Below are 111,532 nucleotides of genomic sequence, written 5' to 3'. Positions count from 1 at the left end.
GAATTGAATGAAATTGAATTGCATACATCTTTGTGAGTGCAATTGACCCAAATACAATTGCTGATGTCTTTGTCTCTGACACAGTAATAACACTGTATAGAATTTTCACACAATACTGTTTAATACTATATCCTTACAGCAGTTTTTTTTAGCAGTTTATTAAAATAAGTATTCAGAATATCAAACAAAAAAATTTACTTTTTGATATTATATTCTACATAATTTAGGCTGCATGGTTGTTTAAACAATTAAACAACTACTGTAAGGTTCATAAAGTAAAGAACTTATACATAAAATTTTAAACAGCATTTTTCTTTGTGATCTACAAAACTCAACTCAATGTTGGTTAAAATTTGACAATTCATCAGGAATTCAGAGTGGGCTTTATTTAGTGTAGGAGTTTATCAACTTGGTAATGAGATCAACCAGAATAGACCCACTCAGGTGACTATTCCCCTCAGGTAGTCCCAAGTTCAAAATGGCTGTTTACCTGGTAAGTGGGTAGGAAATGCCTTTGTGACATAAACACTCTGTTTGTTTTGACTACTGGAGCCACATAAATTCAGTATTTGCTCTGGTTTGATGGCATAGCCATGGCAGGAAATTGAACATATATTTCCATTATTTGACTTTATATCATGCTAGTGCCACACCTACATGTAACCAGCTCTTATCCAAACATTAAAGGGATGGTCAGGGCTTAAAATATATAGAGTAAAATTCACTATTATAGAAAAGTATTAATAACTGCGCAGAGAAATGATCAAGCATCAATTTTGCAAACATGTACATATACCGTTTGCTATGTTGCAATCACTTACAGTGAGCCACCAGCTAGCTACATGTACATGCATCGTTGCTACTTGCTAGTTTTAAAGATCTGAAATATATATTTTTGATTAAATTCTGATTCATGCATTTGTTTGCTAATTCTTTTTCAACCTAAGATTTTTAAAAGAAAAGGAAAGTAATACTTTGCTAAATTGGCAAATTATCTTTTAAACAGTCAACCCAATGTACTCTTTTACTCTAAATTGGAAAGAAAAACGTATTACATTTACAATAAAGGTTCATAAATCAGACTTTACTTTAAAGTCAAGCAAGAATATCTCGTTGTGACTTCCAAAATTCATTTCATTTAATTTTTTTCTGGTCTTGAAGACATACAATGTAGTCTATAGAGCTTGGTGTGAGCTCAACAACTTACACAAAATATATCTGTTGCAATGTGATTACATATTCTTAGCATTTTATATGTGGATTTATCTCCATCATGATCCACTGCCAATAGAATAAATCAACAAATTGCTACTCAAAAAAAAACTCACTGGTGAGTGCACATTACAATCACTTGAGGGATATAAGGTCTGGCATGGGTGATTTTTTCACACGCCTTATTAAACTCACCGTATGAGATCTGGCACTAGTGAGGCGCCATTACAAAATGAACGCCACGACCAAGGATCTACTGTGCATTTTAATAACAGACAGCTTGTAAAACAATGAAGACGGTTGCCTGTTCTCATACAGTGTATCACAAACACTAGCTGTAGTGTGATCAGCGGGAGAGTTTCACAATGGTTTGTCAAACGCATCTCGTACAATTTGAGTTCCCAATTAGTCGAGACAATAGAAGAGAGCCGTCTCGCGATGAACACACTACGTCAGGGTGAAGCAAGGACATCTTAGTACATTGAACATGAACGTGCCCTGGCATTTAAATCAATATTTAATAATACTTTTGCATAGCATTCATGCCTACATGTATAGGGATGGCTGACGGGGTAGGCATTCACAACTAACTCCTGCCTAAAACTGATTATTCAAAAGGAAAACCTCTTAATGAAGAAAAAAACAGTTGCTACATGTATATCTAATCACTTGATTTACAGTAGACCTGTTGGTTTTTGACGAGGATGTAATTTTGTATTCAATTAATGACATTATTCACAGTAAAATGCAGCAAGAATACATACATTTTAATCATGTACACTTGCAAAAATAAATGTTATGATTGTTTTCAATGATTTTAAATTGAATTAAAACCATCAAATCAACATGTGCCCCTTCTGCAATCATATCAGCAGAATTTTAGGTTCCATCAGACATATATCAAAGATATACAAATTATCTAAGAGGTTTGTATGAATACTCACCTTGAGTATGCAAATAGTCTTTTGTAATGTACATAAGGTATTTACAATGTTTTGCACATTGCCCTAATCCTACAGTACACCAACTTAATGGCTTGTGTATAATTAATCTAAATTCATCATCTAATTATAAAAGATACATACTTTATTCATGTCACTTTACCAATGTCAAGGACTCAACTGAGTAGCATAAGACTGTTGCTAGGCAACGTGTACACGACTCAATCAACTCGAGCTGAATTCCAAGGATTCCTTTCAAGATTAATTGTACGAAACAACTGCTTTCCTGACTAATGGTCTGCACGATCCTCCAACGCCAATACTCATGAAAAGAATATACCAGGCTTTTATTATTAAAGTCGAGATGGGTTGTATCACATGCATATTTCAATTCTTTTTAGCAACTTGATTGAGTGGGATGACAACACAGTGGAATTTTAGTACTTATAAGGTCAAGTCCACTTCAGAAAAATGTTGATTTAAATCATTAGAGAAAAATCAGACAAGCATAATGCTGAAAATTTCATCAAAATCGGATGTAAAATGAGGTACATGTATGACATTTTGAAGTTTCGCTTATTTTTCACAACATAGTTATATGCACAATTTAGTCACATGCAAATGAGAGAATCAATGATGTTCCTCACTCACCATTTCTTTTTTTTTTATTGTTTGAATTACACAATTTTTACGGATTTGAAAATAAGGACCAACTTGACTGAACAATAAAATTCCTGGGTTTCTGACCAGATCAAAAGACTTGTAGTTGTGTTTTTTTGGATTACATTATGAAAATGTTATGCATTGCTGCCTATATTTTTGTTTTTGCTGTTTGAAGGATCAGGAAAATACATGTATACCTAAAATCGTAAAATCAAGGAAAATTATCAAACCCATCTTGATTCCATTCGGGTATTGTCTAAAATTCTTTTCTACATTTTTCCGGAGAAAATGCCACCTTGGAATCAAATAGAAGAGTTCACAAGGCAAATATGCATGCACATCATTGAACAGGTATTATGCACAGCCCTAATAATACAGTGTTTGTCAGACTAATAACATTTGACAAAGTAATTACTTCCTCCCTATCAGCCCTGGGGCCTGTTGCAGAAAGAGTTGCAATCAATCGCAACTTGATTTTCAACCAATCAACAGCGCGCATTTTGGGACTTGCGATTGATTTTTTGACTTGCGTTTAAACGCAACTCTTTCTGCAACGGACCCCAGAAAAAAAAAATCCTATCATCATTGGTGGTGAGTTGTATATGTACATGTAGCTGGCTTACACTGCATGACTCTAATTACTGTAATATGATAATTACCTATACTACGTACTTGTAGAATGAATAGACAAGAGGAATGAGTAAACCAATACAACTACACCTACTATTAAATCATAAATATTGCATGGGCGTAAAGCTTACAATTATCTATTATTCAGTTTTCATGTAGACGAGACTTCATGCTCGCCTCATCAGTATTTCCCTCTCCTGTCAACCCCACTGGAAACAGAAAATGTATAGTAATGTATACTTAACAATTTGAATAGGCCTACATGATGATATCAGTTATCAATGATGTTTTTTTAAGTAAGCTTTTATGAAGGTACCATTATGGATCTACAGTAGTTAACAGATAGGGATGGGGCCTGTTGTGGTCTAAGTTAACTTGGAAAATGGACACTTGTAGCAATTTCTACTTTTTAAAGGCTTAAAACTTTCTTGTTGAATATTTGAAAATCCAAGGTTTTAAAAATACCTTTTTAAAGGGATGTTAAAAGGGAAAATCCCTTTTAAAATTGTGTAAATATACTACCTGCCAGCCTGACCCTATAATCACCAAAGGGGAAACTGAGTGATTGTAATGATATGCATTAATACTGCACTGCTTCTTGAAAAGAACAAAACAGTTTAGATTTCTATATTAATGATCAGTGTCAGGAGCAGTAACTGACAAGACAAAAAAGTCTGTTGGATAATGATTCAATAAAGCAAGAAAATACAATAATTTTCACAAGTATTTTGGTAAGATATCATTTTACTGTCACTCCTACCATGAAAGTCTACATGTAGTTTAAAGTGATTGGTTAACATTGGTTTGACTTTAAAAAAATCTGAGCTAGGTCACACTTGTCACCTGTGTCTGTGATATGTTACAAAAATAAAGCCCAGAAAAAATTGCATTCAAAAATAATTATTTAATGCTTCAAAAATTGAAATATACAGTGACCGGAAACACCATCTTAATTTCATTTCATCCCATACACTTATGTGTACTATTTAGGTGTCTATAAGACGCCTATTTACAAAATCAGGGTTTGCCTTGTAGTTTCAGCTTTTCATTCTCAATATTGGTTGTTTTCAGGGTTTATTAGTTCTAATACATGCACTTGTACACATGTTTCATCTTGGTTTGAGATTTTTTTAAATCGGCTCCTCACAAAGTTAAACAATACCTTTAAGTATGAATAAGAAGTACGCCACATGAAAAGAAGTCACAGACACTAAAGGCTCATCTGCACAAGCCAGGGTTTTCAATTAGCACACTATTCTGATCCAGCAATTATACCGATCAGAAAATCTAGAGATTTTTTGTACATGAGATAAAGTCATTGCAGTCCCTATTCAACCCAGGACCAATCGCAAAATGAGACACTACTTCGTAAATTATCTTGCTAATACACAGGTGGAGATGGACTCGGGTTTCAAAGCTCTTGGGGTGATTTATTCATAGTGCAGGTACCATACCACTTTAATAAAAATATGCAAGCTTTACAATCCTAAAATACATGTACATGTAGGTCACATTTCAAGTTTAAGTGACTGATGGAGATCCCTGTTTCTTGAATTTATTAAGAACAAAGTTTACCTTTAGCTTCGGTATTAATAACCCCTAAATGCTGGTATAACAAATCCCATTCATGATTAGATTAATATCTGTGCCCTAATAAAACAATTATGTGGTGGATATGAAGGGCTCTAAGACTCTCGGGTCACTATACAAAACCAATGGAGCAAAAGCACTCCTCGAATAGAAAATACACTTTGTTCAATGGTACGCGGACAAACTTTTAACAAGTGTGTTTTGGCAATGGAGTCTGTCTGAATGCAGACCTTGGAATCACAACAATAAAGAAAGAAAATAAACAAAGGCTCACCAGGGCCTACAGGGAAATCTCCATCCCAGGGTAGGCCCAAATGCAACCCAAACATTGAGCTTCTAACCCCTTTCAGGTCACCTCTTGACTGTTAAAAAATACATGCAGGTTACATCTAAATGTACAGTTTTGTACACATTGATATCTAAAACTTCTTTGGAACTTCGAAATACATGCTGGGTTTCATGAAAATGAAATGAAAATTGCTATTTGAATGTTGATTGGATGACGCTATTGGCAATGTACTTGTGTAAATACAGTACCAGTCACAATTCTTTGGCTACCTGTTTCACCAGGTAGTCAAAGAATTGTGACTCGTAGTGTAACAAGGCGGCTTCGAGCAAACTGCCGTTGATCATTTTATGACAAATAACAAGCTTCATTAAGTACATGTGTATTTGTACAATAAAGACACCTTGTAGAATTCTGTAACTGTATTTCTCACACACGTATTAATAGTTTATAAATGAACGCTTGTACCGAATTCTGTGGCATGTAGTATTATGCAGGTATGCTCAAAACTTTTGAAGTTTCTAATCAAATTATGCTTTTAAAAATGTAGGTTTATTGATTTTACTTTGCTATTCCATTAGAGGCTGCAAGGTGCGATAAGTTCCTATCACATTTGCAAGGACTGCCTAATTAATTCACCTTACACTATGACAGAATACACACATGCTGAACAAAATTTGTCTTCACCTTTCATTATACCAATTAGAGCCTACACAAAATGAAATTCAACCGACCCCCATACCATATGCTTCTGTACAGCTTTCGTTCCCTAAACAGGCCAATAGTGGGACCCATCCCTAATCTCAAAACCCATGCGCTTTCTGAATTTCCTCATGCCAAGCTCCATCCGATTCCAGTCACCTCGCACGACCTCACGAGACCCTGCGCATGACGTCAAACTTCTACTTCCTGCTTCTCCTTTCGAAATTGCGTCAAATTAGCGAGCGTCCTTCGCAGTGACGTGGTTGGTCTTCTCCACGGAACCCTTTCTGACCCCAGAGTCGGTGGAAGTTTCCAATAAAAGACGACAGGCCGTTCCTAAAAATACTTGCGAACAAAGTGGGTATTTCATCCTACGGCAATAACATGTACATGTATAGTGTAAAGTTGTTAGAAACAACAACATTCAGTAATCTGTAAATCAAATTTTATCAAGTCTGAACCCTCGTATAACTGAGGAAATCACGAATTAAACAAAAGCCTATGGATGAAGTGGTGAAGATCCATATATGCACATATGTATAACCATATCTCCATGATATAACCGTGTTCATTTAAGATTTACATACATGTACATGTACTGTACATGTACATACATTTAGGATCTCAAATTCACCCCAAAAAATTCCTTAAATTGTGCGTATTCCCATGTCCCAGCATACGGTAACTGTAAAATAACAGACCTATTTTCAAAAAATTTGTTCAAAACTTACAATTGCTAAGCTCATATATTCTTAGAATCAAGTAAAGATATTTTGTCGAGTGAAAAAAAAATGTTTCTCTGCTAATCACAAAACCTAACAGAAAAGAGTTTCATCAAACAACACATTATCATTATCATCATTATTTGTTTGGCATCATATCACATGTGTCTGGGCAGGGGAACATCGATCTGAATCACTCAATTAAACTCAAGTACATAAGCCAATATACATGTAGGAGAGTTCAATCCATGGCCACCATGTTAATCTCAATTAAAACCTCAAATATCATTAAAAAAAAAACTATCCTAAAGTATTCAGATTTAACCAGACTTAGCACATAACAACCCCCGCCTACACTTAACCGAACTACTTGGAGATCATCAAAATAACTTTTGGGAAACTGAAGATTCTATAAATACCAGAATGAAATGTCAACCAACCCTCTCAATCTAAGTAAGCATCTTCATAACCCCAAAGGAACACGTTGTTAGGGGGGATATAACCTCTGGTATTTGATAATCTCTTTTTGAAAAAAAAAAAAGAGTCTGGTGTGAATTTCATTTTCGGAAATGGCACACGTTCTTGAGACTCCCATTTCAATATCCGATCCAGAGACATTGTATGGTGATTTGATCAAAGAAAGATGAATGTACGTGAACATCGAGGAATTCCCATGAGAAATCTTGTGATATCATCAGTCAGGAGCTACGCTAAATGTCAATTGATATAAATATCTTAATAACATGGACTTTGTACGAGTCCAATGGGGCACAAGAGTGACCCTACTTCTATACAGAAATACAATGCAGTTGCCTGAAAAACTGTAAAAGCAGGATAATAAGCATAATATTTCCAGCACAAATGGCAAGTCTTCTTCCAATTAAAATTTTCCTTTCATTTGTAGAGAAATACAAATAAGCATAACACTGAAAATTTCATCAAAATCAGATGAAGACTTACAGCAGATCGAGATTGACAAGGTTTTCCAATGAAACATACAAAACATTTCTGTATAAACATGGGTGTCAAGCAAATTATTAAAGCCAATGTTTCACATTAACCATTTTTTCAAAGAAAATTAAAATACAAATGTCTTTCTTCTGCTGCTCCAATGAGGAAAAACAGAGTTTGATTGTTAATGGAACAATTAAAAATGATTATAAATCACAGTTTTTCCATGAGGGATTGAAAAGTTTTATACTTCATAAAAATGTATGACGAACTGTAGTGAGCTTTTTACATAATCATCTTATTTGCATACTTGTCATATTATGCATCTCACTGTTAAATTCAATATAATGAAAAAAGGCAAAACTTTAAAAAGCAGTCACTCCTGATCTCACCGTAAATGTCTAGTGTTGATTTCAAAATAATTTCAAAGTAATAACTTTTTTCCAGTTACTCAAAGGGTAAGCTTGGCATTTAAGTTTTGAAGAGAAGTTAAGCAGACTCCTTTCAGCGATACAAATGCTTCTCAACTATGAAGCAAAAAAAAAATCTTTTATTAGCCGATCATTCTGGATAATAGTATCAACAAATTTAATAGGGCAGTGCACGCAGCAAAAATAATCCATTATACCGAGGCAAAGAGCAGCCATTAACTACTTGAGAAAAAAAAACACAATAATTCAGAGGATACATAAAGATGTTATGAAATGGATAATTGGGTAAAGTTTTTAGTTTAATGCTGCTTTGTCTGCTGTCTGAAAGCTTTCAGCTAATAAACTCATAAAGTGAGCAATATAAAGACATAATTCAAAAGCTTAAAGCAGGCAAAACTTATTTTTTCAGGGGCTACTTTCCACAACCTACTGCCTAAATCTGCAACATTGGATAAGCTTTAAAGGGGAAGTTCACCCTGACAAAAAAGTTTATTGTAAAAATAGCAGAAAAAATAATAAAAAATATTGCCGAAGGTTTGAGAAAAAATCATCAAATAAGTAAAAAGTTATTAGAATTTCAATTATTTGATTTGTGACGTCATATGCAAGCAGCATTCCTACATGGCGAATGGTAAAAAATCAATGAAATGTCATTTTCTCAGAAAATTGAAAATGGTTTTCAATGTAACTTTTGTATATCAATAGACAAATCATTTCATACCCAATCATGAAAAGAAAACAAAATTAAGTCATCAGGAACCATACAAAATTTGAAATTCATGCATTTTATATTACATAACACATGGGCAGCTGCTCGTTTATGACGTCACAAATCCGAAATTCTGAACTCTAATAACTTTCTTACTCTTTAACGGATTTTCCTCAAACCTTCACCAATATTTTTTACTATTTTTTCTGCTATTTTCACAACAAAGTTTTCTTCAGGGTGAACTTCCCCTTTAAACTTTTTAACGTTGCAATGAATGGGGATTTCCAGGGCTCCCATTTTTAGTTTCCAGTGCTGTTCTGAGCATTTGGCAGGCTAAATTGCCCCAAGCACCCGTGTATTTGTTTTCCCTAACTTAAAGCCATGGTGATTTCTTGTCTACATGTATAACATCATACACAAAGATCTAGAAAATATTTCAAGAAATAGGTCCTAATAAATCATTAGGACCTATTTCTTGAAATATTTTCTAGATACATGTAGAAGACAAAAAAATGGAGGAGAAAATCCAAAATCAAAACTGCTCACTTCTTGTTTCTTTGGCCTTTATTCATTTCAAGCCTTTGCAAAATAATTTTTTTTCATGTACATACGTGCAAATTTGCATAACCTTGACAGCTTGAACACTATGCAGTCTATATGTTCATGTCAATCTTTCAAGGATAAGAAAATACATGTACATGTACAATATAATGAATATGCTGGGTACATGTATGCCATTGCCTTGATCAATGTATTGAAAAATATCATAAAATGGTTGGGTGACAATCTTAAAGATAAATGAAAGTAGTTGCAGTAAACACTGATTTCAAGAGAAAGTCAGTAAAACCAGGGTTAATTGTCACTATATCATCAAGGATCTAGATCTGTTACAGTTACATAAACTGAACTTTGTGAAATCTTGAAATCTACGCTGGAAAACATTCACACTGAAGATCACCAACACAGATAAGCGCACGTGGGACAGTGTATTGTTATTGCTTTGAATGTCGGCCCGACGCTTGACCCGAATCCCGTGCTTATTTGCTAATTTCTCAGCAATCACACAATTTCTTCCAGAATCCTTTGGCACATATTTTTTTACTTATACAAACAGACACTTTGGTGGTCATTTCATTAGATTCTGTACGAACTCATTTTGAAATTGTTACTACAGCTGGCATTTATCTTTAATATGAGGTGTAATAGAGCATAAAAAGTGGAACAAAATTGTGGTACCCAAGATAGCAAGGTGGTCATTCTGTGCTTACATGACCAATAAAAGGGTCACAGTATGATCACTGTGAGAGTTCCTTTCCTATGGATTTGATTTGAAGCTCCTTGAATTGCATTTACATTAGGTGGTAGCAGTAGGATACATATTAAAAATTGCTTGGCTACGAGTAATATTCCAAATAATATACATGTATGTACAACGTCGCGCAACTGCAAATATGTATTTATTCATTCATTCATATTTTTAGACAGAGTAGCCCTGTTAGTACATGTAGTACATGTACATAATTGATTTTTCAGTTGATTGCTAATTTGCTACAGAAAGTTTGTGATCAATGAGACATTTCTTTGCTACATGGAGCCTACATGTAGAAAACTAAATCCTCTCAACAAAGATTGAGTAAGTCTATGAGTCGAGCAGACTTTCCAAAACCACACTGTCTATCCCTTCCCAACTGCCTAATACCGTCAGTCATTAAGCCTAATCTCTACTAGATCTGCCCTCTGAATCCTAGGCTAAATTTGCCCGAGATTCTTTGGCACAAATGCGATAAAGTTGCGTGATCTCATCAAATCTCAATCTCGACTTTAATATAGCTTGTAGCTTCGTCATGTCTTTTGCACAAAATTCATGCGATTTTCCAATTTCCTTCCTTCCCAATCCCACGGATCAAACGTTCCTGGTTTTGGAGACAACTCTGAAGCAAGTTTTAGCAAATATTAATGAAAGAGAAGTCATGAAAATCTGGCTTAAGGAATACTTTGAAGGATTGTGGTAAACAGAAAAGTGCCAAATAATTCAGGTAGAATACAAATTAGAAATAATCAAACTATGCAACTTAGGTCTCCCCTCCATGTGTTATTATTAGAGTTGCCAATATGAATTGTTTCACCATTATTCCATTTTCAAGTTTTCAAGTCATTACCTCACACACGACAGAATGTGTACTGTACCTGCCGTTTTCAACATAGTTGAGTCATGAGTGGTGTAAGAGATATATAAAGTAGGGTATCAATAAAGAATGAGAAGTTACTTTTTCATATTTTTATAGATTTCAAACGAAAAAATTCTGAATAATTATAATTAGCACTTGGATTACTTTTTTCGAGTAACCCCCCCCCTTGGGGATGCCAAAGCTCCTATAAGTAAAGTGGAACCATGTCATTTCTTTTTATCTGTGTAATTTTAATTGATTGCCTGCCATGGCAACAGCATTGTTAACTGAAGACATGGCTGATTGTCAACTACATGTAATCAGAGTTGAGAGTCTGACCAACAGCCAATCTGTGGAAGTGGTTTATTTCTTGCATAGATCTGTAATCTGTATCACTTGATTAAAAGAAGCAAATTTAAACATACATGTACAGGCCTACTGTACACATTCATCATAAAACATCTTTTCCAGTGATATTAGCGAATGTAACCACCAATCGTCATGATATCCAGTATCTGGGATATATACATGCGATGTATGTACATTAACTTGGAAAATACAGAGCATTGTGGTAACTTGGGAAATTCTGCAGAGAAAACTTTAGCAAAGGTATGATTTTGGAAGACCAGCTGTCAAATGCTCGTTGCCAAGTGGTCTAAGATGCTGGTTAAAGCTCGTTGCTGCACTGTCATAATGGAATGGGTTCTAATCTCGCTCTTGGTGGCTAATATTAATATTTTTGTCAGTAATAGATTGATAAAAATAGCATTAATTGCACTTAAATTAGACCAGACAATGGTGAATTCAACAAGAAAATTTACTATAAATCTGTATTCGCTTGGTTTGGCAGAAGTTGGTGGCTGTGCAGTTGGCATATAAAAGCATTTTCCCATTTTAATTCTTGCCTTTCTCAAAAAAATTGTAGTATGAGCATGTCGAGACTATATAGAATGAAGTGATCTCATTCTCAAAGACTCTCTCCGCTTCAGTCTCTGTACCATCAGTTGTTCCACTGGTGGTAATAATAATGATAATAGATGCTTACATATTGTACACTGCCTACTTAGCTTGTTGTACACGATCAAATGGGAGGCTGAATGTCACACATTCGTACCGTTGCACACAAGAGGTACCATCCAAAATGTACCATTGCACGGAGGTGATGTCACAATGCGATTTCATTGAATAAGGTGACAATGCGCGTACAGCCCGCTGGCTAAATGCGCAATGCATGCTGTCTAAGATCATGCGCTTGTGGGCCCGGTTTGTGGGTTTTTGCTTTTCGCTTTCAATATTTTTGCTCCCTTTTCATAGATTACTGGAGGGAAAAACTCTGGTTTTTCACATTTTCGCTAGATTCCGAGGCGTTGTACAACACAAATAGCGAATAATCTTATTCGTGCAATGGAGCGAGATTTCGCATTTGGTGAAAGAAAGAAACGCTCTATTCAACCGAATAGAGCATCTTTCTTTCACCTCATGCGAAATCTCGCACCATCGCACTCATGCCTATTCGCTATTTGTATATTGTAGCGCATTATATTCAGTATGCTGGCTTCTTCTTCTATGAATGTATACAGTGTATCTACTTCTCAATGCCCAGTACATTAACATAAAAAAAAAAAGAGCCAACTGGGCCGGGCAGGGGGCACATTTCACCTTGAAGTTTGTTTTGGGTTTTTGTTTCAATTGTTGAGGGCATGAGTGAGTTCCAGTCTTGGATGGTTGAGTAGGCCTACTCATAACAGTTTTTGTAACTGGAGATGGGAATAAAACTGAAAAAAGTATAAAACAACAAAAAGGAAGAAGACTTCCTCGACCAAGGGTCTGGGACTTTTGAGTTTTGGACTGGGCTCATGACTTACTTAAACTTGTAATGGCTAGGCAACCTTCACACTTTGTGCAGAGTTGTTACAACAAATGTCATAAAATTCAAAATCAAATAGGGGCCTAAATCCAGAGAAAAGAAGGTTATTCCTGTCTAAATAAACACTATTAATTAACAGTAAGCATTATACTTAAGTGATCTTCGAGTCCATCCACAACGCAATGGGTCCGACTGAGGCTGAGCCTGGCTTGTGAAATAAATTAGATCTAGCCTAGATCTAGTAGGGCCTAGTACAGATCTAGAAGAAGTCATTGATTCAAATCTAGATGATAGATCACTAAATTTAAACTAAAGTTAACTGAGCCGAGTTACTAGTTAGCTCTCTTGCTAAATGTAAAGAACTTTATAATTTCATTTTTTTTAATCATTCATGAAATACTTTTGACTGAAAAAAATGCAGGAGAGTATAATAATTTTAAATCCGTGTTTCTGAAATTTTGTTGTAACTAAGAGCTAGTTTCTGACTACAGTCATGATTGCAGCTGCAGCTGAGCAGTTCTAGTCTAAGCATCGACTGAGAGGCTTTTTGGAAGCCGTCGCTGGCCGGCTGCTCAATGGATGCTCGGCTCGCTCGGCGATCGGCCTCCGCTAGAACTTAGTAACAACAAATTTGATGAAAAAATCCCAAACAAATTTTTAATCTTACCTTAACTGCTCTTTGCTGGATGCAAAACTTATATCAAAAATCCAGGGACGACATTAATTTCACTGCCACAATGAAGACTGTCGAGAAATCAAATATTTCGACCATTTATCTCAGGTTTCCGTCCTCGGTTTTCGTCTGCCGTGCCGCGACAATACAGCAAAATATACATTTACTACAAATACCGCACCCAAACATTGGAGTTAGGGATAGTCCATTTTTCAGGGGGTCAAAGATATATTTGTTCGACATTTTAAATATATATTTAATTGAATATGCATGCATATCAGTACAAATTATGATTTTATCATTATTAATCTTCCTTAGAAAATTTATAAGGTATCGAATTTGTATATCGGATGTTTCTTTTTACACCTACCATAAAAGTGGAGGTAAATATATAAACTTGTCCCGCTACAAAGTAAATCGACGCATCCATTGATACCACTGATTGATTGTATTTAGAGAGGCTAGGCGCAGCCGGCCAAGCTGAGGCCTGAGCTCGAAGAATCACATGGGTGTCGTAAAATGTGATCATGCTGTGATGTGCCACTTCATGACTTTGTGTCTATAAAATTAATGTCTTTCTCTCTTTTTATAACGTTTAGCAATTTAAGCAGATATGCCAAGATGACGCCAAGATGATGATGGCGATGATGATGGCGGTGATGGTGATGGCGACGATGATGATGACGATGATGATGATGATGCTGATGATGATGATGATGATGATGATGATGATGATGATGATGATGATGGTGATGATGATGATAATAATTGTAATGATATTGATAATGATGACAATAAAGTGAGATAAATATATAGCCCCTTTTCCAGAGGATATAAAGTACATCTACTATTATTCTGATTTTGGCTTGAGCTAGTGCCATTTTCGTCACCTGGATTGAGTTTAGCACAATGTGAATATAATGAAAACATGCCAGTACAGTTTTGGCATGTTGATTGTGGATGACATTTTCTAAGCAATCTTGCATCAGTAATAACCTAGAATATTTATTTCTTTTAAAAATGCACAAATTTTTATTGTTACTTCTTGAGAAACTTTTCTACCATAATTCATCTTAATGATATTATAAAAACTCAATATTTTCACTTAGCTTTACTGAAAAGTTGGAAGGAAGAGCTACAATTCTTGACTAGGCAAATTAATGACGAAGATTCCCTCATTTGCTGTATTTAAAATTGACATTCTTAAAAGTCAAGTTCATCCCAACCGAAAGGTTGTTGTGAATAAAGAGAGAAAACAATAAAACAAGGTTAACACTCGAATGTCATCAAAGTCAAATGTAGAAGAAGAGAGCTATGGAATTTGCAGTTTTATTCATTTTCACAAAACAGTGAAGTGCACGATTTGCACACTGGTAGTAATTAAAAATACAGGAGTCAGTAAAGCCCAGTACACTGACAGTAGACTGTAATAACGCTGTTAAGAAATTTTGATTATGTCGTTTCTTACAAGTAAGTGGTGATGGTGGTCATGATGGTGGTGGTAGTGTGGTGGTGGTGATACACTGTAAAAACTGTGGTGTTAAAACTGACACCAATTGGTGTTAACAGAGGACCACACCCTGAGGTGTTAAAATTACACCCTAGAGGATTGAACATAACACCAAAGAGTGTAAATGTAACAACCAAAGGTGTTGTAATAACCCCTGCAGGTGTAAAACTAACACCACCTATTTAATACCGGTGTAAAAGAACTGGTGTGGTCCTCTATGTACACCGGTTAACACCACAGTTTTTGCTGTGTAATATCACTATAATTGACCCAAACGTGCTGATGAAGAAGATGAAGATTTTCAATCATAGGATAATAAACACATCATTGTTTGCAGTGAGCACACTCAATGGAAAAAAGAAAGTAAATACTTTGGCAAATTAAATTACTCCTGTGACGTGACGGTTTGCAATGCACGCATAATTTGACGCTTCATTTGACAGGGAATATATGAACATTCCTCCCAAATGATTTTTGCAAAAACATGTAACGCTAGAAGTTGTTAGGTTGAACGTATGAGCAAAGGACATATGTTGCATTGACTTTACAGAGATTTCAGAATTTTTCACCATGAAGACGTCAAGATTTTTTGTCATACCCATTACGACCACATTTGAATGATTAAAAAAACCGCTGCCGAGCAAATAAAGTTCATTCACCCAAAATCAATGAAAAGTGAAATTGAATGGCAAAAACAAGCGAGTGTGCTCGAAAGCACTGTTATTTTGGGGGCGGGGTAAAGAAAAAAAAGTTTATTTTTCTTTCATCTAGCATTATACCTCATCAGGGCATATTTATTCACAATATGCAGATTTTATAAAATACATTTAAATTTCAACATATCATCAACAAAGGATTAAAAAAAAGAACATAAAAACTCGCGATATAAAGTTTAAGAGTATAAGGCAATCGATATATTGCTCATAAATAATTCATTCTTAAAAATATGCCATATCGAAAAATAGTATAATTTCCTTTGAAAATTAATTCAACATAAACATTTTGGTATTGAATATGGTACATATATGTCTGTTTAATTCACAAATTTGATATCTATATCTTTTACCAATTCCTTTTCGGTTAATGACAATGATGCAAAAGTAAAAAAGAAAGAAAGAAAGAAATGTGACAATACGTTCCAAGAATAATATCACTTGGGGATAAAATAATAAAATACAGCAATTATTACATGTTAATTTACATTGACAAAGATACTGTATACTGGATCGATTTTTCTAGACATTTTCTATATTGGAAAGTTGATTATGCCTCTCGGGGTGAGTCAACCAAGAACAATCAATAGATCACATTTCTGTGCATATCACAAGCCCTGTTCAACAAGACATTTAGATACCTAGTATAGTATTTCCAGAGTTATCAATAACTCTGAGTATTTCTAAAGCTTGCCCTCTATCGGCAAAAGCAAGAAAGTGGTTCGTCGAGAATATTGTTCCCCTTTCCGTTTCTATCCAGATACTACTACATGTATATTACTCTCAACTACATAATACAGACACAAAATGAAGTGTTTTGAAGCCAGGAGGTATATCATCTTTACAGAATATATTGAAAAATCTTATATCAGAAAAGAGAAAGAAACCGAATGATAAAATGATGTCACTCACTTTCAGAAAAATAAAATAGATTCAGAGACCCCCCAAATAAATAACTAATTAAATAAATAATTATGATAATGATATCTCATTAAAGTGCATTTTATTAATATGATAATATTTCTACGACCACTAATCACTTAGAAAGAGGGGCGCCCCTTCCATGCAGAGCTCGCAGATTTTCAAATAAAGAAAAGGGCCTGTCCTGATGTCCTAAACGATATAACTAATAACCCTGTAATAACTATGTGTGCCGACATATTAATTCAACAATATTGTAATCCTATATTTCATGGTCTCTAACATTCCATTTTCATGAGTTGCAATTAGTTGAAGATATGAAGAAAAGTTTCCGTTCTAACAAATATTTAAATATGAAGAAAATTGAATGAGTTAAAATCGGCTTGCTGTGTACATCAGCAATATGCTGGCTTATATAATTCAATATAATTCAATGCCAGCATAATCAATTTGATGAGTGATTTTAATTCACAGTATAAAAATCTCCCTGTCAATATATTAAATACTGCATGGATAGCATTTTTTTTATTAAAAAGATAGCCAAAAATGGTCATCAGAGGCAGTATCGTATAATAAAGCCAAAAAATATAATATAATAAATAAGTAGAAATCGAAGAAAGTGCAAGATAATGGCAGTTAAAGTAAAAATTCTTTGACAAAATCAAAAGGATACATAGGATCGAGTGAGCAAAAATAACAAATTTACTTTTGAGACAGATTTTTGTCATAATATTCACCAAACGAATCTAACACTTTCCACATTCCCCTTACTTTCTATTTGATCTCTTTTTCTTTCTTATTCGTAAAACTTTTTTGGGGGAGGGGGGGGGGGACCGTGGCCATAAGGCCCCCATTTATACGCTAGTAATTAGAGACAATTATAACAGCAAGTGATCGCGGTTAAAAGGAAACTCAATCATCATAAACAATAGTCATTATGTAGGTGAAAGAAAAAATAATAATTCAAATTATACTAAAGAGACCCAAAGTTTGAAATGAACATTCGGCTTAAAAATATCCGGGGGTGGAATATATACCCCATAGATCAGCCAAGTCGGGCGGCCATGTTTAAAGGGATGGTCCGGGCTAAAATTATTTATAGCTTCATAAATTCACTGAGCAAAATGCTGAAAATTTTCATCAAAATTAGATAACAAATAACAAAGTTATTGAATTTTAAAGTTTAGCAATATTTTGTGAAAACAGTATTTCATGGATATTCATTAGGTAGGCTGATGATGTCACATCCCCACTTGTTCTTTTGTATTTTATTATATGAAATTATTTTATTCAATTTTTCCCCCAAGAACTAGAAAAAAGGGTTGAAAACTGATTTAGTGCATTAGATATTTATTGCTGTCACTTATTTAATTATAAAGGAGACATATTATTCACACAAGTATGAAATAATTTGAAAAAAATATGATTTTATGTACTAACATAAGAAAAAAAGTAGGTTGTGATGTCGTTGAACATCACTCTTGTGAGATCAGGGGCTTGTTGCAGAAAAAGTTGCGTTTAAACGCAAGTCAAAAAATCAATCGCAAGTCAAAAATGCGCGCTGTTGATTGGTTGAAACTCAAGCTACGCATGATTTTTGGAGTTGCGTTTAAACGCAACTCTTTCTCAACGAGCCCCAGGATAATAATTGACTTCGACATGTTTCATTGCCAGTGGACATCAGGGGAGCTTTTCATGAGATGACTTATATCAGACGTTTTATCCGACAGTACACAGTCACGCTTCTCAGCCAATCAAAATCAGGGAAAGTTGACAGATTGATAACTGTCTTGTCCGACAAAATGAAACGCTCCCCCTTTCACTCTGCACTGTTCACTGGCGCTGATATTTGGTAACTATGGGGGGGGGGGGGGAGGCGACGGATATGTTATGACATCCCCTTTTGATTATGTTTGTAACCATCCCCTAAAATTATGCTTACGAGGGAGTGAGATGATGAGGTTGACGGTTCTTGTGACATTCAACGCTCTGAAATAATGCAATGTCTGCGAGAAAGTGGCGACAGGGTGATGTGTGTGTGGGTCAGGGGCGGCGGAGCGAAGTTGAAAGTGGGGGAAAAGGGAACTTAAAACAGAAGAAATGACTTATTACAGTGACGTAATGAGCCAAAAATTTGAGGGGCTTGATCAGGGCTTGATAATGTATTACGTAATATGCAAGCGAGCAAGCAAATTTTTTTGGCATTTTTATAAATGAAAATCCAATGTTGTGATAGAATTTAACATAATATTAAGAAAATAACGTATTTCACCCTCAGTCTCTTTTCTTTTTTTCTTGGTCGTGAAAATGGAGGGGGGGGGACAAAAGCCCCCAAGCCCCCCTTCTGTTCGAAAGGGGGAATTTCGAAATAAAAAACTCACTTATGATAAAGGGCACTTGGTAATCCCTAACACGGGTCCTCCTCATGTGAAAGGGGGCACAGTACACGTTCGAAAGGGGGGCACTTTTCTTGCGGGTACTTTGTCATTGCTTCAAAAAGTGGAGGGGGGAGCACTGTGCCCCCGCCCCCAGGATCGCCACCCATGGTGTGGGTGGGTCGTGGGTGTGTATGTGTGTGTGATCGAGATTTTACTAAGATGATAATTATGATTACGTGTGGACCAACCTTATTAAGCATCACCATCTGAGATACGTGACAAGGGTTCCAACCTCGATCTGCATTACTAATTTGCAATTTAATTCCCAACGTAACTTGGAATTTCATATGGAAAATATTTTGTTGCTTCATTGGTCAAAAGCATGAAAGCATGGACCCTGGTTGGGTCATTAGAGAAAGTTATAGCCTCGTGGCAGATTTTAACTCAAAGTTGTACTTTGCTTGCCCTTTGGAGGGAGGGGCATAATCATAATCACACTGCTTTGCTTGTAAAGTTTATATACGAATACCAGTATGAATTATACAGAGCCGCATCTTCCTCTCCCCCCCCCGGCGGTGTAAAAAAGGGGGAAATAAAAAATATAGAAAGAAAGGAAGAGGAGGAAAAAAAGAAGGACAAGAGGAGGCAACAGGTGAATGAAACTCGGAATGAAATAAAGGGGCAAGTCCGGAGGCCTACTCCACGACGAGACGATGTTACGACTTCGAATCCGAATTGAAGAGCGCCATCAGCTTGAGCAAGCTGCCGTGAGCGCGCGTTGCGATCTCGAGTGAGTCGACATCGGCGGTCGGATCGGAGGAGAGCCGGAGCGCCGCCGCGTACGCGTACGCGTTGGGGTAGTAGTTCAGTTTCCGGGTACGCGTACGGTACAGGTAATTACGGTTCGGGATCTGTAGCTTCGCTGGTCGGTGTCTTGTCATGCAAACAGACCGCTGATTTCCCGTATTCCCAGCGACAATATTGGACTGTTCTGCTCAAGTTGCTGAGATAAAACGACTTGAAGTGATTCACTCGAACAGTTGGTGATATTTTGTCTACGTGTTTCGGAATATTTATGTTGGAAAATATGACGGAAAGTCCGGTTGTCATGTCTCCAGGTCCAGTTGACGTTGAATATTCTGCTGCGGGGCTGCAAGATCACCAGGAATATGCTGCTATCGACGCCCAGCTTCACCCCGGTAGGTCAATTAGTCATCGCGCACTGCCATTGGCGGTCTCTCGCATGTCTTCATACTACCACTGGACTGGCTGACAGTCACAGTGCAGTAACTTGTTGTAAAAGCTGTGCCTTCTTTGTCATTCATGGCTCTGGCTTTGTGTTGCTGAATTTCATTTACATTTACGGTATTTAGATTAAAAGGCATTATCATGACATGATATAGGTAACCACCGTTCACTTCATACAGCAGCGCTTTATTCAGTCGCACGCACGGTTCCCTATTTCCACCTCCATTTACTTTGTACACAAATGCGCGTACACAAATCTATGAGTGGTTTCCAAAACCACGATTTGGCCGATTAAAACCTATTCAATGACATATTTAGACAGCTGGCAGCCGTCTGTTTTGAGGAGTATTAATTAATTAGGCCTATTTTTAGATTTCTCCTTGTAGTCGTACACAGACGGCTCGCTATCGTGCAGCCACCATTAATTAGGGACTTACAATGCAAAATTCCCCCACCGGGGCTCGTAGATTTTTGTCTTTATTTCATAAAATTTATAAAAAGAATTGTACCAAAATTAAGATTATTATTCCATTTTGGCCTGAAGTGCACCAAAACGGAGAAAAAAAAAACATCAAAGGGGAAAAAACAGTGACTTACTTTGGCTGTCGCGCAACTTCCCTTCCCTGTTTTATCCAAATTTAATACATAAATGTATGGCCAATTGGCCATAGAGTCCCCTGTAGGATGGGGGGTTGGGTGCCCGGACACTTTATAATTTTGAAGCCTTCTTTTTTGTCTTCTTTTTTGTCTTTGGATTACACTAAAAATATGAATTCAATAGATGTAATCATCTTCTATTTTGTTCTCTACAATATTTCCTAACATTTTGTACTAAAAATTGATGAAACTTTACTTGTAAATTTTTCCAAATGACTTTCTAAAATTGATCGTCCGTACACACAACCTGTCCGGACACACAACAACTGGGTATACAGATTGAGCTAGAACTTCGGTCTCTGTATTTGGTGAGCGGAGCCAACAGACTTTAGCGGAACAACCAACAACAGACTTACAGAGACCGAAGCTTTTGGTCTAGGTTAGTACAGATATGAACCTCGCACCACGTACGTGTTTACGCTATGGATTTAGAGTTGTCGGTTAACATCGCTTCATAACACAAATAATGTTACCCAAAACTCGTTCCGCTACTCACCAGGGCTTTTTCTGGTGAAAAACGTTCCATTTTCAATTTTTAACATATATTTTTTAAACATAAAAGGACATAAAATAGACGTGGCTTTGCCTGCCTCTCCCACGGAAATAAAAGGAAGGTCGCTAGTGGCGCTAATACAATTCACAACCTTAATTCAGCTTGTCTGTATTTTTAAAACTACATGTAGATTCTTGATTCATTGTATGCGCAATTCCAATGGTTGTTTGTTAAAATAGACACCAATAAATGCAGTAACTTAAAAAACATACTTATTATATTATTTTGCTGATGATTATACCATACGCGTGCATTTTACTGTTATTTACTTAGTCTAGAAAATGTCTGACAGTTACCCTAGAAAAAAAAAGGCACAATGCATAGAATTACTTGAATTTGCGAAGTTTTTAATTTTAAATCATATCAAATTTTGTGATGAAACTTACTGAACGGTATGAAGCCACTTTTCCCAAATATTTGTTAAATGGATAAATTAAAACGCTGATTTTTCTTTTCGTTGACGAGTGTTGGAGGTCACTCGCAGATTCCGATTTTTTTTCCTGAAGAGGGCATCTGATTTATATGTTCAAATCATAGACACTACAAGGGAAAGACTAGGCACTAAAAGTACTATTTTACACTCAAATCGATGCAAAGCATAATGCAAAGTCGGCAAAATGTCCAGTCTTTTCATTGTATAGACCTTGGTGGACCGTTTGTTTTGACAGACAAACAAAGGCTTGCACTGTTGCCTTCATTCAAGGCACATAGAATTTTTCTATTTTTTAAATTTGTCATTGCTTCAAATAATTTCCAAAAAGTGTTATCAGCTATCTAAAAGTATGTTTTTGAAGATATTGCATTTATTGGTGTCCTTAATTTATCAAACAATCATAGAAATTGTGCATATTTTACAAATGAATTAAGACACAGTTATAAAACTATCAATGAGCTGAATGAAGGTTGTGAATTTTATTAGCGCCACCATCGAGCTTCCTTTTATTTCCATGGAAGAGACATACGAAGCCACTTCATAGGTAGCCTCTTGTTGAGGCCCTGGCGGCAGCTTCCCGAGCGAAGCGAGGGATTTATTAGGCCTGGCGAGCGCAGCTCTGAACTTCTTAAAACGATATTCAATAAACTCTGGTTGTTCTCCGCTTTACAAAAAAAAAAATCCACATGTATTATGTACTGATTAGCTGGACGGTCAAAGTTAGCCTTTGACGACTATGATAAAACTTAATATGATAAATCCGTGTACTAACTACTACTGTACATGTACTTCTACTACATGTACGTTCACAGTATTACAGATTTTGCGTCAGTTTACAATTATGTGTAGGGGCTTAAATGTACAAAGCAGGCCTGTCTTTAGCTTTCATCCCTAAAAGTCCCCCTAGAATATGGGTTAACACTAAATTGTTTAAAAACTCTTGACCTTTGATGTTTTATTCTTATTCATTATTATGACCCAGGGATCCACCCCCCCAAAAAAAATATGCGTAGACTTTCCTGCTATCTTTGTGGAAGATATCATTTAATTTCTCATCTGTGGACCCTTACTTTAACACATTTTAGTAGGGAATTAAATTGGAATTGGTGTTTTCAGTCAGTTGACACTCCTCAGTCAGTATACATGTGGTCCTGTTCACGGATAGGGTCCACTTTAGACTTTTTCCATTTAGAGGCCCCATGCCAAAAAAATAAATGAGTTGGAGAATAACTATCATTGTTGTTAGTTACATACCAATAGGTCCTACCTCCACTAGCTTAACAGGATTCATTCTCCTTTGGGTGGAAAAATATTCAAATGTGACCAAAGTGATCACTTATGGTGTCAACCTCAAAAATGGAATTTAATGTTTAAAGCTGCCAAATTAACAATGATTAGTCCATCAGTTTCAGTTGGTTCTTTTTGTTGAGAGTATTAGTTGTCCTTGAATATCATATATATTTCATATAAACAGGAACCTCTGAAATATGAATTTTAGGCCAATGAAATTTAGTGGCAGGACGTGACATTTTCTGTTCACATTTGAGTGTTATCAAGTCCCTGACCTATAAAAAAAAAATTGAAATTGAAATGTTTCATTAACCATGCAAAAATGTTACATAGAACATAGAGATTTAATGTACCGAAAATCATTGTCCAATGATTAACATTGACAAAGCTGTGCAGGACTTGATCTTTGTTCACAGTTTCCTGTTCACAATTTTGTCACGTCCTGCCATTTTTGCTCGGAGCCTGTTCGTGATAATGCTCGACAATGGATCCATCTGTTATTATTCATGATTAGCACAATTCCTAAGTCTACACAGTCAGGTGTAACTTTATTGGAAATATGCTTGAATGCATTCACAGTACTAGATCTAATTTTTCTGTTCACACGTGTCACGTCCTGCCACATCTGTCATGTCCTTCCCATCTTATGCCTGTATCTACTAGAAAAATATCAGTCTATCATTGAATTTTAGTATGTTTGCAGTTACTGCATTGGTAAAATGTTCGAATATGTACTTTTAATTTTGTGTACATTACTTCTGTGAAATATGGAAATAACTGTATTTGAAGTGGCAGGACGTGACAAAACAAATGTGAACAGAAATTTATCCACGTTTTGATATGCTTCTCTTTATTTTTCTATTTTTTCCTGATTATTTGCAAACATTCTTTGTTTTAATGTTGGTCTTCTGTTTTAGATACATTTTCAATAAATGCAATTGCTCTATTTTATTACCTTAAACATAACTTATTGTGCTTATACAGTGCCTATGGGGCTTGTGAACAAAAGTTAATTTGAACACTACTTGTTGTGTGAATATATTTTTTATTTTTTTGTTTTTATTAAATAATGAACAAGGAACTATATACAGAACATTACACTGCCAAATAAATAATAAAAAAGTGGCCCTGATAGATTGAAATATAAAATTTTTCAGCCAGGACGTGACATAATTGATGTGAACGTAAAATCTTGAATTTCGTAATGTCCCCAGTCAGCAGTGTCAAATAAATGCCACAAGGCAAAATATCAGCATGCTTATTTACGATACACATACATGTACACCCAACCACACACACATACTCACAGGTGCAACCACACACACACATATACTAACCACTGCATCATTATCCAATCCTTTTGACATGCACTTACAGCTGAATCTAAAATTTTAGCTCTATTAGATTTCACCAAGTTGTAAAGTGACAAGTTTGTTGTGCCAAATCATTTGTCATAAAGCTAATTAATGATTGTGTCAACATAATGTATGACATATATTCAAGGAGAGGGGATTATGGAAGTGATGCGGACAGATACATGATTCTTGTAAATAATAAAATCGGGTATAATTTTTCTGATTTATAGATTATCCAATAGTTACAGATCGGCACAGATTAATCCAGGGTGGTATATCCCTGGAGAATGGAGTTGATAGGTGCTGGCAGTAGAAGATATTACCTTGAGGGCAGAAGGAGCTAATATCTATTAGCCAGTAGGCATATTTCTCAAGCAACGACAAGTAGGAAGAGGTCAAATGCCTGAAGCTTCTTACATACATTCACCAAATAAACTCTCTGACTTGAAAAAGAACCCAGAAGAAACCACATGTACCATGGACCTATAGGCATATCACCAGATAGAAGGGCATCAGGTGACATAGCCTGGATGGCTTTAAACACTAAATCATGAGATGAAACGCAAGAATCAGGAGAAAGAACTCGTGCAAGGCGAAAAACTGATCGCCCTGAAAGTGTACTTTCACCTTCACCAGGTACCACACAAGCTCCCACACTAGGCAAGAGACCTCTCTTTCTAACAGATGGGAAGGAAGAGAAGGGGCTGAGAAGAAAAGCTTAACTTTACCAGTGGTGGCAGTCTGACTCTGATTCCTGACTAAGAAGAAGCCCTGGAAAGAGGTGAACACCAATATTTCCCCCATCAAGTCAGTCCATGGGTGAATGACAGGGCTTTAATAGAGAAAACAATGACCAGAAGCAGTTGCTACCAGAAGAACACTTTGTGTTAAAGTAGTAAAGTGGTAAAGGTTAGGTGTAGTTTCAAGGACTCCAAGAGAAGCTAGCTTAAGATGGGCTAGTCATATCAAGAAGATCATCCCAGTAGATCAGAAAGCAGTTGGAAGTTGGATAGCCCCGAAAAGTCAGTGACATCTTTGGGTATATGTAGCAAAAGCTGAGCGATAGCGCAGAATTGAGTTGAAAAGTGTGATGAGGAAAGTGAGAGACATCCTGTTCACTGCATCAGATTGCAAAGACCTCAAATCTGGAGCTGTTAGGAGACCTAGTAGACACCATTTGGTCCTGCATGCTGAAAAATCTGAAGGGTTAATTTGCTCCTCTGCATCCAAGCAATCAAGAGAAGTCTCATCGGAGATGAAGGGTCCCTAAAAGAAGCAGAGATATAATGTGCAACCTCAAAGAAGAGAGGTTTAGGCTTCCTGTCCAAAAACTGGAGAGGCTACATGTATGCTCTTGCCTTCATCAATCACCCTCACATGCATGTAGGAGGATGACCCTAGTTTTAAAAAGAACAAGGACTAGGAACAAGATCAGATTGGCTACAAAAGAGAAGAGATGATGGGCAGAGACCTAGTGCAGTGTCATTACCCTGGGTCAGGATGGACTGGAAGCAACTGGAGGTTTGTGACAGGGAAATAACTGGGAGCAAGAACGCTACATTAGCAAGCTTCAGAGAAGATGGCCAATGACTCCCATCACCGACAAATGAAAAGAGGAAGGAGTAAAAAGAATATGGGGGTCCTTTTTTCTCATCTCCCCCTTTTTCATACTGTACAGTCACTAACAACTCCCAATCCACTCTGATAATGGGAGTGCACGGGAGTGTGGGACTGAACCAAAATATTTTTCACCAAGAGTGTTGGGGCCAAAATGGCACAGACAAAATGTTGAGCTTTGCATGGCCAAGGTTCTGACAGTAAGGGCGCGATTAAGAAGACAGGTCCTTCTAGGGAGTAGATACATATATTAAGCATGCTGCCTGTTCAAAAAGTGAACAGAAAATTAGGTTGTCAGAGAATCAGGGTCAAGATTGTCAGAAAAGGTGGGGTCATGATGAGAAAATACCTAGAAGTAACAATCCTTATAAAAGAAATAGTGAATAAAGTGCATTATTCAAACTGTCCCTAAAAGTTAAAGATAGGTTTTTGAAAATGATTCCAAAAAGTACTCAGCTTCTGGCTGCATCTGACAGCTAGAGGGGAAGAAAAATGTGAATATAGTGTTTCTCACTGTCAATATTGTGATTGATGAAGGTATACATACATGCATATGCAAAAATTATAAGTGTTTGTATTCAGTTTAATAAGCAAGTTTTGAATAAACAAAACTACTAAAAGGTGCATTCACTGACTATCTAATCATGGATGTACATAAAGATGTATGGAAAAAGGAAAATTATGTGACATTTCCGTTCACATGTAACGTCCTGCATGTATATCTGTTCACATGTAACGTCCTGCCAAATACCAAATGCAAAGCCAGACCCTTATTAGGGCAACACAAACATTGAAAATTATACAAATAAAGACTATATAAAACATCTATCAATCTACATGTAATATGTGATTCTTGTGCAACATTTTACTTTGTTCTGCATACTCCAGTACATACATGTACATGTGCATGTATAGTCCCTCATTAAAAAAAGAATGTCGGTATGGTAATGTTGATGGGGCGTTTTTCGCTTGTCCAATCATAAAATCAGCTAAATAACCCTGTCAAGTTTGTTTAAAAAATTCTTACTAGCTCAGATTCTGTTCACAATAGTCTGTCACGTCCTGCCAATAAAAACATCAAATCTGTGGTTTTACAAAAAGTACAATAATCAAGCCCATTTTCGTTGTGGGTTATCACTGTGGGAAGGGTAATTCACCAATGACATATTATAGTCTTTTCTTCTGGTCTTGAATGTATAAACAAAACTTTTGCAACTCACATTCACATTTTTTACTGAAATCCTGCCAAAAAGCATTACAAAATTGGTAAATCTTAAGGAAGAACATTCATATTTGAATCTTGGGCAGCAAAAATAATGTGCTTTAATCACTCAGAGAAGAATTGGCATGAGTCCATTCCTTCCGTTGAAAAATGTAATAGAATAAGTACCACTTTTTGGAAAAAATATTGCTGTAAGTTCAGGAGATTGGGTTTAGTATGAGGTATAGCAGATGGAATTAAGGTCCAGAATTAATTTTTCATAAAAATTTATAATCCAAAGTTTTAAGAAAAACAACAATTATAATGTTTAATTGGGTTTGAAAATTTGACCCCTAGGTTGACAAAAAGTGGACCCTATCCGTGAACAGGACCATGTACATGTATGTACATCCATAAAGCCGAGTCACCAAAATGACACCAATCACCTTTTGCTTGTGTACATGTATACTTTAAAAAGATTGCTTTCTCAGCTTCTGTACCCTACTGTTAGCAATTGATACAGATATAACTGTTACCTGATGCTCATTAGGCCAGAAAGTCTTTACATAACTGAAGATTCTTGAGAAGTTGAGTTTCAAATCTCACTTGATCCGCTTACACATCCATGGATTTCGATAATGAAAGCATCAGTTGTAAAGGGGACCAAGCATGGCCTAACCCCCTTGTGTTTTAGTGCAGGGCTTGTTAGGGGAACAAGGCCTTGTGTTGTCTCTGGGTAAAGTGCAAGTAGCTTGACCCTGTTGGGCGTGAGGTGATGTTTTCTTCAGGCTGGCACTAGTAAATTGAGGTATGGTGATGATGTCTTCAATTTATAATGTGGCTTGAGGTGACATGACATTGTTTGTTGCCCCTGAGAAATAATTTTGTAATTGAAATAGGCTATTTCATTAACAATTACTTTGTCAGGAATTTAAAGTTTTACTTTACATGGGCGAGGGTTACTCAACTGCAGGTATTCAACAACAACACCCCAAAACACCTTGGCCTATACTACATTTCTCAAATAATACCCTTTTCTGAGTAGGCCTACATATACATTTTATCTCCTAAATAGTTCATAAACAATTAAACATGCCACTACCTATAAAATCAATGCTCATTCTTCCTTCACAACTGAAAAACAAATACACAATTCACATGATGAGCCTACTTTCACATAAGATCACTGAGTGTTCATACAAGTAGGCCTAAGAAGAGCCTACAAGTATGTACACTTGTTCAGATCTATATTTACGCACCCATACTTGTAAAATTGTAAATATCTGATTTTAGACATCTAGACTTCAACTTTTTAGAATGATTAGCATGCAAACCTCAAAGAACGGGTGATTTCAAGTTCAGTGTTGACCTTTTGGTGTTGTTGTTAGGTCAATTTTCACACAGGTATAACACCAAACATAAAATGAAGGTGGTCCTGAAAAGTCACTCACTAGTTGTTGAGATGTCCATAATTTGATGTGGATCAGTTTTACAAACTTAGAATATGTTTTGGAGCTTGGGAAGCAATCCAGTTTGTGCTTCCAACACCAACACTGGACTTGAAATCCCCCACTATCTTTAGATCTACATTGTTATATCCCTTTCATAAACCCAATTAAAATGAATTAGGCGGCTAATAGCAGCATAATTTGGTCGTAAAATTGGAGGAGGACAAGAGTTATCCGCATTACTCTGATGCTGCTATTATCCGCATAATAGCGGCATCGGGATAAGATTTTGAGTTTATGAACGCATTTCCAAATAATGCGGATAATTGCCATGGTGCGGTCACAAGGTCACCCTTTTCCAACACAACCGCATCGGAGGGGGCGTGTCCAGTTGTCATGGTGATTATCCGCCTTTTTCAGGACGGGCGCTCGTAAAAATAATGCGGCTTATTTTCGGAGTTTATGAACGCAATTTTTATTGAATTATCCGCATTACTCTTAGGCGGCTAATTGGAGGATAGGTTTATGAAAAGGGTATCAAACACACATTAGGTTTTATTACATGTAGTACATCAACTAATGACATTTCCTTGTGAAACTGTTCTCTTCTTGGCTTCACTGTAACTTCAAACTCTTCCTTCCTGTAATTATTACAATAACAGTATAGCACACATTTATACTTGTAGGCCTGTGTATCTTGCTTTACTTTATAGCAAGAAATGTTGTACAGTGCTCAGTCACAGTTCAGAAGTAAGCCATACATGTCCACGTTGATGTGTTTGTAGCGTGTCAATGGTTTAATTGGAAGCGGAAAGTTTGGACAAGATCTCATTGGAGTGCATTTTTGTTTGCAATGTACCACATTGCTCTCCGGACTACTTTTTTAAGCTTTACTTTCCAGTGTGTAAAATCATCTTGGTAAAAGATTATGTTTCACTTATAAAGCTACCATGATCTTCTGATGTTTTGTTTGTCGATTGGCATACCTACATGTATGTATGTATGTATGTATGTGCACCAGTGACTTGTATGGAGTGTAATTTACATGTCCATGAAGATGTACAACTGTACATTTTGTGGGGATGCATGTATGTTTTCTAAATTGTGAAGCATTATTTAAAAAAAAAATATTGCCTCTTTTAAGTTTAACCAAGGTTATTTACATATTTATTTGATTTGATTTGATTTGATTTTATTTATTTCTGCATTCACATCAATATCAGAATTACAAAATACATATATACAATATTTACAAAGGTAATACATGACAAAATAATAGAATTACAGAATACATATATACAATATTTACAAAGGTAATACATAACAAAATAATAGTCGCATAGTATAAATATTGTAAATAGATATTAACAAAAAAAAGATGTGTTATATATTTTTTCAAAACAAGGTTATAAATGAATACAGGAGACCGCCATCGTGAGCGATTAGGCTTGATGATGATGGAGGCCTCATAAAAGGTACGTAATAGTTCTTCATTGATCAAGTGGGTGCTGTGCAGGTGTAGGTGCAGGTGCGGCAGAGAGCAGTTGAGATATTAAGTTTAAGAGGGGGCTGCGTAAGATGTAATAATGTTACGTTTAATATTAGCTTTCAAGGAGTAGATTGTTGAACATGATTTGATATTGTCTGGAAGATTGTTCCAAATATCGGGACCGTAATGTCGAATGGATTTGTGGGTTATTAATAATTTGGGGTTAGTGAGGTGGAGGTTTCCAGATATGCGGGTTGGGTAGGAATGGACAGACCTGTTGAATCTAAACATATTATTAAAAGACTGAGGAAGTTGATTATTAAAATACTTAAACATAAATATAGCAATTTGAATCTTATTAATATCAAAGATTTTTAATGTTTTGAGTTTGTGAAACAATGGGTCAGTATGAGCCAAGTAATGTGAGCCTGTACACATACGGATAGCTCTTTTTTGTAGTTTAAATATAGAGTTTAGTTTAGAAGAGCCACAGTTTGCCCAAACGATATTACAGTATGATATATATGGAAGAACTAACGAATTGTATAATAAGAATAAAGTTTTATGAGGAAGAAGGAATTTTAACTTTGAAATGATTCCAATATTTTTTGAAACGCACATTGTAACATGGTGTATGTGTTGGTTCCAAGACAGAAATTCATCCATAATTACACCCAAAAATTTTGAATTGGTTTTCTGTTCTAAAGGCGTACCGTCAATGTTAATGTAAATCGGTGTGTTGATATTATGAGATTGATGTCTGAAATACATAAAATGAGTCTTTTTTGTATTTAAAGAAAGTTTGTTGGCCTTAAACCAGTTAGACACCTTGTAAATTTCACGATTTACTACATAGTTTAATGAATTAAGGTCTTGATGAGAATAAAATATATTTGTATCGTCAGCAAATAAGACAAATGACAAAATAGAGGAGGTTTTTATAATATCATTAATATAGAGTAAAAATAAAAGAGGACCTAAAATCGAACCCTGTGGAACACCACATTGAACTAAAAGAGAATCAGAGTCATTATTATTAAAAGTGACATATTGCCTTCGATTATTCAAGTAATCTTTGAACCATAAGAGAGATTGGCCTCGTATTCCATAATGATTGAGTTTGGAGAGTAAAATATCGTGGTTAAGAGTATCAAATGCTTTACTTAAATCACAAAAAATACCAATTACGTGTTCTTTATTTGCTATGGCATTACTTATTTTGTCATAAATTTGAAGTAAAGCCGAGTCTGTTGAATAATATTTCCTAAAACCATATTGATTCGAATTTAGAATATTGTGTTTATTGATAAATTTGTAAAGTCTTGTGTATACTATTTTTTCTAGAATTTTTGATATTGTTGGAAGTAAAGAGATGGGACGGTAATTACTTATTTCGTGAGGATTGTCTTTCTTAAAAATTGGATTGACTTTAGCTATCTTAAATAAATCTGGGAAAACGCCTTGAGATAAGGAGTTATTAAATATGTGAGCCAAGGGGCTAGCAAGAGGGTGAATTATTTGCTTAAGTAAAAACATACTGATGCCATCAGACCCAGAAGATCTAGAACTGTGAAGGGTACGGGCAATGTTGACAATTTCAGAAGGGTTCGTTGGGGTTAGAAAAAGAGACTCCTGATTTGGATCTGACAGATAATCTGCAAAATGTGCATTGGGAGTATTTATTTTATTTGCTAATTCGGGTCCGATATTCGTAAAAAAAGAATTGAATGAGTTTGCATAAAGACTGGGATGAAGTATTTTAGATCCATTGAGAGTAATGTTATCATTAGGTGGAGGGTGGGTTTTTGTACCCAAGACTTCTTTAATAATTTTCCAAGTTATATTTGTATTACCACTGGCATTATTTATTTTGTTAGTATAGTGCAATTTTCGGGATATTCGAATCAATTTAGTTAGTTTATTACGATATATTTTATATGTTTTTAAGGAATTATCAGTTGGATTGCGCAAATGGGACTTATAGAGTCGATTGCGTGTCTGTATTGACTTCAGTAGACCTTTTGTTATCCAAGGATTTTGGGGTTTATTACGTTTGGTTTTAGCTTTACCTAAAGGGATATTTTTTTCATAATAATGTTTTAATTTATTATTAAAGTGATTGTAGGCAATATTGGGATTTACTTCATCGTAAACGTCTTCCCAATCTTCTAAAAATAAATCTTGCTTTAATAGTTCAATATTTTGTTTAGATTCTTTACGATAGAAATATTCTTTTTTGGATTTTGGGTAAGATAGTTTACATTTACAAGATAAAAATATAGGTAGGTGGTCCGAAACTTCAGAACAGAGGATCCCTCCGATAGCTTTGCTATTATGGATGTTCGAAAAAATGTTATCAATTTGAGTTGATGAATTTAAATTAATTCTGGTGGGTTTATTAATGATAGAAAGGAAGCCAAATGAGTACATCAATTTCATGAAATTAGTTGCATTATTATTATCGATTGATGGCAAGAAGTTAATATTAAAATCACCGAGTAGAAAAATATGTTTGTTTTCATCCCCTATTTTATAAAGAAATTGTTCTAATTCATCATGAAAGAGGTCTGTATTTGAATTAGGGGGTCTATAAATCAATCCTATAATAATGTTTTTGGAACTAGTATTTTCGATCTCTATGAACAAAGACTCTGCATGAGATAATTTTGCATCAGAACGAACTGTGAATTTAAGATTATGTGAAATATAAAAGGCAACCCCACCACCTCTTCTTTCTTTACGGTCAGTCCTTATTAAATTATAATTAGGCAGATTAAAAATATCAGGGGAATTTTCATGTAACCATGTTTCGGTTAAGCCAATTACGGAAAAGGGAAAGTTGTTTAATGAGTGTAAGAGGTTAACTAAATATTCAAAGTTTTTATTTATACTTCGTATGTTTGCATGAAAAAGTGAAATATTGTCTGAAGTATTATTAAATTTGTTATTAAATTCTTGGGGAGTGTAATATTTGCTATCTTGCGAATTCTCAATAATGATGTCCGGGGTAAAGGTATGTGACTCAGACAGGGGGGCGTGAAAATGTAAAGTACCGGAGGTTTGGAGAGAGGTCAACTGCAAGTGTGCAAGTGGTGCAGGTGATTGTGTGTGTGCGTGAAGGTGTGTTCATGTTTGAAAGTGGTGCTCGTGTATCAGCAATTGGAACATAATATACAAGTACAAAATGAATAAGACCCATCTTGGTCAATGATGAATAGGCAGAAGAGCAAAGCCCGACCACCAAAAAAAAAATACAATAAAACAATTTCAGCAGCAATACTTAGAATTAACAAAGGGGGAATCGAGACAAGACATAATTAACAAACAGAGCTTAAATTCAGCTATATATCGAACATTTGATTATTTACAGTGGTTTCTATCGGTAAAAAAAAAAATCTGTTTTGAAAGGATATGAATTGGTATGCTTGAGAGAGGAATATCAAGAAAAATGAAAAGAAGGGAAAAAAGCAAACATGATGTCAGATCCATTAGCCAGAAACGATTAGGTTTCTCACATCTTAGAAAAACAAAATACTGCTAAGACAGTCATAAACGAACATAAAAGTTTGTTTAAGTTTGCGATCATTTAGAGTAGCTGAAGTAAATGTTGAAGTACAAAAACAAACAAACAATTGATTAAAAGGATGATAAGCACTGTCAAAAAGACTGGTGGGGACGACAAGGTCAGTGACTACACGAACCCGCCAACTATTGTTTAATCGAAAGTTTCATTGAGGAGTGGGAAGTGATCAGTGGTGCATAACCATGCCTTAGTGATTGAAACCTGGGGATGAGATAATGCAAATTGATTACATTGAGTTTACATGAAATGAAGGTACAGTACAAACTTTTAGCATATCTTCACCAGCAGACCGTTTACAAGTCAAATAATGAATTTGGTTATCCGCTTTGAGACAATGCTTAATTGGATAGAGACATTGAGCGTTTGGTACACAAAAAGGTTCTTGTAAATGTGGGGATGAATTCGAGGAGTGGCGGGAAAAATACTATATGGAAAAATGTTAAGTACGTGACTAAAGATAATGGTACAACCATGTAGTAGAAAGGACATTATAATGCACAGTTTATACACTTGTATCAGCGTAATCAACATGCATAAGAGGGTATATTTTTCCCCTTCTGTCTCCCTTTCTTTTAATCAAAGGATAAAAGCAATTGAATTAACAAATTTTCGTCTAATAACAATATAAACAATAAAAGGTTGTTTTATGAATACCATTGAAGAATGTAATTACAGTGCAAGTACAAAAAAGTTCACTTGCGGTATTCTGGTTTTGCTAGCTGTACATAAACTTCATTACGTAATGATTTGTAATTGTAAAGGGACAGAGAACAGAACAAAAAATGATTAGGCAAATGTCAATGAGGTTTGCCCATGGTCAGTCTTCATGTTCTTACATGCTCACGTATCGACCAATAATAATCATGGACAATTTGGTAGGCGGGGAATGATCGATGGTGCATGATAATCACGCCTACATGAAACCTGTGGATGCGATAATTCAAGGTGATTGCATGCATTGAGATTAAATAATAGAGAACAACCTTTTATGAAATAAAAATATGCTAATCGTATCTTTCCTGACAGTTTAAAAGTCCAAGAATGAATTTCGTCATCCAATTTGGGACAAAGCTTAATTGGATAGAGAAAGATAAAGGGATTAATACACAAAAGGTGGGCCGTATGTAGGTATGAACTGAGAAGTGGCGGGAAAAATACTATATGAAGGAATGTTAAGTACGAGACTAAAAGTAATTGTTCCAACCAGGTGGTTGAAATGACATATTGTACAGTTTGCATAAGTATAATCAACACACTGGCAATGATACATGAAAGGGTAAAATGTTTCTCTTCTCTTTCCTTTTTTTCAAAGTGTTTTTCTTATAATAGGAAAAAAACACAATAAAGTTTGTTTTATGAATAAAACATACAACGTTGAAGAATGTAATTACAGTGCAAGTACAAAAGAAGTTGTTTCTGTTATACAGATTGTCACTAGACTTTGCAGTATGCATTACGTAATGAATTTTGCCATTGTAAACGGAAAGAGAAGAGAAATAAATAAAAAGATCGGGCAAGGACTATTCAGTTAGCCCAGGGTCAACAGTCATATTCTTATACATGCTCGCATGTCAACCAAATCTTTATATAAAAGAAAAAACCGTTTAAAATATTTTGACATGTCAATCGTAAACTAATTTGGAACAATGCTTAATTGGATTGAGAGATTAATGGTTGACATACAAGTTGTGGGCGTATATAGGGATGAAATTTGAGAAATGGCGGGAAAAAAAATACTAAAAGAATGTTAAGTACGATAATGGTTCAACCATTGCAGTTCAATAGACATACAGTTGTATAAGCATAGTCAACATACTGGTGATGATACGTGAAAGGGTTTTTTCCCCTTCTCTCTCCCTTTCTTTCTTTTTATCGAACAAAGATCTTTTTTTCCTTTTCTTTTCTTTTATTAATAGCAAAACAAACAATGGTTGTTTTATGAATAAAACCAATAGCGTTTGTAATTACAGAGCAAGTACAAAAACTTGACTTTCAGTATAGGTTGTCGTTCGATTGTGCAGTATGTGTTACGTAATGATTTGCCATTGTGAAGGGAGAGAGAAGAGAAATAAAAGGATTAGGCAAAGGTCAATGCAGTTTACCCATGATCATTAGTCATGTTCTAATACATGCTCACTTAACGACCAAATCTTTCATGACAAACCGTTCAAAAGATATTTGACAAGTCAATCGTAATCCTATTTGAGACAATGCTTAATTGGACGGGTCAAGCTAAAAAGAGTTGTCGTTTATGGGATGAATTGAAAAAGTGGCGGGAAAAATACTGTATGCATGATCGCAAAATTCAAGGCTCATAATTTCAACAGGTTACACACATAAGAAATCATAAATCTAGGAATATTTATCTGTGCAAAATGGCCATTTGGTAAATAAAAACAAAGGTTTATAGCAATAATAGTCGAGTGACAAAATCCATATCAATTACAATATTCTCGATGTGTGCTGGAGGACACCTCTTAACTGGTCATAAAACATATTTCAGAATGATAAAGCAATGCGTATCGTATTCATGGTAGTGATGTAATCAGTAATAAAATAAAAAGTGCGAAATTTGCCGGAGGGGCAGGTTTCTTTGTTTTGTTTTGTCTTTTTTTTTTTTTACCAAAGTTTATTATTATTCTTTGGGGTGACTCGATCGAAAACCATACCCATGGCAAACAAGCAGCATTATCAATACTGAATATCGAATATCAATTCGACTAAACTATGTTTTTACTACAGTTACGGGTACAATTTGGCTTGACTGAAATTGGAATAGGATTTCCAATTAATGAATAATGAAAAGAATAATTAGAGAAAAAAAAAATGTCCTTATGACTATGAATAAAATTTCCGTTGAATTTTACAAAACAGCATAGGTGAGAATTCTGAGCAACATAGATAACATTGTCTGTTGTTTCCTTTGCAAATCAAATCATTTCATTTTATTCGGAGGGGGTTGGGGGGCAAACTAAAACAAGAACGAATAGCATCATGTTCAGGTAACTTCAAATAATGAATAAATAAAAAAAAAAATGTCCGATGGTTAGATGGACAAAAGTTTTGATGACTTCAATGTTTTCTAAAGTAAATCTTGGGTTCCAAGCTATATTGAATTCTCTTTCTTATGAAAAATGATACAGACATCTGGATTATGAAATAGAAACGGAGTTTTTCTTGTTTTTTTTTTTTTTTGGGGGGGGGGTTTAACATGAAACTGCAGATGAACGAGAATTGACCCTTGAAACATATTTTATGAGTACATTACTATTCAATATTATTACATTATAAGTATTATTCATGAGAAGATGTAGATATCACCTGATGGAATGTTGATGTCCCTTTTTTCATTTCCTCCTCTAGACGATTTGACAATTTTGAAAACAGTTGACAGGTTCACTCCGTTCTGACTTGTTGGTATCATGGGGTATCACGATTATTTCCTATTTATACATACATTTTGAATTCCTCAAGAAAGGTTGACGATAATGATCTAGATGTGAAGATAATGCAGCTTAACTACTCATCGTATGCTTTCCACGTCGTTGTGCCCTTCTCTTTCCACTGGAGGATTATTTTAACTCCTTGTAGTTTAATTCTGGTTGACAGGTTTTTCTCCTTCCGTAGCTTGTAGGCGACCTCGGCGAGGTAACCGCGGCGAGCCTTCAATGTGGGTGGTAGGTCCGTCCTCACCGTTATGCGAGGGGGGCGTGGCAGCATAGCTGAGGCTGATCCTTGCGGCTGCGGGGCGGGCTGCGGAGTGGGTCGCTTCAGGTTCTCAAAGGTGGAGAGGATCAGTTCCCGGTCGGGCATCCGAACAAACTTTGCGATGATCGGGGCGGGGGCTGCTCGGCCTGATGAACGGGTATCTTGGGTTCCAATCGGGTTGCGTCGGGGCAGCCTGTGGGCGTTCACGAGTTGTATGTCCTTGGCCTTTTCCTCATCGATGCCGAGAATAGTGAAAACTTTTAGCAGAGTGTTGTAGATGTTTCCCTGATCTTCTTCCTCAACACCATAAAATAATAAATTAGATTTCCGGTTATATATCTCGGCCAGCAACAGCTTTTCCTTCAAATTTGAAATTTCCTCTTGCAGGGGCGCGATTTTGATAGGGATTGCATTTTCGACATCGGTGATTTTGGCAGAGTTAATTTCCACAGTAGCTTCTACATCATTCAAACGATGATTAATTGATTGAATCTCTGCAGTAATGCTGTCGAGTTTTGCCAGAGTTTTGTTCGAAAAATTCGAAATATCCCGTTGCAAATCGGCATTCGAAGGCATGGCTGTTGTAGGTGAGGTAGGTCTATCTTTATCCGATGAGCCGCCAGCCGTGTGCTTGGCCGAGGCTTGGCGGGTGTTGGGGCGTTGAGGATGAGGTAACATTGCAAGTTCGAGCTGAAATCAATTTAAATATGTAAGGCAATGGGTGGTCAGAGCTCCGCTCCAAAGCGTCCTTCCACTACGAAAGCATAGTACCAATTTATGTACATACATACATGTATGGACTGGAGCCTTCCAAACATACCAGTTTAGTCCTATACACGTAGGCCTATTGTTCCCAAGTGAAGATGTACTTTTGTAAATTTGTATTTTGTGCTTTTAGTTTTGTTGAATTAGTATTTATTGCAAATAACTGGACCTTCATTGCCCGATGGTAATAGGTATTAGAATCGTACATAATTTTTCTTGAAGAGGGGAGTTCACTCTCACAGTATTTCAAGACCCTTTCTTGAACTGACAGGCAGTTTGTGAGCCATGCTGCTATCAAAGCATTTTAATGAAAAACATCCCCACTTGTCTGCCATCAAAGTGATCTGTCTGTTAGATCTCTCCTCCAATCTCCTTTAGTCCCATGTACATCAATAGCTGAATGGAATACTTCTCATCAAAGTTATCTCACTTCCTTGTCAAAGCCCAGGCTTTAGACCCTGGCGCCAAAGTGGAATGGCTACATTAACATGCTTGCAATGCCAGAGTAGTCCACTTGGCATAAACATCTTCAAAACTTGTAGTAAACAGTTCTTGTTATTACGAGTCACCTAAAATGTAATGATCTATTAGAGCTGTGCTGACTGTGTCTTCAGAATGTATGATCTTTAATAGCCAATTTAATTGATTGATGGTCATTTAGTTTTGTAGATCTACATGTATATAAATAAATAACAAATAGCTCTCCTCAGTCAATAATGAAAGGATTGTGCTCCTGTGATTAATGACTGTGGTAAATTATTGTCTGTGATGCATGTTTTGAAAAGAGTCCAATGTTTTTTGTCTTGAATCTTGAAATTGTCATGATTTTCATACAAGTGATATACAGTAGATATGAATTCATGTAAATGCCTTGTATTGGTCAAATTTGTTAGTATAATCGTCATTTGATTATTATTTTCCCAAACATTTCAGTCTTTAAGTTTAATTTCAAGTTTCAACTCTGATCTAACATTGTCATTTAACGATGGATAGTGAATTGTGACACTCATGTCCAAACTGTACAGGTTCAATTATTTTTTATAGCTCATTTGACACTCTTTGTCAGTTATAATTGTCTGGGAATATCAATAACTAGTTTCTTTTTCACCATTAAAAGCATTGTTAAAGAAAAAAGATTAACATTATTAAGAAACAAATGATGTAAACAAAATTTTCAGATTTTCCACAATTTTCAGCACAGAGTTAGACCATGGTTTAATTTTAAGAGGATTTCAGATTAGGAGCTTTTGTGTTCAAAATTGGCTATTTTGGTCTCCTTTTTTATTATTGTTTACATGAATTTCAAAAATGAAGATGAAGCCTATATGTACATGTACATGTACTGTAGGACTAGTTAGCCAAGCATTGCGTGCCAGTGATCATAATAGTCAATGGTTCCATTAACATACCAGCGATACCATAGATTGGTCTGTCGGCTTCTTGTAACAAACAACGCAGGCATATTGAGTTTAATTGTCATGTCACTGCCCTTCTTGTGCCCCTTGCAATTAAAATCCCGTAATTGAATTCACTGGGACTGTGGTTTAAATAATTCTGTTAGGTTTTCATTGCGATTGTTTTTATGTCCATTGCAGGTTCTCAATATTATTGGTCCTATTTCTTTAGTGTAAGATTTTAAGTGTACACTTGTGCTTCAATCAGATTCCATTCTGATTGTTTGCTCCAGCCTAGTATTGGAAAATGCAGATAAAGGTTATTCTTTTGTATTTCATGCTCATACATTGTAACAGTAAAAAAAAATCCTTATGGATGGAAGGTCTATATGAACCCCTCGCTTTTCCACTTGTCACAAGTCTCTTGAAAAGGTGCGAATTAAATTTCTTTGTAGTTTGTTGTTCTTTACTATAATAGTGTAATTCAAGTGTATGGAGTAAGTGGCTGTCAATTATCATTATTTCAACCCCAAACAACTTTCTTATACTACAGTTATTCAGTTGTCAGGCTTTTTAAAGAGGAAGTTCTGTTTGTCTACCTGGCTTGTAATGTAAATGAACATCCCCAAGAAATTCACAGTTGATCATTGATGTCAAGTGTACTGTATCTCCATGTACATGTACAGGTAAGATTCTCAGAACAAATGAAGTTGATTGTCATCCTCCTGGCCAGTGACCCTGCTATGTCAATTTGCATAGGGGAGATGAGCTGACTTCAATAGGGCAATTATATTCTGTGTAATTGAGAAAACCACACTTGCATTGGTTTTAGTTATTTGAGACCTTTCGTTTTCTGTGACGTGCCATGTGGACGTACGAGATTAAGGAATTTTGGGAGCACTGCGCATGCGCGAAGTAATCTGTGACGAGCCTTCTCGTCCACTGACCAAATCTGTGACTCGTATTTGAGGGTTTTGACGTTCGGTGTCATAGTGCTCGAACGAGCGCTAGTTCGTACATGATGACGTCATCCCAGCTTGGCAAAAATGAATGAAGCCGCATCAACACTCGAGTTTCGTTGATTCAGCAGGGCTGGTAAACTGCAAATTACTGCTTGTTACCAGCTTTTCCATTACATTTAGTGGGTCCTGTTTTCAGACACTACATATATCCGATAGGTAATTGATGTTTTATTTCCAAACAACCGTGTTTTTCGGCTTTTTGCGCAAGAGTGCAAATGTTGCACCCACAGTCGCCCCACTGGTTCGTAGCGTGATGCTACGCCTGATTCTCCGGCCAAGCATCGGCCCACGGCCCGCTCGCTATCACGCTGGTATATGCTGTGGCGTGGTACGGGTACGTCGACTAAATCGAAACTGTTTTCATCAATGTACGAACGTGATACTGAACGAGCGGTGTCACCACTTCCGGTGAACTAGGAATACGTTGCAGTCGCAGACAATCGAAATCTCTCTACTAGCAGGCAGGTGCGCCTGTGTAGTCCATCCTTGCCAAATTTGCCAGGGAGGAAAGGGAGATGAAAGGGTTTATTTGTCCTGGTGATGTAAGAGTTTTGGTTTGCTGTGCGCTTAGCTTACTGAGGTGTTGGAAAATAAAAAGACACCCTTATCTGCCTACTCAATTATTGATGTTGGAGGATAAACAGTTTGGGAAAGAAAACACTTTAGAGCAGTTGCTATCTGACCTCAAGCTCAGTAAGCTTTGATTTTATCTATTTGGTCCATGTTGTGATGCTGTCTGTGTAGTTTATGCAGTTGGTGCTTGGATTATGGAAAGAGGAGAACCATGTTTTCTTGTTGAGCTCTGCTGATGCCTGTGTATATATGTAGGTGATATTGTTTCTGCCTGATGCTCATGAATGAATGTTTTGCTTTGGATTGAGGTGTAAGTATACAATTTATTAGCCTACATGTACATGTACATTATACTGTATGTGTAAAAAGTGCTATCTTAGCTTTTCCTTTCAAGTTTTTTTTTGTGAATATGTGATGATCTTTATCTGCGCTACACATTATTCTTGGGCCTCAGTAGCAGGATTTAATATAGGCCTGTCATGATGTAGCCTACATGTAGCCTATCTTATTTTGTTTGAAGGTTCTCATTACCCAGAATTCAATGACTGGTCTGGGATAGCTGTAAAACTGAATGAAAGATAAAAGTGGAAAACTATCATTGGAATTGATGACAATTCCTTGTCTGTAAGCTTGAAGTTGTCGCAGGAATGATATAGTCTGCAGGCATAGACCCTGATAAAACTTGATCAACAAGTGCGTCTTCACGCAAAGACTAGCACATACAAAACTTGCTCTTTCAATTTGGGCCTTCAGTTACACAAGGCATGAGTAGACTGCACATCCAGATCCTTAATTCAAGTGAAGGGTTTGCACAGCAGACTAGGAGTGAGGGGGGGGGGGGGTGGAATCAACTGTGCCCTAAAAGAAGTCAGCACCATTATACCCTTTTCATAAACCTATCCTCCAATTAGCCGCCTAAGAGTAATGCGGATAATTCAATAAAAATTGCGTTCACAAACTCCGAAAATAAGCCGCATTATTTTTACGAGCGCCCGTCCTGAAAATGGCGGATAATCGTCATGCCAACTGGACTCCCCCCTCCGATGCAGTTGTGTTGGAAAAGGGTGACCTTGTGACCGCACCATGGCAATTATCCGCATTATTTGGAAATGCGTTCATAAACTCAAAAATCTTGTCCCGATGCTGCTATTATGCGGATAATAGCAGCATCAAAATATTGCGGATAACTCTGGTCCTCCTTCAATTTTTACGACAAAATTATGCTGCTATTAACCGCATAATTGGGTTTATGAAAGGGGTATTAGTATGCACCATAGGGTGATTTGACAGGAGAGCTGTGGATTTATACAGGTTAAACTCTGCCTAGTAGTTGAATCTCTGGGGACAACTAATTGAATGTTTAACATGGACAAAGTTGTTTGATCAAAGATTTAAATGAGACATGTTTTGCAATTTGCATATACTGTGCATGTATTCTGGTCTGAAATAATGCTTCGACTTTACATGTAACAGATGATTATTTGATCTGCATCAAATGTATGCACAGTTCACAGTGTACTGTACTTGAAGCAGAAGATGCTGAAATTTTTTTTAGCCCCCCCTCCCCTACTCCCACGTGTAGTATATTCTCTTCTTCAGAAATATGATGGCCTACTAGTCCATCCATTATGTTAGAATTATCTTATTATCCATTTTAACAGCTGTTTATTATCTGTTAGGATTAGGAGGGTTAAAGTGATTCTTGTTATGACATCAAGAGATTCCTAGACACAGCATGGCCTCCTTGCTGGTTGTGTTACCGCTCATCTCCAATTCACTTTCAGGCAGTAAAGTGTCTGGCGCACCCAAAGGGATCGATTTAGATCTTTTTAAGGAAAGGCAATTTACATTTCATGGACTGGTATAGTGAAATTCGTCAAGTCTGTATATGTGCAGTGTGAAAACAACTTTGAATCAATGGATTGTGTTGTCAGAGGAGATAGATGTGTCAGGATTCAGTGCTTTTATTACCATCATTAGACATCAAGATGTGCGTCAAACTGTGAAATCAGTCTCAATTATTGCTTTGTATCTTTGGTTGACTACTGTAGGCCTATGTGTGAAGGCACTAGCTGAGCAGAATTGTGCAGATTCTATCAAGATATTTCAATTTTTATCTGTGTTGGTGGGTATTTTGGAGGCTGGATGATCTAATGATACTTCAATAGATTTTACACATCTTGATTCATGAATAGACCTGTCTGTATTTTGTGGTGTTTGAATTTTATTTAATTCTCAAAATAGGATTGAAACTTCCCTGAAGTGTGCAATTTTATGACCGATGTCCAGCATTGTCTGTGTTTACAGATTGATTGATCACTGTGTTGGGGTGCACACTGTAATGGGTAGGCACTTACATGAAGTTGTTGACATAACTTTTTTTTCCATTTGATAATGAAAGACAATTACTGGTATAAACATTTCCTCGTGTATCAATCATTTATTGTTTCAGTCTGTTAGTATTTTGCAACTTCAGCTGTATTGCACAGCAGTTTATAATCAAATAAGAAAATAAACTCACATTTTTCTCCAGGCCTTGCAATTATGAAACCCAACACTGTTACCATGGTAATTTCAATTCTCATTCATTAATGCGAGAATATTCAGTCGAGGAAGGAGAGAGTATTAAAATGGCATTCGCCTCTAGGAAGTGTTTTTGTTGGCTCACATTTCTGCATTTATGAATATTGTAACACTGCATTTGTAACGTATGCTTGCATTATTCATGCAACATCTGACGACAGATTTCAAGGAGGCACCAGGATGGGTTGTGCTTTGTTTTGTGTCTTGCAATAATATTGAGAAAGTACCAGTGAGATGCAATTGTAACAATTTGTAACATTACACATTTGTTGTTTTGGATAAAATGTAGAGTGTCTTGTATGTATTATGATGCCTTATTCACTCATTTCACTGTCTGAATTTACTATTGTCATATCTAGGCTATAATAAGAGTAAATATGTGATGTACATGTAATGATGCTTGCATTTAATCTGTTGAGGTCACGGTATAATGTCCTTGTACATGTACATATGTCTTACATTCTCTTTGCTTTCTTTCTTTTTTGTTTTGTTCAACACACAGACTTGACAGATAATGAGCTGAAATTATTGCAGGATATCCGGAGGGCAAAACAGCAGCTCCTCAAAGAAATAAAGGTATGACTTAAAGCTACATGTACTTCTAATGTCATCTCCCTCCCCAGGAAAAATCCCATGAATGCACCTTTCTAGCTGAAAACTCTGAAGAGGACAATTCCCCCTCTACTCTCCCAGGGAAAGATAGGGATAGGAAAATTGATCTGTGCTGACTATAAATTGTAGGACTACTCGTATGTAAATTTTTCAGAGGGAACCAAAAGTTTTGTATTGAATAGCATCTCAGCCATTGAAATCATTTGAGTAGGTCTGCTTTACATAATAATTTCTCTGAATAAATGTAGGTCTACAGTGAAATTGTTTAAGATAAAATGTCTGGATTTGGTAATACATTTTAATTTCATTTGTTTTGAATGCATGCAGGTGCTTGTAAAGAAAGGTGCATGGGTGGGAATCGAACTCCTATTTTTATGTATTCAATTTTCTACTTTGTTTTATATATATATGTAGATTGGGTTGTAGGTACATTGTAGAAGTTGAAAAGAAACTGACTACCAATAAACAGCATCTCCAAATAAAATGGAATAAAGAATGGCACTCCTGAGGCCCATCCAAGACAAGAGTAATTCATTTATTGACTATCACAGAGAGAAGAACAGAACTCATATCAAATTACCCGTAGTTTCTTGTCTCTGAAATCAGGCCTCCAGTTACTTTCCGTCTATTAGACGGGCACGAAAAGAGGGATTCTAGAAGGCACCAATGTGTCGACGACGATAGTCTCGGTTTGCATTGCATGTTGGGGTTGATTTCTCCTTCCAACATCTGCTTTATAATTCAAATGCCTGAGGGAGATTAGGTATCTTCTTGCATTGTTTCTTCTTTTGTCTTGAGGAAAGAAAAGAAAGATAGATGAAAGGAGCTTCCAGAAAGGGGAAATTTTGATCATGACCTGGGGAAAGCTCTTTGGTCGGGCTTTAAAGTCACCAACATAAATTTTCTGTGATCTTGCTGCCAACATTAATTATTCATTTTCATTGTCTGCGAGTGAAATTGAACCTCCCAGCCTTTTCATTTCTGCCAGGGCAAATTGTTGATTAATCACACAATTCCATATTCACCCCTCAAATAATGTTCACATCACTTGTTACCCCTGAGAAGTTTCATATTGCTTGAAGCGATTGGCTTAGTCTTGGCTACAGACTATTATTACTTGACACAGATAAAAATAATTCTGTAAAACTTTGAGATCCAGCCTAAATTGCCAGTTCCTTGATAACATCAGAATGGGCAAATTGAACCACTCAAGATAAAACACAATAAAAGCAAGACGGCCTAGTCTACTGGCAGGGGCGTCGATCCATTTTTCAGATTGGGGGGGCAAAATCATTAATGTTCCAAAGGCGCTCGATCGTACAAAACACCCACACACACACACACATATATATATATATATATATATATATATATGTATGTATATATATATATATATATATATATGACTCATGAGACCCAGACACGTATCTCACAAACAAATTAATGCGAGCGCGAAGCGCGAGCTGATTTTTTTTTTAGTATACTGACAGGAAAAGCGTGCCTGTTTAGGACTGTTTGTAGTAACTCATGAGGAGGATACATATCTCACTACACAGATAGTACGAGCGGCGAGAGTGAGCTGAAATTTCCTTATATTCTGACCTGAAAACTTGATATTCTTAGCATTTTTGGTACCAATGATAAGATTTGTATCTAAAAGAACAATAGATGCGAGCGCGAAGCGCGAGCTGAAAATTTTGATATTTCAATCTGAAAAATGACAGTTTAGTGGACGTTTTTGATGAAGAACAAGATATATATCCAAGAAAAGATGATTGCAAATCGAAGCAGGAGTTCTTTTGAGGCTTAGAACTGAAAGTAGGGCATTTACATTCACCTATTTAATCATGAAAAGGATGGGTTTTTGCTACAGAAATGATGCGAGCGCGAAGCGCGAGCTGAATATTTGTATATTCCAATCTGAAAAGCGGACATTTTGAGCACGATTTTAAATAAAGAACGAGTATCACCATCTCGCTTGCTGAACATTACAATCTTGTTTTTTTTAATGCATATCCGGAATTATTGGGGGGGCAAAATGATATGTTTGCCCCCCCAATATTTTCATTGGTGGGGCGATCGCCCCCCTGCCCCCCCAGGATCGACGCCTCTGTCTACTGGCATGCAAACCTTTCACTCAAGTTAAGGGTCTGAAGGCCTTCTTGCTCAGGCAAGTATATGCTAGTCTTTGTGTGGAGACCGACTTGTTTCAATCAGGGTCTGTGCCTGCAGAATGGTACCATCCCTTGTCATCTATTATAAAACAAAATGGGGGGGGGGGAGGAGTGGGAAAGAGGAAGTTTTTGTTGGACAAAGAAGGCATTTGAGAAGGATGAATTCCCTTATTCCCATATCCCATTGTGAAGCTGAGTGATTTCATGCATTGATGTGCTCTTGATGAGCTGTAAAGAGATGGCTCCTGGCTGGTTTGGACGTCTCCACTGATCAGCATTCAGACGTCCAAAATTCATTGTATACGCTGTTCAGAAATCCTACACTGCAGATATCATTTGTATTTTGTTGGTGGTCTTAATATGCTAATTGTTAGTTGACAATATTTATTGTAAAATTATATAAAGGAGCATGTCCTTAGTAGCTTTGGTATGGATGGTGATTTTAATTGGCTGGTGGTCTGAATATGCCTATAGCTCAAAACCTGTTTTATAATGTTATATATATAACAAATTTAGAATAAAATTCAGAATCTCATGGCCAACTTTTGTATTAGATAATAATTATGAAGTAGAGCCTATTCTGTGTATGGACAAAGTACATTTACAAACCTGGGAAGGGGGTTGTACTACATGTACACCTGGGGGCTGTTTCATAAAGCTGTTCGTAAGTTAAGAGCGACTTCAAGAACGACTGGTGAACCTTTCTTGCGCACTTAACCATCGCCAGTGAATAAACCATTTTCCACAAGAAAGGATCACCAGTCGTTCTTAACTTACGAACAACTTTATGAAACACCCACCAGGGATGCCACTTTTTAGACTATTAATCTGAATTCAGACTTTTTGCCACAGCAAAACACCTTTTTCTTGTTAGAAAGATGTCATTTTAGATGATTTTTAGACTTTTAAAATAATTTCTCCATGTAAGTTACACCCCTGTAGGCTGTCGAACAATTGTATTGTGAATTCATGAAGTCAATCACCCTTTTTTTATCAGTATGAATAACTTTACTATACAGGCGTACATGTTGTTATTTAGTTTCCCATCCCTTTCTTAAACAAGTTTTGTCAAACTTTGCATTCATCTGAACAGGATTACCCTCATACCTTTTCCACCTCAGGACTTGTAGGAAATAATTGGTAATAAATAGGAGATTTGTATTCCAAGGGGTTTCTTTCCAGTGCATCTCAACAAGCATCACTTCACAAAATAAGTAGTAGCTGTCTAGTATTTGTCTGCATGGCTGGTGGAGCCTGGATATCATTTATTATGCATTCCATTTTGCATACAATACTTTTTCAGTTCTTGCGTACATGTAGCTCAATGGTTTAGGCCTAAAATGTTTTTTTTCACAACCCATTGGTTAAATCTGCAACATGCAGCAAATGGGAATTTTCCAATGCTCTCTTTTTATATTATAAGCATTTTAAATTTTTTGTTTATTTATTATTTATTAATCTATCTATCTATCTATCTATCTATTCATTATTATTATTATTATTATTATTTTTTTTTTTTTTTTTGGGGGGGGGGTGTCAAATCGCCCCAGCCCTCATATAATTTGTTTCCCTGGTTTGAGTCATGCGTAAAATTGTGTGTAACCTTATGAAACACCCATCAGGCCTCAAAAGGGTTCTTGGGATATCTGAAGACCTTTGCAGGTCTTTGGTTATGACTGGTATCTGTCTCAGGAAAAGACATAGGAAGTGAAAGGAAACCAAATTGTGTCAAATATCATTGCAGAGAGACACTCTCCAGTCACCTGGAGGAAATAGAATGTAAGCATGTGACATGGAAAGAAATTACCATGGTTTAGATGATATACAGTCTGTCAGCCTTGCCAAACTTTTCCCCTTGAATTCATAAGCCATAAAGTTATTAACCCATATATTTTAAAACAATTTTGATATTTTTGAAAACTTCTTTTTTTGAGGAATATCCTTCCATTGCAAATGCTTATAAAGCAGAAAATGAGAGAACAGCTCAGTGAGATTGAAGATTAAATTTACAATAAAATTTAAGTCATTGAATTTTGATGGAAAGAACATGAATTATGATTTTATTCTTAAAAGTGAAGTCATGAAATATTTATGGTGCTATCACAATCTCCTCTTAAATGGAACTCTCAGGAACTTTGCAGTTATTCTTAGAATAGAAATTTCCATTTCAAATGATAGAATTCTAATCTCGTCTATGGAAGTTATACTATAATCTAGCTCCTAAGACATTTCAATTGAATAGTAAGTATTTCAATTTCAAAGAAAAGCTCTTTAAAAGAGAAAGCAACAGAGAAGTAAACACTGGTTTGTTTATTTGAAGGCGCTGCTCTGTCAGGTACCTAATAAGGCATCGTTAAAAGTTGAAGATGTCATTGGAGGTTAGAACTCTGCAAGACCTCAGCTGATCATGGCATCCTTGGAACAAATACCCGCCTTCTTCAAGCTTTCCCTAGTACTCTTCTTTCCTGTCATTCATTCCCTCATGAATCTGTTTTTATGTATCAATTTTGAAAGTAACTTCTCTTTATTTCTGTCGTTCAAGCTGTATGGTTAATTCACAGACTTATTGAAGTTCATACATATTGCACTTCCTCTCCATGTTTATTTTTCATTTGTAATATAAATGAATAAAGCATCCTTTTTCGAACGTATCAAATATAGACATGAATGAATGCTTACAATTCTGATTGTTATTTTTCAACTTACTTTTGCTTACCGGTAGTTCTAAGGATTTCATATATTTTCTCATATACCATTTGAAATTATTCCTATGGGAAAAGAAACTGCCATCCATGAAGAAATTACATAATGGATTAATGATAACATGATATAGGCCTACATGTATACAGCAAAATGTTGTGTACATTGAGGCATACATGTACATGTATATTAAAAGATGATTCATTGCACTTATCAAATTGGATATTTTCTGCAAAGTGCTTTGATTCTTTGGAACTGGTGTAGGCCTTATGAGTATGACATATATTTCACCCTTATGTGTTGGACTATTGAGTTGTCACTATCATGCGTTTAATTTTCCACTAGATGTACATGGTACAAATAGATGTTGATCCTTCTCCTCCTCTGCACTCGTGTCCTGCGGCTTTTCATCCTAATTGGACCACCTACAATCCTTCTCTCCATCTGAGGGGTTTGGAGTCCAGCAAAGAACTAACCTTTGCGGTTTCATCCAAACTGCAAAGAAATTTGTTCCAGAGTGATAGGCTTGTAAAGGAATGGACGTTGATGTTCTTGTCAAGTGCCCCTGTCATATTTATACAGGATTGTGCAGTTTATTCTAAAAATTGTTTCTCCGTGCCAAGAGCTGTTAAGAATTTAACAACTTGACGATCCTGATCCCACACATTTTCAGAATAATCTCCATGTACATGGCAAGCCCTTTTCAACACGTCTACAAATTAGGGCTTGCCTTAATCTGTTTTTCACCCATTAATAACTCAATCATTAAATTTTTTTTTCAAAATTGGTTTAAATTATAGCATCATGTTCAAAGTTCTGTATTTATTTTAGTTTGTTTTGTTTTTGCTGTGACTATCATTCCAAAATATTAGTTAATTAATTAATTATTTAATTAATTAATTTATTTATTCATTCATTCATTCGTTTATTTATTTATTTATTTAATCAATCATTGCTGTTTTTTTATACAAATTTCCAAATCCAATCCAGCAATCAAAGTAGACTTTAATCCAAATAGTAACTGACATAGCAATGATTGCCTGTGATAATTAATTACTGTTTTGAAGAAGTGAATGAAGATTGTTTGCTGACCATGGTGCCAGACCTAATTATGTGATTATTGTATTTGGACTGGAGCAGAGAGCGCTAAATGAGCAAATTATTGGCTAGTTGGAAAGGACAGTGACGTCTTGATGAGAGAAAAAATGAGATCGTACATAGATCTACATGTATGGCTTATATTTTGTAAGAGGATCTTTGCATCGTTCAGAAGACAAATGAATTGCAGTATAGCGTGATAGTCATTCTTGCAAGTTATAGTGCAGTCGCAGAGTATTTAATTTACTTTTTCCAGATCATTTTTCAAATTAATTTGAGTGAATTCAGGTATTGCACTATAAAACTTTAATGATATGCAGAACTATAAGAAACAAAAAAAGGGATAACTGTTTGATACTGAAAGCTGTACAAGCTCGTAATCATATATGGTAGTTTTTTTATTCATAGATTTGGAATTGAATTGTAGGTTTTAATAGAAATTTTAGATTTATCATTTTAATAATTTAGTAATGATAATGTGTAACGTTTACCTTATAGTGCTTAATACAATAAAGCGCTGCATACTATGCACACATTTTGGCAGGATCCACCAAATTTCTCTTAAGAATATTTACATGTATTGTAGGCCTATATGTACATTGTAGATCATACTCCACAAATGTATGCTGTATTTAATAGCTTTTTAATGCCAATCTGAGGTTTACTCTATCTGGTGAATTAGTGGTAAGGAATATAGTTTACATTCCCTTCCGAAAAACAATATGTATATTACCTACATGTATTGCAGGAAACTGTGGTCATCAGTCCCACTCACAGGAAAAACTGTGGTATTTACATTGCTCTGAAATACCTATATGTCATGTGGTCTCATTTGAGAGGGAGTCATATAGGTTTGGTCTATCAACAATGCCTCAAAGAAAGAAATTTTCTTAACAGCCTTTTCATGTTGAAGTAATTGTATGCCAGGCCTGTGTATGCTGAAATGAATAAAAGTGAAAGATCATTATTGTGAAAAAAATTGACCACAACACACTGTTTCTAATAAAGCCCATATAATCAACTTGTGATTGACATGCCTGGGTGTAAAAATGCTGAGGGACAATCAGACCTTTTTTAGCCCAAAAAGTGACAGTTCAGGGGTAGAATTGGTCAAGGACCAATCATGAAAATATATCATATTTCTTCCAAATGTAGGTGTCAAGTTTATGGTATACAGTGAAACTATAAAAAATGCTGATGATTGTGAAAATGTATAGTGAATTATAATAAAAATATGTACAACGGAGGCAAATCATTGGAAGCATATTAGCTGCAACATACATATAGGCCTATTCATTGTTTCACCATGTTAGAAAAATGGAAGAAGTTACAAATTGGTCGACATTGGCAATCAAACGCACAAAGACAAGAGGTGGTTTCAAACCGCCTTGATCACATGAATCCCTGTTAAAATTACGAGAACTTTTTTAGGCTAAAAAATACCCATTAATTATTCCTGCATTCACACAGCCCTGAAACATACCCTTTCGGGATAAGTTCCCGCAGTTACGAGCATGCGCAGTATAGTCTGATAAGCAGGCAAGGCGCAAGATTCAAAATCGCTAGCCCAGCAGCCACCCACGCCGCCGCGCCCAACGCCCAACGACACGCTGGGCTAAAAGTTCCCGTAAAAATTGCTTTCACATTGCCAAAATATCTGCGACCTTGAAAAAATCCCCGCGAAAGTTCTCGTAATTTCGCCAAGTACCTACTATTTAGCGGGTATTTTCGGGGAAATTACGCGTAGTTTGCTTTCACATTACCAAAATACCTGTTATTTTCTGATCGGGGTAAATTTTCTGATAAGAGAATACCTGGGCTGGGCTGGAACTGACGAACTTCGAGGCGGTCTGAAACCACCTAAGGTCTGTCTTTCCATTTTCTGTGTATCCTTCCTATCTTTGACTTTGAGCACATACTTATATCGCTCAGTGCCATAAGGGAAATTCCAGTCTAAAAAAGTGTCAAGACTTGTGACCTTTTAGCTACAAGGCAAGTAATATGCAATTTGTAGCATATGTCTGGTACAATGCAGTTAATGCCATTGAAATGTCATTTGTCACCGCTGGAACCCCCAAGGGCAAAATATTTCCATATCTTGGTCAATATTTGTCCTCCCATATTGCAAGGATTTGTGGTGCCAATGGATGGATTGATTCAGACAAAGTACCCTTGTTTTAAGTCAAGGAAGGATTTTTTTTGTCGTCTTTACTTCTTTTGTCCTTTCAATTTTTAATACTGTAATGAAACAAAAAGAATATGATGGATCATGCTCCATTTTTGCTTATGTACATCTTGCAGGCCTGTATGCCTACATTTTGAATTGGAAGAAAAATAGGACTACATTTTACACACAGAGAAGCTGTGTAACATCTGAAGGATGAATTAAATGAGTAATTTATTTAGGCCTGCCAGCTGAATCATTCCGAGTTTGAATCAGGGACAAGATTTGTAACTGCTGTTATTTACATTTTGACATATTTTAATGCCCACAAGGCCAGAACCATGCTTGAAGTTCAAATGCACAGGAATGGTAATATTAATAGATGATATGATTTTCTTACATTTAATTCGCTTAAAATATTATTGAAATCGTGGATGTCCGTGGTATATTTGTCCACATTTACGTATTGGCCTATATCAGTCTGTGGATGAATTTGATTGCTTTTGCCTGATCTACTTCTAGAAGTAATTGACTATATAAGCCATGGAGATATTATTCTAAATAATATCTCCATGATGTATAAAAACTTAATTTGCTGTATTTGCTGTCAATTTTGGCATGATCCTGTTCATTGACAATACCTTACCACTCAACAGGAGATGGATTTGGCTCCAGCTTGTTCTTTTAGAACAGTCATTTATCCTATTCAAGATTTTTTTCTTTGTGTGGTCCAGAAAAGTTCCCATCTCTTTCAATTCATGGTCCGAATTGCTGACCCTGCACTGGATGGTAAACTCTTCAGATAAAATGACTGCTATAAATTGAGTACAGTCACCGAGTTTGCAAAGTACAGTCCAATAGAGGTCTGTATCCACTGCTTTATCAACATGCAGAGATGATAAATCATCAGTGCAAAGTGGTGCACAACCCCATTTCACCTTGGCTTGAATGCAAACACTTTTTGTATGAGTTTTGGACATATCCTCCTGATATACATGTAATTTTGGGCGTGATCATTATCATGGTCAGTATTGATATTGACAGGCCAAACTTTAATAGGTTAGGTTCAATGCTCTGCATGATGAACTCCCATGAAAGTTTTTGAAAGTTTGAACTTGAAGGCAAATAAATGTTACTGCTCCTGGGAGCGTTTTATGTTCAGACTTGTGAGGTGTTTTATCTGACAAGTCTGTTTCATCCAACTATTAATCAATTACTATAGTAACAGTTTCACAGTAAAAGTCACTCAAAACCAAGGAAAGTCAGATGACCAGGGGCCTGTTGCATAAAACTTTTTATCTGAGAAAACTGGTAAAAACAGAAAACTTAAGGTTAGTCTGATTTCTGCCATTGACGTTAACACGGTAAAAATTCTGGTAAAAAGGTAAAAATTTTATGCAACAGGCCCCTGTTCTGCCCATTTGTCAGATGAGAAATGTTGATGACCCCCCCAAAAAAAAGAAAAAAATGCAGCATTGATTTAAAGGGATGCTCTAGGCTGATAATAGTATTATTAGAACAGATAAAGAAAATCAGGCAAACAAAACACTGAAAATTTGATCAAAATCGGACAAAGAATAACGAAAGTTATGGTATTTTAAAGATTTGCATTATTCCGGTGAAACAGTTCTAAGCATGTCTTCATGAATACTAAATGAGCAAACTGATGATGTCATATTCCCACTTGTTGTTTTGTATTTTATTATATGAAATTAGTTTTATTCAATTTTTTTCCTCCAAAAATTAAAAATATTGGATTGACAACTGATTCAGTGCATTAGGTATTTATTGCTGCAACTTTTTTTTTTAAGAAGGGAGACATAACATTCACACATGTATGAAAAAACATGAAACAATAATTTATGATATCATGTAATAACATAAAGGAAAGTTGGGATATGACATCAGCCCATTTAATGAATATTCATGATGACATGCATATAACTGTTTTCACAATGTATTCTTAAACTTTAAAATTTTATAACTTCAGTATTTGTTATCAGATTTGATGGAATTTTCTGTATTTTGCTCTGAATTTTGCCTTATCTATTTACATATAAATGTTTTCAGCCTGGAGTATCCCTTTAAAACAGGTTGCATTGGGCCTACATGTAAAAAAATAGTTGTATCTGTTTAGTCATTGTTATGTATTTCATGCTTTTATACTTGTAAAATAAAAGACTGAAATCGAATTACACTTTCCTTATAGACCTCTACACTATAAAACCAGACAGTATGCCTTTGTGAAAAATTCAATTTATCTCAACAAATTCTGAGTAGTTTATAAATAAACATGATAATACCTCAAGGAATTCAAATACAATTATGAATCATTGGTTTGAAACGCGTTTATGAATGGTCTCCCTGAATACAAATGTCATCACAGTCTACTCACATTAACAGCTAACGAATGGAAGATTGTGTCGCTCATGTTCGGCAAACAGCTGTGGTCGTGGAAACAAACCCACTTTTTTTCTTTTTTACTTTTGAACAGTTTTTTTTTTTGCTTCTCCACCCACTTCTGGTGTGAGCAGATGTTAGACTCATCAGGACAGACTCTTAATGAGGCAAGAACTAGTGTTATTTTGTAGCGCCTCATTGAAATGGGTAACGCTCTGTGAGAAGGGTCATGAGGCATGCAAGGACATTTGTCGTCATTCGATATTATATGGGAATGATGAAAATTCAGGATTTGCCTCTTTTTTTATTTGCTCTTATGATTTTTTTTATTTTGAATCGTCTGGGATATAGAAATAGAAAAATAGTGCATCATCTGAAAAATTAACATGAATGAATGAATATTTGTAGACATTCATTTTAAATATTTTCTCCCTCCCCAATAAGACATTGAAGTTGAACATGCTTGCCACTTGATTGCCAGATAAACATATATTTTTTAATGAGGTATAGGGAAAAGAACATACAAATTTAGAGGAAAAATATAGGCCTACCTGAGCTAACTTTTATTATAGATAAAAAATATTATTATTGTGTAGTATCCATGGTTGTATCAATATCTAATAATTTTGGGAGGAAAATATACCTCGGCCACTATTTCTTTCAAGAGTGCACTGCTTATTTCACAAATATTAAATCAGGCATAGCTTTTCCAATAACTTCCTGAAAAAAAAGAAAACATACAATTTTCTCTACTTCTGCAATCATATTGCTTTTAAGGTATAGTATCTTGTTATTGCCAAAGGGTTGTAGATTCATAAACATATTCATCAATAACTCCCTTCTTGCGCCCAACAGAAGATGCATTCCTGAATCATAATTTCCTGTTGTATTGCCGATGAAAATCATCATATAAGGAGAATCATCTCGGTTCGCTAGCATCATGATTGGAGATGATTTGCGCATTATATTCCAATTTGTCTCAATAAAGTATGTGGGTTACCAATATCGCATGTCATTCCTTATACCGGTTTCTGTACTTTCCCCCCGAGCTCAGGTATTCTTTGTCTAAGATTTTGAAAATGATCAAACAAAAATTTGCCGTATGATTAAGCTGCCTTTATATTGCTCATTTCAAGGTGCTGATATTGAAGTTTTTTTTTAAATTAATGTTGTTTTTCATTGGACTTTGTTTGTATATCATTAGAGGGGTTGATAAAGGAAAATATTGTGTTTTTAGATGCATATCTAAGTTCGAATTTCAGTGAGTCCAAACCAATCCATGTCAATTCCAATGAAAGCATATAAAATATCCAATCAAGTTAGAACATGAGTAAAAGTGAGCAATTTACAATGAAATTCATGATGATACAGAGTACACGATACAAGATATCAAGAACTAAAATGAATACCCACAAATCTCTAGGCCATTTTCTTAGCTCAATTTCTTTTTGCATTATGTTAAAAATACAAAGGATTTTGTGTTTGAAATACAATTAGCCAACCGAAGCAGTATGGCATCTACTCCTTTTCTAATATAAGCTGGTACAATTCAAGAATGATTAATGTGTTATTGGGTTTGAATAGGTTTATGTCTATTAAGTGAATAGTTTGCTGGTATTGATTGTAATGCAAGCTGGTTAAAGGTAAATGCTAGTTTTGGTAACGATATCAAAATGAGTTCGTACAGAATCCAATGAAATGACCACCAAAGTGTCTGTTTGTATAAATAAAATGCATGTGCCAAAGGATTCTGGAAGAAATTGTCTAATTGCTGAGAAATCAGCAAATAAGCGCAGGATTCGGGTAGAGCGTCGGGCCGACGCTCTAAGCAATAATTATACACACGTGCGCTTATCTGTGTTGGGGATCTTCGGCGTGAACATTTTTCAGGGTAGATTTCAAGATTTCACAATAGTTCAGTTAATGTAACTGTACCAGATCTAGATCCTCGATGATATACTGTCAATTAAGCCTTGTTTTACAGACTTTCTCATGAAATCAGTGTTTACTGCAACTACTGGAATTTCTCTTTAATGGTGATACAATTATATATATTCTTATTTTTTTCAGGAACTAGAGGAAGAGATTGCCAATGTCAATGCTGACTTGGAGAGTATGGACTATGATGAGAGGTAAAGAAAATTTTGATTGGAAAAAAATTATTGAAAGCAAAACTAAATTGCGATTGTTTAATGAATTATTTGGCGTAATCTACAAATATACATGCAGAAAAGACAAAGTAATACAAGCAAGAATACTTGATAGACTGGAGAAGAAATGATTGTATAAATCATATTTTTGTGCTAGTTGTAATGATAGAAAAAAAACTTATCTTCATTGTGTGTCATTTAGAAGCAGATTTCACCTTAATAACAGTATTCATTTTGAATTTGTTTGTACTGGCAAGCATGATGAATAAAACAACATTTCTTAATAGAGTATTTATGCCGAAATGTTATTAGGAAGTGGTTTTCACCTTATTTTCTCTCATGTGACAATCTTATATTTGTGGCTAGTTGAGCATGTGTGCTTGTTCTTCTTGAGCAAAGCCAAACTGAACAAAAAATGCAAACAGGTGTAGTCATGAGTTTTTGATTGAAATATAAAGAAAGGAAGAAAGAATTTTTTTAAATTGCAGTAAGGACAAAAACAATGTGTTTAGATAAATCTAATACTTCCATGTTTTTTTTTTTTAGAACGGATGCAAAAACCCGACAGATGAACACTGGGAGAACCAGGTTCAATATGGATCCCAAAAAGGTATGAAACTGTTTCTCATTTTCTATTTTGGAGGTTAATTTCCTGAAAATGCTCTTTTTAATTATCAATTTTTTAATACCTTTAATTAAAGGCCTATATATATTTCTTTATTGCTAAATATTTGAACATTTTTGAAATTCTGATTTTGCTATGAGCAAATCGTTATTGTAACTACAAATATTCAAGGTTCCTTTTCATTTATCCTGCCCCTTTAATTTTCTTTAACAAGATATGATTTTTCTAATTGGTAATTCAGATTTAAAGGTAAACTACATGTTCATGGGCTAATCTCCTTTCTAAAAAATAATTGCAATGAATTAGTAAAGGATGAATTTTTGGATTAAACTTTTAAAGAAGTTGACTGATATAAATCGATAGCATCAGCTGGCATTGATCTTTGTCTGAGCAGTCAAATATATGTAGACCTCAGCAAAAATTCAATTTCTTTCCAAATCAAGAAATGATATTCAAGCATGTGGAAATGGGATATAATCCAATAATACTTGAAAAAAAATCATACGGGGAACAGTATTTCTGATCGAGAAGCCTCATTTGATTACAGTGTGTGATTCATCAAAATCAGTATATCTCCACCCTTCATGGTCATTGAACTAAATGCTTGTGCTATGAGAACTTGGAATTAGCATCACGAGGGTGTTTCATGAAAGTTGTCAGCCCTGAAATTAAATTATAAGGTAAGACAATACTAGTAAAATTCTTTGCTTTGATTGGCTGAGAAGCACTGATCTCTCGCTGTTACTATGGTATTTGATAGAGCTGACAATTTTCATGAAACATCCAGTTGTTTGGACGAGTCACTGTAACATAACCTGTGATTTTAAAATCTAAAAATTATTCAGCAGCATGTACCAATGTTTTTTTTTTTTTTTAGAAACCTAGTGAATTTGATTAAATTTGCTCTGATTCATAGAAATCAATAAGGCTACGCCCCTCTTACAGGGAGCTTCCATCCACTGGGACTACGGCTTCCCTTGCATTGGAAGAACTGTTCAGTGTGCTGCCTGTTCTTGGTCGTTGCTTTTGTAACCTTGATCAGAATTGGTCACTCACCCACATTTCAAGGAAGTTGTTATGTTTAGGTACTTCCTAAGTCAATATTTAATAGAGGATTGGGTTAGTAATCCATGGATATGGAGGGGCTGCTTGCTGAGAATGTATCCTTGCCACTTTACTATCATAATCATCACATAAACTCCTCTAGCTATTGAAGGATGAAGCACTTGGCTACATGTATGTTCTGTGTGTGGTCAGGAGATCTGCATTGCAAATAATGTAGTCTTTCCCAGTTTGATGCCGAAACCCTGGTTTCACTGGAGAATATTTATCTGAATGCAGCCTAAAATCCATGCCCTGCCATTGTCTTGTGTATAGAAAATTGAAACAGCAACTTTTTGGTAGTCTTTTGTGAAGAGGGTAGGCCTATGTGCATGCAGACTGGCCTTTTCCCAGCTCTTTTTGGACTCTTATTATCATATTTCAGCATTGCTGTTTGATTGAAAATCAGATTGGTATGACCTTGCGTTCTAGACAGTGGCGTACCTAGGATTTTCCAAAGGGGCGGGGGGGCAAAACTGTGTCCAAAAATTTGACAAGCAAAAAAAAAAAAAAAAAATGGCTTCAATCACAAATAAAGGACTTTGTACGAGAAAAACAATTGACAAGCAAAAGGTCTTCAAGCTTGTCAGGAGGGGGCATAAAAGGTCTTTCAAGCTCGTCAGGAGGGCAGGTATACATCCCCCCTGACAACCCCCAGCCCACCACCACCCCCCCATAGGTACTCGTTGTTCTAGACTCATCTTTACCCTTTTCTTATGTCTTTCTTACATTTCAGAAAGCATGCACTGTATAAGTATTATAGATTGTAATTTGTGATTCATTCAACAAACTTCATTCATAGGTATGAACTATGAAATCAACCTGAAGTCTCTAGATCTACAGAAAACTACCATAAAATTTTCAAAAAGGGAGAATTTATGACTTTTGATTAAAATATGAATTAATTAATTTGCTTTTGACTTTGCTTTGTTCCTGATATTCCTTAGTTTATTTGTATTTTTAGGCTATTCATTGATGCAGGCATAAATAGAAAATTGTCACATTTTTCTTCACAATCATCAGCATGAAAGTGATTTTCATGCAGGAAATGATACACTTTAAACACAAAACATGGCAGATAACCTTCTACATGTACCAGCAAATGAAGTTGTGATACCATGCTATAATTTAACCTAGAATAGGTGAAAGTCTGTTTTACTGGTGAACACATGTTTAACCTTGTCCAGTTGTTATCCATGATCTGTTTTATCTTTTCCTGTTAATTCTCTTTTTTTGACCTGCATCCCTTTTGTTTCCCTTTCAATTTGTCACACCAAGGAAGCGATTTGTATGACCCACCAGTCCACAATCCTTGTCAAAGATATGATAGCATTGAGTGAAAATACAATTGATAACATTTTTATAAACCACTTTATTATCATTTGTCTACGACTCCACGTGCAAGCACACGATACAAGTTACAGATGAAGCAAGCATTATGCATGTACCGCTAGCAGGCAAGAAGAGCACCTTGTAAATTAGCCCCCGCCCCCCCAAAAAAAAGGCACGCCCTGTAATTGCAAAATGATAAGAGAGAGAGAAAAGGAGTGGATATTATCATTAGAATCTACATACATGTGTGAACTCCCTGACACTTCATGTAATTTTTCTTTATCAATAGGCTTAGTTATTTTTTATAGTTGTACTGTAGAACTCTGTATTCTTTCCAAGGAAATGTTTCTTGAGGCCCATGTGACTTGTCAGCCAAAGCAAAGATAAAAGGCAATCCCTACTACCTGAGGAAAAATGAATCCATGTTTCTTCATGAATGCTTCATTTGTTTTACTCAGATTCACATGGTTTGATAAATGATCCCTTTCCTAATGACTTCCTGTGTGTTTGCAAGGTCATAAGGGAGGGAAACATAAATATTGCCTTAGTACCATGTTCAACCCTAGACCCAATTGCACACATGGTTTATTCATTTATTTATTTACATTTTCTTTCAAAGGAAAGCATACAGTAGTAGGTCTGTTGGCATTGGCCGATAAATGTCTTGGTTTAGGCATGGACCTACTGGTTTAGGAGTGGGGATTTTTTTTTATCCCTCGGTCAATCCATATCTTCTCAAGTTGTACATTTTACATTATGTAGCATCTGCTAATACTACATTTTACAGTTACAATTCCTGGACATGACATTACTTTGTTTTCATGTTTACATTCTGAACCAAATCATGCACTCCTATTATTGCTGCCATGATCATGTCAGAGTGTTTACATGTAGTTTGTTTACATTTTCCTTTTTAATACAATCATAAACATGTAAGGGCTGTAGTGGTACAATGAAGATTTTTTTAGGAGATCATCAGGCATTATAAGTGAATTTAAAAAAATTTAAGGGATTATGAACCATTGATAAAGGCTGTGTATAGGCCTATAGCCTATTATTATTTTTTTTATACAGGGCCCCAGTATCTACTCTTATTATTGACAGTGCTACCCTGTTAATATATTAGCCCAGGCAATAAAAAAGTCATGATATATGTACAAGAAAATTTACTTCTCAAATTTTATTGGCATTTCTGGCTATGATATGCACAGTCCTATGTAAAAATGCTTAACAACAGAAATATTGTGTAGCACTAACAGGGAAAAAAATGTACAGCAAATTGTGATGCAATATCAGGAAAATTATTCCCTATTAAATGTACATGTAGTTGACTATCTCTTGGTTTGTAATGGTCAGTGAGATATTTACCATGGGATAGAATTCAAGGCAAATAGACCATTGTTTTCTAAATTGAATTTATTTTAATTGAATATTCTTCATTTATTGTCTACAACTGCAATTCATCATATACATGTAGGCCTATTGGATGAACACAGAGGTGAAACAAATTATATTTTCTTGGACATAACAAAGCCAGGAAAAGCTCTTTAATTGATTTTATTTTTTATTATTTCATTATCTAATCATTGTTTGGACAATCACTGGATACTTTATGCTGGTATATACACACAACTACCCTTCAATTCTGTGCTTCATTCATAAAGGCCTACATGATTATACATGTAAGTCCTACATGTAGATGAGGGTTTAAAAGTACATGTACAGCTGTGTTATCAGTCATTGCTCGCAGAACTTTCCCTTCCTCATGGTGCGCATGAGTCATCCCTCCGGGTTAATTGGACACCCACAACCCTCATCGTATTCTTGACGAGATCTCACTCGACTTGTGCTTCACAAAAAGAAAAATACTCAAGAGTGGATAACTGGCTGACTTTCAAGGTGTTGGAGCAGATACCCACCTGCCTTTGCAGCTCATATTAATTGAAATGCCACCCTGTACACTGTAGGCCGAAATGGTTCAATCTTTAATTGTATGGCACCCTCATTTTATTTTGATCATGTGATCAGAAAGGTGCTCAATTCTGTTAGTTTTCCTATTTACTTTGCTTCTGTAATTCCTTTTCATTGCATTTGAAATGAGAGTCAATGTTCACTCCTTGATGCTTTAAATCCTCGAGGATGCATTAATATTGTACGTGATATAGTAGTATGTTCATTAATAGCTGAAATGCCTGTTTGCTAAAAAGAAAAAAATAATTCCCCCTTCCAAAATAAAAACAATGCTCTGACAAGAGTTTGGTTTTAGGATTTGAACAAAGAAGCCTGACAGTTAATTCAGGCAATTGATCATTATAGCAGGTCCACATTTAATGCTTTCCACTTTGACCATGAAGGTCTACATTATGTAAAAGGTGTCGCGGAACAACTTGTAAACTGATGTTCCTTTGTTATAAACTTGACTTTGATTCATGGTCTCAAACTGATTTTGATTATTATTGTGGCCTCTTTCTTTCAGAGAAATCTGAATCAGATGCAAGCCTGTGTTGATAAAAACACATGTTTCAAATTAATCCTAATCCAATGATTAAATCATTCCCAGTTGTAGCCGCTTCATGACTCACTCTTGCGCCGGTTTAGCCCATGTCTTGTTGACATGTTCTCTATCAGACGCTCACTGGATGTGGAATGCATTAAGGCAAGGCAATGTTATATACAGTCATGCTGAGTGATATTTCAATAACATGTAATTAATATCATTTTAACTGAAAACATACACCTCCCGTACATCCCTTGTATGTTTACGAATGAAATTGATTACAGTCATATGCTGGACAGTGCGAGTGAGCTTGACTCCCAGATTGAGAATTATTAGAGCCGCTCTTGGTTTACATCTGTAGGTATTCAATTACACGCTGTATTATCAAGGATAAACAAAATATCCCTGATCAATTTTCAGTGTCAGTTTCATTACATTTACTTGAATAGGCCTATGCAGTCTTGAAGATATAAATAGATGTTTTGGTATCTTTAAGTTGCTTGCATGAAATGATGTTTGAAATCGACTGCCTTTTTCTTCATTTGTGGAAGCTGTGACTCAGCAATGCTGGTAACTATTGGCATTCATAATGGATACCTATACAGTCTATATTAGTATTCAGTGAAAAGTGCAGCAAAGCGCAGTTTGTTCAAAGAGAGTATAATTAATTGAAGACACTTCCTGGAATAGAATACTATTTAAATTTTGTAAATTGGGTTATTAAAGGTTTTAACAACTTACGAAACTAAAGCAAATGGGGCTACATGTAAATAATAGGCCTTTCTGTACCTAATAGAGTATAAAATCAACTCAAATGTAGAACACCAGATAAAGCTACTATTCACTAGTATTCAATGATTTCAAATATTTTTCTATCAAAGAAACTGCAATCCATATCAGCACAATGTTTTTAGCAACACCTTAACAGAGTTTGAAGAGGGCAATTTTTGTGTGGTGAATGATATTACTCATTATAAAGAGTTATTTTTGTAAACAGTCAGGTGTTCCACCAATGATGCAGCAACCTCACACTTTGCCAGCTGTACACCTTCTAATTCAAATAATGTGATTAGAATAGTGCTTGATAATAATAAACAAAACTCTCAACCACACATGAGAGTTCTGTTGTGAAACAAACATCCTGATTTAATTACAGTGGTACTTTGTTTTCATCAATTGTCCTTATGCCATTAGCAAGAACGGGCATTAATGCCTTGGTCACATTTGTTCTACGGCGGCCGTACGGCGAGTCAAAAACGGCCATTTTATTTATTTTTGTTCAAACCACCTATATGTAGCTGGTACACACAAAAAATGTTAAAACGGCTGTTTTTTACTCGCCGTACGGCCGCCGTAGAACAAATGTGACCAAGGTATTACTGTGATGCATCAATGCCGTTCTGGCACTTAACCAATCTTGATACCACAGTAAATGTGTGTTTGATATTATAAAATGGAAGTTGTTAAGTAAAAGAAAGACCAGGGCCTGTAACATAAAGCTTAGCGATTGACTGTGGTGCTGATTTCCACAAATGATTGCATTGATTATTGTGTATGATCAATCGTAAAAAGCAGTCTGTGATCAATCATTATAAAGCTTGAGGCACACGTCCTAATGACTGATGTCAATATGGAAAGTATTTTGTGGCTTTGTGTGTTTGTGGAAGGTGGTGTTAAATGAAACCATGAAAGAATGTCACATGATCCATATGCCATCCATCACGAGGGATATACCACAACACACTCCGCAAAACAATGTAGTCTTTATGCTGAATGTAGCAGACATTTGCCATGTGCTGTAAAATCTTTTGATCCCCTTTCTTCCATGGATGTGTTTGCATGCGCATTGTCTGCCAAAGAGCGTAAGTTAACTGAAACCATTATTGTAGGACCAACATGTAGAAAATGACCATTCCCATCCGATCTATAGTTTGTTGTCACCCGATGCACTTTGCTTCTGATCTCTCCTGATTGAATTCCGCAGTGCCTTTCATCACCCCCAAGCACCCAGTCTCCTGTACAAATCTCTGAATGGTCACCAGAACAAGTGGGTGGTGTCAGGAATGGGATAAGCTTGACCATTTTGTGTTGTCCAGGTGACTAATCCATTGAAATTGACCAGTGGTCATTCATTTGTTCAAGTAGTAGCCATTGTATTTGAATGTGGTCATCAACATTCCTGGAATCAGGGTTATGGAATTAGTAAGACCTAACTATTTTTAAGTCCCATTGGTGAAATTTCTTCTGTAGTTCTAGACAGGACGCAAATTCCCAGCTACACTGTAAACGTTGATTTTAAGCTGGAAAGCTTGAATTTCATTTAACGGTAAAGATGAAGGCTGAATTTTCTTTTGACCTGTGTATAGATACACTTATTTGTACTTATATTATATAGTAGGTCTGCATGCCTGATTAGGAGATGCAAAATATCATTTTGTAGTCTTCATTCTGAATATAATGAACATTTTCTAAATGAAGTAAAATATAATTTTTCTATTCTATTTAATCATCTCTTATCCAATTCTTAAATACAATTTTCTTTTTCATGATCATGAAGCATAAACCACAGAGTTCAGGTTGAAGGTTCGTTTTCACAATGTTGCTAGTAAAGTAGACAAATCTGAATAGAATTATGGAATAATTGTGGTCTGTAATATTTGTTTGACTTGGCAGCAGATGGCACTTTATCAATGGGTTTCTTATCCCCTTCTCTTAAAAGGAGCCAGGCAGTCAAATCCTTGAACAAGTTATTGTTGAATCGTGCGAAACGGTTTTATAACAATAAGACTATGCACTTCTTACACATTATGTAGACCTTTGTATTTATAAAGCAGTCTACCTTTTTCAAAGGCCTCAGACAAGGAAGTAGTATTATTTTATGTCAAATAGGAACTTATAAATAGGATAATGCTCATGCAAATAGAATAATGCATGTCTGAAAGGGCCGTCTGCACCATCCCGAGTTTTCAAATTAGCGCGCTATTTCTGATCCAGCATATAAATCTCAAGATTGCAATCCCAAGTCAACTTGGGATTATTTGCAAAAAGGCGCGCTATTTTACGAATTATCACGCTAATTCGTAGGTGCAGACGCACTTGGGATTATTTATTCACGGCGTCAGACCATAATGCATCGATGCCTCGCTCGAGCAGGAATCACTCTTCTTGCGATGGTGGAGACGGGGTTTCTTGAATCTCGAGATTAATCGCGAAGAGGGCCGATCGGGTTAAAATCTTGAGATTGGGCAAACTCGGGATGGTGCAGCACCGTCTATAGAAACCATAGAAGTCATATCCATACATCATCATGATCATTTTATGTAATTGTAATGATGAAAGGGCTTTTTAAGAGCCCAGATTTGTTTGGATGAGTCCCTAATTGAGTTTTATCAAGTTTCCCCAAAAGAAAGAAAAGGAACGATAAGTTCTTGATTTTGGTACACAGGGAGACATATCATGTATCTTTTGAAATAATTATCAATTCAATAATGTTTTTTCTAAGTAGATGATTTCTTCCACTGCCACAACAGCTTTTGAAATTATCAGTATTATCAGGAGGTTTTACTTACCCTTTTTCTCCAATTTTGCATAACGTGTGTTTGAAATAGTGAGACAATGATTAGGCCTGCCTATGACCATTTTCTATAAAGGAAATGGATATCCAATGCTGCATGCCAAAATACCAGATTCATGAAAGTTCAGAGCAACAAAATGTATGGTCCATAATGTACCGGTATACATTATTTTCTTGGAAGGAGAAAACACTTTTGTTACTTAAATTTCTAATTGTCTTTGTCCATCTTAAAGAGTAATGAATTTTGAAGAATGTACCAGCTTCATAAATGTTGTGAGTGACATCCCCTGTCATGTGTCAGTACGTACATGGCCTGTGGCGTTTTTGTTTTAATAGTGATTAAAAAAACCCACCATGACTTTCATATTTTACTATCTAATTTTATTCTGCAAACTCCTTTCTTCCTTGACTCACTTCCTTTGCCAGAGTTCATCTTCTTCAGATTTTTTTTTATCTTGAACTTCCTCATGGCTTGTCTAACCTTTGCTTGTTCTCCCTTAATTCTCCCTGGTCTCATATAATGACAGAACAAATTTGTACACATGTATATGACCGCTATATTAATGTTTAGGTAAACCTGCATAAGTCAAGCTTACGTAGGCCGAATATTTGCCCAAGTTGAATCTTCTCAGTCATTGTGTCTGTATTTTGAGACTATGGACCCTGTAGTGACTGAATAGGGTCCACGGGTTCAAGTTTGTTTTGACCCAACAATTCATTCCTACGATTGTTACATGACGACTGTCGATCACTCTGCATGGGCATAGAAGATGTTTATTTTCTTTACTCACATTCACAATATGAGAATGTTTGTACAAAATATTCAGCTAGGAAAATTTGGCTTTCATTTTCTTTGTTCCTATGAGTAGCACATGTACAGTGTATCTTCTTGATTTGAAGTTATGATACCTTCATTACCTTTTCACAAGTTTTGTTGTGTTGGTAACCAAATAAAAGTCTACTACATTTCACTGATTTTTTTTATTAAAAAAATGAATTGCTGTTGGCTCTCCTAGTTAAAATATGTCATGGTCAATGTTTAAATCATCTTTGTGAATTGTGGCAAGAATCTAGTCTGGGCCCTGTTATACAAAGGTTAACAATTGAACACAAAATAGAAATGGTTAATCAATATCACTGATGTTTGTTTATTTAGTCCAATATATACCTATAGTACAATGCCTGGTTGGCTTGTCGTATTCGAGCAAATGGGAGGATGAATGTTAAACATTCTTACCGTTGCACACAAGATGTACCATCCAAAATGTACCATTGCAGGTCTTTAGGAGGTGACGTCACAATATGATTTAATTCATTGTGCTCAGTAAACATGAAGGTGCAATAAACGTATAAGCCTGCTTGCTAAATGCGCAATGTGCGCTCGTGTGATTTTGCTTTTTGCTTTCAATTTTTTTTGGTCCCTTTTTATAGATTACTGCAGGGAAAAACTCTTTGTTTTTTCATATTTTCGCTAAATTCTGAGGCGTTGTACAGCACAAATAGTGAATATTCTTATTTGTGCAATGGTGCGAGATTTCGCATGAAAAGAAAGAGATGCTCTATTCAACTCGGCTAATGCCTCGTTGAATATAGCATCTTTCTTACACCTCATGCGAATCTCACACCATTGCAGTCATGCCTATTCGCTATTTGTATATTATCAAACTATCAAAAACGTGTTTGAAACATGAAATGGATTGCAAATATTTGTGTTTACTTGATCTCCAATTGTACATCATCCTTTTAACCCTGAACTTGTATCAAGTTTGCTTTGTTATCAGCCAAACCAGAGAGATTGATATGATATCCTCAGTAGGCAGTATTGTCTTTGGATTTTATTCATTCTTGTTCCCTTTCCAAAATTGGGGTCATGCTAGATTTTGTGCGTAGATCGATTTGTAGTTTGAATTCCATTATGGCTTCAAAGTTTGTGATTTATAAAGATTTAGATCAAGTCATTGATTTTATTTTCCTATCAGACAGTAATCGTTATCATAGGGTCTATCTAGGTTTTTTTTATGTACAGACTGATATTGTTATTGAAATGATTTTCTCTTTCCATGCTTTCTGTTGTCTTTTCCCCAGGCCTTATATTATTTGTTTGATATGTAGGACAACCATGACCGACTAATCAATGGTACAATGTTCCTTCGATATATAGTGTAGAAAAAAGTATTTGATATTGATGTTACAGTGTACATGGACATTGGACAATATGATTTTTTTTCTTCATTGTTTCTTTATTATTAGGCATATAGAGGAAAGATTATTTGATATTGAATTTTCGATAGATTATAAATATTTATTTTCTTTATATTTTTCATTCATATCTATCTTTCTTACAGGGCATAGAGTACTTGATACAGAACAATCTTCTGAAGGAGACACCAGAGGAGGTTGCACAGTTCCTTTACAAAGGAGAAGGTCTTAATAAGACAGCGATAGGAGACTACTTAGGAGATAGGTTTGTATATATGCATATTATATCCATGCCACACCCACTTCCCTCTTGTTCATTCTGGAAAATTCTATAAAATTTTGTCTTTAAAGTGTACTTATTGCTTTAAAGATAAATATTAACCCTTTTGGGGTTTATCAAAAGAGATTAGAAGAGTGAGTGAAATGCTAAAACAATGATGGGTACACGTATGTATCAAATTTACCAAAACATAAAACAATAAGCCTTGACCCCAAATAAATGCCTACGTTGGACTGGTTTTCTTCCAGCATGAATATACACTGTAAAAGGCCAACTTTGTAAATTGTATTAATGTGTGGGGTGTCCAGAACTAGTGGTTAAGACTCGTTCAATCTGAGGGAAGTGGGTTCCATTCCCAGCCATAGCGAGTTTTCCTTCAGCAAGAAATTTACCCACATTTGGCTGCACTTGACCCAGGTTAGGTAAATGGGTACTGGCAGGAAGTACTTCCTCAAAAAGCTTTGAGCACCTGAATCGGTCGACTAGCTTAGATGGGGTAATATAGGAGCGCCTTGAGCACCTAAAAAGGTGGATACATAGGCCTATACTATACAAATCCTATTTTATTTATATTATCATTATAATGGGCTGTGTTCTTGCCAACCCCCATGCACATGTAATATAGAAATCCTGGTCAATTATGCTTGCTTGTGTATGCCTACATTTTGCTAACTCACTGAAATATGATTTTGTACCAGTCAAAAGTACAGAGACTCAATGCTTATGCAATCAAGTTTTTCTCTTTTTATTTACCATGCATTTTTCTTTCCCAACCTTATTGAGTCATCTAGGTTGTTGTCTGTATTTCCCATAGTAATTTGCAGTTCATGGGTTCTTTTTGCTATTTTATTCGCCAGTAAATTGTCCAAGTAGATCAACAGAACCCATGTTTTCAAAGTCCAAGTAAACAAGCACAAATTTTTGGCCTATTCAAACAGTTGTGACCATGACTGAACAAATAGCACAATTTGTGCTGATCTGTTTTATTCATGCGTCAATGATATTCAGTGCTTCTGTTCCTAGCAGTGACACATGTAGCAGTGACACATGTAAATACATACATGTACACTTATTCTTTTTTATTGCTACAACAATGTTCTTAGGTAAACGCATTACAGTAACATGTTTTAAGAGCACACATACCCTCTTCACACTGGCCACAAACACCGCTACAGTACCGGGACTGTCCCGAGACTGTATTGATGTTGCCGGTCAGTGTGAATTCTCGACCCGCAATAAACTAATCCGGGATAACCTTGTCTCTCAATAATTCAGCAACAAACTATCGCTACTCGCTAGGCAAGTCATAGTAATAGCAGCTGGACAGCCCTACGACTCGTGGTGTTCCTTCAGAGCGAAGGCATGCCTCTACAACCACGGGATAAACCACTTGTGATATGTTTACTGTAATTTAATGTGGGTGTGTCGTGGTCTAGTGGTTATGACTCTTGTCTTTCGTTCTGAAGGACGTGGGTTCGATTCCCTGCCCTCAAGTATTTGAGTGCTGGAAGTATTTGGGTGATGGGAAGGGGTCGGTTGTCAGAGCCCTGAAGCTTGAATATGAGGCCTTGATAATGTGCCCATAATCTTGTCTTATCATGTTGACATCTTGACTTGAATTCTAGTTCATCAGAATTTAGGAAATGGTTGAAAATATTCTACAATGTAATTCCTTTATGTATTTTTCCATAGTGGCTTGCATGTGCCACATTGCAATGCCTGATGCACCACGGTTGGTACGTACACGGTTAATTGAGAACCTCTGGCTTAAATTTTGTAAGGTTGACTGTGAAGTTGACTGTACTCTGAAGTCCAAAGATTGACCTTCCCAAGTCTATGTGGATACTGTCCCTATAGGAATACTATAGTTTTTAGGTTGTACGGTAGGGAAGGGTAGAGTAGAGGTCAAGTTCTAATGACCATTCATGTCAAACTACTCAGAGATGTCAGCTGCAAGAGACAGGTTTCTGGTCGGCAAACTGCTTTGAAGCAAAGTCATGCCCGTTGAAGGCATGTTGAAATCAAAATTAGTTTTGGATACATACATGTAGGTTGAGAGAGGAGTCACTCCACTGTTAAGGTGTATACATGTGCAACCACCCCCCCCCCCTCCATTAAAAAAAAGGAGAAGATAAATAATGAATAAAAAGAAAAAACTAAATTAGAAAATAAAAGAAATTAATAATTTTAAAAAGCAAGCAAATGTAAAGGAAATAAATAATAGAAATTTGAAAGAGGTTTGCATGTAGTAATTGAGTAAATGCATATTTTGCTAGTAAAGACCTGATATTTAGGGACACTGTAATCCAGAAAATTGTAAAGGTAGGTTGTTTATTGTTATTACAACAGATATTCCCCTTAAAATTCAATATTATTGTAAAAAAAAAAATAGGTCCAATGAAATCTAAGGGATTTTTTGTATTAATTTCAATAAGAAATGTAAAATATGAAATGAACTGAGAAAAAAAATAAGAGAAAGGGATGTAAAATTACCTAATTATGAAATTGTCCCTAATGATGTAATTTACTTAATGGGCTTCACTATTTTAATTATCCTTGAATTCCTTTGACCTATGCATATCATATTTAGTTTGACTGTGAAAGTGAAATGAGGCTTGTCATTTCCTTGGGGATTTTTTCTTCAAAAATTAATGGATACTTGTGAATAAATAAACACAGCAGAAAATAAGATGTCCTGTTATGGTTCCAAGTGAAAGAGAAATACAACATTTACACTTAAAAGGTATGCAGAAAGTAATTCTACCAGGAGGGATAATGTGTGTCGAGTATTAATCAGCATTTTTTCGTAAAACTGTGTATGGTAGTGATGAAGCGAAAGGCAGACAAGGATATTTATCCCCTGGGAGGAAGCGATACAAGCCAAATCACATCAATTTCTTTCACCCTACAACCGGAGCTGTAATTAAATTCTGTCGTTGGGTGGATAGTTTTTCCCTGTGACCGGCATGTAGATATAGATACACCTCTTTTAAGTCCACCCCCTTCCCATCATGCCTCAGTCCATCAGCAGGAGTACATTGACAATTTTTTGGGGTGGACATTATAATGTGATCAACATTGTTCACATATTTTGGATCATATCAATTGTATATCATCTCTCAGTATGTATCTGCATTCATGATGTATATTTGTGAAATGGTACAAACGAGAAATTGGACACTTTTTCCCCCTTGAAATGGTGGCCCCTAATGGTCTAATTTGTAAATGACGTTCAGAAAGGTGTAACTTGTTATAAAATCAACCATTATGTTTCGTCTAGATCATCAAAGCAGTTTTATAGTGGAATTTATGATTTTCTTTTTATATCGATTCTATTCATTTGAAAATTATAATACACAGTAAATAAAGAGAGATTAGTGTGCTCTTTTGCAACGTTTGCAGGATTTTCAAAATGTGTATTTCAGGGCATTTTGCCCCCTTTCTTCATATTGTACATTTGCATGGTACAATTACCTCGATATAGTGTTTACTGTAATGCTGCAAACAAAATATGAATTCCCTAGAATTAATGAATTAATAATAAATTGTTAGAATTCCTAGTTAGAATTATATTATGGCTATAGCTGTGTCCTTTTTATGCATAAATTGGTTTACATACACATTATAGACTATATAGTCTAAATGATTTTTTTTTAATGTCTCCATTTTCTGGTCTTGTGACTAATTGCAACTTCTATCCAGTGATTAATAGCCTTGTGGTTTAAGTACTGACGGTGTTAACAAACTTTTCGTTTGATACCTGAATGGTGTCATATTTGACACCCGGCCATAGTCACCAGCCTCAAGACTATAGTGCATTTACCTTTATTCAAATCTATCCTGTCAATTCTATTCCATACATTTATATTATTCTTGTTGTAGTTTGTATTTAATGAATTTAAATTGCCCCCACCACCCTCCCCCACATGAAGAAATCACAATGACACACTGACACTGACAATGCAATAGACAAAGCCAATGCACACCATTTCCCATTGTTTCAATGTCGCTTTATACCCCTTGAGGCTCAGATACGAAATAATATATACTTTCCGTGGTTGAGCGTGCTTTGGTTACGACCATTGAAAATGTGATGTATGTTCACCTCCCCTTGTTAGGGCTGTAATTGTATACTCGGTGTGTCAATTTCACTATAATCTAGGACAATGTACCCCCAGGGGCTTACTGACGCTCAACCTGAATAAAAAAAAGGAAAATTGTCACTCCCCAAGTGAATATCTTTTCTCCAGGAGCTCCACATATCAAATTATGTTGCTATGTGTAGGCCTACTGGATATTTCATTTATGATGCAAGTGTGAACCTATTTTTCACATAGAATTGAATGGTCCAGGATATGGATATTTCTAATATGTTAATTAGGCCCATGCTTTAAAAAGATGTGTCATCATTTAAAGTAATTAGAAAAGTTATTATTTATAGTAATTGCAATAGTTATCATTTATAGTTATTACAATAATAATACCAACATGCTTATATAGCACATATCACTGCCAAATGCGTCCCTATGCGCTTCATTGGATATCATTACCCAGGCTTTAGCCTCGTAGCCTTTTACAACGCAGTGGCATTTCAAGGAATACATTCCTGCCAGGTACCCATCTACCTCACCTGGGTCGAGTGCAGCACAATGTGGATGAATTTCTTGGAAATTACACCATGGCTGGGATTCGAACCCAGGATCCTCTCTTTCAAAGTCCAAAGACTGATCCACTGGGCCACAATGCTCCACTCCAATAGTCACATTATATTATATTTCATACTTATTTGCTGATATTCACAGATTTGCTAATTTCTCTGTTAAAGGTTCAAAGTAATAATTTTTTTTTTTTTTGGGGGGGGGAGGGGTACTCCCTGATTTTTCGAGGTGTGAGGTCCAGACATTGTACCCTTCACCTAGGGCAAATTTGGAAAAAATATTAAGACATGTTAATGATTTAACAATTATTGTGAGTATAAATAAAAGTACTCCTCATCATAAAAAGGTAATATTCATTTTATCTTTGGTATGATACGGATATATTTCTTTTAGTCTTGAGATTGTGAATTGTTACATTTCTTTCATGTTTATTTTTAAACTCTTTTTCTTTTTCTTTCACAGGAAAGACTTCAATATAGAGGTACTGGAATCGTTTGTAGCTCTCCATGAGTTTAAAGACATGATCCTCGTACAGGCACTAAGGTAAATATCAATTATAAAAAATAATAAAGTCTCAAAACATCAGAAATATAAACTTATCGATATGATATGATGTGCAACTTCAGGCTTAGAACACTTCCATTTGTTAGGCTCATTTTATAGGCCAAGTCAACCCCATCAAAAAAAGTTTATTTGAATGGAGACAAATCAATTATATAAGCATTATGCTGAAATTTTCATCAAAATCAGATGTAAAATAATGAAAGTCATGACATTTACAAGTTTTGCTGTTCTTTAGGCCTACACATTGAAAGACATTTTGACATTTCATGACATTTCCGAGGTGGAATAAATTCCTCGTCAGTATATCATGTTATAGTTCCATTTGAATTCTGTCATACATGTACACGTGTTTATCAATTTACAATTACAAGCAGGAAATCACCCTCATGTACAGACAAGAAGTCATCATTAGAGCGTTGGATATTTGTACACACACATCACATAAATGCTCATTGCATTAAAATGTACTGGACTCGTCTCTGCAACGTTAGTTTACATTTTATAATGAAGTATTTCATTCCATATGGTATCTGTCAAGTGCAGACGATCAATACCCGAGAATGATAGAATGCAGAAATCCGCTGGGGGATACTCTACACATGCAAAATTTATTAAGAAGTTGAATGCAAGATGCAGCACCCAGCCAGACAGCAATCATCATAATTTGTAAAACTTGTCTGTAACAACCTCAGTGGAATAGTGCCAATGGATTTTCTTTGTATCATAAGTGGAATATGTATCTGGATATCTTTTTACAACATTTTTTTATATCACATTTATTCCCATAGAAAGCAAAGGGAAGTACAAAGAAAATAAGTCCAGGTTACTTTTTTTTCCTTTTGAACTATTACAGGGCTAATGTTATGAATAATAAATTACAGACAAATAATATGATGCAAACAAAATATTCTAAGAACAGCCATCATTGTTGATGTGTATTATCTAAGCCCGAATAGGGTCTTAAAGTTTTACTAGAAGTCATGGTATGTCTTGTTTTCTCAATTTCATGCTCTCAACTGTGGACAGCCCCCCCCAAAAAAAAAAACACACCCCAAAACATTGAAAAATTTCAACCAACTCAACAAATTTCCTTTCCAATATAACCTCTCAACTATGAGGGGGGTGGGCTCATCTGAAATAAATTAAAATGTTGAACCTTCATTTTTATCATTGTATGTAGTCACAACAGGGAAAATGTTTTGTCTGTTACTGTGGGGGTCTCATTGGGGTGGTATCATGTGACTTGTCTGTACCTTATCCATGCTCATTCAGCCAATCGAATATTGGCAAATTGGCATCGTTCCTATTTAAAGAACCTTTAAAGTCTAACCCATCACCCAAATGAGGTGATTTAGGAACATTTTTGTGCAATATGATATTCATCAGTTATGCCTGGCAAGGGCTTGATGTCTTGTTTTGGCCTTGATAATGGGAGATGGTCGTGTCTGATATGAGATAGTTATTACCCCAGCTGTCTGAGTATTTGATGAAAATGATCTTATTAGATGATATCCCTCACCATCAATAGGTCAAAATTATGAAGTTACCCTGCATTCAAGCTCATCATGACGTTGACGTTTACGCAATACATTGCTTTTTTTCTCCTTTTATTATAATTTTAGACTTAAATTAAAGTGAAAATTGACTTTAGTTGATGTGGTTCATTGTTGAATCATGTCTGAATTTCTATGGGAAGGAGGAAAGAGGAGTGGATTTTTGACAGCAGAAAAAGTTGGCTGTTTCCTGTATTATCAGGCTGGGAATTCAATTAACATTACAAGATTTCCTTCAAATATATATGCTTCATGAACATTAGGGAATTAATTGTAAAAAGAGATTAAGTCAGTAATTATAAAACATATGTATTGTTAGAATTTTAGAAATTATGTTACTGTTTGTTGATGTGTATGGTACCTTTAAATGTAAAACATTCTATGATATTCTGAGTACATGCTTTTCTTCTTGATCAATTAAGAGTATTTTGTGTATTTTTTGTGTATTTTTTTTGTGTATTCTCAGGCAATTCCTGTGGAGTTTCCGTCTGCCTGGGGAAGCTCAGAAGATTGATCGTATGATGGAATGCTTTGCAAAGCGTTACTGTGAAACCAACCCTGGGGTCTTTGAATCAACAGGTATACACCTATTCTCAAAACAGTATGGCCCGTATTCTGAAGTCGGGTTTAACTTAAACTCAGGTTTAAAGTTGTGGTTTAAGTATGGACAGCCAATTGTTACATAAATCACTAACAGTAGATATATCATATTTCAGCTCATTTTGATCTTAAACCATTAGTAATTGTCTAGGAAGTATAAAAAGATGATTGTCTTCACTATCGATGAATCAGAAAAAAGCATAGTAAACATAAGAAAAATACAACTTAATGATAATTTTGGCTTCCCATAATTTTAGCACAGAGTTAGACCATGGTCTAAGTTAAACCCGACTTCGGAATACGGGCCTATGTCTCACATCTTAGGCCGTGTTTATGCTTCCACTTTTCAGGCCAGAATCAGCGTTTCGAAACGTGATTAGTCCAAAACACAGTTGCGTTCATGCTTACTTTCATTTAAACGCTGTTTCAAAACGCTGATCTTAAACTCACAAAAAGGTACGTTTGTGAACGTCGTTTGACCAGAATCAGGCTTTCTAGGGAAGTATAAACAGAACCACGATCGTAAACTTGTTTAAATGACGTCATTTGGTACATGCTTCCGGTGAGATGAAAATCGGCAGGCAGATACAGTCGCATTGCTCCATGTTATCTCCACATAATAACAACACTCGGGGAAAAAACTTTCGAAAGAAGGCGCGCTTAATTTGAACTCGCTTTCCTGCTCAATGAAAATTAAGATGCAAAGCCAGCTGGAGATCGTGATTTCGCCTCTGAAAAGTTAAGCATAAACAGCACTCCCAGAATCACGTTTACGATCGACGTTTGAAAACGCTGATTCTGTCCTCACAATGGGAGCAAAAACATACCCCTAGAAGAAAATGATCAGGGTGTCCAATCTCCAAAACAACCTTGGCTGTTATACATGTGAAAAAAAAGATAACCACCCCTCCACCAATTAAAAAAGTACACAAAAGAAATGAAAATAATAGAAAAAAATCACTAAAAAGCCTCCAGAAATCCCCCCCTCCAAAAAAAGTAGAACACCCGTAAAATGCCATTGGCCTAAATCCAAATTGAAATTTTGAATTTGAAAATTATATCCATCTTGTGTCAAAAAGATGACATTTCCCCTTTTTAATTCCACAGCAATGTCTTAGCTTAAGATGTTAGTGTGAATATGGATGCAAACTGCCAACCCATGAATGAATGAGTTGGGAGTAAGAATTAGCAACTATAATACAACACGTTTACTTTCTGTTTCTGTAAGTTACAATTCAGTGTGAAGGTTCATTAGGTATTGTGAATGGTTACCCTTTCTCTCCTGTTCATCCAGATACATGCTATGTGTTATCGTTTGCCATCATCATGTTGAACACCAGTCTACACAACCCCAATGTCAAGGACAAACCTACACTAGAAAGGTTTATCCACATGAACAGAGGGATTAACGAGGGAGGTGATTTACCTGAAGAACTTCTCAAGGTATTTATTGAGTTCAGACCCAGTAGAATAACTTATGGGAATGAATTCTCTATATTCGCCGCAGGCTCTATTCTATCTCAATTCAGATATTATTGTCGAATGTAGACTTTAAGCTTCTATTTGTTGTTTTGTTTCAATAAATACCATTTTACTACTGCTACTACTACGACTACTTCTAGTAGACTAGATTATTACAGCTGGTGTTTGCTAGCCTTTTTGCTTCAGTGTTATCTGTCTTGTCTGTCTATCTATATGTCTGTCTGTCCGTCCGTCCGTCCATCCATCCATCCATCTCTATCTCTCAATATATTTCTTTTTTCTTTTTCTATTAATCTATATCTGTCTGTCTGTCCTTGTGTCTTTCCTTCCCCCTTCCCCACCCCACTTGGCAATCCTGTATCCTATGAATAATCCTTGACTATAGTGTTGAGACCGTGTGTTAGTATGATCTCTCTCACTTCCCTCGAATTATTCATGACACCTTGGTTTTCTTCCAAAATGCAAGATTTTGACCCAATTTATTCTTTCTTGGCCCATGATTCTGTCAAAGATTTCTCAGATATAAAACTTTAAAGGGGGACAATCTTTGTTCCTTGTTATGACTGCTCTACTTCATTTGTTACAGATGTTGAACAGAGCATCTTTGAGATCCAGGTTAAGACTGAACTTGATGTATTGTTTTCATGAAAATGGTTCTTGAAAAGTCAAATGCAACTGCATTTTACTGGAATCGGGTACATGCAGTCGATAGGCCCCGACGGCGTAGACATATTAGATCAGTAGACATCGATCCCAGAAATCAGTCTTCGTATTCTGGCATAAAAAATTACTTCAGCAGGAAGTTGCACTGACATTAAAATAGAATTGACTTTTCATAGCACCCACCCGTGACCTTTAGTATGAAGATAAATACACAGGTAAATTAGCGATTTCAATGCTGTTAACATCTGGGAAAATGCTCAAAGATAAGAGCAATTTAAGTGAATTGATTGCCTTCCGATTTCTGATTTATTCAAAAACCACATCCTTCCTTGTAATGTTCATCATGAAAGGGAAAGAGTTTGGCACAAACCCGTACTTGAATGTGTTATCGTTGGAACTCGGATTTAACGTGTGATATCCTGATTTTAATCTTGAGACAATCCATTTATTGAACGGGGAGGGGTGGTTATTTCTATTGAGGGATCAGTCCATTCTAAAATCACATGGTTACAGAATATTGTCTTAATGTAGTGGCCCTCTTATTCAACAAAACTCACTTTTTGAAATATTATAAAATCAAATCAAATCTGCTTTATGAACCACCCTTTAGAAAGTTCATTTCTCTTTTAATTCTAAAGGTTTTGTTCCGTAATTTGAATTTTCCTCTCTCACCCAATAATAAAACTTTTATCAAAAGACCCTCTTTATATCGACCACTTATCTATCAAAACCACTTTTCCTGTGTTTTTTTTTAGCATGTTCCTCAACAATGTGGTTTCTTGTGAAAGAGTTTTAGTTTATTTATGTATCATTTAAGATAGAGTGAAAGTATATAATACAGGAGAGTTCAACCGAAATATTACAGCAAAGTTCTAAAACTAATTTATCACATGCACACCTTAGTTAAAATGAACATCCCTTCTTCTAATAATAGATCATACCTTGGGCTGTGTCTGAGAACACAGATGGGGGGAAACCACTTTGGCACAGAGGGGTGTCCACACCATCCTGTGGGATTGTAATAATTTTCTTCAAAAGGTGTATTGTCTAGCTTTTCCCTGGGACACCTCTGATCTCTGCTACTTCCTTTGTGAAACCAAGGATGGAAATGAGAGCCAGTCTTTGTAGCTAGGTGTAACGCTAAAACAGCGGACAAGAATAACCCTCTTTCACCTACTTTGCCTTCTTTTGTTAGTCTTATGTCTATCGTCTTTTTTCTTGTCTATTTTATGCCTATCGAGTATCCGTGATTGATGTTGTATTTTTTTTAAAATAACAGTTATGGCAGTGGTGGCAACCCCACATTTCATTGAAATTATCGAATTCCCATAGAGAACTCTTGTTAGGCCAAAGATGGTTGCCACTTGAAAACCTGAAAAAGTTACATTTTCTGAACTGTCCGAAAAATTATGAAATTTGAGATCCAAGGTTTCAACGGCCCACTGGTGATGTGTAATTGCCAAAAAGTGATGTAGAAGTCAGTTTTGGGTGTTTCCATTTGATCCAAGTTCAGCAGACCCTTGATAGACTTCATGAACCGAGTCACCAGAGGATTTCCTTCGATGGTAATTGTTGCTGTGTGTAGGTCATGACCAGGGTTGCAGAGAGAAAGCCTATCCTTCATTCTTCCTGCAACTGTGGTCAACATCTGGGCCCTGTGTTACACAAAGCCTTGTAATTGATCATGGGACACATAACAATTGATTGCATTGACTATAATGTACAATCAATCATAAAAATCAAACATACAATCAATTTCTATGTTTTGTGCTATCAGACCCTGGTCCGCCATTGCCACTTCCCATTACCAGTCCAAAGTATTTCATACCATTACCCTGGGGTTATAATTTTTGTCCCTCTTTCTTCCTTACCGTCTTGTCTTCTTGCAGAGCTTATATGAGAGCATAAAGAACGAACCTTTCAAGATCCCGGAGGATGATGGGAATGATTTGACGCACACCTTCTTCAATCCCGACAAAGAGGGCTGGTTAATGAAGCAAGGTAAGTTTTCCGTCTCTTATTCCGGAAAAATGACTAGGATTCTCACGGATAGGTTCACTCCGAGATTAAGTTGCTCTCTCACGAAACATATGTTGTCATTATATATTTTGATGCTTTAAACATTTCATCATTTATTAAAACACCATTTGATTTTTCATTTTTGTTCAGTGACACCGCATTGTCAATTTATTTCCCAAGATATTTATCTTTCTATGAAGAGTTATCTAATATATACTTTATTTATATAGACACATTGCATGATTTTTGTTAATTATTCAGATATATGTTATTTGATAATCTCATTAACTATATAACAAAATGTGAGAAAATATATTAGCATTGCCACATATATTGCCTCAGAAATAAGCTTACATATGTTATTGCCTTGATACATGTTATAATTATTCACTAAATCTTTATAATTAGTCTTTGCCAAAGAGTTCAATTCTATTGCATCTGTAAGCTTTCAATATGATAAGTGCTACTTCAAAGTTTGTAAGGAGAGGAGAGATAAACCATAAATCAGCTTAAATCATAATTTATAGATATGTAGAACGGTGTTGCAGTGATTCCTACTAACATACTAAATCATATTTATCATTTTAACACTTTGATTTCAGTATAGAAATGCATCCTATAAATTATATGTGTAGATACAAATTATTTTTCATATTGTGATTTCTATAATTGTGAGTTTTCAAAAAATGTACTTGATGTGTTTATATTAAACTCCTAAAATAGTTATTTTTATTTCTTTTCTTTCAAATTGTGGGAAAAATCAAAAGCCATGATGCTAATTAAGTGTATGCAAAGGCTACTATTATGTGTGTGTTATTTGGAAATATGAAATTCAACAATCAGCCTCAGTAGAATGTGTTTGGAAAAATATAAAGAAATAAAATGAAATAAAAATATGAAGAAAGGGGAAACAGTCAAATCTAATACAAACATGTGTGGCAGAAACTTTCCATGTTTTTAAGTGACTTGAGTTAAAAATGAAAAAAAAAAGAGAAGGATAGTTGATTCTATAAAGGGTTCGCTTTTCCACAGCATGTTTGAACTATAAAACTAACAACAAATCACATTTTGGGGGAGATTTTAGGGAAGATGTGTTTAAAATAAGAAAGAAAGAAATGCAAGAGCATGCCAGTTACCAAATTGGCAACTCCTTCCGGTCTAGAGCATTGTTCTTGAAAGCTCTCACTTCCGCACTTCCTTGTTCTATTCAGCTCGCTTCCTGACAGAATCATAAGAGAGAGAGTCATGTGTGCGTGGGGGGGGGGGGGGGGGGAGGATAAATTTTGACACCTAGTTAAATACAAAATTAGTCACCTAAATAGATTAATGAAATTAAATATCTAGAATCTTGGTAAAAATCAAGTTGCTTTGAATAGAATTAATCATAATTTCTTTGTCACATATATATTATGCTATTGCCTTCGTACTAGCTAATGCACTATATGGAAGCATACATGAAGATATTAACTGCACAGGAAGAATGAATTTGTGTTATTTGTGGTTCGATTTTAATTCAGTTGGTCAAAAGTTTGCAATGCTAGCATTATATCGTGTGCAATGCTGTGCAGTGTATTATACAAAGTACTGGCACACTCTAATATGCAAGCAGCCAGCCCCGAATTTAATACTGGTTGGGTTCCATAAGTTCTCAAGATGTAACTTTTCATCAGTAATTCTCTTCTCATTCTTCTAAATGTTGCATGAGACAGTTCACTTAATTTATTAGACTAGAGAAGTATTCTAACATATTTTCTGTCATCTTAGAATCTGTATCATTAAAAGATCATTTTCAAAGTCAAACATAGTTTGTATCTGTTGCATGGAAAAACTATTGATGTTTTCAAATCTTTACACAGGAATAAATTCATTTTCCGGTGATCATTAAAAGATGATAAATTTTGATATCAACTGAGAAGAAAATCATTACAGATAGTTAATTAGATTATTTAATTTATTCATTTTCCCCTTATTTCTGAATTTTCAAGGTTTATTTTTTTTAACATTTGTAATCATTCATTCATAACATTTTGGTTCATGAATTATTTTCCTGATAGTCCCAATAATTTGAAAATAACATTTATTTTTAACTAAACGCATTTAGTGTAAATATTTTTTTCCCTTTGTTTCTTTAAGCGAAAGTTGATTTAATAGCGATTGATGAAAGCAGGTCTGATGATTATTTTAGGAAATATTTCAAATTCATCATTCACCAATAATGTATTTTCCCCATCTCCTTTCTATACTTGATTCTCATTATTTTTTTTTTCTACTTATCCGTTGCCTGCCTGCGACTCACATGCATACCTACACACATTTGCATGTGTGGTGACTCCATGTCCTAAATTTTTTGGGTGCGGTGTGACAATCTGTAGGAGGTCAGTGCATATTACCCACAATGCCGTTCCTTCCGCGGCTTGTGATTTATCTTCCTCTCTTTCTTCCTCTTTCTGTTTTTTGGCGGAGAATTTTGATGATATCGTGACTTGCAACGTGTTCTTGTTTGTATTTTTATTTGTTGGGTGCAAAGGTGCATGTTATTCATTATTCTTATTCCAAATCTCTTTGCCTTTGTGTTTTCATGTACTAATTTTCTAAATGCGTGCTTTGAAACTCACTGTCAAAACGTTTGCTCTTTATTTGAAAAAAAAAGAAGGAAAATGCTCTTGCCTGTACTTTAAAAGTTGTTTCGTTTCAGATGTTTCAACCTTTATTAAGTCGCATTGTTTTCATTTCACTTATTTGTTTTGTACTCTCACCTTTTTGTTTCCCCGTGTCACTTTCCATTACATTTCTTTTTCAACAAATAATTAAAGAGAATATAATAAAAATCATAATTTTCTGCTTCACACCTGCTTTTGGTTCTCTATGATTTCTGGGTGCATGCTGTGACTTAACATAGTGGTGACTGGATTTAACCTTCTTGAATCAGTTTTGCAATTGCATCATTATGATTTCTCTTCATCTAATTTTTATTTATTTGATGCTCAGAAGATTAATCAACATCATTGAGACTTAAAGCAGTTTAAGTTTATTTGTCAACTTTGTCACTGACATGTAGAAATATCAATTGAAAGCTGTAGTTGAGTTGCTCTTATAGCGTAGTCCAAGCTTAAATGATGTTCATTGTCATATTGAAAATAAAATGCTAGCCATTTCTACTTTTCATGTATTATTAACATCCGTAGTTTGATGTAATGGTGTTTTCATTTGTCTATTAAGAATGGTTTTTAATTCTGTTCACAAAAGTTCTACTAAAAGATGAGGTGTATAAATCATTGATTTTTCTTCTTTTTTCAAAGTTAGGTACACTACGGTTGAATTAAGAAAAGTATCCTTGAAAAGTGGATCTGATTATTCACATAGACTGAAATGTATATATTAAAGATGAACAGTACATGATGAAGGAATTGTGAATTTTTATCATGATCAGATTTGTTAAACAATAGAATTTGAGCAATATGAATTTTGTGTAAATATTCAATGTCTACGGTTCAAGCTTGGCTGGCTTGCAATTTTTCTTTCTTAAAATACCATAATCACTGCCAACCAGACTTCATGGAATGTTTTTGGCAATCAATCGTCACGACAATCACAAGACAGTTTCATCAATGACGTCATACCCATCTTGTTTCCTGCTCTTAATCCCAGCCAAAATTTAAAAAAAGAAAAAGAAAAAAAAAGAACAGATGTTCTAATGACAAAGTCAATGATGGATGTGAAAAAAAATGTCAGTAGGCCTGTTCATCGGTGTCCGTCTTGCGAACCTAAAAGAAATGTAGCACTGCGAGGAGGAATTTTCACACCCTCCCAGTCATGAAAATGCTTGTAAATTCACATTTGTCATCAGACAAGATATCAGATCAGAAAATTTCCTTGGATTGAATTGGTTGAGAAGCACCGTCTTTATGACACCATTGTCACTGCCTTCCTAACACTAGTTTACTGGAAACTACATAGTGGAAACTAGTTTAACGTGTAATGAGAACAGTCAAAGTGATCTTCCAAACCGGTTCACCTCCTGGTGTAGTTTTCAAGATCGCTTCGCCTTGTTAAACCAGCGTAGGTGAGGACACAACCGTTCTTCAGGAAGCGATCTTCGCACATTTCTAGCGCGCTACTCTACACACTGTGAAGAATGCCTACAATGCAGTTTAAAATTTGGCGCGAAACACCCCACTGAGAGCGTTCCCATAGCAACAAGATCGTTTTACATGAAGTGATTTTGAAAACCTTTTTTTGGTGATCAAATGAGAACACTACTAACGTGATCTTCCAAACTGGTTTCTTGAACCAGTTTCCAGTAAACCAGTTTTAGAAAGCGTAGTGAGAACGGGGTCTAAGGTTACTTTCAGATAAAGCAGACTTTGTTGGATCAAACCTCCGAAAAGTCCTTTTATAAAAGGCTCCCCTCTTTAGTATACCCCCAAAAATTTATTTAGCGCTTCTCATTTTCAGTTTATTTCCTCAAAAAAAAAAAAAAATGGGTGGCTGTCTTTACTTATTGTTAGGTCTGTAACTGCTTTCCCACCCCTTCTTGATTCATGTTGAAATACAATGAATACCCATCGTTAATTAAATGAAGAAAAAGCAATGAAATAGAGTCTACAAGTAATAAAAAAGCAAAGCCACCGCAGTATTCAGATCCTTAAATTTGACATCTAAATCACCTGAAGTACTTTGTAACAGTTAAAAGGGAATCCGATCTTGGGTGTTCCTTGTATGAAATCTGCTGGTAATATCTGAATTCTGATTTATGAATGTATCATGAAACTGTTCTATCTTAAGGATTAGTGAATCGATACTGCCAGTAATTCGTTGCTACAACCAGAAAAGACCCCACTCGAGTTCACCAGTGGGTGAAGTGACTTTTCTTTGAGGAGTTTATGATGTCGTAAAAATCTTGAGTAGATTGTTGACAATCTCTAATTTCCACTGATAATGTTCACTGGTAAATAACAAATTCTGTCAGGGCTCATCAGAATTTGATTTGGTAAAATTGATTTTTAGGCACTACATGTAGCATTTGATTTATGCCTGCGTATTTTATTGATTAATGTATAAAACTTGTATTATGATAAATGGGGATTGATATCTGTGATTGTGTAACTGGATATTGGCAAATTTACGATCTGTTTACAGACAGTGAGTCATTAAGCAATGTATCTGTTTGCTAACTTTGCTTATACTTTTGATCCCATTTGTCTTAATTATTCATTTTATCAGTCCACGATCTGATAAAAAAAGAAATAAAAAAATGAAATTTGTCAATATTTATGTCATACTTGTTTATTTATTGTAAGTCAGTCTCAATGGTGTAAACTTTTAATAGTATTTTTTTTAATTTGTGTTTTTGTTTGCGTTGAATTTTAGAGAAGTATCTGTTTGATTTATCAGTTCTTTGATTTCATTTGAATGATGAAAATAATAAATTAGGTGAGGATGTGTATTAACTGTTACAACACACTCTAATCAGTCTAATTGTTGAATTAATTATATTCTTATTTCTTAATCATAATGCTGGTAAATCAGAAAAAAATTACTAATGTTAAAATTTTCATAAGGCCTCCCAAAATATTGTTCTTCAAAAAAATCACTGTCCTAAAAATTTAGCAATATCAAACCAAATTATTTTTCAGCTTATTCATTGATTATTCATTAATGATCTTACACTTTCACCCTTTTGGAATACATTTTGAATGCTGACATTGTCAGTTAAATTTTATCAATTTCATTTTAAGTAACCATTGTAATTTTGTAGAGTGCTTAGGGTGTGGAATATAATGTGTATGTCATAAAATCTTTGACTAATCCGTTATGCCGTTTTAATATTTGACATGTTTTTATCAGATTGATTTTTATCGACCAAGCATGCTTCGGTGTCTTTCTTGATTAATTCTTCGAATATTAATTTTTATTTTAGCGGGTGTCTCACCCCTATGCTAGGATTTTTATGATTTTAAAGTGGATTTTAGTTTATGAGTTCATCTTTTATTCTCTTGAGATTAATATTTTTCTTGCATCGTGGAAACATTTTATTTTGGTATGGCAATAAGCATCATGGTAGCTTGGACTAGTAGAAATAGACTTTGAATTGTACGACATCAATTAGATGTAAATTTGATATGCATGGATAGACGTTGAGTGTCTGCTGAAGAAAAGCACAAGTTAAGATTTCGGGACAGATTTTGTCTATCGTGTTTTTATTAAATGATGCTCTGTTATCTGATGAGAAAAGGATATTGATTTGTGTTGGGTTTGATATTTATTAACTCTCTGATGTATTAAATTGATTTTCTTCTAATGGCTTACATGCCATTGAAACAGACTAAGTGTGATTTCTGCAATTAATTGTTTATATCTGTCTTGTAGAAAGTAAACTGTAATTGATATTGTTTGTAGCAGACAGAAATAGCACAATTTTTTTTTGACCCAACATCAATGAACAATTTCAATTTAAAAGAGGATTACAACACTGAGCAAAATAATTGCATTGAAGGAACACAGTATTTTGAACTTCTTGTAAAATCTCCTTTTCAAAATCATTAATTTTGGAATATAAAGGGAAAGTTGCTAACTCCTGTACATATTGATAAAGTGTATACACATCTATATCATTATCAGAATCATTGAAGGAGAAGTGTGATTTTTGTTGTATGTTGAGATCACCTTTTTCCAAATCCATTCAACTCTGCCTTAGTGATCTCATTCAACTCACAATTTTCATGGATATGAGAGAAATATCTTTTTTTAATATTCCACGCATTCCTTTGTTTTAACCCATTATTTGGGGAAGTGAAAAGCCATGCTTAGTCATCCCATATTATGTAATTTCATCTCATTTTGTAAAAAGTTGATGATGGGGAAAGATAAAAAAATCATATTAATGCCACACAGTTGCTTAGGTCCCTAAGTCAATCTTCTTCTTAATATCTGCTAGAAAGCAGAATACAGATGCCATCTTAATTTACATTGTCTATCAAAATCTGCACTGTTCCAGTGCTGCACTACTCTCAATTGCCAAGTGATTGGTGTAGAATTGTAGATTAGAATATAAATTTTGCTTTTAAAGGGATGGTCCGGGCTGAAACTATTTTCATCTTAATACATAGAGTAGAATTCACTGAGCAAAACGCTGAAAATTTCATCAAAATCGGATAACAAATAATAAAGTTATTTAAGTTTAAAGTTTAGCAATATTTCGTGAAAACAGTCTTCATGAATATTCATTAGATGGGCTGATGATGTTACATCTCCACTTTCTGTTTTCTTATGTTATTACAAAAAACATTTTTTTCATTATTTCATACTTGTGTGAATAATATGTCTCCCTTATAATGAAATAAGTTGCAGCAATAAATATCTAATGCACTTAATCAGTTGTCAATCCAATTTTTCTAGTTCTTGGAGGAAAAAAATTGAATAAACCTAATTTCATATAATAAAATACAAAAGAACAAGGGCAGATGTGACATCATCAGCCCACCTAATGAATATTCATGACGACTGTTTTCACAAAATATTGCTAAACTTTAAAAGTCAATAACTTTGTTATTTGTTGTCCGATTTTGATGAAATTTTCGGCATTTTGTTCACTGAATTCTACTCTATTTATTAAGCTATACATACTCTCAGCCCGGATCATCCCTTTCAGTGTTGTTCCCAGTGGTAGACTGTGAGATCCCTTATCCTCAAATTCCTGCTACTACTGCAAAATATTGTAGGAATATTTGAAATTCTATTCATAAAGAGAGAGATGCTTTATACAATCCCATCCCAATATTCCTGATTTTGTTGATCGCTATCCTGAAGTAAATTACATGGAGTATCTCTGTAATACTGTGATGTTTGCAAAGGTGGATTTTCCTGATTTATCCGTACAAAGTCTGTGCCTAATTAAAAGAAATTTCGATATTCCATATTTCCACTCCCACCAGTAGATAGATATTTATTATTTCTTGAGTAGTTTCAATCTGTTTTCTGCTTAAAACCCTCTGTCCCCGCCCATGCCTCAGCCCCCACCCCTGCCTCGCCCCTTGATATAAACACAGATTGACTTTACAGTTGTTGACATATTTCTGTGCCAAAAATGCAAAATTCCATTTAGTTCCCCCACAGCTCCCCTCTTTAATTTCCATATTTGTCATGCATTTTTTTGTAATGATTGGTTACCACGGTTTCAGTGTTAGATATCGAGGTGATATTAGTATCTGGGTTTTTGATGCTCTCTAAACTAAAGTATGCACTTCGTGAAATCATAATTAGTGTATTTCATATCATCATGTCAACCACCATTGACCCAACATTATCCATAAAAGGGAAAAAAAGAAACCAGTCACTTTATGACAATTCCCCGACTTATGTCACCCCCCAAAAAAATCTGTCTTTACATCTTTTCATAAAAGGTAATGATAATAATAACGGTATATTTACCCAGGGTAGCCACTTTAGTTCTGAAAACTGTTCTCCTAGTGGGCCCTGCATTATTATTACCCCAGCTAAGCTAGGCTACCTCTTCAGGCGCACACATCTTTTTGTCTCGCCCACCAGAGGTGAAGGCGAGACTTAGGGATCCAAATGTCGTCCGTCCGTCACAAATCTAATGACACATAACTCCACAACCGTAAGTCGCTTTTCAACCAAACTTGGATGGTAGATGGACTTGGGGGACCTGCATGTTATGCTGCAGTTGGAGGTCACATGGTAAGGTCAAAGGTCATTTTCAGGTCAACGTTAAAGTTTACATGCAAGACTCTCTTATGACACCTAACTCCGCAACCATAGGTCGCTTTTCAACCAAACTTGGATGGTAGATGGACTTGGGGGACCTGCATGATATGCTGCAGTTGGAGGTCACATCGTAAGGTCAAAGGTCATTTTCAGGTCAACGTTAAAGTTTACATGCAAGACTCTCTTATGACACCTAACTCCGCAACCGTAAGTCGCTTTTCAACCAAACTTGGATGGTGGTTGAACTTGGGGGACCTGCATGTTAGGCTGCAGTCGGAGGTCACATGGTAAGGTCATTTTCAGGTCAACGTTAAAGTTTACATGCAAGACTCTCTTATGACACCTAACTCTGCAACCGTAAGTCACTTTTCAACCAAACTTAGATGGTGGATGGACTTGGGGGACCTGCATGTTATGCTGCAGTCGGAGGTCACACAATAAGGTCAAAGGTCATTTTCAGGTCAACCTCACCTAACTCCGCAACCGTAAGGTGCTTTTCAACCAAAATTGGATGGTATATGGACTTGGGGGACCTGCAGGTTATGCTGCAGTCGGAGGTCACACGATAAGGTCAAAGGTCATTTTCAGGTCAACCTTACCTAACTCCGCAACCGTAAGGTGCTTTTCAACTAAACTTGGATGGTAGATGGACTTGGAGGGCCTGCGTGTTATGCTGCAGTCGGAGGTCACACGATAAGGTCAAAGGTCATTTTCAGGTCAACCTTACCTAACTCCACAACCGTAAGGTGCTTTTCAACCAAACTTGGATGGTAGATGGACTTGGGGGACCTACAGGTTATGCTGCAGTCGGAGGTCACATGATAAGGTCAAAGGTCATTTTCAGGTCAACATTAGAATTACGTGCAAGGCTCTTAAGGCAAGTGTTATTCCATCCCAGTCATATTACAATGAAGTTTCGATACAATTCTGTTGCATGCCCTCGCGAATCACGATATTTCTGGTTATTTTCATACGTGGGCGAGACACAAAATCGCTTTTGCCTTGTTGAGGAATTACTTCCTGCCGGTACCCATTTAACTCACCCGGTGGGTATTTCATAAAGCTGTTCGTATAAAGTTAAGAGCGACTTTAAGAATGACTGGTGATCCTTTCTTGTTGAAAGTAGCATATAAGCGCGTAAGAAAGGTTCACCAGTCATTCTTAAAGTCGCTCTTATGAACAGTTTTATGAAACGGCCCCCTGGGTCGTATGCAGCACTCTGTGGGTGAATTCCTTGCTGAAGGAAACTACGCCAGTACCTTGCTAAGAGGCATTTTTAGGATGTCCTTTAGGTACAGGGATATATTTTATAAAGCTGTGTGTTAATTTAAAAAAAAATCTACATGATTATTAATAGGCAGATGAGACAACTCATAATATCTTTGAAGTCACGGAATGTTATTTTGGGGGGGGGAGGGGGAGTATTTTTTTTAGTTAAATTACTTTCATTATAATAACCGGTAATTGAAAAATCTATTTGGAAATTCATGCATAGTTTAAGTTGATTGTACTGTTACGTTATATGCAGCTTTATAAAATACCCTCTTTGGGGAAATGAATCTATCAGGATTTTCCATACATACACATTTCACTCTTTCAAAATCAAGATATCTCAATTTTCAGTGAGATTTGCATTTTCAGAGTTGATTTTACCCTTTTTTTAATGAAAATGTCTTAAAAAGATGCACAATTCACTCCAGAAGTATTTACAATGCACTATATCAATGTACATGTAGAGTTCACTCCAAATAGATTGTTTCCCAGTATCATCAAGAGGAGCGTGATTAGAAACGAAATTAGCTCATTTCATTTGTATAGAGAGTAAATGATTTTGTAATTGTAATAGTGAACTACACTAGTTATTATAAGCATAATGAACATCCTCTATGAGTATTATTAATGATGAGGCGGTGGTATCACCACTTTGTTTATATCAACTAATGAACTCAGAGCAGTTTCACTTTCTGTGTGGAGGAGTTTTTAACTTTAAAAATTTAAAGGAGAATGAAACCATTGGAACAAGATAGCTTGTGTGAAAACAGAAAAATCAAAGAAACAGATCAACAAAAGTTTGAGAAAAATCGGACAAATAATGAGAAAGTTATGAGCATTTGAATATTGCGATCACTAATGCTATGGAGATAGCAAATTGGCAATGTGACAAAGATGTGTGATGTCACTTGTGAACAACTCTCCCCATTACTTTAGTATATATTTCACTTGAATTGCCTCTTTTATCACATCTATCCATAGATCATGTGTTCTTTCTACATGAGGGCATGTAATACATATTTTTTTAAGAATACATCGTGGATAAATAGTTTGTATCATCATAAGAAAAAGCAAAAAGTGACATTTTGAGGGTATTTTATAGTCCACCAAAGGGAAAGTTGTTCGTCAGTGACATCACACATCCTTGTCGCATTGCCAATGGGGGGATCTCCATAGTATTAGCGATTGCAATATTCAAACTCTCATAACTTTCTCATTATTTGTCCGATTTTTCTCAAACTTTCTTTATTCTTATTCTTTGATTTTTCTGTTTCTACACATGCCTATTTGTTCCAAAGGTTTCATTCCCCTTTAAGGATTATGCACTTACATACCGAGTATTATGTGTACTTCTCATTTAGGGAAACTTAAAGGGAAGTGAAAGCCGTATAACACTATGTATACTTTGAAAAAAAAATAAGCATTTTTATTAATGAATTTAATGGAATCAAAATACTGTCCTCTTTTCATCACAACTATCTTACAAATTTTGATTTATAATTAGAATAACCAAATCATATGATTACATTTAGAATATTGACCATCCCTTCAAGTAGTAATTGCAAACATTTGAAGTTTGAACAAGGGCACTAATTAAGTTTTGGGTTAATATTTGAAATTATCAAAGAGAGGATTTACCAAACTTGACAAAATCCTGTTCCTAATTCGCCCCCGTTTTTAAAAGTAGATGATGATAGTTGACCGGTACATGTGAGAACTAAAATTAACTTGGACATTCTTTTTACAGTGTTGCACTTCTTTCAAAATCATACCAATGTAAATAACTAACATTTCAAAACCCCATGTACGCAAACCTTCTCTTATTGGCGGGAAATATTAAAAAGAAATTGGAACTCATTTTGTTGGAGATGCATAGAAGTATTTCATTGTATTAACATCTAAAATTAAAATAACTCCAACATGATGAAAAGATTTTCGATATATGAATTTGCAAGTTGTTTTTGTCTGAATATGGTGAAAAACCTCAACATTTATTTTTACTAAGAAAGTGAGTGATTTCTCTGGATCTTGGATGTTGCAATATGCTTGATATTACAATTGATCACAACTGTCAATACATGTATGGTTCATCATAGATTGATTGAACAATTCATTGTATCTTCTCTGTAACAGGGCCCTAGTTTCTTTAATACATGCACTACACTTTTCCAATGCACAGTTGATATATTGAAAATGAATGGTTTTATTAATGAATAATTATTTTTCTTTGTTTTTAGGTGGGCGATATAAGACATGGAAGAGACGATGGTTCATCTTGACTGACAACTGCCTCTATTATTTTGAATTCACAACAGTGAGTATCATCCGCTTTGTTGAAACAACTTCATGACATTGGCTTGGAGGGCTATTGCTCCCATAGAAAAACTCCAGTTCAAGCCAATCATCACACAACCCCAAATGAAACACCAGTCCCAGTCCACTTGCATTGTACTTTGTAATCATAACCATTTTCATGAAGAAAAAGAAAATCTGAAAATTTAATTAACCTTAAGCGTTGTAAGTTTTAAATGGAAGCAATTGAACCAGGACTGTACATGTTGTGTTGCCCTTTTATAATTGCAAATATGTGTTTATAATGCCCGAGGTATTTTCTTGTCCATCTCACATCAGTAAGGCCTGTGTTCTGAAGTCCAGTTTCATTTAGAACATGGTATAACTCTTCTAAAATTATGGGAAGCCAAAAATGTCACGATTTTGTTTAACATTGCATTTTTTTTCATGTTTCTTTTTCCTACTGGGGGACTCTCCTCACTCTTAAATGGTGAAGACATCTGTGTTATTTATCATTCCCACTGAGTGTCAAATGAGCTTATGAATTGTAACTCTTCTGTTAGAGATCTTTTTTACGATGGGCTGTCCATAGTAGGCCTAAACTTTAGACGAGTTTAAATTGAACCAGAGTTCAGCATACGGGTCATAAAGGCCTGTATTCTGAAGTCAGATTTAACTTAAACCATGTCTAACTCTGTGCTAAGTTTATGGGAAGCCAAAAGTGTCAAAATGTTGTATTAAGTTGTATGTTTCTTATATTTACTGTGCTCTTTCCTGATTCATTGATAGTGAAGATGGTCATTTATTTATACTTCCTAGACAATTATGAATGATTTGAAAGCCAAATGAGCTGAAATATGATGTCTCTACTGATAATGATTTATGTAACAATTGGCTTTTCATACTTAAACCACAACTTTAAACCTGAGTTTAAGTTAAACCCAACTTCAGAATACGGGTCGTTGAGTTAATATGTAATAGATTATTACAGTCGGATTCTATTTGTTTGATTGTTCTTTGAAAGTTCAAATATATACTGTTGGTGGGGGGAAAAATATCTGTGCATCTTATGAGCCTGGTTTAGAGTTAGACAGGGGATTAGCTTCTCATGAAAATCGGTTGTAAGAAAGTAAGAGTTAGACAAGGGGATTATTTAGATGACACCTGAGGTACCTGACTGACCTAGCGCCGCCACAGTTTCCTGTTTGTAACTGCTTTGAGAACTGACTCATAGGTTCAGCCACCCTGAAACTCTTGACTTCCTTCATTAAAGAAATGAGGGTAGACAGAATAGGGTGGTAATGAAAGAGAGAAAGACAGACACATATAGATTGAGAGTCAGATAGATAGATATTTAGATAGATAGACAGACAGATAGATAGACAGACAGATAGATCGACAGATGCAGAGAAAGAGAAAGACAGAGATAGACATAACGACAGTGGGAGTAAGTGAGGGATGAATAATAAAAGAAAAATAAAGTTTGGGAAAAAGGATATCAAAATCTACGAAATGAGATGAGAGAGACTCATAGATTGAGAGTCAGATAAATAGACAGATGCAGATTAAGAGAGAAAGACAGAGATAGACATAACGACATTGGGAGTAAGAGAGGGATGAACAATAAAAGGAAAATAAATTTTGGGAAAAAGGATATAAAAATCTACAAATTGAGATAGAGCGCGAGAGAGAGAAAGACAAAGAAGGAGGGATTTATGACTGAGAAAGTCAAGATTGATCGGGGAAAATAGGGATTTAGAAACTACATGTAAAAGGTGGAATGAATGTCAGTTTATAAAGATGGTGTGATGTGTTTGAAATTGAGAGAGATATAGGACCACAAAACATGACTGATGAATTTGGGTAGGTTTTACATGTACAATTAATTAAGATTGTACGTCGGAAGGGAGATCAAGTTTTTAAATAAAAAAAAATAAAAGTGTAAAAATAAAAAGTATTGCCTTCAAATAAGTATGTAAAAAGGTGAAAAGAAGGGCCTTACAAATGAAGGTAGAAATGGAGGAAGAAAAATTGATAGTCCGAGATAGAGAGAGACAGACAGACAGAGACAGGCAGAGAGAGAGACAGAGAAGAGATGGAAGAGAGGGAGGTATTAACTTGAAATTAAATTGAAGAGTGTCATAGTCCCACCTGTTCAACATCTGTTGTTTGTTTCCTACATGAAGCTCATGCATGTTCCTAACAAGATGACAGCCCCTTCGTTCCTCTCTAACACATTGTCAAGTCTGAAATCCCTTCCCCCTCACGCCCTATTCTATTCTTACCACAATGTTTACTATAATTCGATGGTTCAGGTTGTGATCTCTTAACCTATACAGAGACCATATATCACTTTAAGATTTTGACGTTTCTATTCCATATTCATCATTTTGATATTTATGTTAACAATGATGTGATAAAGTTATGGGACACATTTCAGAAATTAGATACCTAGCCCACAATGATATCATATCTTGGTTTTACTTTCACTTGGTAGCATCCTACAATCAACTAGAAATCTCACATCTGAGTCATAAAAGCGAAATCTTATTTTATAATGTTGATAGAGTAGATACTATGAATGTTCATCATAATGTCTTTTTTTCTCTTTTATCTTTTAGGATCGTGAACCAAAGGGTATCATTCCGCTAGAGAATCTTCAAGTTCAGGAAGTAGAAGATAACAAAAAAGCAGTAAGTGGGACTACAGTGACTTTCCGATTCTTTATTTATAAAAAGAAGTACTTGGGCCAATATCAGGAGATAATCAGCCATTTTCTATGTCCAACCCCCGTTTCTCCATTCTTACTTCACTTCATGCACTGACCCAGTCTTGTTGTTTGAGAGCACTACAATTTTTATTAGAAAATGTGGAAAACGGACAAATAATTTCAGGAAATCGGCGCATAAATGAGTTTTGGTACATAATTTGTGGCATTGCCCTTTGCCTAAAATTGAAACTGAGTAGGCAAATGACCTTTCCCATGTCCTAAACTACATTCCAATATATATTTTTTTAACTGTGTATTCCTTAAAGATATAAAGCATTGATAGATTGTGTTTAAAAACATTTAGTCTTTAGTATTCTGTGAATATTCTTTGAGGTATATTGTATACATGTAAAGAGAAATGAATAAGCACTCCAGAATGATCATGATTACTTTCACCACAAGTGTAACTTTGATTATCAGTACTTTTTCTATGTTAAACGTGAGTAATGTTTTGAGTTAGTAAGGACAAAGAAGTATTATTATTAATCATAATGCAAGTAGTTTTAATAGGGAAAGCAACTTTTTCTAGCAGTCAAAATAACTTTTTTCAATATTTTTGTCATACCACCTGTGCGTAAAATCCAACTTCAGGGAGAGTAACTCCCTTTTTCATTGATTTGTTTTCTTCTTTGTGGACAATCATAAAGTTTACTCTGATTTTCTTCTATTTTATTTAATTTCTAACCTTGTAGCAATGTTTTGAGCTGGTGACAACAAATAAGAGCGTGATCAAGGCAGCAAAGACACACGGAGATGGCAGGGTGGTAGAAGGTAGACACACGTCATATCGTATGTCGGCAACAACGGATGAAGAAAAGAAAGAATGGATACATGCACTGCAGTAAGTATCACCTTCTGTCTAAGACCTACAATGGCCAAAGGATCATGCAACAGGGAAAAAATTACACCAGATGGGGGGGGGGGTCTTAGGGCCATTTTGCCCCCAAAGTGCTTAAAAAAGCCCTGGAAACTCAAAAACAAGCCCTTGAAAGTCCCCATCCATAAAAGCTTATCCAGTTTTACAGATTTAGGCAGTAAGTTGTGAAAAGTAGCCCCTGAAGATTAAAAACATAATTTCTTGACTGTCATGCAAGTTACAAAATTTCATTTCTTCTAAAATGAGAAAGATGGCCATGTTCTCAATCACACTGGTTTCAATGGTGACTTGTCTGACATAATTGTAGGATTGATGTTCATAAATTGATTTGGCTCAAAAAAGGACACCAGTAAAAGTATGAATGATTAAAAAATTGCTTGATCTGCTACATTGGCTATCGTTGGGCTGCTATGGTTGTTATTATTCATTGTGTGTTTTTTAATTCTATTTTTAGTGGTCTAAAGAAAAAAATGAAAGAGAAAGTGAGAAAAGTCATTGTTAATCTCACTATAAGTATTAAAAATTGTACTGAAAGTTTAAAGATTTTTTTGTTTCAGTGCTTGTTTATCCCATGCAGTTTATCCAGTTTCTTTCCCTATGTCATGGGGAAACTACTATATCCCAGATATACCTTTTTATTTGCTTCAGTGAAACCAAATATTATCATTGGACCAATCCCAATAGCATGTGCTCTCAAACAACCTTGGAATTAATTAGTAATTTAAAAAGTACAAGTACTTCAGACAAAGAAGTGAACTTTTGATCTTGCTATTGAAGGGAACCTTTTTATACCAGATTGACACATCTGAATTGGACCATAATTGAAATATGTCATGTTCCATGCCTTGCTTTCATTTATTCTTGAGATGTGCAGACACTTTTATCACACCACAGCATGTAATGATGGTTATGAATTGATTACAAACAATTATTTAGGGCACCTTTTCAGAATCAGAGAAATTGGTTAACCCGATTGATTATTCAAATTTGGATAAATATCTATTCGTGAATATAAAAAAATGGTTGGTGATAGTCCAAAAGAATCTGTAAGTCATTGCTCAGTATACAGAAGTCTGTTTAGCTGTGTAAAGATTCAGATGTTAAGCATAAAAACATCGTCTATATTTTTTGCAAGGGTTAACTAGCAGCAGCACTAGCTTGTACCTATCCATAATATTTCTTTATTTTTAATGAAATGGGAAGAACGTTCAATCAGATTCTAATCAAAAGATGTAATTTTGAAATGAATTGTGATCAGAAAAACATTTAATTAGGGATTTAAAGGAATTGTGAGAGCTATCTCTATACTTATTTCCATTACAAATAACCCATCCATAAGCTACCCCTATACTTATTTCCATTAGAAACAAATTGACATTCATCATTCATTCAGCAATAAAATGATAACACATAAAATCCTATTTAGAATGGCTTCATTTACTAGGGGAAATAATAGAGAAAGTTTCAAAGGATTCTGGTTTGTATATGACTTATAATACATAAAAATAAAAAAAATGTCTTCTTTGAAGTGTTATAAATTCAAAACTTTGATATTTCTAATTATATATTTTTTCCTGGATAAAAGTCCCCCTTTCTCTTATCTGAAGCGATGCTTCTTTTAATATTAGTGACTCAGGTACAAGAACACTTAAATTACTAGTCTCATCAATTGGATTTCAATTTATCAGCGATTGTTGTGAACATACACTGCACCAAGGCCTTAACATAAAGCTTCTATTTCCTGTCACGTTTTGATGTACATGGAATGAATCACTTCAAGGCAGAGCAAGCATATGAAGATGGAGAACTATGAGTTCATTATTTGTATTATATTTGTAATGACTATCTTTAAGATAACAAAAATGAAATTAAATTGACCGGGGTGGGGGACGGCACATTCTCCTTCTACCCCCTCCCCCTGGATCCGCTCCCCTTGCATTATATGAAAACTACTTCTAACATAGCATGTTACTATTAATCATATAACTGCTGAAAGTTTGGGTTTATGCATTTCATGACAGTTCTATACGAGACAAAGCACACTTCATAAATGATTAAAGCTTTCCATCCCCTTTATGTTTCAAACTTTAGAGAATATGTTCATTTTCTTGGAGGCTCAAGTCCTGATATTTGTCTGGAGAAAGTCATAAAAACTAGCTCTATTGGTTTTAAAAAGTAAAGTCGATCACCTTGATGAATATACATGTGGGAGATTTATCCATGGTGGTTTTGATATTACCATCTATTAAACATTCTATTTCTATTTATTACATCATCTCTTTGGAATCGGAAAGGGATTAACTTTATTTCTATAAATGTCTTTTTGAAGACGAGCAGATGTTTTGTTAATGCGATTACAGGACCTTATGGATGTGAAAAAAGGCCAGGTATTTATGGAAGAAAACATCCTTGGAAAGGCTATCTATTTTATGATTCAGTGTTGTTCTAACTAAGCCTATCCTAGTTTTCCCAAACACTACATGGCTTGTTAAATGACGTACAGGAACGACCGCCATGATCCCAAATGAAAACAAAAAAAAAAAGCTGGGGATAACCGTGAAGCATTGGGTTGGGCTGCGAGGGCCAGTCGTTCTCAGCATGCTGCAGGATCTATTTTTGATTTGTCATTGTGAAAGGTCATCTGGTTTTGGAAGGTATCAAGAGGAACAGATATTATGTCCCTGGGAATACTCTATATGTAGCAGCATAAATAAATCATGACTTCCATTGTGAATTCATAGAGCAATGTACTGGGACTCTACCACTGTTAGCATTGTCATGAATAAGTTTAGCTATTGTCTTACAATCATAGATCAGGGAGTTGCATGTAAAACAATTTGTTAAGTTACAAACAAATTTGCGAACAATAGGAATAGCGCTAACCCTATGAAAAGAAAGAAGACAATCCCACTGAGACAAAGAAATTATTTTTCGCAATCTATTTGGCACTTCAGCTTTGAGTCATTGGTAAAGTTATGCATTGCATTGTGAGAATCTCCCCTGGTAAATTACTATGTGATTAGAAACATGGAGGTAGTGCTATGTTTTGCAAATTCGATAATTGCTCCGTTACATGACTAATTTTTTTTTCAGCGCGTGCTTTTTATTACCTTACACCATACCCGAACAATCGACTGGAATGTTTTATCCACCATTGGCAATTTCCCAAACTTTGATTCGATTAGGAAACACCTTTTAACAAATTACAGGAAAGACCTTGTGTTCTTCCATTGAAGGTTTTATGTTTGCTGACAACAGATGCATCAAACAATCAAATTTTTTTAATGCGACAAGACCATTCAAATTTTCTGCCTTGGTTCATCGTTAGTCCGATTGTTTATAGAAATTCTTTTAATTAAAATTTCAAATTGGTTATTTAACAATTATCTTCAGCGACTTGTAAAGAATGTGGGTCTGTTGTCTCTTTTCAATGGTTCAGTGTTTAGTGTTCAAGTTAAGCGTTCAATTGTTTTCATTTTTAGTGGTAAATGATCTAAGTATTGCTGGTATGAAAACCATATAGTAAACTTTGATCATCATCTCTTCCAGGAATTTCTGGGAAGGCTCACCCAGAAGAGTGTATTTTTAGAATTTCGCTTCTTGATTAATATTCAAATTTGAAAATTGATAGAATTGATATACTGTCTAAAAATGATGGTGAAAGCTCAGAAAATGAAACGTTATGGTTTGACTCATTTTTGTTTGGAAGTGAAAGTTAGTATTTTTGTTTGAAGTATTATATTACTTCCATGTGAGGTTTCACAAATGAATGTGAGGATGATCTTCACTTTCTTTCTTACAAGGAAATTCCTGGCTTCAAATAGTACCATATCTTTTGTTTTCAAATGTTTTGCTTTTCAAATGTTATCGAGTGACATTCTCATAATTTATAAAAGCAAAATAAGGATAATATCTGAGAAGTCTGTTCTTTCATTATTGCTTTAGAAAGAGCAAGGAAGTTACAATATGAATTGAAGTGGCGATGTGACTTGCACATTGATACCCCCCCCACCTCCCTGAAAAGTCCTTTTTGGAAGTACAGCAAACAAGGTAAAGAAAACATTGCTGTGTTGTTTCAAGAAGAATATGATACTCTTACTCCAGTACTGTTGTATCAGACCAATTTGGTTTGCCTACTGAAATATATATTATCCACTGACAGCATTGCACCTGGCTCATTGTATAAACCATTGGAAGTGCTTCCATTGATTTCGTACTGAACATTATACTATTTAATCCTACACTCCTGAGGTGTTCTTATAAGTGATTTCAATCTACATGGACATGTACTACACCCCCCCTCACCCTCACTTATCCCACCTTGTGTTTCTGTAAGATGATGATTTTACCCTGTAATGAACCCCACCTTGGCATCATTCCATATCCGATGTGAATTGTTTAAAAGGAGTGTATGTTTATCAGGAATCAGGATTCAGGAAGTCGTAGAGTCTTTTGTTTCCCATTTCAAGGGCCATTGCTTGGAACATGAGCCTTATATGACCGTAGAATGAAAGTCGTCACGTTTATGAATAGCGATCATTAAGATGAATATGGTGGACATCTTCCTTGTCCTTCAAATTGGGTCACTGTATCAAATATTAAAAAGTGGTGTTTCAAACTCCAGTTTTCTTGTTGCTTTGAACCAATGATTAGTCAATGGATATAGCTATTATGAACACTTACTGCCTATGCTACTTCTGTCTACCCCCCCCCCTTTCATCATTGATTTTTGTTCACTCTAGGTTTTTAATTTAAAGGAATGAAATAAAATTGAAAAAAAAAACCCAGATTTTTCTTTCATGGTACCTAAGTTTCATTTTTAGAAAATGTCTTAGAAAAATGTAAATGGAAAGGAATCGAAAGTGTATATGCTAATAATTCAATGTATTCCTATTTTGATGAACTTTAAAGTAAAAGAAAAACATACGACTCATTCTTATCTGATCAAAAATCATTAAAAATTAAATGATAGTGAAATTTCAGTCCTCATGATTCAAATTTTAGATATAAAAAAAGTTTGAATGATGTATCATATATCGAAAGTTGCAATAACCATTATGCTCAATTTCTTAGCTCATATATGTATTATGATCATAATTTATGATATGAAAACAAAAACAAATAGCAATTGTAGATTAGATAAATTAGAGATACAAGATATATCATTTTCTGCACTTAGATATCTCGTGATCATGAAAAATATTGTCACAATGTGCGTGATAATATACCAGCCATTACCTTTGAATATGAAATCGAGCAGATCACCTACTAAGGGGCGTCTAGAGAGGGAGCAAAAAACAACCCACTATTAAATTTCCTGTTGTGCTAATCAAAGGATTTCCCGTCTTTGGACTCAAAGCGGTTGTTATTGTCTCCCGGAGTTGGCCGACCGGCCGGGAGTCTCCTGATCGAAAGAAAACAAGTCGTGACTGTCGATTTAGTGGCCTTTTTTGTAACGACCTACAACTCTGATGGCAATCACCATGGCAACAAGGCTCAGCAGCCAATCACAATGAAGGTTTTCACAGAGGTTGCAATAACGGCAAAGTTACAGTGGTTGTAAGTTTTTATGAAATGGGCCCTCTTCGTCTGGGTCTGGCTAATCTCTTTTGGTGAGACCGCAGACAGTACTACAAACAGCTGTTTATGATGGGAAGGCATTAATCAAGGGGCCCCGGTTACATTTCATGCTAAACCCTTCGACTACTAATTACTACAATCTCCATCGATGTTGTACAGGTGTCGCCCACTTCTTGAAAATGACCAGTTAAGATACGCAGATACTTGTGTCTACCTATCATATTGACTCATTGAATCAGTACTTGATAATATCACATAGCTTATACTAGAGAGGGGTTAATTAAACCCATTTTCACCAGACCACTAAAAAGAAAAGGAAAGGTGTTCAATCCAAGATTTTCTGAAGTGCCAATACTGATAATCATCAAAGAGCTGATTTTTTTTTATCAGTTACATTGATCTTCACTGGTCTAGCACTATGCTTCATGTTTCAGGGCTGTTGCATATACCTGAAAGTGCTTGATGAACTTGATGCTTTCATGCTCAACTCATCACATGGGTGCTATAGCACACAGCTTTAGTGACTGATCATACAGTTTATCATCATTATTGATTGTACATATGGTCAATGCAATTAATCATAAACATTGTTCAATGATCAATTGCTAATATTTGTGTCACTTAGCCCTGAACCCTCAAGAGTACCATGTAAACGTTTTCACTCTTCATCGGGGTCAACATTTAATCTTCAAAAAAGATACAGGGAACGAACAGGTGTACGTGAAGATTCAATGACTATGAAATATAGCTTTATATCTGTAGTGGAAGAAGCATGCAGGTCATCCCTCAGGCAAATGATGGTGTTTATGTCTGGTCAGATGGAGGATTAACAGTGTCCTGTCAGTATATCAACGTCATTGCAATTCAGTCCGACATGTTTGTTATGGGAAAGTTATCAGTGGAGAGATGGATTGATTGGAAGATCAATAGCCTAACCTTTAAGGTTAAGTGATCTGTTAGTTCTTGTTTGTCTTCCTGGTTCAGAACACAAGTGACATGAAGATAATTATCACCTTTCACAAGCTTTGTGGTCGACATTGGAGATGTTTTTAAAATGGAAGACCTTGTCAGTCGTGCTAGCACAAAAAAATGCCTCAAAAAAGGAAGAGAAAGTAATTATACTACTCTTCTTGCAAATACAGTTAACCTTGCTTGAGTCAAACTTGCATTTTAAAGTCAAATCATCATTTTAGTCAATCAAATGTATTTTCAAGTTCTTCTCTTTATAATATTCTGTTTAAACCCTTTCTAATTTGAAGTTTACCAAGTCTAAGACCAAGCTTTTTTGTCAGTCCATGCAGATTTGACTTAGGCAAATGGTAACTGTATTGTCCAGCTGTTGTGAAGGTATTCAGTGATTCTTTGATCAAAAGTGGATATTCATAATTCTTTTCTTCTTTTTTCCCCGTCTTCTCTTCTTTATGTACAGGGCCAGTATCAGTCGAGATCCATTCTATGAGATGCTTGAAGCCCGAAAGAAGAAGGCATCACACAAGGCGGAAACATGAGCAACAGCTAACGAGAGACAACCGTCTATGTAGGATAGGAACCAAGCCAATATTATCCCGGATGGAGAGAGAAAGGAGCTCAAAATGGAATAGTTCATTTTCCCCCTACTCCCGAAAAAACTGAAAACTGACCAAGTTTGACCAGCTTCCAAGCTGTTGTATCATCAGTTTAAGAAAAAAATCAACGATGCCACTTTTCAGACTAAGTCCACATTTAGAATTTTTAAACACATTTTGGCCATACAAAACACCTTTTTCATATAGGAAAGGGGTCATTAGAGATGATTTTCAGACTTTTTAAAATGAATTCTTAGTGACACCCCTGAGAATATGATGGATACACGCTTCATCAACTGATTTTTTTTAGTCTTGCACCCCCCCCCCCTGGTTTATCAATTCACACTTTGCCACCAGACTGTCTGATTGAATCCCTTTCTTACAATGCTAATACCCTGTCCCCCCAAATAAAATAGTGTTTGCGAAACATAGAAAACACTTTAAGCACTACTCTTTTTTGTTGCCTTGGACTTGCAGCTTAGGATGAATAACAGCACATATATCTCCACATAAAAAACAAAAACAAATTAAAAAAATGAAATTCTTGTGCATAACCTTGGAGGGGGCTATTGGTCTATGGTTTCTTTATGTACATGTATCACTATTTACAAACAACTCAAAATTCAATGGTCACTTCACTGCTTTTTTCTAGTATCATTTCCAATGTAATACTTGAATGATATTGGGTGGTAATGCTATCAGTCGGCCTGGAGTCAACTCCAGACGAAATAAGGACTTTGTCCATCCCCTTCTATGGAATGCATTTCATAACCGAGATAATCTACAAGAACGAGTCAGTGAAATATGTTGCATTATTATAAAACCTTGTCTTGTTTTTCCCTTTCATTTCAAATTTGATTTTCGATGATCTTTACTGCTGGATTGAAATGACATTTATTTGGCATTTCTTACACAACAAAGTCTTTTTGAGTGTAAAGCAACATTTGCTCTTCAGACAATTGCTCGTCTGCTAATTTCTCTGAAGATATTAGGCGAGGGTTAGGGTTGTGATACGGTTTTTGGTTCAGAATCATGTGAGGATTATGATTAAGTTAAAGGTAAGATTTGTGAAGCTTGGGGTTATATTTGGCTTTGTTTGTGAAGTTTTCACTAGGTGTAGGAGCAAATGTGGCAGTAGCAATTGTCGCAGGAGCAATTGTCGCAGGAGCAAATGTCGCAGGAGCAGATGTCATGGAACCCAATAGAAGTGTGATCTAAGTAAATCTAGGTAGACTGTGAAGTCTGTTTACTATCTACCATTTCTGTTATATAAGGTAACTTTGCATATACCTGAAGAGATAATATATACATACATGTACATTTAGTATTTATGCAGGATGTATTTTTAGAACCGTTGTTCGTCTGATATGAATTCAATTGTTGCATTCTCCATTCTCTTAGCTATGATTATCACCCCCCCCCCCTCCCCCAAAAAAATAATTAGCTATTTGAAACAAAATAAATGTATTTTTATTTTTTCATATTCCATAATTATGCTTGATTGAAATTTAATTTCTTGATTTTCATGTACATGTATTTGGACTAAACACATATTGAAAATTGATAACAAATGAATATGAATTTATTACATTTTCAAATTTATAATTTACATTTACATTCATTTTTTCTCTCTCATTTTTTGTTCTTACCTCATTATTCTGACTTGATATTCAGTATGAAATGTTAAACTTTGAACATACTTTGGTCTTCAAATTTATTCCACTTTTCTAGTTTCTCTGTCATCATGCACTATATCATGTATTTTTTACTCTCTTATCGATCAAATACTGTTGTCACATTTGATTATTTTATATCAAATTGAATTATATCTACAGGTGTAAGGATTGTGCAAGGGAAAATAATTTTCTGTAAGGATGAAAAAAAAAGAATTGCGTTAAGTTTTGTTTGTAATGAATCCAACCTTTTCAACTTGTGTGATACAAACATGCAGTTTAGTGTCAAATTATGTGTGAATTTATCAATGTTTATCATAGGAAAAAGACAGAGTATAGACAAAGGTGGTTTTAAAAACTTGCCATGTTGTTATAATTGTGTATACCAGTTATGTTTTTTTTTAGTCCGTGTTGTAATGTCATTTAATATGATATTAAGAAATTTTGCACACTGCAGCCACCATATTTTTTTAAAAATTTCTTTAATATTGCATTGGCATAATAACAAATGAGGGGGAGGGTAGGAAGAATTTGTTGATCATGAATGAACATTTAATTTTATATTTAAGCAGCTGATAATTTTGAATCGTGCTGATCCCACTGCAATGTTGCCACAAAACTTGAATTTACACCCAAATTTGTTTATGTATTATATATTGATATAGCTGCACTATGTGGATAAGTTGATCTAGATTAGGCATTTTAGAATGCCCTGTTGAATTTTGTTAGTGTGCAAACTTTGTTAATTATCAGTCATGGAATTTTTGTCTGGCGTATTGTGATATTGGGAACCACAGTTCACTTTCTACAGCAGCGCTCCATTCAGTCACATGCATCGGTTCTCTATTTCCACCTCCATTCACTTTGTGAAGTGCTCGAGTACAAATCGACGAGTGGTTCCCAAACCATGATTTAGCCTTGTGTCTTGTGTAAGTAACTCCCATGTAGATTTCCTTTCCTGTATGTAGTTGAGATAAACTGCATAGTCCATTTCACATACATGCTTGATGTTGTACATTCCACTAAGGTAATAATGTAGCTGTGTAGAAAAATAAGAACTGAATAAACTGGCAATGTTGGTTTATCTTGTGTAGTATAGTGGAATATTCTGGAAATGCTCTTATTGGCATTAGTTAAGATGGCTGCAGTAGGCATCATTGATCCATAATGATGTGTCTTATTTATTTTCACATTTCTTGAATATTATCGTATAGAATCATCTGGTACACTTTGGGTGTTATCATTTACTTGCTGGATTTACCACTGCGATTCAATTTTATATAAACTTTTCTTCATTTAAACTTGGTCAACAATCATAGAGGGAGTGGGACTACACTAATTGTATCCCTATATTTCACAAACTCCTTATCCCGAATTCACAAAGGTGGTTTTGAAAACCCACGGTTTATGCAGATTTTCTATATAAATTATGCTTAATTTAGCGCGTATCGGGCGCGTGTATGAAAAATGTCCAATCCTGATGCGCGCTTTTGTCACAGTGGGCCATGGTTATCAACGCTATTTTATTCATGAGTCCACTCTTCAAACAGTGGACTCATGAATAAAATGGTGTATCTAACCATGGTAACAGGCGTCAATTTGGTGCACTGTGATAAAAGCGCGCATCAGCATTGGGCATGTTTAATACACTCGCCCGATATGCGGTAAATTAAGCGTAATTTAGACAGGAATTCTGCATAACTATGGACTCAACCGTGGGTTTTCAAAACCACCTTTGTGAATTCGGGCCCTTGTGGTAGCTTGCAAAGATACATGTAACTTTTGATTTTCTGAAGGATGTATGACCTCTATCACCTCTACAGTTTTGTTTAGGGTGGAGGTATGCAAATTTTCGAAATCATTAGAATTGTAGACCTCAAGCACATCCTCAGTGGCATCATACAATTGTACAGCCCTTGTATGATTTCTATGAATGTGTCGGTATAGCCAGTTACAAATTGCACGATCTAAAGAGACTCAAAACCCTTTCTGTATGGCTTCGTCTTCTCTACATGTATGCTTCGTGCCCAATAAATGATATCTAACAATAGCTATAGGTATAATTCTTAACAGAAAAGTTGTAGCGTGTAGCCACATACAGTATGTTGCCTCTCGGATTCCAAGGAAAAATCGTAGACATTATCAAATCAGTATCGTAGGCATTGTCAAATATTTTTTACCACAATATTTCTCAATCTTTACCAGTCATTTTATGTCCACTTCAGTGTATAAAATCAGTTGAAAAGATTCATCATTGATTTGATGAAATTGGCCCTTAACATAAGTGATGCATTTTTATCATTGTAAATGGGTGAACTACGCTGCTTTAATCAATCTTCCGACCGAATTTAAAAAAATTCCCTACTTACTAAGTTGAGTCTTTCTTTGACAAGTATAAGTTTAGGTTTATATAAAAATCATTACATTAAGACTGAAACTCTCAATTGCCTTTTTGAGATTATCATTGGAGATTTGAGGCAAAAGGTTTTATTTTTTGATCATGCACAAGTGACAGACCAACTGTTATTTGACCTGAAAGATTAGGTTTACATTAACAGTGGCAAGTATGGAAGGCTTTTTATTTTGAAGGGTTTTTTGTTCATTTTTCTTAAATTAGCCAATTGCAAAATAGTAATTATGAGAAAATAAGTTGTTATATTTACATTGTAAAATGAAATGTTTACTTTGCGGTCGGAAGTAGAAAAATTTAATTGTCTAGTGTTTCATTTCATCTATAGAAGTTTGTTTCCTGTGAAATGTGATGTATTTTCCTTATAGCAAGAAGGAATGTGCTATTGTACATGTCTTGTAAATTGTAAAAATGTATGAAATGTTTGTCTTTGATCTCAATTTTATGAGGTTGTTGTAAATATAAGAAAAAAACTGATTTGTATCATGTGCAACTCTTTGTAAACAGGGATGATGATGAGTTTGTAATAAAATATCTATATACAGTATAAAGGAAATAAGCTTTTGTTCTGTCTTTTATTTCTATGATGTGAAAATTTGATGGTGAGCAGTTTATGAGTAATGAAAAATAAAAGGATCGATGGAGAAAGTGAATTTTATGGGAAATATTAATATTTGAGGTACATGATACTAATTTGCTATTCAAAAGAGTAACAGCTCTGGTTGCACATACAGTTTGGCATAATGTCTGTGCAATATTTAGAGCCAATTTTTCAAAACCTCTCTTAGGTTTTAGTAAATCCCCCAGAAGTCCATGTCTTTATTAATTATATATATATTCATGGAATGGGCTAAAATTTCAAGGTATAATCTTTTGGTCAATTGGCAGTAGCTTTCGATCATATAATTACTAAATTTGTAAAGTAATTGCTAACGTCTGGAATATTTGCTACTTCCGGAAACCCATTCACATGGAGATAAGGAAATATCAAGGGTAAGAGAAAAACAAAATGGATATTTCTGAGAAATCATCAACCTACATGTAGCATGTTGAGATTGAGGTTTATAAATACATTCTAACAATATCTAGAATTTTGAACGTATTGTCATTAAAATTCACTCAACACCTATTGACCTGTTTCACAAAGGAGATTTCAATTGAATGTGGTGCAAATCTACAGACTATGCAGATTTTGTGTGCATTATTTATTACACTATTGCGTACACTAGGAAAGTCTAATAACACTTTTGGCAAAGGGCAGGAAATTCATACTTCAATGCATCGCGAAGACACAAAGAAATCTGCATAGTCCATGGTTTTGTTCCAATTGAAACCTCTTGTGTGAATACGGGTTAATAAATTCAACACATGGACACACACATGACTTAATTTATCAACTTGACGGTGTTTGATATCAAAACAATTTATTGATACAATACAATGTTAAAGAGATACACATATCTCCCATGCAGTCAACCATATTGCATAACAAACCTTGCATTGCATTGTAGTCCGGTCTACAATTCTCATTATAAATCAACAGATTAAAGTTAGGTCTACCAAAGTCAACCTAATAAGTTTATTAATGAATAAGTGAAAACATGGACCCATAAGTCAGTGGTGAAAGCAATTAACAGACAAGTAGTGTGTTCTACAAAATATAATGCTTCAGTTTGCGAATGCAAACCTGATATTTAATGTTTGATCTTACCCATGTCATGCTCTGTAATATTCATGTATCACATGTAACAGGAAAATTATGTGCAATTTTTAATCAGACTTACATATTTGTGAAACACCAATCAGAACGTGCAATATTTACACCTTAATCAAATTTCATCTAATTCAAATTTTGTCTAAATCACATTTTTTAGTGCAAGATATTCAACTTTGGCATAATCTCCTATCCTTTGATAAAACTGATTTCACCCTAAATGTACTTTTACAGTACTGTAAAAGTACATTTAGGGTGAAATCAGTTTAATCAAAGGATTGAATTTCCCCAAAAATGTTCCACCATTATCAGAACATCAGGGAAAATTGTCTGAATATTGCCAATAAAATGAAGAATGTTCCGTGTAATGAACAGAAAATATTCAGTGATGTACGGAAAACTAACCCAATCCATTGAATACTTGATACAAGCAATACACAATAACTTTTCTAAGGAATACTGGGTCCCATACCATAAAACTTACTATTATGGTAACTTTGCCATCTAATGGTAAATTTCAGGGATTGCTTGATTGTGATTGGCTATTGAGTATTGTCTCCATGGTATTTACCATTGTATGGATAGGTAACTACAATAAAGAGTTGATGTAAAAATTACTAAAGATATGACTATGATCTAACATGATCGGGGGAAAAAAACAGTTATGTGATCAGGTATTGCTTGATTTATTGGTACACTATTAAAGCCTTGTTACAATGAGATAGAACAAAGCAAAAATATTGTTCAGACATGGAGCTAAAATGTGCCAGCCAGCCTCAACCAGACCTGGGTCCCGTTGCAGAAAGAGTTGCAATCAATCGCAACTCTAAAAATCATGCGCAACTTGATTTTCAACCAATCAACAGCGCGCATTTGGAACTTGCGCTTGATTTTTTGACTTGCGTTTAAACGCAACTCTTTCTGCAACAGGATAATGGTGTGAAAGAAAGAAAAAAAATCAGACATCTGTTCAGCAATATTTCTGAATACAAAGACAATGGAACAGGAGACATTTAAATGTAGAAAATGCAATCAACAATTTTGTAAAGGCTATAAAAAACGGGACCAATCAAATCATTTGAACAAGTTGGCCCATATTGAAAGAAAGGCTCTCATCAGTGCTTGTCCATGAATTTGGATACCAACCTACAAAGTTCTGAGTTGATCTAAAACTATTCAGGGAAGCTGTTTTGGTCAATAAATTCTAATTAACTTTTCATAATCAACAATATTTTTGTGATTGCATTACCGGGATCGTCTTCTTGGGTGACCTTTTCTTGGACTTGCACACGTCTTTCCAAGAATAGTCTTCTACGTTGCCTCTAAAGCTAAAAGCAGGCATCAAGACTGGGACAAAAAGACAGCAAACTGCAAAGTAAGAGTTCTTGAGATCAGAGGAGTGCCAAGACTGATCATTTTTGCTACCCAACCTGTAGATAACAGACAAAAGAATATATGACTATGAACTTCTCAAATTTCGAATTCCCTCCACCTTATTATGCTAAACTGATAGAGGAACTTCAAAAAGATCCCACTGACAGTTCTGCCTATGCATTGACAACTGCATCTGAACCTTCCAAGGAGTACATAGTGACTGTCCATGATGATCATTGTTTTGAAGAAGCCTCCGTACAGCCATCTGAGGAAGAGAAGCATAAAACAGATTTCATGGAAGAAATTCAAAATGCTGACAGTTCTGCCTATGCATTGACAGCTGCAGCTGAACTCTCTGAGGAAAGCACAGGGACTGTCTATGATGATCGTTCCTCTTAGGATAGGAAGATGTGGGATTATCAGAGAAAGATAAATGCAAATATCAATGACAAGAAAGAGATTGGTATGCAAGTTGATTGTGGAGCAACATGTAATGTAATCCATGAACAAGATGTTCCATCTGGGACAGAGTTTAAACTAGTATAAATCAAGTTTTGAGTGTGTATACATGTATAGTGAACATGCCAGTTGCCAGGAAGTGTAAATTACCTCTTAGGAATGTAAAGAATAACAAGAAGTATTTTGCTCTATTTGTTGTTAGGCACAGTCACGAGAACATTGTTGGGAGCTAGTATGGCCCAGCATATGAAGTTGATTACAAAACAGTTTGACAATATAGAAGTTGCACATGCAGTAACTAATGATGATACTCTGACATCATACAAAGTTGTATTCACAAGGCTTGGTAAAATGCCTGGAACAGTGCATTTGCAAACAGATAGTACTT

At 35.4% G+C, this 111,532-nt stretch overlaps 1 protein-coding gene across 4 annotated transcripts; it reads left to right on the top strand.

Annotated features, from left to right (window-relative positions):
- Positions 1-19,938: 19,938 nt before the first annotated feature.
- Positions 19,939-104,036, top strand: LOC121422346 (cytohesin-1-like). 4 transcript variants are annotated; one of them, XM_041617332.1, is made up of 13 exons: positions 19,939-20,266; positions 44,489-44,562; positions 57,205-57,266; positions 57,831-57,894; positions 68,759-68,877; positions 74,013-74,093; positions 76,134-76,246; positions 77,562-77,710; positions 80,302-80,414; positions 92,666-92,744; positions 95,344-95,415; positions 96,185-96,333; positions 103,379-104,036. In XM_041617332.1, exons 1-13 carry the CDS (start codon positions 20,143-20,145, stop codon positions 103,455-103,457), a joined length of 1,278 nt encoding a protein of 425 aa, XP_041473266.1. In that variant the 5' UTR covers positions 19,939-20,142; the 3' UTR covers positions 103,458-104,036. The 4 variants fall into 4 exon arrangements, with proteins under 4 accessions (XP_041473266.1, XP_041473268.1, XP_041473265.1 ...); XM_041617334.1 differs by lacking the exon at positions 19,939-20,266 and adding an exon at positions 29,781-29,787; XM_041617331.1 differs by lacking the exon at positions 19,939-20,266 and adding an exon at positions 41,400-41,523 and having other exon boundaries at positions 80,302-80,413; positions 92,668-92,744.
- Positions 104,037-111,532: the final 7,496 nt, after the last annotated feature.

Source organism: Lytechinus variegatus, chromosome 10 (genome assembly GCF_018143015.1).
Source record: "Lytechinus variegatus isolate NC3 chromosome 10, Lvar_3.0, whole genome shotgun sequence".
NCBI classification, from domain to species: Eukaryota; Metazoa; Echinodermata; class Echinoidea; order Temnopleuroida; family Toxopneustidae; genus Lytechinus; species Lytechinus variegatus.
Note: the sequence above shows the minus strand (reverse complement) of the source record. Positions and strands in the feature narration are given on the sequence as shown.

What these genes read in the sequence shown, in the direction of transcription:
- LOC121422346 (XM_041617332.1), top strand. Translation starts at nt 20,143, where the DNA reads ATGTTGGAAAATATGACGGAAAGTCCGGTTGTCATGTCTCCAGGTCCA. An exon ending in CGACGCCCAGCTTCACCCCG is followed by an intron (nt 20,267 to 44,488) that starts GTAGGTCAATTA and finishes TTCAACACACAG; the next exon opens with ACTTGACAGATAATGAGCTG. An exon ending in ATCCTCGTACAGGCACTAAG is followed by an intron (nt 74,094 to 76,133) that starts GTAAATATCAAT and finishes GTGTATTCTCAG; the next exon opens with GCAATTCCTGTGGAGTTTCC.